General features: G+C 35.7%; 9 protein-coding genes and 1 pseudogene across 30 annotated transcripts in view; 6 read left to right on the top strand and 4 right to left on the bottom strand.

The window, feature by feature from the left end:
• Window positions 1-6983: 6983 nt before the first annotated feature.
• CYP51G1 (CYTOCHROME P450 51G1) lies at window positions 6984-22304 on the top strand. Of its 5 annotated transcripts, none has more exons than XM_088868861.1 (6): window positions 6984-7131; window positions 8205-8709; window positions 18171-18259; window positions 18866-18919; window positions 20318-20640; window positions 21371-22304. In XM_088868861.1, the coding sequence occupies exons 4-6, from the start codon at window positions 18893-18895 to the stop codon at window positions 22047-22049; spliced, it is 1029 nt and encodes a 342-aa protein (XP_088724987.1). In that variant the 5' UTR covers window positions 6984-7131; window positions 8205-8709; window positions 18171-18259; window positions 18866-18892; the 3' UTR covers window positions 22050-22304. The 5 variants fall into 5 exon arrangements, 4 of the variants coding, with proteins under 4 accessions (XP_088724987.1, XP_006844445.1, XP_088724986.1 ...); XR_016056942.1 differs by lacking the exon at window positions 6984-7131 and adding an exon at window positions 7251-7429; XM_006844382.4 differs by lacking the exons at window positions 18171-18259; window positions 18866-18919.
• A 14669-nt stretch (window positions 22305-36973) lies between these two features.
• LOC18434311 (uncharacterized) lies at window positions 36974-53692 on the top strand. 3 transcript variants are annotated; one of them, XM_088868857.1, is made up of 8 exons: window positions 36974-37088; window positions 37489-37565; window positions 37866-38026; window positions 48809-49039; window positions 49519-49717; window positions 51806-51874; window positions 51963-52107; window positions 52680-53692. In XM_088868857.1, the coding sequence occupies exons 4-8, from the start codon at window positions 48820-48822 to the stop codon at window positions 53337-53339; spliced, it is 1293 nt and encodes a 430-aa protein (XP_088724983.1). In that variant the 5' UTR covers window positions 36974-37088; window positions 37489-37565; window positions 37866-38026; window positions 48809-48819; the 3' UTR covers window positions 53340-53692. The 3 variants fall into 3 exon arrangements, with proteins under 3 accessions (XP_088724983.1, XP_006844447.1, XP_088724984.1); XM_006844384.4 differs by having other exon boundaries at window positions 36974-37108; XM_088868858.1 differs by lacking the exon at window positions 51963-52107.
• LOC110007290 (ABC transporter C family member 5 pseudogene) lies at window positions 38389-39178 on the top strand (annotated as a pseudogene).
• A 4336-nt stretch (window positions 53693-58028) lies between the features above and the next one.
• Window positions 58029-65819, top strand: LOC18434312 (mediator of RNA polymerase II transcription subunit-like protein). 4 transcript variants are annotated; one of them, XM_088868856.1, is made up of 4 exons: window positions 58029-58107; window positions 60121-60282; window positions 64406-64518; window positions 64971-65819. In XM_088868856.1, exons 2-4 carry the CDS (start codon window positions 60183-60185, stop codon window positions 65103-65105), a joined length of 348 nt encoding a protein of 115 aa, XP_088724982.1. In that variant the 5' UTR covers window positions 58029-58107; window positions 60121-60182; the 3' UTR covers window positions 65106-65819. The 4 variants fall into 4 exon arrangements, with proteins under 4 accessions (XP_088724982.1, XP_088724981.1, XP_006844448.2 ...); XM_088868855.1 differs by having other exon boundaries at window positions 60034-60282; XM_006844385.4 differs by having other exon boundaries at window positions 58029-58161.
• Window positions 65820-68190: 2371 nt separating this feature from the next.
• Window positions 68191-84696, top strand: CRL (crumpled leaf). Of its 3 annotated transcripts, none has more exons than XM_088868845.1 (9): window positions 68191-68729; window positions 69260-69309; window positions 72457-72517; window positions 72686-72721; window positions 75345-75395; window positions 82241-82333; window positions 82884-82988; window positions 83114-83206; window positions 84366-84696. In XM_088868845.1, the coding sequence occupies exons 1-9, from the start codon at window positions 68568-68570 to the stop codon at window positions 84414-84416; spliced, it is 702 nt and encodes a 233-aa protein (XP_088724971.1). In that variant the 5' UTR covers window positions 68191-68567; the 3' UTR covers window positions 84417-84696. The 3 variants fall into 3 exon arrangements, with proteins under 3 accessions (XP_088724971.1, XP_088724970.1, XP_088724972.1); XM_088868844.1 differs by lacking the exon at window positions 84366-84696 and adding an exon at window positions 83272-83722; XM_088868846.1 differs by lacking the exon at window positions 84366-84696 and adding an exon at window positions 83272-83722 and having other exon boundaries at window positions 68226-68721.
• A 2565-nt stretch (window positions 84697-87261) lies between these two features.
• LOC18434313 (Rubredoxin-like superfamily protein) lies at window positions 87262-89312 on the bottom strand. Its single transcript, XM_006844386.4, has 4 exons — window positions 88317-89312; window positions 88067-88125; window positions 87870-87987; window positions 87262-87539 (listed from the first exon to the last, which is right to left on the bottom strand). Exons 1-4 carry the CDS (start codon window positions 88553-88555, stop codon window positions 87458-87460), a joined length of 498 nt encoding a protein of 165 aa, XP_006844449.1. The 5' UTR covers window positions 88556-89312; the 3' UTR covers window positions 87262-87457.
• On the top strand, window positions 89020-95045 carry CCB1 (cofactor assembly of complex C). 2 transcript variants are annotated; one of them, XM_011625090.3, is made up of 5 exons: window positions 89020-89423; window positions 89568-89698; window positions 91514-91666; window positions 92136-92323; window positions 94801-95045. In XM_011625090.3, exons 1-4 carry the CDS (start codon window positions 89121-89123, stop codon window positions 92320-92322), a joined length of 774 nt encoding a protein of 257 aa, XP_011623392.1. In that variant the 5' UTR covers window positions 89020-89120; the 3' UTR covers window position 92323; window positions 94801-95045. The 2 variants fall into 2 exon arrangements, with proteins under 2 accessions (XP_011623392.1, XP_006844450.1); XM_006844387.4 differs by having other exon boundaries at window positions 94774-95045.
• A 70-nt stretch (window positions 95046-95115) lies between these two features.
• Window positions 95116-108871, bottom strand: LOC18434315 (FKBP-like peptidyl-prolyl cis-trans isomerase family protein). 10 transcript variants are annotated; one of them, XM_020667314.2, is made up of 10 exons: window positions 108704-108824; window positions 105974-106111; window positions 102942-103027; window positions 102768-102818; window positions 99812-99892; window positions 98668-98712; window positions 97631-97686; window positions 96844-96919; window positions 96437-96544; window positions 95116-96025 (listed from the first exon to the last, which is right to left on the bottom strand). In XM_020667314.2, exons 1-9 carry the CDS (start codon window positions 108807-108809, stop codon window positions 96449-96451), a joined length of 735 nt encoding a protein of 244 aa, XP_020522973.1. In that variant the 5' UTR covers window positions 108810-108824; the 3' UTR covers window positions 95116-96025; window positions 96437-96448. The 10 variants fall into 10 exon arrangements, with proteins under 10 accessions (XP_020522973.1, XP_088724975.1, XP_006844451.2 ...); XM_088868849.1 differs by having other exon boundaries at window positions 95116-95778; XM_006844388.4 differs by lacking the exon at window positions 95116-96025 and adding an exon at window positions 108562-108619 and having other exon boundaries at window positions 96330-96544; window positions 108704-108871.
• A 12658-nt stretch (window positions 108872-121529) lies between these two features.
• On the bottom strand, window positions 121530-127908 carry TRA2 (Aldolase-type TIM barrel family protein). Its single transcript, XM_006844389.4, has 7 exons — window positions 127670-127908; window positions 126042-126210; window positions 125584-125633; window positions 124806-125106; window positions 124121-124309; window positions 122994-123176; window positions 121530-121958 (listed from the first exon to the last, which is right to left on the bottom strand). Exons 1-7 carry the CDS (start codon window positions 127831-127833, stop codon window positions 121713-121715), a joined length of 1302 nt encoding a protein of 433 aa, XP_006844452.1. The 5' UTR covers window positions 127834-127908; the 3' UTR covers window positions 121530-121712.
• Window positions 127909-141813: 13905 nt separating this feature from the next.
• Window positions 141814-144179, bottom strand: part of LOC18434317 (putative beta-1,4-xylosyltransferase IRX10) — a 5613-nt gene continuing 3247 nt past the window's right edge. The window contains exons 3-4 of the mRNA XM_006844390.4: window positions 143087-143328; window positions 141814-142608 (exon numbers count right to left, since the gene is read on the bottom strand). Coding sequence (XP_006844453.1) covers window positions 142095-142608; window positions 143087-143328 — 756 coding nt within the window. The 3' untranslated portion in view covers window positions 141814-142094. The remainder of the gene's footprint in view (window positions 142609-143086; window positions 143329-144179) is intronic.

Below are 144179 nucleotides of genomic sequence, written 5' to 3'. Positions count from 1 at the left end.
AATCTCAGCCAAAGAAAACTTCAACTGAGCGAGAGTTGAGAGTTGAGACTGGGACTGGGTCGTGGTGGTAGGGGTGGCAATATACCCGAACCCGACCTGGAACCTGCTAGATATACCCAATATAGGTCTGGGTATGGATCCAATATTTGGACCTGGTGGGTAGAATCCAGGTCCAAAATTTGGACCCAAACACAATTTGAATATAAGTCTTGGTCAAAAATTTGACCCAATTTCTATTGGGTCTGGGTCCAGGTCCCGTTGGACCGGACCCGAACCCGTAAACTATTGGAGATAAAATACTTCAAGCCTTATTCATTTGGGTATATTAAGGATTGTATACAATAAGGATCATACTCATCTTTAGCTATTAAACGATAAATCAGACTACTTCAAATTTAATAGCGGGGTGACTGTGACTTTATTGCCGATAATATGAGTATATAATTGTAAAAATAGACAAAAAAAAAGGAAGCTCACAGTGAAGGTGGTAATGGACCCAACCAGGCCCGGGACCCGATGGGTATAACTATGGGTCTAACTTTTGGACTTGACGGGTCAGGTCCAGGTCCAAAACCTAGACACAAATACTATTCGGATTTGGGTCTGGGTCTAGGTCCTACCGAATCAGACCCGTAGCCAACCTGTTGCCACTCCTACATGGTGGTAGTACATTGTACCATAGTTGAAGGTCTGGGACGTTATTCTTACTAATGCATTATAATTTTTTGACTATTTTTAAAAAGAGATTGTAAACTATGAGACCGTTTATTTTTTATATAAGGAGGTTACATTCATTTATATCAGACTCTCATTTTGTTTTGGTTCTAATCAAATGCACCATTTTGGGAAACCAATCATGTGCTTTATGTTGTTTTACCAACATAACGTATACAACTCTCTCATTCATGAGTAGAAGTGCTTAAATTTCTTAGGTGTCAGACGTATCTTTTGGTTCTAGGTACATGCAACCATTTTGGAGGCCATCTTAGATGGGTTAACTGGTTCAATATATTTAGTTACTATGTTGAATAAACTTTTATTGGGTGTAAAATGGTTTTTCAATTATTTCTTATGAAATTTAAAATTAAAAAAAAAATGTAAAAGCCCCTCTCGAAATCCCTCTTGAATTTACCTAAATTGCTTCCTGTTGTTTATGAACCATACCAGAGCAACATTTAGGAATCTGATGGGTTCTTACAAAAAATCAAATGTTCTCTTAGAAGTTGAAGCAACTCTCTTTAAATACTCGTTACATTTGAGTTCATCACTTGCAATCTTTGGATTCATTGATCTGATGCCTAGATTGTTTTTCAAGAGAGTGTTGTTGTCTACCTTTCAGATCCTTTATAAGTATCACTTACAAAGCTTCCTCACATGAATTTCTCAAATTTTGTGGGCAGTGCAATCCATACATTAAAAAATGGGATTCGGCAACTATACTCAATATTCAATTTTGGAACACATAGCTTTCTTTTTCTTTCTTTTTTTAATGTAAATATGGGATGTAAAGGTAAGCATTAGAAAATTTATATGCTCTGTTGTGATACCTTAATTATTGGCATTTCCTACACAAGTAGACTTCCAAAAGTGATAAAACAAATGTCTTGCACTAGTTGGATGATATAAAAGGAAATATATATAATAAGATTATTTATTTTTAAATTAAGCTCACAATCATCATTGACCATGAAATTTGAAATCTTGTGATTTGAAGATACGTATTTTCTTTAGGCACACAGTCTAAAATAAAATTTTTCAAATATTATGACATAATTTTATCGATTAGATTTTACATCTAGTGGTTAAAAAAATTGTGGCCCCCTTATACACAAAATAAATAACAAGCTCATAATAAGATCCTCACAAACCGACTCATATAGAGTTCTTAGCCTTTTTTCATTGATTTAAAATATGTCGGGTTAGCATAGAATCAACTGGTCCAACCCGGTAATCGATCATCCTGTTCCGGTTCTATGTATATATAAGAAAACGGCCGATTAGAAGGGAACCAATAGTTCTGCATAGTAAAACAACAATTCTCTATGATAAAATTGCAATTCGGCCTGCCAATTCACCTATCCAGATCCGTTTTTGGCCGGTTCACTGCTTTATCACGTACTTTTTTTTCAAGTTCACTATTTTTTTTTGTAACAATAAAATGGCAATGAAAACCAATTTTTGGGGTGCCCGATACCAATCCATTTTTTAAATCACCACCTTTTTCTTATTTACATGGGTTGTAATTTTTAATAATCTTATTATAAAGTGAAAGTGGTGACATCTCGCCAAAACTGTCGCATTGCCGTTATTCTGCCCGCCCACAGTTCCTTAAACTTCAAAAGTTTGAAAGTTCACATTAACTTCATTATTAAAGATTTAATTATAACTATATTTTAGGATACCAATGTTCATGCCACCTGTTCAAGTATAACAATATTCCTTTAAAAGACATAAATGCCTATAATATTTTCAAAATGACCGTCAATCCAAGTCCTAAAACTTTTGACAAAGCGAAATTCTGTACATTAATCTCAGCCAAAGAAAACTTCAATTGAGCGAGAGTTCAGAATGGGACTGGGTCGTGGTGGTAGGGGTGGCAATATCCCCGAACCCGACCTGGAACCTGCTAGATATACCCAATATGGGTCTGGATATGGATCTAATATTTGGACCTGGTGGCTAGAATTTGGGTCCAAAATTTGGTCTCAAACACTATTCGAATATAAGTTTTGGTCCAAAATTTGGACCCAATCTCTATTGGGTCTGGGTCCCGTTGGACTGGACCCGAACCCGTAAACTATTGGAGATAAAATACTCCAAGCCTTATTCGTTTGGGTGTATTAAGGATTGTATACAATAAGAATCATATTCATCTTTAGCTATTAAACGACAAATCAGACAACTTCAAATTTAATAGCGGGTGACTGTAACCTTATTGCCGATAATATGAGTATATAATTGTAAAAAAAAGACAAAGAAAAAGGAAGCCCACAGTGAAGGTGGCAATGGACCCAACCAAGCCCGGGACCCGATAGGTACAGCTATGGGTCCAACTTTTGGACTTGACGGGTCGGGTCCAGGTCCAAAACCTGGACACAAATATTATTCGAATTTGGGTCCAGGTCTAGGTCCAACCGAATCCGACCTGTACCCAACCTGTTGCCACTCCTACATGGTGGTAGTACATTGTACCATAGTTGAAGGTCAGAGACGTTGTTCTTACTAATGCACTATAATTCTTTGACTATTTTTAAAAAGAGATTGTAAACTATGAGACCGTTTATTTTTTATATAAGGAGGTTACATTCATTTATAGCTATTAGATGTGAAATCCAGTAAATTGAAGTGTGTCACAACATTCAAAAAATTTTAGTTTGCACTATTTGCCTAATCAATGATAAATTTTTGGCCACCCAATTTCAAATATAATGGCTTGTAAACTCCTTATATCATAAGTAAACAGTCTTATTGTAAATGTTTCTTTTTAAAAATAGATAAAGGCTTGTAAAAGCCATTGATCCAAAAAAAAAGAAAGGGAAATTAATGTAGGGACCAAGTTTTTTTTACCGTTATTAAGGTATGGCCCAAAAATAGGTCATTATTACCTGAAAAGAAATATCCATGATTTTTTTTTATTTTGTCAAGTTTGCTCTCGATCCGATGTTTGAAACATTAAACCACTTTATTTACCCCTTCAAAAATATGCTATCTTCTTTTTCTCTTCTCTCTTTTGTTCCCGTCCTCTCTCTCCTTTTAGAAAATCTCACTCTCTCTCTTGTCTCGGGCATCTCTTTCCTATTTCGGGCAAGGTCATGATTGAAAGCAACAAGAAAGGAAAAGGGCATGCACGAAGGTGCAAAAAGAAAAAAAAACCTCAAATTTAAGAAGAAAACATAGATCTAAAAGGAGATTCTTAGATCTAGGGTGTAATCCTCACATCTAGGAAGAAGATGCATAGAACTAAGAGGAGAAGCTTAGATATGGGGTTTCAGATCCAAGGAAAAAACCTATAGATAGCAAGGCTAAGATTTGAGACAGAAAAAAGGGTAAAAAAAAAAAAACGAGATAAATATAGAGAGGGAAGAAAAAGGGCAGTTAAGCCTTAAAGAGAGAGACTAGTGAAGCAGCAATGGGGCTTGAGAAATGGTGGTGTTGGGTGCAATGAAACAAAGAATCTCTCAGTAGCCATCCAATGGCTGTAGTTTTTTGAACGGGAGAGAGAGAGGACGGAGACATAAGAGAAAAAGGAGAGAAAGAAGAGGGTAGGTTTTTAAGGAGTTAATAAAGTGGTCTGATGTTTGAAACATCAGATTGGAGGTAAATTTGTCAAAAAATAAAAAATCATGGATGCGTCCTTGTGAATAATAACGGTTTATTTTCGAGTCATACCATTATAACAATAAAAAACCGATTCATACATAAATTAAAAAAAAAAATACAATCTTTTTCTACCAAAAAAAACCCTCACTATTCATTGATTCATCTATACCCTCTCTCTTTTGAACCCGCTCTTAGTCTTCATCCTAAGGGAGTGAAGATACACTCTCTCTCTATGACCTAATCACAATTCCAAAAGCAATAAGCTTCGTCGTCTCTCTCTTCGCGCTCTCTCTCTAATGGCTCCAAGCCAAGTCTATCAACATGGGCTCAATTACTTAATATACGAGTTTTTTTTTTTTTGTTAAGGTAAGTAAATTCGTTGAGATAATGATAAAGGAGTACAAAAAGCAAAGCAAAACAAGACAAAAATAAAAGGGCGCAGTTGGCATATGGAGGCTTCGTACGTGTAGACGTGCGGTGCTTTTCAAATTTTACCATGGTGTTATAATTTTGATGTGAAATGTTATTAGGTTTATTTTAAAATTTATTTTTATATTTAATTATAAAATTTTAAATTTAAAAAATAGTTAAAATCAAATAGATCTATAAACATATGAAAATCTTAAAAATGGGCGGTGTAAATAATATGTTGTAAAATACGTTATTTTTAAAATTTAAAATCTTTTTATTTTTTATAGTCATACATCTCGATGTCAAGATGATCAATTAAAAGGTTTCTCAACATTCAAACTACCTTTTTCAATGGATTTTTGAAAGACATTCGTAGTTATACATTATAAAGTAACATCTTTACATAAATTTTTTCCAAAATAAAAAGGTTTACATCAAACCGTTTTCTTTGGCTAAACAATATGGGGCGGCCTCATTACGTTATGGAAAGACATGATTGAACATTACTTCTCTTCCATGCAAGACTGAGACAATGACATCCATGGTAGAAGTCGAAAGCCATGGTACTAAAACCGGGTTTCTGTACCACGAGATCACATTCACTGAGTCTCTTCAATGATAAAGTGCAAGATATTTGGTTGCGGTTAGAGAACTTATTTTGTTAAAGGGCCCATAATGCGACCTCATTAATTATTGTTATTATCTCTCTCTAAGCTACAAGGCAAGTTTATGCACTTGTGTTCCAAAATCACTTTCTAAACGTTTGTTCATTGGTATACAGCTCAGCTCATGCACTCAAATGAAAACTCTCTCCAAACACCAAATACATATGCCATCATCGAGAAAGCGACCGCACAACTTTTTTTGTTTTTTAGTTTTCTATTCGTTTTGGGTAATTCGGTGGGGGTACTTGTTTTTAAGTAGATTAGGAATTAGATTTTTTAAAGTAGTAGTGGGATGGAGTTAAGGGACCGCACACTTGTCCCGCACAAAAAGCTAAAGCAGTACAAAGCTGGCCACTCACATTGTCCCCTCCTTTCTCTCTCTCTTTCTCTTTCTCTCCATAGCTGGCCACTCACATTGTCCCCTCCTTTCTCTCTCTCTTTCTCTTTCTCTCCATGTGTTTATGTGTCATGTAAAGTTCTCTAACTGTAATGCATTTTGTATGAGCAAGATAAGAGCGGATTGAATTTGAATTGTATATATTTGAAAAATTTAGGTGCGATTGCAGCATTGATCCAGTTCAACACTCGTTAGAAGGTTTGTTAGGAGGAGTGATTTGGTTCAAATAAAATACTAAAAGATACAAAAAGTATATCCAAAAGGATATGGTTAAAAGTAATAAAAAAAATATGACAACTTATGACCTCACTCAGAATATAGCCCGCAGAATGATATATCAAGATTTGTATAGCCGATCCTAAATAATTCAAATAATTAAAAAAATGCTGAGATGGTGACAACAAAATATGTCTCAATCTCTCTTAAATTACTTCTCTCATCTCTCCCACTCTAACCTCCCCATTTCTCTTCCCGAGATTTTTCTTTTCTATCACGTATATTAAGCTCTAATTGAGCATAATGGAAACTTACTCCCTCAAGTTAAAGACTTAATGGGAGGATACTTTCCTTTTGAAATTTACTAAAAATTTATTACATATAAAAAATAAAAGAACTTAGGTTTTTAAGAGTCCATATAGAAGTGAGTCCCTTTTTAAAATTTTATTTTAAGATGGATTGTTTTACTTAATGTTAAGGACATAAAATTTCTAACATGAAGATTATGAATATAAAAAACCAAATAAATTTTAAAAATTAAAAAAATAATTTTATGAAAAAAATATTTGGATAGCTAGTTTTTACTATTCGTAGAAGGACCACGCCTATGTAGAAATACATCCCCCGATGCATGGAGCAATTTTTCAAAATAAAATTAAATTTGGGATTCTTAAGTACATAGATCTAACCCTTCAAAATTCAATCTTGAGAAATTATTCTTTTCAATAGATATGAAAATTATTTTCTTCAACACAGGATGGAAAATATTTTCTTTACATGAGGGAGTCAATAAACAAAGTACTCTCGCGGGGGCACTAAAGCATTTGATTTTCTTGTGGCCTTTGCTTGTGGTGATGACGTGGCGACGTTCCATGGCATTTTTGACAAAGTCTTGTTTATGGTAAACCTGGCGAGCCTCGTGAGCCTGTTCAAAGAATGCCAATAAATTATTCCTTCATCCCCTCTTTCACCTCAACACCAGTCACATGTTCATGTATAAAAAAACACACCACTGCTGTGAAGAGTGAGAGAGTAATCATGGTTTCTCTCTCTACATTGTGGACACACTAATTAATACAACTTGCAGAGATTTTCAAGAGGAATCAATCCGTAATCTTTCTGGTAAGAAAAACTCCGTTGTTTTGAGTTCATCCATTGAAACCTAGTCGTTTAGTTTTTTTTTTTTTTTTTTGTAAGTAATCTGCAACTTATTTTAGTAAGTTTGTCACAGAAACCTCTTTACCTGGAAAGATGCTTTTATTTGGGCCTTGTTCCTGTAAAATGCATCACATAGGAACTTTTCTTACCTGCAAAATGCTTTATTTGAGCCTTGATGCCATATAACTTTCCTTATTCAATGGCGCTGTTTTCATCTGAACCGTATGAGAGTAGGATATGCAATCTGGCAAGAAGGTGTAAGGTGTTAGATAAGAGCCTTGTGGAGGCTAGTTTCTCTTTGTAAATTTTTTATACGGAAATGCTGCAATCTCTGACCTAATTTTGTGTTTTTTCATTTACATAAGCTTATTCTTAAAAAAAAACAAAAAAAAAAAAAACTCCTAACCTCTATTTTGGCCATTTCTCTGTTTCTTATTTATTTTAAATTAATCTGTTTATTTCGATGTGCCTCTGAGGCTTCTTATTTTCGTTTGATTTTTGAAAAGTTTTCTCCGCTAACTTAGTGTGCGTTTGGATTGAAATAATGATCTGCTCTTCCTGCTCACATATATATCTGCATCTTATTCTTGGAACGTATTTACCTCAAAGAAATATTGGATCTCAATTTTTTTCCTATATTTTTTTAAGCTAAAGAAAAAGTTATTCGGATTAAGGCTTTGGGCTTGGCTCTGTTCTTTGTGCATGAGTCACCAAATGGACTTCAAATTGGAAAATCTGAATTGTCTTTTTCGTCTTCTTTTTCTTATTTTCATTTGCAACGAATTCTTTTCATTTTGGTCGATTATATAAATGCTACAGTATTATTATTATTATTATTATTATCCTTAGAAGAAATTACAATCAGATAAATGCTGCATTATTAGCTCTCTCTTTTATTTCACCAATCTGCAATAACAGATTGTTCTGCTACTTAAAGATGCTCATGAACGAGTATTTTCTCCTTCATGTCGAAGTCTTTCGCTATGTATTTAAGGGCTTTCTTGGTATATGCTCTGAATTGTTCCTTTTCTCTCCAGATTTATGCAAGTGTAGCTCTCAAAGTTCTACTCATCACAAATGGATGCAAAAGATAATAAGTTTCTTAATGCTGGACTCGTGGTTCTAGCCACTCTTGTTGTTGCCAAGCTCATAACTGCTTTGCTTTTCTCGAGATCTAGAAAAAGGCTTCCCCCAACTGTTCAGGGATGGCCTATTTTTGGAGGACTTATAAGGTTCCTGAAAGGGCCCATTGTTATGCTTAGAGAAGAGTACCCAAAGCTTGGAAGTGTCTTTACCGTGAAATTACTGAACAAAAATATTACATTCTTTATTGGGCCAGAGGTTTCAACTCATTTCTTTAAAGCCCCAGAATCTGATCTTAGCCAGCAAGAGGTGTATCAGTTCAATGTTCCTACTTTTGGACCTGGTGTGGTCTTTGATGTGGATTATTCAGTGAGACAGGAGCAGTTCAGGTTCTTTACAGAGTCTTTGAGGGTGAACAAGTTGAAGGGTTATGTTGATCAGATGGTTGTTGAAGCAGAGGTACGTTTTTAATGGATATCTTGGTTTTGTGATATGTTAGAGCGCTATAACCTGTAAGCAACTGGAAAGAATATGAATATGAATGCTTGCTAGTTGCCGAATCTCAAAGTTCGCAATTGTGGGTCTAATGCAAACCAATGTTCTTTTGGTTCTAAGCATAAGCAACTCTGGCATGAGTTTTTTAAGTATCAGACATACACTTTGTTTTCGTTCTAATTATATGCAGCATTTGGGAAACCCATCATGTACTTTTTGCAGTTTAACCAGCACAATGCCTAAATTTCTTAGGTGTCAGACGTGTTGTTTTGGTTCTAGGTATACGCAACCATTTTGGAGACCATCTTAGAGTGTTTCTTACTGTTTAACTGCTTCAATACATTTAGTTACTATGCTGAATAAACTAGTATTAGGTGTAAAATGAAGTTTCAGTTATTGCATATGAAATTAAAAAAAGAAAAGGTAAAAGCCTCTCTCCAAGTTCCTCTGGAATCTACCTGGATTGCTTCCCTTTGTTTATGAACCATACCAGTGCAACAGTTAGGAATCTAATGGGTTCTTGCAAAAAATCATCTCTTCCCTTAGAAGTCGAAGCAGGTCTCTTTAAATACTTGTTAAAATTGAGCTCATCACTTGCAATCTTCGGATTCATTGATATGATGCCCAAAGTTTCTTTCAAGATAATGTTGTTGTTTTCCTTTTAGATACTTTATAGGTACCACTTCCAAAGCTTCCTCACATGAATTTCTTAAATTATGTGGGCAATATAATTCATCCATTAGAAGTGGGATTCAGCACTGCACTCAATGTCCAATTTTGAACCACAATACGTTTTTTTTTTTTTGGGCAAATTTGTGATATAAAATCAAGCGTCAAAAATTGGTATGCTCTAGTGTGACACCTTAATGGTTTTTTTTATTTAGTAGATCTTGTAATCTACTAAATAGATCTACTAAAGTAATACATCAAGGTCTACAAGATCTATTTAGTAGATTACAACAAGAGGAAGAAGAATAGGAAAAGGTAAATCTCAATGCAAAAGATGTTGACAACCCAAAAGTGCTATATTTGACAATCAATTATGAAGTTATGGTGAGTGAAATACCCCCTTTGAGCTCGAAGGAGAAATCAATATTAAGTTTGTTATTCAAGAGTTTTACTACAAACTCTGGAATACCACTTTTTGAGCTCGAAGGAGAACTCAAGATTAAGTTTGGTATTCCAAAGTTTGGTATATTCTGGAGTTTCACAATATACTGCACATTAAGTATCTTATTCACTAGTTCATCAAAAAAGTTAAAGTACTGAGGAGAATGGTAGAACTTCATCACCAACTTTTGAGCAGTCTTTTAAAAGATATGAAACGAACAAGCTCGAGGTTGAGCTTCTCCCAATCTTGAGGGAATGATGCAATGGATTTTTTTAATTTTTTATATTTTTCTAGATTTTAGATTTGGTGTTATTTGGTTTTTAGCTTTCTTTAAGGTTAGTTTTTGTCTTTCTTCATTAAAGAGATTTGAGGGATAGAATTGGAAGTTTATTTTTTATTTTTTTAAAGATGAATGTGCTAGAGAGGTTATGGGGGAGAAGTAGATAACTGTAGTGTGTGACTTAGGTAGGAGTTTCCTAAATCTAAGGTTATAGTGAATTTAAGAGAGAGATTGATGGCTCACGTGCAATTGAAGAGAGATGAGAGAAAAATGTGGGAGAGAGAAAGTTTCTTTTGTGGTCTTTTATTTTAATTTTATTATTTCTTTTAGTTTGCATTTAAAGGGAAGTAGTTTTCTTTTTGAGAATTTGGTTATTTTGAGAAGAAAGAAATTGTTTTTGGATCTTGCGAAGAGATATTTAGGGTGGACTCCCTTGCAGACCTTGAGAGAAGGTATATTCTCAAATCTCTTTATTATTATTTATTTTTATTATCTCTTTCCCATCTTCCCTGCATCACCGATGCACGGAAGATGGATGAAAGTTGGGAAAGAAATAATTAAAATAATAAAAAGGCTGCGAGAATATACTCTCTCTCAGAGCGTGTTTGTTTGCAGGAAAGAAAACTTTCAGAAAGACGGCGTTCTTAATACTATAGCAGTTCCGTTTAGCCATGCGTAGGAACCACTACAATAGTGGGTTTGCAAGGGAGTCCACCCCAAAGTCCTCTTGACAAGATCCAAAACAACTTGTTTACTCTTCAAAGATAACCAAGTTCTCAAAAAGTGACATCCTTGCCTTTAACTAAAAGAAATGATAAAAATTAAAATAAAAGAAAATCCACAATAAACTCTATCTTCCTTACATCCCTCTATATCTCTCCCCTACACTCTCTCTCTATATCTCTCCCCTACACACTCTCGCTCCCCCCACACACACTCTCTCTCTCTCTCTCTCTCTCTCTCTCTCTCTCTTTCTCTCTCTCCCCCCCTCATCTCTCTCAATCTCATGTAACTGTCTTAATTTGGAAGCCCCCCCTAAAATAAACATTGACCTTATCTCTTTCCCCTGTATCCTCTTTTTTTTAATATCTTAACCAGTTCATCTTTAAAATGAAATAAACTTCCAATTCTACCACTTAAATCTCTGCAACTATTCTAGACAACAATAACACTAAAGAAAGCTAAACCAAAATAACCCCAAATTAAAATCTAAAAAATAGTAAAACAAAAAATTTAAAAAACCATTAGATCATTCTTCTGGGGTTGTGAGAAGCTCGACCTTGAGCTTGTTGAATTCATATATTTTAGAGGCCTTTCTAATAATTTGTGATTCAGTCCAACTATTTGTCTGAGTACTTTTTCTTCTTCAATAAAGAAATTGATCAAACACTCAATATCTAGCTTGTAATGGGCATCTGTAATATTAGACTTTAATCTTGATTTCTCATTGTTATTTCATCTACCACAACTAGGCAACTAGCGTATATTCTTCTTCATAATTGATTGTTGAAATTTGTAGAATTGTTGGGTTATTGTCAACATCTTTCACGCTGGGATTTACCTTGTCATGTTCTTCTTCCTCTTGTTGCAATCTACTAAGTAGATCATGTGGATCTTGTTGTATTATATTGCTCAGGTCTTCTTGGAGTCTCTCAAGTATTTGATCTATATACTCCATAACTAGATCAGAAGTTGTTTGTGATGGCATAATGATATATAGATCTCAAGGCTATGTTTTACTGGTCTGATCTACTTGCTCTGATGCCAACTGCTGTAGGGAAGATGGGGAAGAAAAAATAAAAATGAAAATAGTAAGAAAAAAGTTTAGAGAATATACCCTTCCTCAAGTTCTGCAGGGTAGTCCACCTTAAAGATCTTTTCACAATATTAAAACAATTTCTTTACTCTTAAAACATAACTAAGTTCACAAAGAGGGACATCCTTCCCGTTAAATACAAACTAAAAGAATTGATAAAAAATAAAATAAAAGAAAACCCACAAAAAACTCTCTCCTCTACATTCTCTCTCTCAACTCATGTAACTCTCTTAATTTGGAAGCCCCCACCCAAACTAAACACTATCCTTATCTCCTTCCTCAATATCCTCTTTTAATATTTTCTAATTACTTCATCTTTAAAATAAAATAAACTTCTAATTTTAGCCCTTAAATCTCTATAACCAATAACGTCAAAAATAACCCTAAAGAAAGCTAAAACCCAACCTAAAATCTAAAAAACAGTATAAAAAAAATTACATCAAAAAATATATTTTGTGACATTAGATTAAGACTAGAATCGATGGTCTTATACATTTGAAAGAAAAGGAAAAGAATAACACATAGTCTTGTTGAAGGTTTTCTCTTGGTAGAAATTTAAGGCACATGCAACCAGAATTATTTGTTTGGGTGGTGTGTTGATCTTGTTATGATTGGAGATTGTAAAATGTAGGAAATATTGCTCTAATGTGCTTTTCAGTTCACAAAGTTGAAGGTCAAGTACTTCATCATTATCATATCATCATCTGAGCCTTATCGCAACTATTTGAGATCAGCGGAATATTGTTCCCCCATTCCGTAAGGGTCATACTCTTTGTAAGACGAGAAGTCATAGTAGGTCGAGTTGATTGCATAAATGCTAGCATTCTGTTTTGGAGTGTTTCCCATTGCCCCAGTTGTATGGTGGTTATTCTCTTGACTAAACAAATGAAAGCATGTTATGTTGCAATGCTTAAATCTCAAAAAAAATATTTTCCATTATTAAGAATTTGATTTCTAACTCTGCCATAGTCATGTCGGTCCCAAGCCTGGATATAGAAGTTTTGTGTTAGGTAGGACAACCAACGTAAAACTTTGCCACATCTTTTCATGAATCCTAAACCTATGTTATATGCTCATGCTAGAGCATTCATTGATCTGATTGAGCGTATGGCCCCTGATAGAGTAGAATGACGAAACAGGATTCATGTAGCTATCTATGGGTATTTTGTCTCAAAAAAATTACTAAAGAAACATTTAACATTATAAAAAACAATATTTATTGAAGAAAGCTTTCTAGGAAATGATATTAAATAGAAGGCCATTAGCAGCAGTGTGTGGTGACATCAATAAAAGCAGTCCCAAAATAACTTTAGCATCCTAATATCTCCTCAAATTGATGAGAGAAACCTTCCTATAAAAAATGAGGTGCATCCGGCATAACAATACCTTAAATTGATGATTAGATAACTTAGAATGCAATATGGTCAAACTTTGGTCAAATCTGATTGAAAACCCCATTCCAGTCCAATTCCTAATCTCAAGTGCCATAAGGCCATCCCCCAAATTTAGTTCAAATGGGATCCGAATGATAAAGATATGGATCTGACAATACAAGAACCCAGATTTGATACCCTAAAATGGCCCTACAGGTACAAAGTGATCGTATGGAAGCTATATGATAATGGTCCCACAATATTTTTAAAGAAGGAAGGAACCAATGTTAAAAAAGGTGGAGACGGCCAAGGGTCCTAATCGCTTAGGCAGCCGAGATACTTGGGCAGCCCTAAGGGCAAGGGGGTTGGGTTGGGGGGCATATCGGCCCTTGTATCTTTGTGTGTGTATATGTGTAAGAGAAAGGCCGCTCATCGAACACGTGGAAGCCATCTTCTTCTTCTTCTTCTCATATGTAGAGAGAGCACATGGGCCTGAGAGAGAGAGAGAGAGAGAGAGAGAGAGAGAGAGAGAGAGAGAGAGAAAGAGAGAAGGGCATTACATATGCATGAATTTTGTTTCTATGGGGTGGATTTTTTTTAAGGGGTGGCACTAGGCGGGCGTCCAGACCCTTCTAAGCTCCCACCATGAGTCCGCCAAGGTCCTTAGGAATTTCCCACCTAGACCCCACCGCGTAGGCTGTTTGTTGGCTAGGCGGCTGGACGTCCGACTTTTTCATCACTAGAAGGAAATGTAATAAAAAACTAAAATCTCAAATTTGAGGCAGATCTGATTTCGGGTCAACGAGATTCGGATTTGATAAGTTGAAAATTTCAAAGGGGACCTACACATTTTACAAAGGGCCCCTACCAAATGCAGACCCAAATGGCCCTGCAATTTTTATGGAAGGAACGATATGTTATGAAAGGGCCAAGTTCAAAATTTGAGCTTGATCTGAGGTCAAATGAATGCGATATGGCCATTACAGCTGTGTAAAACTCAGTGAGGGTGCACACTGTTTCGGCTTACTTTTACAAAACATCTTTAAAAAATTGGTAGCCAAAGTGGGTAGAAATTTTATGGGAAGAAATTGCAAATAAGAAGACTATATCCTTTAAATTTCAGCTCGATCCGATGTTTGGTAGTATTTGTTCTAAGGCTGTCTTAGTTAAACTACAAATGGACCATCAATCTTTTTTTGGAAAAACCATAGTAAACCATATAGTCAGTAGGGTATGGGCGTTGCAGCAGCCCACAAAAATTTTTGTGCAAATTGATGGAGCAATATTTTGCATATGCCATAACCAAATGGGCTCAAACTTCAATGTGCCATTCCTCATCAATGGGCTCTCAAATTATATACATATCAAGGAGGTTCATTAACTGAATCATACCTAATTCGAGGGAAAAAAAGGAAGGGGACCGAAGTCATTGAAAAAGTTGCAGCCAGATCCATGCCTCACGATCCGTGAGGTACTTTGGACTGAGATTTGACAAGAAGGTTCTTGACTCAGTGCCGGTCATAGCAATGTACAACAAGCTAAAGATAAAAGTCGAATTGAGAAAGGAATTGTCGAGAGAAGTTGTTTGAGATTTTGGCATTATAATTTCCAAAAAAGGAAAGACATAGAGCGGCCATAACTCAGCCGAACAGCGATATTTTGAGTTAAAATCACTCCAAACGATGATCTCAATACCCTACATAGGAATTTGGTGGTTGATCTTCAAATGGAAGTCAAATAAGGGTGCATTGAAGTGCCATGAGAGGCGTGAAAATTTTTTTTCCAAAAATGAAAAGTCAAGATTAAAATGGGGCATAACTCACCAAATTCAGCAGTGTGTTCGCTCAAATTTGTTGCAAGATGATTATAGGGGGATTTCCAGCGATTTCATGAAAGAAATTTGGGCCACAATAGTGAAAAAAAGGGTCCAATGTGATGGTTTTTGGTGGTGGATGAAGAAGGAAGGCTCCTGAAAGGCAAATCATAAAAAATTTCACAAAGTTTGGGTGTCCGTTTTTGTCATTTTCGGGGGTAGCTCAAGTTGACTTTTGATCATCCACCCATGTTTAACCTCATTTTTAGTTTTCCACCTATCATGTTATTCTTTTTATACCCATGTATTTTCATAACTACATAAACCCACTTAATCCCCATTTTTAAGGTTGGAGAATGGAAATTAAGAGCCAACCATTCATTCTAAGAAAGAGAAAGATACCTAATTTCCCAAAATACCCCTCAAGTTTCAAAGAACGTAAAACTCCCTAAGAACTTCTTCTTTCCAGGTCTAACTTCTAAGAAGCCTAAAATTCAAGAAGGCCCAAATCCCACAAAAAAAAAAAGCTTCCAAACACCTTAACACCCCAAACTTTAGAACCTTTCACTTTTGGTCATTGGATCCCCAATGGAGTGAAAGGTTCTAAAGTTTGGGGTGTTTGGAAGTATTATTATTGTTATTATTATTATTAATTTTTTAAAGGAATTTGGGCTTTCTTAGAATTTAGGCTTCCTAAGAGTTAGGCGTGGGAGAAAGTTCTTAGATAGTTTTTAGGTTTTTTGGGACTTGAAGGGCATTTTGGGGATTTTAGGAAGATGTAAAGGTAAATTCGGTAGTATGGGAGATGCTTATAGGTAATTTGGGGAATTAGGTATCTTTTTCTTTCTTCAAATGCACTTTCTCTCTCTAAGGTTGGCTCTTAATCTCAATTCTCCAACCTTATGATGATGAGAAAACATGAGTGTATAATCAATAAAAGCATGGGTAGAAAACTAAAAATGGGGTTAAACATGGTTGTATCATCAAAAGTCAACTCGAGCTACCCCTGAAATGAATGAAAAAAGACACCCAAACTTTGAAATTTTTCATGATTTGCCCTTGGGGTGGCTTCCTTCATCAACTGCCAAAACCCATTAAATTGCACTGTTTTTTCACCATTTTGGCCTAAATTTCTTTCATGAAATCACTGGAAATCCCGCCGTGATCATCTTGCGACAAATTTGAGCAATAAGGGTGTTGAATTTGGTGAGTTATGTCCCATTTTAATCTTTACTTTTCATTTTTGCAAAAAAACATTTTTCATTCCTCTTTTATGGCACTTCAATCCACCCTTATTTGACTTCTATTTGACAATCCACCACCAAATTCTTGTGAAGGGTCTTGAGATCATCGTTTGGATCTCTTTTTGGCTAAAGAGATCGTAGTTTCGCCTAGTTTTGGCTGATCTACGTCTTTCCTTTTAAATTGTAGTGCCAAAATCTTCAAGCAATCTCTTTATAATTCCTCTCTTGATTCGACTTTTATCTTCAAATTATTGTACATTGATATGAGTGGCGTTAAGTCAAGAACCTTCATGTCAAATCTCGGTCCAAAATACCTTTCTAATTGTGAGGTATTGATTTGAGAATGCTTGGAGGTCATAGGGGTTGCAACTTTTTCAATGTCTTTGGTCCCTTTCTTTTTTCCCTTCGAATTTGCCATGATTATGTCAGTGAACGTCCTTGATATGTATATCGTTTGAAAGTTTATGTAACAAGGAATGACACTGAAGTTTGAGCCCATTTGATTTTGGCATATGCAAGATGTTGCTCCATAAATTTGCCCAAAATTTTTTGTGGGCTACTGCAACTCCCGTAGTTTGCTGGACCATATGGTCTATTATCGTTTTTTCGAAAAAAGATTGATGGTCCATTTGTGGTCTAACTAAGACAGCATTAAAATAAATACTTCCGAACACTGGATTAGTATGAAATTTGGTAGATATGGTTTTCTTATTTGCATTTTATTCCCATAAAATTTTTACCCACTTTGGCCACCAATTTTTTAAGGATGCTTTATAAAAGTAAGCCGAAACAGTGTGCACCCGCACTGAGTTTTACACAACTGTAATGACCATATCTCACTCATTTCACCTCTAATCGAGTTCAAATTTGGAATTTAGCCCTTTCATAACATATCTTTCATTCCAAGAGAATTGTAGGGCATTTGGGTCTATATTTGGTTGGGCCCTTTTGTAAAATGTGGTTGGCCTCTTGAAATTTTAAATTTATTAGATCCATATCTCATTAACCCAAAATCGGACCGGCCTCAGATTTGGGATTTGAGCTTTTCATCATGGTTCCTTCCTTCTATAAAAATATTGGACCATTAGCGTGCAACTTACATAGGGTCGCTTTGTAACTGTATGGCCATTTTAGAGCATCACATATGGGTTCTTAATCCTTGATAGAGCAGAATCGCGGACCAGGATTTATGTATCCAACTCCAAATAGTTGGGAAAAGGCTTTGATGGTGACGTATGGGCTCCTGACTTGCCAGATCCATATCTTTATCCTTCGGAGCAGCTTGAGCTGAAATTTGCGGGATGGCTTATGGTACCTCATATTACAATTTAGAATACTGGAATGGGTTTTTTAGTCAAATTTTACCGAAGTTTGGCCATATTGTATTTTGAGCTATCTGATCATCAATCTAAGGGTGTGCTCTGTCGGATGCTCCTCATTTTTGGTAGGAATGCCTCTCTCATCATTCTAAGAGGATATTCTGATGTTGAATTCATTTTGGGGCTGCTTGTATTGATGTCATTGCACTCTGCTGCTGGTGGCCTTCTATGTAATGCCATTTCTTGAGAAGTTTTCCTTAGTGATTTTAATTGAGACAAAATACCTCTAAACAATAGCCGACCCCAAATAATTGGGATAAGGCTCGGATGATGATGATGAGGAATTTGATTTCTCCTTGACTTGTATGTAGGATATTGAAGTTATAACCCATCCTTATTTTCCCACTTCATTCTATTATATTTTGCTAGTGATTCTTTTATTCCTCATTCTGTTTTGTTGTGGTTATAGGACCTCGGGACTGTATATTCTGAACCCAAGGCTGCTCACCACAGACTGAAAGTGTTTTCTAACTGTTTTTCGACTCTGGATTGCTTCAAGTACATAGTGAATCTCATTAGAATCACAAGTAATGAAATGTGATTTGAGCCACTTAGATCCTGGATGTAACTTAGGATTTCCTAGTTATTATGCTATAAAAGAGATGGTTTTCTCCAAAATGAGTCATTGTGTGTGGGCCTCTAGAATGTGTAGTAGGTTTTCTAAAATCTGGACTGTCCCTTTTCCACCATAGATATTATAGCATGCTGAACTTCTCATGCTATCTTAATTTTGTTTATGGAACCATGGAATACATGCTCATTTCATCCTAAGGAAGGATTTTGGATCTTTGTACATTAGGTTATCCTTTGGAGTGTAAATTTGCTTTAATGCCAATAATTAATGTGTTCAAAAGATCATGTACCTCTCTAGGTGATCGTCCTCCCCCTCCCCTTCAGTTTGAAAGATTTTGCTTCTTTAATCTTTTAATGATTAACATCTTTTACTTAATCCTCTGTTGGTTTAACAATCCAAAAAGGCCTCTATTGGTTCCCATTTGATGTTACCATTCATCAATAAAATATTTGCATTTTGCATAACTCCATTCAGAGTATCTCTCGTTAATGAACTTGTGTCAGTCTACAATTTGTCCTCCTTTTCTGCAGGTGTCATAATTTTCTTGTAGTAAATAGATGGCGGCATGTATTGAGGGAATTCAGGTTCTTTTTTCATCTCATCACTCAAAATCATCATAAACATAAATTGTAAATGCTTCCTTTTTTGACATAATGTGACATTCTTGAATGTAAATATTTCTTTTGAAAAAAAGCAGTTTATGAGGTAGACCGCTTTATATTAGGGGTATAAATGGGTTGGCTCGGGTCCAGGTTGCCGCCGACCCATTCCTGACCCAACAATTCCACGGTTGGTTGGGTCCAGGTCGAACGGATCTGTACACAAGTCTAGGTAAAAATATAAAGTGTTTTTTAAAATAAATTATATATATTTCGTAATATAAATTGTAATATACATATGTAGGAAATAACAGGCTGGTTCACCCAACTCTTGGGTACATACTTCTGGACTTGGACCTGACCTGCAGGGTCCAGAAGCTGGACATGAACCAAGACCTAAGTCAGTTGACCTGACCAGATTGACAGCCCTACTTTATAGGGATCATCATGCAAGAAAATTAAATCATGTAGTGACTTTGTGTCGTGCTAAATTTGATTTAATGATTTCTTCTTGTATGCCTATTTAATTTAAAATTGGAAAACAAAGAGGGAAAAGAAGATCTAAATAGTGCAGTCATTGTTCATGAGAAGAAAAAGGACACGAAGTTATGCAATTCCATTTTAGAAAGCAAGAAAGAAATGTTTTAGCTGCTTTCTTGTGATAGATATTTAAAGAAGATATGATAAAAGAGGGTATTAAGAGATGAAATATGGGCCTATGCCTGTGTACATGCAAAAACATACACACTATTAGCTTCTTAATTATCATCATTTACTTTTCCTTAACTATGTGATTGGACCCTAATTTATCAGATTATAACCATTGCTTGCCCCAAAAGAAAAAGTATGCCATAGTCCACTGTATATGGTGCTCCCATGATCCCATCAAGTGATGGTTGGAGATGAACTGACCCAAGTGAATTTCTGTGTGAGTCCCACTACAGTTGATCTCCAACATGCGCTTGCGATGGGAACAGAAGTGGATGTTACCATAGAGTATTGTATCACATAGCCCATTATTTGTTGCTTAAGATCCTAATTTTTGCTGAAGTACACCATTCCAGTGAACTATAGACACTTGAAAGCCACACTCACTGGGATCATCACAACCAAATGAAATGACGGATAGTGATGGAGAGAGTGGAGCCCACTAATGGTGGTTCCTGTTCTCCAATACCATCAATCATTTCATCAGATGGAGATGGCCCAATGGACTGTCATCTTTCATGTTCCATTGGACAATAGTATACTCACCCCTTATTTTTTAATAAGACAAGTAATTGGGATAATGCATGGATGATGATGATGACACTCCCACTTTTCAGCTTGAAACCTTAATTAATTGTATGTCCCTAAAAAAATCCCCAACTTTCTGCATTGTAGGACTACTTTTCGAAGTGGGGGAGCGAAGGGGTGGTAGACCTAAAGCACGAGCTCGAGCACCTTATCATTTTAACAGCGAGCCGGTGCCTCTTGGGACGCGAGGTGCGTGACAAGCTCTTTGACGATGTCTCATCTCTCTTTCACGACCTCGACAATGGCATGCTCCCCATCTCTGTGCTCTTCCCCCGCCTTCCCATCCCTGCCCACCTACGCCGAGATAGGGCCCGCCAGCGCCTTGCCGAGATCTTTGCTGGAATCATTGCCGGCCGCAAACGTGCCGGAAATCCCGAGCCCGATATGCTTCAGAGCTTCATTGATTCTAGGTACAATATTTTTAATCCTCAATTTACATAAGGAAAAATATATTATGATCCATATGGTCATAAGAACAACCATCACCCATGGGTTATCAATCAATTGGTTGGAAAGTGATGTAGACAAAGAAGGTATAATTGTACAATGTGACTCACTCCCCCATCATCACTATTCAACCCATTGATGGTCATGGGGTTATGATGATGATGTGGATCATACTCTATGGGCCTTTGAATAAAAAACTCTAGATATAGGTTTTCCTGATTTCTAAATATTAAAAGATTGAATCTCGGTGCGTGTTTCTTTTTGGGGAATGTACTGGTAAAAAAGCTAGCTATGGTTGTCTTTCCTGTGCTGGAAAACATCCATTAACGGTTGGATCCATATCCAATATTATCGAGATATGGATGGCCATTCAAGTGGTTGTTGCTGAGGTATGCCCCCAATCTCAGAGTTGGATAGAATACCACAGTTGTGGGTATTTTCCCAGTGGAAAAGTTTAGGAAAATTCTCGAGCTGATCATTGCACCCCTTATTCTGAGGGGTAAATAATCCTTCAAGTACTCAATTGTCGGTCAATTGGAATTATGGATCATCTCTACCATTTGTGTAGGTTATTGACACTGGACATTATACTGTCCAATGACCAAGTCTCATTGGACCACTCGCATTTAAATTTGTAAAAAGATTTGACTCCAGGTGCAAACTCTTTCTAATATGTGCAAAAATGGATTGTAGGTACAAAGATGGGCGCCCCACCACCGAGGCAGAAGTCACTGGCCTCCTCATCGCTGCCCTCTTTGCAGGCCAACACACCTCCTCCATCACCTCCACATGGACTGGTGCATACCTCCTCACCAACAAGCCCCATCTCAATTCTGTCCTTGAGGAGCAAAGGGCCATTTTGAAAAAGCATGGAGGCAAAATTGACCACGATATCCTCTCTGAGATGGATGTGCTCTATCGGTGTATCAAAGAAGCACTAAGGCTCCACCCTCCTCTTATACTCCTCCTTCGGAGCTCACATAGTGATTTCTCAGTAACAACAGGAGAAGGCAAAGAATATGAGGTGCCCAAAGGCCACATTGTAGCCACCTCACCTGCCTTTGCTAATAGGCTAGGTCACATTTTTAAAGATCCAGACCGTTTTGATCCTGATAGGTTCGCGCCAGGAAGAGAGGAGGACAAAACAGCAGGAGCATTTTCGTACATTTCATTCGGGGGAGGAAGGCATGGTTGCTTAGGTGAACCATTTGCTTACCTCCAAATAAAGGCGATATGGAGTCATTTATTGAGGAATTTTGAGTTGGAGATGGCAGGGCCCTTTCCTGAGATTGATTGGAATGCAATGGTGGTTGGAGTTAAGGGAAAGGTTATGGTAAGGTACAAGAGGTGTGTCCTAAGAGCGGAGGAATGAGGGGACATTTTCTGGTGATTTGAATGCAGTAATGTGGATTTTTGGTGGGTTTGTTGTGAGAATTTGGGGGGCCTTTCTTTGGGGGGTTTGTTACCAGAATTTGGATTTGTTGCCCGCATATTCGGGTTAACAGCTGGTGTGGGTGGTTCGTTATTTTTGGGTGGATTTCAAGTGGGAGTTAAGGATCTTAGTGTCTTCTAGATGTGTTGGCTTCTCAATGAATACTTGTTTTTTCGGTAGTTATTTTTTTCTTCCCTTTGCTCCCTCATTCCACACTAATTTGCTTTCCTTTTTTCCCTCTGTTCTTTCCTTCTGGAATCTAAAATTTTGTAGGTGGACGTTTTTTTTTCTTTGTCTTTTCTTTTTCTTTTTTCTTTTCTATGTGAGATGCGATTTTTTTTTTTTTTTTTATTCTCTGGTTTTATTAGGCTTTGATTTTACTTATCACCAGTTATTTTGGTGAGGAACTTCTACAATAAAACAAACTTTTGGGGAGGAACTTCTGCAATAAAACAGACTTATGGATAGATTTATGGCCGACAACATTAAAACTGAACGTTTAGAAAAAGCAAGGGGATTATAGATACGCCACTTTGAAGTTTGAACAATATTGGTTGAGAATTAGTTACAGTTTCTCAAAAGGTACAGAAAAATGATTGTTGATCTCATGTTTGTATTCGATGTCCAAAAAACCAGTTATGAATCATTTGTGGCATTCATGTTGGGAACTGACCATAGATCGGTTCATTCTGGTTCAACATTTTTTCGGTTGAAACTCGAAAGGCATGGTGGAAGCATCAAACTTTCGCTTCAAGCCAGGCATTTCTGGACCCAATTCTGAGCTCTCTCAGCTGAACCAGATGGTAATATCAAGTTTACAAAACATTGGCGGTTCTTTCACCTATTTTAGTTTTGGGAGAGTTTGGGTACCTAGATTACAAGGAAATAGAATATTTGCTGGGTACCTTGAGTAATAAGAAAATTAAAATAAATTACAAGTTAAAATTTGAAATGTGAAATGTGAAATCCATTACTGCAAGTGCTAGGATAACCATTAAGCTGGAAACTAGCATAGCATCCTCTTCTCCCTTTCAAAACGCATAGCATCCTCTTCTCCTTTTCAAAACTTAGCAGGGCATCTTCTCCCTCAACGCATAGCATCCTCTTCTCTCTTTTAAAACTAGGCGGACGCATAGCATCCTCTTCTCCCTCTCAAAACTTAGCGGATGCATAGCGTCCTCTTCTCCGTCTCAAAACTCCGTCTCAAAACTTAGCGGAGCATCTTTACGGTCTATTTTTTTTGTAGGCCCTAACCCTTCTCTCTTTTCATTTTTCTGAGAAAGGAATTTCTCCACATATATGAATGATTTCTCTCTCTAAATAAATCGATTTAGAATTCTTGCAGGGCAGCCAGCCTTTGCATTCCTCTCAAGGAAAGCCAACTCTACAAATAGTTAGTCCGAACAAACCCTAATTATCATTGCCATGTAAGCTCTTAAACCAGGTGACTCTCATTTCCTTTCCATTGAGAATCCCATTTGCTGTAACTGTTCAGCCAATAAATTCCATTGGCCATCACTTCGACTCTGGATTAAAGTTTGTCCATGGCTTGATTATTTGTGGAGTAGTTGCCAATGATGGGAAAATGGAAAATTATCCCGCTCAATCCCTCATTTTTTCCCACGCACTGTTTTTGTGTGTTTTTGTTCAAGGACTCTGGATTAAAATTCGTCCATGGCTTGATAATTTCAGTTCCATTTGCCATGAAGAATGGTGTAATATGAAAGGACTTTGAGTTTTTTGAGACCATGCTTTCCTCAATTTTTTATTGCAATGAAGTGTTTTTTTGGTTGGGATTATTGTATGTATTGTTGAACTCACAAAACTACTACTGCCTTTTGCAGGGGGTTTGAGTCAAACCCTTCTCTTCCCTTCATAATTTTGGGATCGTCTATGAATTATAGAATCCTAAAGCTATTTGTTTCTTTTATATGTTTGGCTTTAGTTGTTTTAATTGTTGAATAGTTATTTTTTATTAGACCTGTGTTTTAGTGGTTCTTGACAGTCTTATAATTGCCACCTTGGTTTTAATTAGTGGTTCAATGTAATTGCAGTCACTGATAAGTCCAGCTTTCAATTAGAATGATTATGTATGTCCACAGTTGGTTGTCTTGGTTGTGGCTGTGGATCAATTTCAGCTGGGTGTCTTATTAGACGTGTTTTAGTAGATAAATTTCAGTTGCTGTGTATAATAGGAATGGGTTATCCCCTTTGTTTTTTGGTGGTAGCTACAGTAGTCTCTTGAAGCCAAATCTATTGGTTGCCATTACATCTTCTCCATTATCTGGTTTTTTTTAACATATCCCTTATACAGTTTGCTTGTCATCGGATACCAAACTATCCATCAATGAGTTTTTTATAAAAAAAAGAGAGACGGAGAACACATTGATAACCTAGGAATAAAATATTTAGCTTTTTGGATTTTTTTTATGTGAGACCTTGCATAACACGAATCTCTTTTATACGATTATGTGAAATTCAAAAGTCAAAATAAGATATGGTAAAACCACACCAAGAATTGATTCTTGCACCAATTACTACTTCAACCACACCAAGAATTGATTCTTGCACCGATTACTACTTGTACATTCATGTCTTGCACCAATTACTGCTTGTACATTCATGTGTTTTGCAACTACTAGTACCTTCATGTGCCTGGCAACTGCTAGTACCTTCATGTGCCTTGCAACTATTACTACTAATCTTGGGCAATTATTTTGTATTGCTACTGATCTTAGGCAATTATTTTTTTATTTTTTTCAATTCGACTGTTGTGATTGTGTTCTACTTATTTTAGTTATTGTGGATCAATGCATAACAATAATTGAATGTAATCATAATTACTCGCACATAATCATATCTAACAAGTCTCGCATAAGTGGTAAATTGGTGACGTCATTCATTTTCACATATTATGAATGGTGTGATGATGATTTTAATTCCGTATTTCAGTAGAATTTTGTGAAAAAAAAAAAGAAGAAATAATAGTTTATAAGCAAGTGCTGATAAAATACTGGTAATGTATTTCCCATATTTCTTCCAAACATAATCAAATAGCAGCAATGTATTTTTTAGGTTGTATCTAAATACTACCCAAACAGTAACAATTAATTTTCAAACAATCTATAACTCGGTAATGTATTACGTCAATAATATATTTTTATGTATCCAAACAACCCTTTAGTAAAAACCCAAAACAAAGCCTATTTTGTGGAATCTGACGGGGCTGGGGCTCTATTCGTTAATTTGCATAGTTTGAGATAAGCATAGTGAAAAAAGAAAGAAAAGAGATACCTTTCTATATTTTAGTGATTGCATTTTATTTGTCGTCTACAGAGGAGATATAAATGTGCAAGTTGTGATCCAAACATTTGAACTTGTGGTCAAGTTTTAACCTTCATCTTCTTTTTCTTTTGAAGGTTAAGCTTTAGTGCGTTTTAAGCAAGGGCAATGATGTCATCTTCTGGTCAGGTCCCCAAAAGTGGTAATCTGCCTTTTTAAAAGAACCACATTTTGGGGATGGGAAAGGCCTGAAAAGTTTTGGGGCGTGGGAGAGATTTGAAGATTTTTCAGGACATTTTTTAACACCCCAAACCATATTCATGACAACAACGATTTGAAGCCCATAAATGCCTCAAAACATGATTCTAATATTAGATATAAATTGTCAATTTGGATCCTAAAAATACTCCCAAGCAAGTTCCATCTGAAGAAGAATATCTATAATATGCTCCCATGGGTCGACAATCTTTTGGTTTATATTTTATATGTTTTTATAATTTGTTTAAAGATTAAAGAATTGTAAACTCTAGCGAAGTGAGGTCACCTAGTCAATCAGGACCTGACCAGGCCGAGCCGGTGGGTCTTGGGCCAACCCTATTCAGCCCCTTTCTAAAGTTCAATTGGAGGGTTTAACTTAAGCTTGTTTACCCGGTTGAGATTGATCCTACGCCATCGGATGATGGTGACTCGATGTGGGGTGTAATAAGCACGGTTGAGGTAATATCCGACATTTTTTTTTTATTTCTTATCATATTTAATTATATAGTATTTATATTTCCAAACATAAGAAATTGTGGTTTTTTATACGTTTAAAGAAATTTGGTTTTAGTGACACCAAGGTTTTAAGATCTTAGATTTACTAGTTTTATTTTTTTTGAAGCAAGTTGTAATAAAACTACTTGTAAATAATTTTTGACAAACAAAAAGAAAAAGAAAATAAAAAACATAAAAAATAAAAAAAATAAATAAATATATATCCCCACAGGTTCACATTAATCTTTATTTCATTTTCACCTATTTTAGTTTTTGGTGAAGGCACAAAACACATTTTTATTTAGTGGAATATGACGTTGCTTAGGCTCTGTATGTTTGAGATAAGCTTAGTTGAAAAAAAAAAAAACAATTGCGTTTAGCTTTGATTGTTTAGAGGCTCGGCTCTATACAAACCACACCATCAGCTTTTTGTTGAAGATGTGCTTCAAAACAATTTCTTATCACGCTCTGTCTTTGATGGTCCACTGTGTTTTTATGGTCTTTATGGACCATCATCTTTCATCTTTATTTTTTCGCTCTCGTCCTCTTCGTATGGGCCCCATACGTCAAGCCACGTTTTATTGATGCCACTTGCTCTTTTTCTTCCCTCTCGCGTTCTCCATCACTGTTTTCAACAACGAATAGGGGTGAAAAAAGAGAAAAGAAAAGAGAACCCTTTTTAATAAATAAAGGGTAGAGGAAGAACAGGGGGTGGCTTGTGGAAAACAGAGAGCCTTTAATAAAATATTTGAGACGTAACAGGTAACACGTACTGTTACATTTAGTGAGTTATTTTACTGTGAGATGATATACGTGTGTTTCTATTTCAAGTCGATTAGTAATATATGTCGATCGGAAGATTAATTTGCAGTGAGAGCGAGAAGTTTGTGATCCTAGTAAGTGTTTGAAATATGATGATGATTTGTAAAGTGAGAGAGATGTTTGTTTTCAATTGATGTTTACAGTATCGTACTGATTGGAAAGTTATATCAAATTTTTTTTTTAGACTGTGGTTTTTGTTGGGTTTATGTGGCATTTAAAAGTCTTACGAGTGTGTAATGAAAAATATTTATTATAGTAGAACATAAATTCAGTGGGAGTGTGGTCTTTCTAAGCAAATGATATTTGCGGATACCGGACTGTGCTTGACGATCTAGGCCAGTCAGTTGAAAAACCCAAGGTACCTGGGCATAAAAAAAAAAAAATCGAGAAGGTTTTTTGAGTTAGCCCTTGATGAGGTCGGAACTTATGTTTAGATGAGTGAGCCGAGAGATTGTGTGACCCTTGTGTGTGATGGTAGGCTTACAGAGAAGGGGGCCAAAACCTCATCTATGTTCCATCACATGACATGCATATAGATAGATCGTTCGGAAAAGCTAGATATCCACCTTTGGGTGAAGCATATGCATGTGTGAGAGATACCCCTTTGCGCCATAGAGCTATGGTCGCATCAGGTCGGGGTGACCTTGACTTGTCTCTAGGGGAGGACATGTAATCCACAGACTGGGATTGCGACTCCTTGGCTCATCGACCAGACTTTGGTGACCCGCTAATGAGCCCCTGCATGGATTGTGAGTCATGGGAAACACTTGATTGGTTCGATAAAGCAAGTGTGGTATGTAGTCCACAGTGAAGGTGGAGTACCCACCCCGTGATCGTTGATTGAATTCTTGAACCATATGGATCCACTTCCCATTATATTAATTTAATTGTGTTCATTTTATTATTAAATTATTTTAGATTTGTTATTTAAATTTTTATAAGTCATTTGATATTTTATTTCTTATTTTTGGACTTATAAATATGAAGTTATTAGTTTACAAAGTTATAATGTTTTAAAATTCATTTTGTTTCATTTTAAAATTTCATTAAAAAAATACTTGGGGGGCCCATAATGCACATGGGCCCACCATGTGGGTATTAGGTGGGGCCGCACATACCATACATAGGTGGCACGCCTCACCCTTGGATACCTTCTCTTGTTGCTTTGTCTTCAAGTTTGTTCAATATGGTAACTATATCTTGTAGCATATAGTCAAATATTGATTAGGAAATATTGACCATATCTTATCTTGAAGGAATATCTTGACTTGATATTATTGAAATATTCTTATGAAAAATATGAGATGGAATATGCAGTTTATGGTATGCACTATATCTTTAATGGATTTAATTTATTTAAATATATTGATGGAAAAATGGTTTAAGGAAACGGGAATAATGGTTCATACACATTCCATAATGTTGATGGCCCATCTATAGGATGGACAGCTCAAATCTCTCACCCCACAAGTCACCTTGATCAACGGTCCATATTCAATCTCAAAAAAGATGCAAACTATAGGAAACCCTAAAGAAACCCTAGATTTAAATTTCACTATAAATAGAGATGCTCTCCCCCATCTCTACACACCTCTCTCTCTCCCATAAACTCTATCTCTCTCTTCTCTAGTTTAAGGGTGATTACCTAGTTTGGCCGAAATTAGCTTTCATGGTTCAAGAGTGAAGCTAGACTGCTGATCTCGCGTCATTGGACCTAGTTACTAGGTGTGGGGTGTAAAAGGCCCGGTTGAGGTAATCTTCGACATCTTTTCTTTTAATTGTTTGTTCTTTTATTTTATATTCTCAAGCACAGTATTAGGTTATATGAATGACATCAAGTAGTGGAGATTTATTTTATTGATGTGCTATTTATTTTTGAAATTTCTATTATTTGTAATAAGACCGTCTGTGAATGATCTTGTTGCCAAAATTATAAGGGGTGATTATTATTAAAATAAAAAATTAAAAAAATTGTATTTCCCTGGCAAAAGATTACATAGGTCTTTCTTTTAGTTTTGTACAGGTTTAATGAGTTCCTAATTTAGGTACTTAGGAATCGTATTTTTATCTAGCTGTATCTTAGGTGTGTACTCGTCAGGATCCTTTGCACCTTGAAATTTTACCGAGACGGGTGTATTTAACACTTCAAAAAAAGCAAGTATCTTGTGTCTCCAGATCTCCTAAATTTGGTCTGAGTTCATGTCCACCATGATATATAGTCAACTGCGGTAAGATCCAAACAACCAGAATAAACTGCGATTCAAACATTTGAAGTTGTGGTCAAGTTCTAATCTTCGTCTTCTTTTTCTTTTAAAGGTTAAGTTTTAGCTGTGTTTTAAGTAAGGGCAATGATATCATCTTCAAGTCGGGTCCTCAAAAGTGGTAATTTGCCCTTTAAAAAAACCACATTTTGGGGGAGGGAAAGGCTTAAAATTTGTTGGGGTGCGTCACATTTTCTTACATCCCAAAACCATATTTAGGACAGCAACAGATTTGAAACCCCATAAACGCCTCAAAACATGACTCTAATATTAGATATAAATTGTCAATTTGAGTCCTATAAATACTCCCAAACAAGTTCCACCTAAAGGAGAGTATCTAGAATATGCTCCCATGGGCGGACAATCTCTTGGTTTATATTTTTATAAGTTCATATAATTTCTCTAAAGATTAAAAAATTGTAAAATCGAGCGAATTGAGACTACCTAGTCAATCAGGGCCTAACCCGGGCCGAGCCGGTGGGTCTTGGGCCAACTCTTGTCGGCCCCTTTCTAAGCTTATGGGTAAGAAGTTTCAAGTTCGACATATGAGATATTGCATATTAGTGGAAAACTAAAAGAGAAGTTTAAAGAATTTCTCTCATCACGCCTTTCTTTCCAAAATCTATTATATATTAAACATGAGGAGTTCCCCCCTTCTATTATTTTAACATGTGTCTTTTATATTGCCTATTTTGCCTCCTCAATTTTCAAAGTATTTCACACATAATCAACTCACCTAAGTCTACTTTCTCTCATCCAGGCGATAAGATGAGAGAGAGTAGACTTAGTTGAGTTGGCCATGTGTTCCGAAGATCTAGTACGACACCTGTTAGGAGGTACGAGTTAGTTCAAGTAGAAGACACAAAAAAGACAAGAGATAGGGCCAAAAGGTCATGGTTGAAAATAGCAAAAAAAGCTATAGGGACTTATGAGGGTATGATCTTTACTAGAGAAGAATGACATATCAATATTCATATAGTCGACCCTAATTAGTTGGGAAAGAAATTTGATGATGATGACGATCTTTTATTTCTCTCCTTGAATTTTACAATCATAAAAATTCTTTCCCTTCCTTTTTCATAAATATGTTGCTTTTCTCTCTCTTTAAAATTTCCCTCCTCAAAAGTCTACGAGGGAGAAGGGAGGAGAGACGTGAGAAGATGTAACCTTTAGAGAGAGAGAAGAAAAATTTCATATACGAATAGGAATTTAAGAAAGATAAATTTAATAGAGTAAATTTTTTTAAGATTTTAAGAAAGATATTAGGATCTTAAGAGAGAGAAAAGTAAGGGAGGAAATTTTTATATTTATATAAATATATCATATTTCTTTATTTTTAGAGATTTTAGAATAATAATGATTCTATCTCTTACTTCAAATAAAATATTAGTTTTAAGAATTGAGAGTTCTTTTTGGATAAATGGGTTAAAAAGAGATACAAAGAGACTCATCTTTTAAAAATGTGCATTAGCATGAGTTTTTTAAATCCAAACTGCCCAAAGGACCCCTAGATGAAAAGGTATGTGACTGTAATGAATATTTTTTAAAATTTGAACGTCCTATAACTACCACTAATACTACAAAACATAGAACATGTTTATTTTCTTGTTTTCTCTCTGCTCTCACTTATTCTCTCTGTCTTCGCGAATATCTCTTTTTATACCATCTTTTACCCCAACTCTCTCTTTCTCTGCTAATTATGATCTTTATCTTACTTTCTTTCAACTTTCATTGGCTTGCACACTCTTTGAAACCCCATCTGGTGACAGAAAGACTAATGTAATCTTGTCGGGGATTAGTTTTTTTTTTATTTTTTCTTTTCCCCTATTTCCTTTTCTTTTGGCAAAGATCACTTTCAAGTAGTCTTATTACAATAACTCTTGTTTCAAAAAAAATCAAACGAACAAATCCAAGATCTTAAAAACCTTGATGTCATTAAATCATTTTTCTTTAAACAAAGAAAATATCCACAATTCTTATGCTTGGGAATATAACGATAATATAATTAAATATGGCAAGAAACAAAAAGAGAGTGTTGGAGATTACCTTAAACAGATTTATTACACCCCACATCGAGTCACTACCATTCGATGGCGAGGGATCAACAATTTCAACGGTGAAACAAGTTTAGGTGAAGCCCTCTAATGGAACTGTGAACTCCTTGATCATAAATCTCAAACCATTAGGTGAATCCCCATAGCAACTTAGTTTGATAGAAATATATCTTTTTTCCACCACAACCCTATAGTCTAAAACCCCAATGATAGATAAGAGATCGTGAGCATGAGAGAGATATCAAAGATGAGAGAGTAGGGTGTGCCCTTTTGGATCTCTTGCGGGAGAGAGAGAAACTTTCTTAAGAGAGAGATATATATTCTAAGTGAGGTGTGCCCCCTTTGTAAGATGTGAAAGATATAGATGGGAATTAGGTGTAGGAAATAAGGTGTGGAAATAAGGTGTAGAGATTTGAGTAGGGATCAATCCTTTTTTTATAATGCTTGCATAAAATTAGGGTTTCTTAGGTTTTTTTTGGCTTGCTTCTTCTTATGATATTGAATATGAACAGCTGATCTTGGGTGATTTGTGGGGTGAAAGATTTTAACCCTCCATTCCATAAATGAGTCATCAACATTATGGAAGGTTCTAGAATATTTATCCCCTATTTCTAAACTATTTTTCAATCAATAGAAATTAAATAAAATAATTTCATTCATAATATAGTGCTTACTAACATTATGCACGCCTTCTCATGTTTTCCAAAAATCCTTTGAAAGCTTCTTCAAGGCAAAATCTTTCCAAAACATTTCAAAGTTTTCTCTTCAAGCCAAAGTTTGAACTAATACAACGAAAGTTTCATTAGGGTGGGGTGTGTTATCCTAGGTAGTACTTCATAGGCCCCACCCACATGCAATGGTGGGCCTATTAACATATTGGGCTCCCATGCAATATTAAATTATTAAAATTAATTATATAATTTTTAGAAATCTATAAAATCAAATTTGAATATTTAAATCAATCTAAAATCAATATCTCTGTTTTTATAAATCTAAATTTGATAAATAAAATATCCAGGTATCTAAAAAAATTCAAATAATAATTATAAAATCATATATCATTAAAACAAACATAATTGACTTTATTAGATGGATAAATGATCCACATGGTCTAAGAATTAAATAAATAAATGTTGGGGCACTCTACCTTTAACTATGGACTACGATCTATGCTTGCTTTACCAAACCGACCCAATGTTTCGCATGACCCACGGTCCTTGCAAGGGCTCATTAGTGGGTTACCAAAGTCTGGTCGATGAGCCAATGGGTCGTAATCTTAGTTTGTGGATTTCAGGTTCTCCTCTAGATACGTACCAATGTCACCTAGACCTGATGCAACGATAGCTCCTATGGCGCATTAGGGTATCTCTCGCACATGCATAAGTTTCACCTTAAATGGTCGTTTGGATATCTATGAAATATATTACTGGCGTAATACATTAGATGCAACCTAGGAAGAAGAAATATGGGAAATTCATTACCAACATTTTACCAGCACTTGCCTATAAAATATCATTTTTTTATTTTATTTTTTTTCACAAAATTCTACTGAAATACGGAATTAAAGTCATCATCACATCATTCCAAAAAGATTTTCTAATAATACCATCACCATTCCAAAAAGATTTTCTAATAATAACTTTTACCATTCTAAAGTCAATCATCACACAATTTCTTACTTATTTTGCATGCCTTTGGCACTTACATGGAATCACATGTCTTCTAACATGATTAGACTTTAGTTTCAACATGATTAGTCATTGGAATAACATGTTTTTATTGTGATAAGTCTTATTTTTATTTATTTTTTATAGAAGTCTTTCAAATGTCTATCTATATAATTTCAAATAAGCAATAGATTTATGATACGAAATTTAAAATCTTTATGGTACAAGTTAAAAAATGAGAATAAGTTTGATTCGTAAACTAGAAGGTTTGGTAGTTGCAGTGAAAAGTTTTACGGTATTGAAAGAAACTAAACAGATATCTTATTTCAATTGAGCTTTTACTAATTTCTTATGAGGATTATATTGGGTGAAATTTTTTATTATAATTGTGTTGTGTAAGTATTTATATTGGGTGAAATTTTTATTATAATTGTGCTGTGTAATTTCTCATTGATTAAATATGCTAAGGAGAGAGGGAGAATGGAAAAAGTCCAGATGAGAGACTAAAGGGCTTAAAAAAAAATTACAAATGAGACGAAGGGGCTTAAAGATAAATGTGCTTAAAAAAAGAAAAGAAAAAGCACAGATGAGAAGAAGGTGCTTAAAGAGAGAGGGAGCACCTTATGCAAAGTACATATGAGAAGAAGCGCGTAATATATTTTTCATGAGCGTGATGTGTTTCATGATTTTTGGAAAATCTTAGCGTTTCATGATTTTTGGGGAAATCTCTTGTAATCTCTTTCCATTTCCTTACTATATAAAGTGTAAATTTTCTTACTATATAAATTGTACCCAAACGGTGGAAATATCATATCTTCTCGTAATGAATTGTCATCTAATAGATTTTCAATTACTCAAATGGGCCTAAAACGTTATTCGCAATTGTCATCTAATAGATTTTCAGTTACCCAAATGGCCCTAAAATGTTGTTCACTTTTTGAAAATGGCTATCATTATGTATGTCATGAGATAGCTCGGATGAGGCTTTAGCCCCCCGTTTATGAAAGCCATAATTCAACAAAATGGTCACACAGTCCATTGGCTCACTCAGCCGGGCATACTCCAACTTCATAAATGGATGACCTATTAGAATAATTATCATAGAGTTTTCTATGCCCATGTAGCATAGGTTATTCCCAACCAATTGACCTAGCTTGTCAAGCTCAGTCCGATATTAGTAAACATCATTTGCTTAGTATGGTCCACAAGGGACCACAGTCCCATTGAGTTCATGTTCCACTATATTGTTTCATTTTACAAGCACTCATTAGGCCTTTAATAGCCACATTCACCCAACAATGGGACCATATCGTTGAAGAGGAAAAGCAAGTAAAAAAAAATACACGCTTATCCCGCTCTCTCTCGCTATGTAGGTTTCAATTGTTGGTTGTTTAGTAGTTCTTCTTGTATGTCTCTTGTTATGAGGGAAAAGTTTATCTATGGGTGAGACCCTTAACAATCAAATTAAGGTACACCTCAAAAAATCATTAGAAGATGTTGTTTCAATACTTAATAACCTTCGTTCGATCATCTCGACCTCAAGATGTATCGACATGAGAAAAAGTGTATTTCAAGTCTTGAAAATAGTGCATCTTGTAATGTATTATTTAGACTGTCTATTTTTAAAATTTTCAAGTGTTCGTAGAAGTGCTCATTTTGTGCTATTTTTAAATATTTAAAATTTATAACCAGAGATGAAAATAAATTTCCACGCCATTGTAAATATTTTTTGTACTAAAACAACATATTGTGGCACTATTTTAAGGCGCACCGTACTTTGATTGTTTAGAGACTCAGGGTTATGTTAACATCACCAGAGGTGCTTTGCGTTAACTGTGAATAGGTTATTTTTGTAATCCTTCTCCTTAAAAGCAATCGAATATTTTTCTTTACATGTATCTAAGTGGAGGAGAAACATATTGCAGACATCCGTTCTTGACGATTGATGAAATAAGTTGAAATATAAATATTAGAAAAGATAGATTTATCATATAATTTCCAGAAAGTTGGGGATCTCTCCCATTTTCTCTTCAAACTAAATTCTCCTTCAAAATAAACCAAAAACAAAAACACATTTAAAAAAAGGATGAAGTTTTTATAGGGCCTAATATGAAAACAAAATAAAGCATTACCTCAAATCCTTGTCCGGAAAGCGCTTTCGATAACAAAAATATCTATGATGGCTCTAAAATCAATTTCCAACATGAACAATAAAAATTGAAACTAAAAAAATGTACAGATTTTGCAGATCTATGAACACTTATTTTTTGGGCAAAATAGATGTTCTAAATAATTTGTTATGATATACAATATTTTTTAGAGCTTAAAATCCTATTTTGTTTTCACAACTATAATGTTCAAGGCTGCTTGATCGATGCCATATGCTTGAATTGTAATTTTGGATGAGTTATACGGTGAGGCTTTATTTATTTTGATAGTGTTGTAGTCCTATGGAACCATTTTTTTAAGTTACAAAGGGAGGCTTTACTTATTTTGTTAGGGCTACAACTGTATCAAAATATGTAAAGCCTTGCCTAACAACTCATTGATAATTACTATTCAAGCATTGGAAAGCCTTTACATTGATCATCTAGGCTTGAACATTATGATTGTAGACAAAAATTAGGATTTCAAACTCTAAAAATAATGTATATTGTAATAAATTATCTAGACCGTCCATTTCACCTTAAAAAGAAGTGTTCATAGATCCATAAAAACTATACATTTTTTAAGTTTTAAATTATCTAGACTGTCCATTTCACCCTAAAAATAAGTGTCCATAGATCCGTAAAAACTATACATTTTTAAGTTTTAAATTATCTAGACCGCCCATTCGCGTGAAGCTTTATTTTGATTTCAGAAGCCTAGGCCTTATAAAAACTTAATCCTTTTCTAAAAAGGACAGAAATATTCTATTGACAAACAAACACAACACTAGTAGAACTAATCTTTTAACAGGGTGTAGTGGCAATAGGAATTGAAAAAGTTTGTACCATTGTTGAGCTTTGTGGTCTACCTCTTGCTCTGAGGTTGCCCGACCTTTTCCTCTCGTGTGTTTGTTTGCAGGAACATTTGACTTCAGAAAAGTACCTGTTTCTATATGGCTAAGCTCACATAGGTAGAAATATGGGCCCGTTAATAAATACATTTTTGAGATGGATTTTAAGATTTAATTTTTAAAGATATATAATGTCTACCATGGAGATCATGAATATAAAAACAAATAAATTTTAAAAATTAAAAATAATAATTCTAATAAAAAAACATTTGGACCGTTAGTTTCTATTATTTTTAGATGGAGCACCTATTTGCATGCATCAATTAAGATGGGTACTTTACACTTTTTGAACCACAAATATAGAAATACGGTCCAGTTTGGAGCAATTTTTTTAAATAAAAAGAAGAAAAAGATGGGATTAGCCCACTAACTCATATGAACATATGAGCCCAACGTCTCATAATGATTCTAGGCCGATCTGACGGTCACAAATGTCCAGTATTGTTTGAATTTTAGTTTTTTTTCTACAAATCCAAATCCCTTGAAAGTTTATACGTGTATTCATAAAAAATAGGTGAATATTCGAAAAATATCAAATAAATATTTTACATGAAATAATTTGACCAAAATACCCTCGAAAAGTTTTGGGGGTATTTTGGTTATTTTATTTTTTAAAGATAATTTTTATTAGATGCACTTTGATGAGAAGAATACACATCTAAAATTTCAAGTGATTTAAATCTATAGAAAAAAATTAAAATTCAAATACTATAAAATATTTATGATCGTTAAATCGATTAAGATTCAATCTGAACCGTGGACTCCTATGTTCATATCAACCATTGGCCAAATCCCATTTTGTCCACAAATAAAAACAAAAAAACAAAACAAAAAACAATGTGCCAAATAGCACTTTCTTGTTGGGCTATACATAAAACTGGTTCATAATTAAAAACAACAAATTTCCCTCTTCGATAAAGTTCAAGTTCCAGGGACCTACAACTTATGTACTCTTCAAACTCTCTCTCAGTCTCTCGTCTGCCTCCCAGCAGCCCGAGCTGCCCTTCTTCCTCCTTCCTGCTCACGCAGGCCCTAGCCACCCCAGCTTCCGTTCTTCCCCTGCTTGCGCCAAGCATAACCAGGCATGCCTCTCTCTTATCTGGTGATTTATTTGCTTTCTCCCTCTGCTCTCTCTCTATATCTCCTCTATTAAAACAAAAAAAAAAGAAGCAAAATGAACGGGCATTAGGGTTTCATTTACGCCTTACATTACTGGTGCTCTAGGGTTTGGATTCCTTTTGGCTTGATTTTTTGCAGAAAGAAAAGAGAAACTCAAAAGCTTTGTTTCTCCCCCACAGTCTCTTAAGCGCTCATTGGAGTGTGGTCTTTACACGGCAGCATCTGGTATAAGGGGCCAGGCCAAACCCAAAAAGCTAAAACCAAACACAAAATCAAAACCCTCCCTACACCCTCTCTCTCTCTCTTTATCTCTCGCATATCTTCTTTCTCTCTCTAAAACTGTGTGGGACTCTTTATTTGCAGAGTAGCAGAGCTGCTGCCATTGCCTCGAGAAACCCCGCTGTCTCACAGTTCACATAATTTCGGAATCCCAATATAAGGTAAGCAACAAAATAACAATTGGGTGATTTTTTGCTTCTTATCTCCAAATCCAAGTCCTAATAACAACCCGAGATCTCGTTTTTATGCCTGTATTTAATTCCTCTGGTTGTATATGCAATGTGTCGGTAAGACCCACAAATTTGTTTCTCCCCCTAGGGCTTCATGTCTCTTGTATCTCCTCACCATGCAGCTGTCACCATTTTCACTCTCTCTTTAATGCATAACTTCTATCTCTTGATCACGCAACAACTGGTTGTATGTGCGTCAGTGAATTAATTGCAGGGTGTGGCTTTTTGCAGTTTGAAAACCACCCAGAGTCTCCATGTTTCCATTCTCCTGCAAAAATGGGTTCTCTACTCTCTCTGTCTTTCCTGCATTGGGCGAGCCCTGATCTTCAAAGAAAGGCACGAGGATTCGATTTCCACTCATAGAACTGGAATCCCATGTGAAACGCTGATAGGTAATTCATTTTGGTTATTACTCTTTTGTTGCATTTACGTGTTGTTTGTTCAAATTGCGACTCTTCTTTATGAGTTCCTGAGAGAGAAACACGCCATGTCCCTTTACTTACTCCCCTTGGTGCAAATTCTCTCATGATCCGTTATGAGCCTCTGCATTTTGCATTCAAAGTACAAGGCCTTGGAGAAACACCCACTTTTTCTTCGCTTATGGTGGTTTGTTTCCTTTGTTATTTGCCTATGCACCATATACTTTGATGGTAGGGGCCTAATCAATGGGTGACTGAACTTCAATGCCCATGTTGTTTCTAACTTTGCTTGTACATCTGCCATTGCTTTTGTGTTTTGTCGCGATTCATGGTGATACTGGTATACGAGTAGTGATATAGATTTTGACCTCCAAGAACCATTGCTTAGTGAGGAGTTAGGTTGCCAAAAAGTGATTCCTTATGGCGATGCCAGTCTATTTTACTTGGCCACTCTCTTGGTTAAACCCACTTTTATCTATTGGTGCAAAGAGGCCTCTAGAACTCACGAATGTTCCCCTCTTAGCTCCTAAAGACCAGTCCAAAACCTCATACAAAATATTTAACTCTTAACTGGGAGAAGTTCAAGTCTGAAAGTCCATTGAAAAAACCATCTTTAGCATCAGCTATTTTTACGTCTTTTTGGAAGGCGGCAGCTTGGAATGCCATCTTGCTAGCCTTAACACACTCGTTACTTTTGTTGGTTCCTATCTTATAAGCTACTTTGTGGAGTATTTGGGAGGGAACATCACTTTCCCTCTTGAAGGTTACATCCTAGTGTCAATATTCTTCACGGCAAAGCTTGTGGAGACCATAACCACTAGGCAATGGTTTTTGGGGGTTGATATCTTAGGAATGAATATCAGTGCGGCTTTGACTGCCATGGTTTATCCAAAAGGGCTTCGTCTCTCTAGCACAGCCAGACAGAGCCACACTGGTGGAGAAATTGTCAATTGTATGGCAGTTGATGTTCAAAGGATTCGATATTATTCATGGTACCTTCACGATATATGGATGTTACCTCTACAGATAGTCTTAGGCTCTTAGCATTGGCAATTCTCTATAAAAATGTGGGTATAGCCTCACATTCAACTCTTGGGGCCACAATTGTTTCTATTCTTGTTACGATTCCTCTCGCAAAAGTGCAAGAGGATTACCAAGATAAGTTGATGTCAGCTAAGGATGGTAGAATGAGGAAAAGATTTGAGTGCCTAAGGAACATAAGGATTTTGAAGTTGCAAGCATGGTAGGATTGGCATCATTGTCTATATCGACATTGTTTCCTCATAATAATGCATGTTTATGTTTTTAATTTTGACTTGTACCTTCCATTGTGTCCTTTTGAGTGAGTTCTTAGCTGTTGAGTAAATTTTTTGGATTTCGATTTTGTTTACTTGCAAAGGGAGCAGTCTTTGCGCCTCTGGTTTTGGAGGATGTCAATATATCCTCAGCTGATGCCATAACTAGCCTCTTTTCCCAATTTGAATATCTACTATTTCTCCCTAAAAATTGCTCCATTACACTTTATTTGATAGTTGATTGGGGATTCATTTCATTGGGACCTCTTCAAATTGCTATCCTATAGCTCCCTTTGGAGCCTAGTCCAAGTTGATTAATGGTTCATGACGATGTTTGAGCAAGGAGTATTTCAAATACTCAGTTACCCAAAACTTCCTCAACATTCCAGCTGGGAATCAAACACAGGCACCCAAAACTTTCTTAACATTGCAGTAAGTTTTCAAAAATAGGTGCCCAGAACTTCCTTAACTTCCAGGAAGATAACATTCCACTTCCCATGAAGAACTCCTTTCCAGGGAACATTTATCTTCCAACAAACAAACACACCCTTAGGGTGCATTTCATAAATAAAATAAGGGAAAGTCTCAGGCTTTACCTTGTACTGTAGGTTTTGTAAGTTTGGGGAGTAAAGTCAGAACTCACTTTTTCCTGCCTGCCTACCTTCTCTCTCTTGTTTCAGGTCTAGAAACACCTTTCTCTATTTCTTCTAATTATTTTCTTCAAAACCTTTTCATTCAATAACATTGTTCAAAAAAATAGACCGCCCAGTGCCTAGGCGGCCAAACTGGCCGGTGGTCCCTAGGCGGTCGCATAGGTGGTACGGAACCCGCCTAGGCGGCAGCCCTGCGTGCAGCCCTAGGCGGTCGCCCAGCGCCCAGCCCTAGGCCAAAGGCGGAAAAATACTTTTTTGTTTTTTGTTTTTTTCAAGATATAAAAGTTTAGAAGGATGGGTTTTAGGTTCATTTGAAACCTAAACCCACAAGAACCCCTTTTAGAGAGAAAGAAACCTAAAAAAACTACATTTCATTGGATCGAATCATTGAAGTGTTTCTCGAAGTTTGGAGTTCGAGCAACCAAAGTAAGTGCATTTTTTAGATTGCTTGTTTTATTTTGAGATGTCTTCTTCTGGAGTTAGTCGGAGTGGAGATCTAGGTTGGAAATATGGATACAACCCGAATCCAAATGAAAAAAATAGTGTTACATGCAATTTTTGTGAAAAAGATACAAAAGGAGGCATAAACCGGTTTAAGAAACATCTTGCTGGTATTAAGGGGGATGTTGCCCCTTGTAAAAATGTTTCTAAAGCTATCAGAGAGGAGATTAAGCAATTTATAAGTTATGTACAACAAAAACAAGAACAAAATCCTTGTCATAAATCTATTTCTATTTCTGCTATTTCTAGAAGAAGTGATCCGGGTTGGAAGTATGGGTACAAACCAAAACCAAATGATAAAAATTGTATAAAGTGGAATTTTTGTAAAAAAGATACCAATGGGGGTATTTGCCGATTCAAAAAACACTGCTGGTGTTAGAGGTAATGTTACTTCTTGTACAAAGGTTCCCGAAGCAGTTCGGGATGAGATTAGACATATTCTGAATTTTGAAGAACCAGAAAAGAATGAAAATAAGCCTTGTTCTACGGAAGTATCTTCTCCAGGTTCTAGTCGAAACGGTGATCCGGGTCGGAAGTATGGTTATAATTCGAATCCAAGTGATAAAAATCGTATTACATGTAATTATTGTGGAAAGGATACTCATGGGGGCATTTACCGGTTTAAAAAACATCTTGTCGGTATTAAGGGGGGATGTTGCCCCGTGTAAAAATGTTCTTGAGGCTTCCAAGGAGGAAATTATATAATATTTGAGTTCAAAGAAGCACAAAGAAAAGGGTAGAGCAACCAAGACTCCTAGGACCTCATCTGCACGTACTAGTAAGAGGAAGGTAGAAGAAGAAGAGGAGGAAGCGATAAATTCAGAAGAAACAGAGGAGGACGAGCGTTATATTGAAGAGGGAGATGACTCTAATGATGATGGCCTCGACTTTGATGCATATGATGAGGTTTGCCCTATTGACATTCCCTTTGATGATGATGATGATGATGATGATGACGACTACTGAAGACTCTTGCCTCTTGGTGTTGAGTGTTGAGTCTGTTGACTGTTGTGTTAAGTAATGAGTATTGACTTTTGTTAGACTGTATATTTTCTAAATTTCTGTATATTTCTGTTGTGTCGAGTGTTGACTTTTATAACCTACACTTGTATGGTTTTACAATTTACTGTTTTAACAATATGGATTATCAAAATTCTCTTCTCGACGTCTATCATTTTTTTTTTTCAACTTGGAATATGGTATATTGGTAATTTGGTATGTGTTGTACTTTTTTTCAACTGGGTCCGCCTAGCACTTTTTGATACACTGTTCAATAATACAAAGTATTGTTGATATTAGCGCAAATTTTTCTCTGGATATGTTTTCTCTGAAATTGGGTTTACTTTCTCTGAGTGTTTAAATGAATGTTTTTATTGAGACCAATTATATAATATCTCTCTTCATTCCTTTTGTCATAAGAAAATTTGTTTGTTAAGGATGGAACAGTTAATGGAAAAAGGGTGGCTTGTTACAATTCATTTCATATGGGACTCACAATTTGGGAGTATTCATCTAACAGTAAGATAAAATTATTTCTATTGTCAGTCATTATCAATTTGGGTTTTGTATGATCAGTCGGCGATGCAGATAAGAATATTAAAATGCGATTAAGCCACGTACTTTCTCTATTATTATGGACTGGTTCAGATGAACCCATTAGTGTTCATTGTGTCCACCAATTTCGTGCTAGATACATCATTAATGGCCTCCACCAAAACTCAGGTATAGCTTGTGAGCTTTTTGCATTTGGATTTTTTTTTTTTTTTTTTAAACTTTTCCATTTGTTCTTAAATGTACCCAGATGAGTTTACGTGTCCATTTGTGCTTAAATCTTGCTCCTTTGTATGAGCATTTCAGTATGGTGAGAAAATTCACTCTGATATTGTTAAATTAACCTACGAGTCCTTTGTTTTTGTAAGCTATGCACTTCTTCATTTACATTGTACAACTGGAGTGGTTGTGATTGCAAGGAATTTGTTTGATGAAATGCCCAAGAGAAAGTTGGTATGATGATCGAGGTTGCAATTTGTGTGGAGATGCTAATGGTACTTTTCTTCTTTGAGAGAGAGAGAGAGAGAGAGAGAGAGAGAGAGAGAGGTGATAGTCCAAATCCTGTTACTATGGCGTATGTTGCATGCTTGCCGTAAGCTTGGTGTAGGAAATCAGACCTGGTTATTCATTGTGTGATTGTTTTGAGTGATCTAGAAAGAGAATTATTTATTGGTACTCGTCTTGTGCAAGGGTATGTCATATGTGAGCCATGAAAGAGGTGTTGAAGCTCTGGCTCTCTTCGCCCAAATGATGCATGAGGGCATGAGACCTGATTCGGTTGCACTGGTTGTGGCCATATATTTATCTTTTCTGGTGTATTGGTGGCATTGCAATTTCAATTATTATTGGGTGTCTTCTACTCTTAAGTTAGATATAGAACAAATTGCAGTCGCAACTATATAGTTTATAAGAACTGCATTAGATGGGTTGTAGCAAAAATTTTTTATTCAAAATATGAATTTTGCACATCAAATCAATAGAATACATAATGACGGTTACGAAAATAGTTTCCATCTTTCCCCATACCAAACAGGTGAAAATACTAGCACCACAATTTATCAAACAAGGTTCCTAGCTTTCAGGCTACCAATTTTCACTTTCATCCAAGATTTTAGGAAAATCAGCAGCAAAGATTTTCCTAGGGAAACTATAGAGAAAGTTATCAAATTCACCCTTAATCCTTCCCTCCCCACCCCCCCCCCCCCCCCTCAGCTCTCTCTTTCTCTCTCTCGCTTTTTGCTTTCTTGAGCTTTAATAAATTTTCATGGGCATTGGTTGTTTCTCACAGTTAATAGGTTTCTTTTAGTGTATTGAAATTCTTAGTCTTCTTGAGTTCTTTCTCTCCTTGGGATAATTTAGGCTTGCTTTATTTAGTTTTGGAAAATTGTTTAATAAGGCTGCAACCTTATCAAAATAATTAAAGCCTCAACTCATATCTCATCAAAACTTGCAATTCAAGTGTTGAAAAAATGTTAAATCAATCGTCTCGGCTTGAACATTATGATTGTGAAAAAATTTTAGGATTTCAAGTTCTAGAAATAGTGTATATTGCAATAAATCATCCAGACCGTCCATTTCACCCTAAAAATGAGTGTTAATAGATCCGCTTGCATTTTTTGAGTTTCAAATTTTATTGTTAGTGTTGGAAATTGAGTTTAACGCCGTCATGAAGATTTTGGATGCTCAAAGTGCTTTCTAGATGAGGATTTCATGTTGAAATGTGATTCAAAATTGTAGGAATTGCGGGCTTTGTGTATATCTCTCTTTCTCTAAGAGATTATGGGTAGTTATGGGTTATGGATTCGAGAGTGATCTTGGAATGTGTAGTTATCTTCTCTCTCTAAGTGGGTTGTTATCAAAATGGAAGTTGTGTTGTAATGGGTGGTTATCCAAAGTGGGGTCACGTAGGTAGTTTGTGGGTGGTTTTTAAAACTGTTGTAAAGGCCTTTAAAAAGGCATAATTTATTGAAATGAGTCGTACCTCTTGTGAGTTTGAAGTTGTCTCTCTAAGCTTTTGCTTATTCAAAAACTTTGTTAGAGAAAGAGTGTTAGCTGTAGCAACTATACTTGAGGCAATTTAGGAGGTCTGCTATGGCATGTGAGCCATAGCATCCCCACTCTAATATTTGCCCTTCTAACTCAATTATTCTTCTTTACAATCATTTCTTGAGTTTTATCAAGCTGACAGTACTTTTACAATGTGGCAGTAGCTACACATACTTTCAAAAATTCCAACATTTATGATGTAGAGCTTCTGAAAATTCCAATAGTGGTATCATAGTCAATGGTTTGATTATTCTGGGAATATTAAAAGAAAAAAGATTTGAGAAGTCATATGGGTATTTAAAAAAAAAAAAAATTGAGTCTAGATTAAAAAATATGCTAAGTGATTTGCAATGAAAAAAAGAAAAAAGGAAAAAAAGAAAAAGAAATATTTCTTAAATGTGGTTTTCTTGTTAGAGGAGGAGATGTTTTAAAAAAAGGGAGGAATACAAAATGGGAGAGTTCTTGATATCATGTTTTGCAAAAAGTTTGCAAAACTTAGGTTTAAGAAAATTTATGATAGGGGGACATGAGTAGTCCTCATGGGAAATCCATGCCTAGTGTAGGCATAGGAAAACTATTTTGTTATAAAGAAAATAGATCGTAGTCCTAATATGTTATGCCATGAGAAGGCATGAAGATGCCAGTTAAAGACAGAGAAAAATATTTTTGAAAAATGACTGTAGTTCTAGTGTTCCATACCATGAAAAGGCATGAGGGTGCCTAATGAAGGCATATAAATATGTTTTTTGAAAAAGACTGTAGTCCTAGAGTGTTATGCCATGAGATGGCATTAAAAAAAGGGGAGGAAAGTGTTTTTAATTTTTTTTAAAGGAAAACTAATTGTTGCAATTTTTTTTGCAGAAAAGACATCAAGAACATATGACAAATTCTATTCCAAAAAACAAGCAATATGAATTTTACCAAAAGCAAAAGATTGAAAAACTAATTTACAAAATTATCAAAGAAGGAATCAATTATAGTCCTATTTTTTGTTGAGAGATTAAAGTCTGAAGAGAATTTTTAGGATTCCCCATGGATACGAGAAAAGAAGCCTAACAAAGTGCATGCAATATGAATTTTACCAAAAGCAAAAGATTGAACCAATTTATAAAATTATCAAAGAAGGAACCGATTATAGTCCTATTTTTTGTTGTGAGATTAAAGTCTGAAGAGAATTTTTAGGATTCCCTACGGATACGAGAAAAGAAGCCTAACAAAGTGTAACTTATTTTACCGTGTTGCAATTGGCAAAAAGGAAAGAAATTATTGACATTGAAGATGATGACGAAGAATATGAAGATTGCAAGAGAAGAATAAATTTATGAAATGAAGAAACAAATTGAAAGTCCTGAAGTCCTAGTGTCTACACTAAAAAAAGAAAATGAAGAACTTCATAATGTCATTGAAAATCATGTACGGGAAATTTAACCAAAAAAAATTAGAATTTTGCATCAAGGAGGATTGTTGAAATGTGATGCAAAATTGTAGGAATTGGGAGGTCTGTGTATTTCTATCTTTCTCTCTCTAAGAAGTTGTGGGTAGTTATGGATTATGGATTTATGGTAGGAGTTATCTTGTAGTGGGTAGTTGTCTTCTCTCTCTAAGTGGGTAGTTATCAAAATGGAAGTTATGTATTGTAGTGGGTGATTATCAAAGTGGGGTCACGTAGGTAGTTTGTGGTTGGTTTTTAAACTTGTTTGAAAAGCCTTTAAAAATGCACGATCTATTGAAATGAGTCATTCCTCTTTTGAGTTCGAAGTTATTTTTGTGAGCTTTCGCTTATTCAAAAATTTTGTTAGAGAAAAATTGTTCGCTACAACTACACTTGAGGTAATTTAGGAGGACTGCTGTGGCCTGTGGGTCATAGCATGCTCACTCTAATATTTGTCTCTCTAACTCTATTATGATTATTTACAATCCTTTCTTGAGTTTTATTAAATTTAGAGTACTTTTACAATGTGGCAATAACTATACACTTTAAAAAATTCTAACATTTTGTGGTGTAGAGCTTCTGAAGTACTCTCAGCTTAATAAAACTCATGGAATGATTGTAAATAAACATAATAGAGTTAGAGAGATCGATATTAGAGTGAGGATGCTATGGCCATAACAGTCTTCCTAATTTGCCTCTAGTGTAGTTACTGTAGCTAACACTCTTATTCTAACAAAGTTTTTGAATAAACAAAAGCTTAGAGAGAGAACTTCAAACTCAAAAGGGGTACGACTTGTTTCAATAGATTGTTCCTTTTTAAAGGCCCTTATAGTAGTTTTAACAACCACCCACAAATTACCTACGTGACCCCACTTTGGTAACCACCCACTACAATACATAACTTCCATTTTGATAAGTGATAACTATTAACTTAGAGAGAAAGAGAGAAGAGATAACTACCCACTACAAGATAACTCCCACCATAAATCTATAACTACCCACAACCTCTTAGAGAGAGAAATACACTGACCCCCAAATTCCTCAAATTTTGCATCATATTTCAACATTGCCCTTTGATGCAAAATTTTTTTTTTGTTAAATTTTACGTACAAGATTTTCAATGATATTATGAAGTTCTTCATTTTCCTTCTTTAGTGTAGACATTAGGGCTTCAGGACTTTCAATTTGTTTTTTTATTTGATGAATTTCTTCTTTTCTTGCGATCTACATATTCTCTTTATCATATCTTCAATTTCAATAATTTCTTTCTTTTACGCCAGTTATGATATGGTAAAATAAGTTACACATTGTTCAACTTATTTTCTTGTATCCATAGGGAATCTTGAAAATTCGCATCCTCTGACTTGAATCTCACAGACAAAAATAGTACTATGATCAGGTCCTTTTTTGATAATTTTGTAAATTGTTTTTTCAATCTTTTGCTTTTAGCAAAATTCATGCAGCATGCTCTTTGGAGTAGAATTTATCATATGTTCTTGATGCCTTTTCTAAAACAACAATTACTATTCTTATTAAAAATATTTTTCTCCCCTTTTTTTTTATGCCTTCTCACGGCATAACACTCTAGGACTACGGTCCTTTTCAAAAAACATTTTTATATGCCTTCATTAGGCACCCTCATACCTTTTTATGACATGGATCACTAGGACTACAATCCTTTTCAAAAAAACATTTTTCTATGCCTTTAATTGGCATCTTCATACCTTTTCGTGGCATGACATACTAGGACTTCGTTCTTTTTTCTTTCTCAAAAATCATTTTTCTATGCCTACACTAGGCATAGATTTTCCCATGAGGACTACTTATGTCCCCCTTTCATAAATTTTTTTTTAAATCTCATTTTTGAAAACTTTTGCAGAACATGACATCAAGAACTCTCTCATTTTGGTTTCCCCCTTTTTTTAAAAATCTCTTTCTTCTTTTCCAAGAGCACTACATTTAAGAACTTTTCTTTTTCTTCCCTTTTTTTTTTTCATTGCAAATAACTTAGCAATTTTTTTAATCAAGACTCAAAATTGTTTTTAAAAAAATACTCGTATGACTTCCCAAATCTTCTTTTTTATTTTTCCCAGACTAATCAAACCATCGGCTCTGATACCACTGTTGGAATTTTTAGAAGCTCTACACCATAAATGTTGGAATTTTCTCTAAGAGGTTGTGGGTAATTATAGGTTAGGGATTTATGGTGGGAGTGATCTTGTAGTGGTAAGTTATCTTCTCTCTCTTAGTGGGTAGTTATCAATATGGAAGTTATGTGTTGTAGCGGGTGGTTTCCCAAAGTGGGGTCACATAGGTAGTTTGTTAGTGGTTTTTAAAACCCTTTTAAAGGGCTTTAAAAAGGCACAATCTATGAAATGAGTTGTACCCTTTTTGAGTTTGAACTTATCTCTCCAAGCTTTTGCTTATTCAAAAACTTTGTTAGAGAAAGAGTCTTAGCTGCAGCTAATACACTCGAGGTAATTTAGGAGGACTGCTATGGCTTGTGGGCCGTAAAATCCTCACTGTAATATTTGTCTCTTTAACTCTATTATGTTTATTTACAATCATTCCTTGAGTTTTATTAAGCTGAGAATACTTTTATAATGTGATAGTAGCTACGCACTTTAAAAAATTCCAATATTTATGGTGTAGAGCTTCTGAAATTTCCAACATTTGAGGTGAGATTTTATTTTGTTTTCATAAAGCCTAGGCCCTATAGCACCTTCATCCTTTAGTTTTTGTATGGGATTTGGTCCTTCTTAGTTTAGAATCTTTCCATGCCCCCCCTCCCCCTCCCCCCTCCCCCTCCCCCCCTCCCCCTCCCCAACTCTCTCTCTCTTTCTCTTTTTGCATACTCTAGTTTAATAACTTTCAATGGGCATTGGCTGTTTCTCACAGTTAATGGGTTTCTGATCGGTGTACTGATATTCTTAGTCTTGAGCTCTCTCTCTCCCTGGGATAATTTGGGCTTTCTTTATTTAGTTTTTGTATGTGATTTGGTCTTCTTGGATTTCAATATTTCGATGGGTCTCTCTCTCTCTCTCTCTCTCTCTCTCTCTCTCTCTCGATGTGTATTTGTGTGTGATAGTAAAGACTTGATGGATCTTTTGGTCTCCTCTCCTGGTGATATGTTTTTCCCATCGATTTTAGTCATTTACCGATGTGTTTTTCAATAATATAGTGTTGATTGGTTTTAGTGCTGAGAACTAGATTGGTGTGCAGAGAAGTGGTGCCAATTTCAGAGATAAAAAACCAATTGGTGATTTTTGAATTGCAGAGACCTAAATAATGGAGCACAACATTGATACCATGGAATCTTCATCATCATGCTCAATTTGCCAGGAGTGTGGTAAACATCCATTCAAGTACAGGTGCCCTGGTTGTAATGTAAGGTCCTGTAGCTTGCCCTGTGTGAATTCTCACAAGAAGCGATTAGGGTGCAACGGCAAGAGGAGTCGAACACAGTTTGTGCCATTATCGAAATTCGATGACAACATCTTGCTCTCAGGTTACCCTACTCTTTCCTCTTTTCTTATTCCTCCATCCTTTTTTTCCCTTGCTCAAGCTTTAATAACTTTTTATGGACTTAAGCAATTTGTTGTAGTCTAATGGCTCTAATAAACAAGGGGCGGCAAAGGGGTGGGTGGCAATTTCTTGGCAATGGGGCCCTGTTGTGGCCCTGGTCCAGTTTGGTTCATACCATTTTCTTTATCTGATTTCTCTTGCACACTTATTGATCTCGGCTCTTTCAACTCCTTCATGTGTTCTTTGAATTTACGATTTTTTGTTGTTGAACCCATTTGCGTGTCTGTCATTTTCTGAGGTTTGCAAACTAATTTGAATGGATCTTTTATATTCCAAAATAGATCTTTTACATTCCATTGCTTATACGTTCATAAATATTTGTGAGCTTATGTGTTCATAAATATTTATCAGCTTATGTGTTTATACGTTCTTGAAATTTTTTTGGGATGATTGTCATTTTAGACTACAATTTGCTTGAGGAAACGAAAAGGATTGCAGATTCTACTCGGCGAATGAGAGATGACTTTAAGAGTTTTGGTTACAAACTGCCCCGCAATCTCTTGGCCCTTTGTAGGTCAGCCAAGAAACGTGCAACCAAGGTTCTTATTCTCTCACGAGGCATGTCTAAGAGAGAGAAAAATCGTTCTTACTACAGTTGGAGGTTTGCTTTCATATGTTTTAAGCATCAAGTTTTCATTTACTTTTTTTCTGCTTTTGGGTTGGATATTAGAAACTGTTATTCTAATGCTTCTGATAATTTTTCTTGTAATATTAGATGATTGGTTTCCCTTTAAACTGTGAAGTCTTTGATGCAGCAAGTTTGAGGGGCTTTGGATAAAGTTCCCAAATTTGTTTTGATAATTTTTTTTGCCATGTTGGGCTTCTCATTTCTCTTAATCTTTTGATAATTAGCTTCTCAGTTTTGCCTTCCTGAAAGATGTCGTAATGGTTCAGTTAGGCACACAATTCAAATATAGACCTCTTCTTCATCACCTTCAAAATTCATTTGTTTTTCTCCTTCAAATCAATGGAAAGGAAGGCTTCTTATAATGGTTTGACAACTGAGGACAAGGTGGTTCCGGACAGTAGTCTATCGATGAAAATAATTTGTGAACCATCACTCTTGATTGTTTATGTTCTTCTGTCTGCATATATAGGTACTCGATTATATCCATCTACCAATCTTTCGGAATATCTCTGCATGTTTGCTTTAAGTTTCAACTTGCAGTGCCTATGGCTTCTTTTGGGCAGCTAGAGGATCACATTCTAAAGGCTTCCTTTGACCCAATGGTTGTCATATGTAGGACTGAGCTACCTGCTAGTTGATTGTGAAGGCTGTAGCGCTAGGGAGATTTTCTACTTAGATTACCGTACTGATCATTTTAGGTCAACTATGAATTGAAAGATCCGAATGATCAACTCTACAATTAGTTGTTAGAATCAATAGGTATTCAAATCATTCATTTGAACAAATTAAAACCTTTCTGATTAGATGATCTTGATACTTCCCAAAGATCGAAATTATTGATCAATGAAAGAACAATAGCAGCATTTTGGTTGCTTGACTCATTCCATTCTAGGAATAATCGCAGAAAATCCTTTGAGAACACAGATTCCTATTTCTCAATGATATCCCACAATTGAGACGATTGGCTGTCAACCCATGGTGTAGTTTTAACCTCATCAGTTACTACCTCATTGGCTTCTCCTTTCTTAAAGAAATTCATTGTTTTGGCCACGATATATTTATGCTTTTGCACAAACAAATGAGTTAATGTGAAATCACCATTGAAGGCTAATAAGGAATGTAGTCGTGCACATGTAGCAGTCAATTCGACAAGTTTACTGCAAAAAAAATTTCCTCATTTAACATTTTTCTTCATTTGGTGGGGTGGGATTTTAGCTGGCACTTCACACTCTTGTGGTGGCATCTCAAAAAATGGGTAAGTGGAATGTCTAAATTTCTAAAGCTTTAGACACTTGTCACTTCCTTGGCATGTTGACATGTGCCACGAACCACGGATATACCTGTCCAAGTTATGTAGGATGAAAGAGTTATTGAACAGTGTTGTAAACTGCTAGTTACTGGTGTGGGGCATGTATCGCTTCCTTGTTAAACACACTTAAGTTTTTGAGGTGAATAATAAATAAGTTACAAATTAGAAGAAAAAAGTTGCAAAGGTAGTTTGGATAATAGAGGAAGATAGGAAATTGACATGGCGTTCTTTATTTGTGAAGTAATGGATAGACCAGTCCATATTAAAAAAAAAATGGATAGACCAGTCAATATGAGGGTCAAGTTGATCCCGTTTATGGGATACTTGGTTCATTCACTGCCTTCTGCTCTGCCAAATGTGTAATTGTATCCTTCATTGTCTTCTAGTTTTATGTGTTTTGATGCTGCTAATAGCAAAAATTATTCTTATATCTCTCATTTTATTTTCTTCTCAGTATTTCTATTTCACAAATGAGTTTAATGTTTCTCAGTTGTATGTGACTTGATACAAGTGATCATTCAAATTGGAAAAGAATCCATTTTATACCACTGTAAATCAATGACATTTTGTTTTATTTATTCATAAGCTCCTAATCATTTAGTAAATTATGCTGGTTTGGTTATCAATTGGAATTTTTCTACAAATCTAGATTATATGGTACATTACATGGCATGATTGCCTGTAACTTTTTGATAGTGATGTTACATTCACATAGTTATATGCTTACAATCTGTTAATTTTGTCTCATACAGCAAGCAATCCATTTACTGGACCGTTGAGTGGCGTTTCGATTCGACTGAAGTTGTTTTTACAGACCATGGGTATGTTGTAGAGTCATCATTGTGTGTGTGTGTGAGAGAGAGAGATGATTTGAACAACTGCCTTAGTGAAACAAGAATGATGGTACAGGATAGAGGAAAATAGGGAATTGCAAGGTGTCATAGAGAAACATTTAAAGCCGGGTCCTTGGAATCTACAAGTCGACGGGAAGCTTAAACCTTTCCGTAAGGAGCAGTTGGATAAACTTAAGTTCCTCGTTTTGAAGAACCCTAAGGTACACCATTGTTAGAAAAATCGGGCGATCTAACTACTAACCGCCCTGTTAGGTCAGAACCAGCCAGTTTTGATTTTGGGTGGTTTTGGTGATTGACCGGTATTTTAAAAAAAATTCAAAAACACATAAATTCTCAAAAATAAGGAAAATGGTTTGTGATGTATTTTTTAATATTCTTTACAGTAGGGTAAAGATTCAAAATTGTTTTTGTGATTAATATTCACTTTATTTCAATAATCGATTCGTTAAAATCTATTTTTTTAATTTTCAACTTCATTTGAATCTGTTTTGTTTTAATCATTTTTAGTATGCTTTTCATATTTTAGTAGATTTTTTTTTTTATCTCTTTTATTTTTTCGGCACTCTTTTGGCCTGCTCGGGACTTGCCTAGTTAGAACGGTTGAATCGGCCGGTTTACCGGTTAGGCCGGTTAAGACTTCCGGGCCCATGTTCGGTTAACCGTTCCGGTTTGATTTTGGAAACACTGATGTACACTAATTAAATATATTAATAAATATTCATGAGAGGAAAATTCTTATTCTTAAATTCTGGCCATGTTATAACTATTTCAGGGCCCAAAGCCTTTGTTTCGTGAGTTAGACATCACTTCACCGTTACGGCACCAATTGATCGGCATTATGCTCATTGAGTTTCCTGTCATCCACGTTGTTCTCCCTCAACATGCCCATGAATTTGCAATCGATGAAACCTGGGTTTCGGTTCCAAGATCTAGAAATTGTCCACCAGATGAACCTTTACATGACCTTCCCAGTCCCAAGGGTGTCTATTTTCGAGAAGAAGAAATACAAGAAGATGATGAGCTTGCACAAAAACCACAGGTTTTGGACTCCTCAAACCATGTAAGTTCTGTTGAAGATATTTTAAACATTGTTGGTGGCTCAATAAAAGAGGTTGCTGGAGAGAGAGAAGGATATCCTTCTAGTGAACAAGAGGTTGTTAGAGAGGGAGGGGATTTCTCTTTGGAGAAACAGGGACTTCGAAAAGATGTTAGTCCTGTTTTGAAAAGTGAAGAAATGGAGGATTATTTCCCATCAGATCTCGAGGCATTTGAAGTGAACAATAGCATGGATTTTGGGTTTGATCAGGTGTTCGAGGATGGTGTTTCGCGGATTTCCCCTGGAGAATTGTATGGGGATGACCATTCGTTCTTCAAAGGTGTCTACTTTGAAGATGACGACGACAGAGAGGAGGGTGAAATTGTAGAGTTTTGAAAATGAAATGGTTACTTTTTCACTGGTCTCGGAGAGGAATGACGAAATGTAGAATTTTGCAAATGGAATGGTTTCTTTGTCCATAAGGGTTTTGAGGAATTTCTGAAAATGGAATGTCAGTCTTCACTCTGTGATGTAAGGAAAAATTGATGACCTTATGTGCTGAAAGATAAGAGTAAGTGCCACTCCGTTCAATTTAGAGTTTCATGCTCTGGAGTTTTTCATGAATTTGTTTCTACAAAAAGGTTTGTGGTATTTTGTGATGTTTCCATATTGATTGAATGACTGTATCGATGAGAACCTTGATTATTTTTCAGTCCCTTTAAAGAATCAATTTTGAAGCTGTTCCCTAATTCTGACGTCATGAGAGAGAACTGCTTTGCTGGGGCTACAGACTTAAAAGGATATGGTTTCTATGAGTCCCCCGGACTCAAATGTAGAAATGGATTTTGGATCTAATTTTTAAAGAATATATAATCTCGAATAGGGAGATCATTAATATATAAATACAAAAATTAAAAAATTGAAAATGATATTTTTTCAAATAAACACATAGACTATTTGCTTTAAATTTGTTTGCAGCGACTGCCATTTATATCCGTCTTCAAGACCCAAGGGTTTATGCTTGGGGGACAAAATGTCCCCGGACGCATACGAAGGTGTGCCTTATTTTGATTGTTTAGGGCCTCAGCTTTATATAAACCACACCTGTCATTTGCTTTCCTTTATTAATATGTTCTTTGGTCCATTCCTTTATTAAATAGGTTCTTTCGATTGACATGTCTCTCTCTGAGGGAACTGTTCCTCGAAATCAAGTATCGATATGCAGATAAATATTGCATCGGGAGCTTAAAATGATCAATCTGGAGTGTTAGTCTCACAAATTTGGAGCTTTTTAGGAGCTCTTAAGAACATTCTTTTTGGGCCGAAATGGATTTGCGGGTTATTGCTTTTGGGTCCTCGATCTATCAACGAGATAGTAATTCGAGGGTCATGAAAACCACATTATTTTAGTGGGACCTTTTGTCTGAATTGCGCTTTTTTGTTGCTTCAAAATATATGCTCCAGAGTTTACTGTTTATTTGCTCCCTCAGATAAATCTAATCTAGGAATATTTTTTTAGGATACCAAATAGGCTTGATGATCAACCTCTAAACAAATAAATAAATAAATACATAAACTAGTTTATTTTATGTGCTTGAAAAATAATACCCCAAATTGATCAAAGAATGTCCAATTTTCAGAGGACAATATCAAAGTGTTGAAGAGCTCAAAATTCATTTTTTTTGTTTGAAATAATCATTTACTAATTCTTTGTTGGATCCTAAAAATTCAAATAAAAAAAACTTTAAAGTATCTCTTGGTTGGAGGTATAAAAAGTATAATATTATTAAGGAAACTACATAAATATGCCATTTATCTTTTATACAAGGAAGTCAACAATCATTCTTGTCCTTTAAATTTTAAAATAGGTGGTCGTAAGGGTGTCGTTTAATAGATAAAAAGTTCAAAAAAAAAAGAATCTCGGACTCCATGACTCATCTGAAGCCGTCTAATTTGACATCTAATAAGTGCTACGAGTTGTGACTTCCTTATAATAAAAATAAATGGTATTTTTTTTTGCAGAAAATCCCTATTATTCATGCCATACGTGTGCATGGCTTTTATAACAGTATTATCCTTTCTTAACTAAAAGAGAGCGTCATAATCCTCCGGAGATTTAGCAGGCAAATTCAAATCTAATGGACAAGTTATAGGGAGAGGGGTTTAACTCTATGGTAGGCCTCTGCGTTTAAGTGTTCTTAAGCATGTCGATTTTGAATGTCATCAAGGCCGGTAGTAGCTTTTTCTTTTACCAATTATTTTTGTTATTTTTAAAGAAAAAGTTTATATAAAGGTGAGGCTCCAAACAATCAAATTAGAGTGCACCTAAAAAAAATTTCGAAAGGTTGTTTTAATGCCCGAATAGCCTCAAATTGATCATATGGACATCAAGATGCATGAACATGAGAAAACAATGGATTTCAAGTTTTGGAAATAGTGCATGCATTATTAGACCGTCAATTTTCAAGATTTTCAAGTTGTCATAGATTTCCTCGATCTATACTATTTTTTAAGCTTGAAATTTTATAATTAGATATGAAAATATATTTTAAGGCTATAACAAAGATTTCTAATATTGAAACCACATTTCTGGACACTATTTGAATGTGCGTTTTACTTTGATGGTTACAGCCTTGGCTCTATGCAAACCACACCCTTATTTTTAATGATATCTTTAATTTTTATATCTTCAAATATGAACAATAATGCATTTTTTGGGTTTTCATTTCAATTTTTTCGATATATTTTGAGAATCTTGGGCATAATAAGATCACATGTGGCATATTTTTTGAGTAATTTAGTGGGGACGGCAACCCTTACCTATTTTTTCAAGTAGCTGCGGAGTTAGTTTTTTGAAAGTATTAGTAACGTGGTATTAACTATGGGAATCAGTTACCCAATCCTTTTAAGTTAGAGGGTCCTTTTAAGTTAGAGGGGATTTGGGCCTCGACCCGTTCGATAATGAACAACTAGGAAAAGTCGGCAACTACGTACCTAAGCCCTTTTCTTTAAAACAAAAAAAAAAGAACAAAAAAAAAGAAAAAGAAAAAAATAAAAAAAGAGGGTCAGTGAGGAATTGGGCCCGACGCTTTGGTTAACACCGCACACACACCAAACAACAAGAACAATTCACAATGTGCAGATAAAAGAAAGAAAAGCAGGTGCTCTCGAGATATATAGAGAGAGAAAAACCCTATTCAACGGGGGAAATAATGAACCAGAGAGCTCCTCCTCTCTCTCTCTCTATCTCTCTCTCTCTCTCTCTATCTCTCTCTCTTCCTTTTGTTTTTCTTCTTTCTATTCGTTATGCTCTCTATTTTGGAGAAAATCAGCATGTAAATAGTAAGGTCTCTTTAGAGGATGATACAGAGCTTCTAATATTGCTTAAAAATCCCATTAGATTGAGAAATTAGGTTAAGAAAACTGATCAAATAAGATAGGGATGAATTGACTTTGCTATTTTTCAGGTATTTTCATGTGGTTTTGGGGGTTTTTAGATTGGCAATTTTAAGGGTTTCTTTTGCCATTTTTACCTGTTTTCATATTTTTTTCCTTTGTTTTGCCACTACTTTCGGTTTTTTCTGGGTATTTCAGGCCTCTTTTTTTTCTTTTTTCTTTTTTTTTAAAAAAGAATTTACCAAGTTCTTTTAAGCTCCCTTATGACTTATGTGCTACATTTTAGATTTTCTAGGTTGTTTCCCACTATATCTGGTGTTTTTTTTTCATGTATTTAATGTTTACATTTTGTTTTGCGGGGTTTCTTGTGTGTTTTTAAAGTATTTTCATGCCTTTCTGTTCTTTCTTTGGTTGTTTTATTTTTATTTTTTTGGGTCAATTTTTCATGTATTTCATGCATAACTTGCTTTGTTATTTATATCCTATTTTGGAGATTTTATGTAATTTTCATGTCCTTCCTGCTGAGTTTATTGGGGTTTCTCTGTGCAGGTCCTTTTAGTTAGTTTCTCATTCTGTTTTTCTCTATTTTTAGGTTTTTAAGGTATGTTTTTGTTTAGAAGCGACCAAAAAAGGCTCTATGGAAATGTGAATTTGAGAATAGAAGGATAAGGAAATGTCAAATTTAAAGATCTTAAAAGGTTTGCACTAGTGTGATATGGTCATGGTATAAAAAAGGTGGATTCCAAATAAATTACATATAATCTAAGAAACAAATTTAACCTTCTTAGATTTACTTCCATGATCTAAGCTACATATTTTATTTAACATAAAGTGGGCGCTTGATGATTTTAAGATCTATGTCACTTCGGACAAATATCACTATGTGTGGGATGATTTTAAGACCTCTATCACTTTGAAAAAACTATCGCTATATCATGCAAAAAATCTTCAATAAACAGTTAGAACTAGCTCATTTTCGGGTCTCCCCGTTCCTTGGTTCAATCAAACACAGGTTTCATGATTTTCTAGAATTCCACCCAGTTTATCAAAAACATTCTTATTGTTTCCAAAATTCCAAAAAACCCAATTTTCAAATAACTTCCCGTTCCCGGTTATCAAACAAGCCCTTAAATGGAAGCGAAGCACAAGTATAGGTCGGAAAATACATGTACATATTAAATATTTTGTGGTTATTACCAATGCAATAAAGGGGAACAACTAGTACCTCTTTTATCGTTCAAAACTCATATGTTTTGTATATGTTAAACAATATAAATACTTCTAATTTTTATTTTCCGGGAATTAAGGCTTTAAAAAACGAACGGTTGATTGGATCGCCCATCTTTGATCCATCCACAATCTGGATATAAAAATATATTCTGGGACCTAGACCGAGACCCGATCGAACCTGAACGACTCGAATAATGTTCGGATCTAATTTTGGTCCAAAGCCGGACCCAGGTTGGGTCTACGTGTTGGGTCTTTTGTGAAAAATAGAACAATGTAGGAAATTGGTACGTGCCGCATCACAACACCCTCCCTCTCTCTCCTTTCTCTTTTCTCCCGCTCCAAACCCTAAGGAGCCATCCCCCTCTCTCTCTTCTCCCTCTCCTAACTCTAACGCGGGTTTTGGCGTGATCCAAGGGGAAAAAAGAACACAAAAACTTGAAAAGGTTCAACAATGGTGGGTGGTTTTGTGGTTGCTGCTTGCGAAACCAAGACGAGCGGAGCTTTAAAGGGGCAGTAACTCATTTTGTGGTGTTTGCTTGTATGATTAGACCTCTTGGTGGATCTCTCTTTGGTTATGACTCGGTTAATTCAGGTATAAAATTGCAGGTTTTTCAACGAATGAAATGTTTTTTTTTTTTTTTTCCGTTCTTTGTTTTCTCTACATTTTGTGGGCTTTGTGATTTGGTTAACTTTACTTTTTTTTTTTTGTTTTTATGATGGCTTAGCATGATATTTCATTCTGGTGAGGTTTGAAAGATTTTTGGGTTTTTGATTTCTGAAATTTGATGGGGTTTTGTTGAATGTCTAGGCTTGCTCTTTTTGTGAATTTATTTCGTTTCCATGAAGTTCTATTTTTAGATACTGTGTTTGTGGTTGAAATATATATATATATATATATATATATATATATATATATATATACACACACACACACACACTCACACTAGAATCTGTTGATTTTGGGTTCCTGTTGTGGATATATGTGTGTATATATATATATATATATATATATATATATATATATATATATATATATATATATATATATATATATATTTATTTATTTATTTATTTATACACACACACACACACACATTAGAATCTGTTGATTTTGGGTTCCTGTTGTTCTCATTCTCATGCTTTTTCATTTTGGGAAACTCCAAATGGGAGGTTGATTCACTTAGATCATCTGAAAGCATCACAATTAGAGCCTGATGGTCTAGTTTTCAAAACCTGATTTGATATAAAATTATATGACTGTGGATCCTCAATCTTAGTAACTTATGGGCAATGTAATCCACCACAATAAAGACTAAAGCTACATGGATAAATTGTGAGCTGATGAAGGGGCATTTGTAATTGTTGTAATAATTGAGATTTCTCATGTGAGATGCAATGTTGAAAATGATGTTCAAATTCGTTCCTCTAGGCACTAATTTGTACATCTTCTATGAAATTATATGGCTTATGCAATTTGATTCTTCTTACTTGGAAAATTATTTATATGTTGCCAATGTTTAATGATCCACTTGGACAAATGTTAAGTAATTCTATGAGAAAAGGGGCATTTTTCCCCGGCTCTGTGCACCTTGATTTAGCTCGTTTGGGGTTTGACTTCCATTCCTCTCTTATTAGACCTACTTGGAAAATTTGCATTATTGTACATGTTTTGATGAATTCAAACGTCCCATGCCTTAAATTCAATTTCATTCATACCGATCTTTGTCTTAAATTTAAAGAGGAGCTAAACTTCGTTATGCTTTCAAATTCAATCCTTGTCAACTTTTTCCTTTTAATCATTGAATAGCTTGCCTTTTTTTTTTTGGGATAAGTAATAGCTTGCTTGCTTTCTTCTCATTGAAAAGAGTATTTGAAGCCGTAAGAGGTGGCTTACAAAAATTAACAGCATGTACAATTTTTATTTTATCGCGACATTCTATTTTTGATTGTTATGTGGTCATAAGCCACTGGCAACACATGTGCCCTCACAATTTTGTGTGTGTTTGTTTGTGTGTGTGTGTGTATGCATGTGCGTGTGCACATGGGTTGGTGTGGTGGGTTGGGGTGCGGGGGGTAGTCTAGCAATAGGTCGAACTTGGGACATAGTGTTGCAATTGTCAATGACTAACACACCAAGCCCAAGCCTAAGCCTGATTCTCTATATTTCTTCCTTTAATTATCATACTGCACAGTTTGTATATTTGTCCTTGAGTGACATGAATCATGGATTCACCTTAAATAGCAAAAAAAAAAAAAAAAAAAAAAAAAAAAAAAAAAAACAGGAAGAAAAAAACAACATGGATTCAAATCATTGATGAACTTTCTCAACTGTAGCATGCTTCACTTGTTCTTAGGTAGTGCTATTCATTTGTATGGTAAGCTTTTTGAAAGTCTTAATTCCTCTGAACTTTTCAATAACTGGGGTATGTATCATGATTGTTTGTTATCTTTGTTGTTTTCATAGTTATGACACTTCAACTTAAATAAAGTGCATAGTCTACACAATCAGCTACTTATATTACCATATATCACATATGAAATATGGCTCAAGAACAATTTGAAAACCAACAACAACATGATCAAGGACGGAAACCCCAACAGCCGAAAGATGACATGATTAATTGCGTTATGTCACTTGAGGCAGCATTGCTTCCATGTTTGCCAGCCAGAGAACTCCAAGCAGTGGATCGTTCAGCGCACCCTTCTCATCAGAGTGAGTTGCTTCCAGAAATACTGGTGTTATGAACTGCCTTACACTTTTTTATTCATTTCATTTTAATAGACTTTATCACTAATTCCTGGCATGGATTTGAATATTTCGGGTTATTTGTATTTCTATAATAATAACTCATATTTATATACTTGTATCTTGAAAAGGGTAAACACCTTTAAAAAAATTATATATATGTTTTTTATCTCCCTGCAAGTTTTCTAATGGTATTAGCACTGGATTAGCCTCATATCAGAATTGCCAAATGCCAATCAACAATCTCTTTGACGTTTCAGCCACTGGCTTGCATTGTGTAATGGACCAAGAATAGACGGGCCCTCATCTCTTGTAGGCCTTCTGTTTTGATTTTCGAATCCCATCTCATAATCATGTCAAAGACCCTCAAGTGACATATAATTAATGCTTGAAACATATACAGAAAAAAGATTTTGGCTAAAATTCAAGGAAGCTTACCCGGTTAAGCAACTCATGATGTAGCCTTTCATCATTTTGGGCTCACTCTTTCAAACAACCTAATAAAATATGGGGATCTTCTTGGAGATAATGATGTATCGTTATCTTTGAATGTGAATCCCAGCTGGCTGCTTGCATCCAAAAGATTGTGGGATTTTTCACTTTCTCCTTCTCCAACCAAGACTTTAGACCAGGTGTCGTTCCAACACCTTTCTCCCCATTCACACAATACTCAAATGCTCGTTCCAACGGATTATCTGCCCTCTGAAGCTTGCTTGCATAAAGAGATCCCCCTTTCATCCTATCCATGGCCCTACTTTGAGAAAATGCTGAGGCATTTTGAGTAAGTTCAAATTGCCTTAGCATGTGTTTAGGGTGATAAGCTTACAGGGTAATCTTCAAACATATGATCATCTTAGAACCAAACCTCATTGTGACCTTTGCGATGATCAATTATCAAATAGTATTTAGCTTTCAGTTTTCAAACACCACACCAAAACTCTGGTGGGACCTGGAGGTCAACATAAGCGCCACGATGGTCTAATCACCATGTAAAAAGTGCCAACTCTTAGTCTTCAAGCATTGCATCAATGTCAGGAAGGGACCTGGAGGTCATCATAAGCCCAGGCTGGTTTGGCCACTCTATAAAAAGCACCAGATTCGGTCTTTAAGCACCATCCAAAGTCTTGATGGGACATGGAGGTTGTCATAAGCTCCAGGATGGTTTGGGCACCATGTAGAAAACACCGCATTTGGTCTTCAAGCGCCACTTTAAAATTATTGAAGAGACTGGGAAGTTGTCATAAATTTCGAGATGGTACGTGGTCACCATTCAGCAAGCACCAAAAGTAATTTCCCATTCCCCATGTCAAAGGCCTTATATACGTTATCCACTCTTTGATCAACCAAGCCTGTTGAGGTATGGTTTTTCATTACACTTAAATATGTATATATCTAAGTTTAGAACCTTTCTAAAGAGGGGTAAGTGAGCATGTTGCACACATTAATTTTGAGTCTAATGCTTCATTTATCTTCGAAAGTTTTGCATCATTTTGTCTTTGTCATTAATTATGTTTCACCTAACCAATAACAAAGAGGGGGCATCTGTAGACGCCCGACTTTCGAAGATATGTTGCAAGAATATGAGCCACACCCAACTCCACACCACTTCAACTCTCAATTGGCACATACCTAGAGAAAGGGCGCTCTCTAAAATGGCACCTCAAACAGGGCGCTATTTGGATCAAGGAGCTCTTTGAAGTTGCGCCTCAGGGCTCGACTTCAAGTTGCACTTTATTTGCCAGCAACACAAAAGAAAAGGCGCTCACGGCGCAACTTCAAGTTGCACCTTATTTTTCTAAGTAAACTAAAGATAAGGTGCCATTCAAAATCGTGCCCTACTTTGTACATGATTGTTAATATACGTGGCATCACTCGAATGTTATTCGTAATACGTGGCTTACTTGTAGGGTCCATGTCTTGCATTGTAACAAACATAATAAGTCGGGGTGCAACTTCAAATAAAACCCTAGTACGTGACTTTGCAAACAAGGCGTGACTTCAAATCGTGCCCCAACAAAACAACTTACTGTTGAGACACATGTCCACTTGCAAACAGTGGCAGCACTCTAAGGCCCATGTTTTGTATGCAAACAAACATGTAAAAATAAGGCGCGATTTGATATTGCACGCCCCTTTTTTCAGATCAATGGAGACGGCGATTTCGATTAGCGCCTCAACGAGTCAGCTAGCTGTTAGGACACTTGGCGCCACTTCAAGACTTCATGTACACTTGTTGCATCCTTGGGGCCCACTTGGGTCTATCTTTAAGGTGCAACTTGAAATCAAATCTCGCCTTTTTCTTGAGTTTTCTGGGATTCTCTTTTTCACCCGAAATTTCAATAAAGCCCTTCTAAAACTCTATAAATAGCCCCACCCACGAATTTTCACCTACGTTTTGGAGATCATGCTAAAACTCTACTTGAATTATGTCAGAAGAGAGAGAATTATATGTATGAGTGTGCTTACTTAGCGATCTACTTTGCACCTTCAGAGCTCGAAGAGTTTTCATACGTATTGTTGATTTTGAGCTGAAGGAGGTAACATTTTGTTTGTTTAGCACCTTATATTTCCTTAAGAAAGTTATTTTCTCTCTCTCTCTCTCTCTCTCTCTCTCGCTCTCTCTCTCTCTCTCTCTCTCCTGTAAAGGTCAATTTCCATGTTTATGGTTGAATTCATTTACATTTTATATGTGTTATTTTATAGTAATAGAAAATGGGCCTATATCAAGGGTCAGCATGGAACCCATATCTCTTTATTTTGGTTATGGACGAGTTAACCAAGTATCTACAAGATGAAGTACCGTGATGTATGTTGTTTGTGGATGACATAGTTTTGGTTAATGTGACTAGAGGCGGTGTCAATGCAAAGTTTGAACGTTGGAAGGATGCTCTAGAATCTAAAGGTTTTAAAATTACCTGGACTAAGACAGAAAATATGGAATGCAAGTTTAGTAATAATAGGAGTAGAAACGAGTAAACAATTAAGATTAATGGTCAAGAAATTCCTAAAAGAGATTGTTTCCAATATCTAGGGTCGATAATCCAGGAGCTTGGAGTAATTGAGGAAGATTTCGCACATAGAATTGGAGTTGGATGGGCGAAGTGGAGATGTGCTTTCATAGTTTTATTTGATTGTCGCATGCCATTGAGACTGACGGGGAAGCTCTATAAAACAACTGTAAGACCAGTTATACTTTATGGGACAGAATGGGGCGATCAAGAAACAACATACCCGTAGGATGAGCGTTGTTGAGACGAGGATGTTGAGATGGATAAGTGGCAGGACAAGAAAAGACAGAATTCAGAATGAATATATATGAGGAAACTTAGGTGTGGCTTCAATACGCAATAACATGAGGGAAAGGAGACTTACATGGGCTGGCCATGTGCAGTATAGACTTAATACAACACAGGTTAGGAGGTATGATTTGGTTCAAGTGGAAGGCTCTAAAAGGGTAAAGGGAAGGCCCAAAAGGATATTGATAGAAGTAGCGAGAAAAAATATGGTGACTTTGGTCTTACTGAGGGTATGGCTCTCGTTCATATATCCGACGTCAAATCATTGGGATAAGGCTTGGACGATGATGATGAAAATGATGATTATATATCATCGATTAGAATTCTCTTAAAAGAAATTGGAGCTCATAGTTGTGAGTATAGAATCACCATTTAGATGCTATTAAGTATCAGGTCTAGGTACACCCATATTAAGGTTCGTCTAATAATTGTAGTTTTGATCGAGTTCCACAATGCTTGATTGTTTCTTATCCATTTTATGCATATGTAAGTTTATTGGCTTGTATAAGTATAATCATAGGTCCCTTGGCCTTTTCCAATGGTGCGATCGATTCAATCCCTTTTTGTTCTTTAACTAGTTTATAGAGTGTCCAAAAGGCATCGGGGTGGTCACGATTCTTTTGGCTCTCTCTCCGGGGCACTACATACTTAATCTATGAGCTATTGTTGTGACTTTCTAGCTTATGAACTCCTGATAAAATAACATCTGCTTGGTAAATAGTTGGATAATTGTGGTCATTTCTATGCATATCAACATTCCTAAGGATGGGTTTTGCACTTTTGCTTGCATACAGTTGACGTGGAAAGGCATGCTAGGGATTTCATGGAAGCGTCAAAAAAGCTTCAATTGTATTTCATCAATCTTCAATATGAAGCACGACCCACTGAGGAGGAGACTTTGAGAAGGGTGGGTATTTCTATCCATTGCAGTAGGGTTGGTGGTCACACCTGATGAATGGTCCTCTGGAATAAGGCCCTGCATATGGATGATGAGTAATCTGTAGATCATCCTTCATGCTCGGGGGGAATATATGCTATAATCCAATGGATAGTCCACGTAATCAAATTGTCAACGTCCAATGAAATGATGGATGGTGATGGAGCGAGAGAGGGACAACATGGTGGGTCATTCCCTGTTCTTGTGGGTCTCTCTGTCCCCCTTCATCATCCATTTTATGGGCCTCTGATGATCCCATTGGACTATTGTTCTTGTATTACTCCATTGGGTTGTGGCATACCTTCTCTTCATTTGTCGCGCAGTTTGAAGTTCTTTGATTGATGCTGTTTTAAGAGCTCGTTCGTTGAGCCTCAAAGAAGAGCTTATGATGATTATCCTTCCTCTGGACTGGTACTTTGCAGAAGATAGCAATTATGGAAGAGGAGTTGAAAACCAAATCTGAGAAGATTCAAAAGCAGGAAAAATTAATTCAATTATGGAGGGACCAGTTGAATAAGCAACAAGAACGACACTTCAAGGAGTTGGACAGAGTGTAGGAGGGATTGTGTTTGCAGTAACAATTTTCTTCCATTCTCATTGATTTTTGGCTAGAGAATTTCCTCCTTATACAAGGTTGAAGTGACGTACAAGGCCTCCTGTAATTTTGTGGGAGCAACAGGTAGAGGATAGGTCCAAGCTCCTTGTTCTTTATGACCTAACTGCATCTTGCTGGATTAGCACTACAGTTTTGAGGGCGGAAATCTGCCTGCTCATTATACCATCAACATGCTTCGTTAATAAACCGTAGTGGTTGAGTTTTGAGCTTCATTTAATGCTTTCTAGTTTAAGCAGTTGTCTGATAGCAGGTAAGCTAGAACCATCTACACCGTCCAATCATGGGCAGAATGTTTGGTGGCAGGTATTTTGTCGCGATAGGTCCCAATAAGGGCATTTTGGCAATTTTCTTGCAGAGGCCCTGAAAAGGGCCTTTTATAGAGATTTACTGCGGTGGAGCTTCCACCGGTGTGCTATGCATGGCTAAGAGTGAAAAACACAGAAATGGTTCACTAAAATGGATAGTTTGTGATTTTGGACTTAATGGTGCACTTTTTGTAACCTGATTAACCTCCATTGACTAGTGTAACTCTTCGGTCCCCGTTGTATGTAAAGTTGTAACCGTTTTATAATGGCATTGAAGGTGAAAACTTGCCTACCAAGTGTTAATGGAGCTTCTAATCTTTGGTGAACTTAAATCAGTCTTTGTTGTCAAACCAGTTTAGCCGTTCATTTTATGAGTTAACGATTCCATCGTGTATAATGAAATGCGCCAAGTGGTCCCTCCTGCCTACTTTGAGAAATTTAAGAATGGTATGAATCATTATGCATTACAAACACTACTTTGTCATGCGTAATTAGCATCACTTTATCATGTGAAACCATGTTAGAAATTGGAGGACATACTCGGCCATTTAAAATGTTGGCATTTATTTCTCAATTGTATAAAACTACATAAAGGAATAAAAAAATAATCCACCCATAATAATGTGAGTTAGAAAACATTGAGGTAAAAAAGAAAAAAAGATGTTAGATGAAGAGGTTCACAAGATTTGAGGTATGGATGGAAAACGGGTCGGGTCGACCTGTGGATCCGATTGGTCAACCTAATCGTGTCCGTGTCCACTTGACCTTGACTCGATCTAGGTGGGATCTAAGTCCAGGTCTATTTTGGATCCTATCAGGTTGGGTCGGATTAGGATCGCGATCAATCTATATTGATATGTCCCAGTAACGTACATATCAATATGGCCAATATCTTTTTAATATTTGTTTGAGTTAAAAAGATGAGTCAAAATGGGAAACATTGTTCTAGAAAATTAGAAGATACAATACATGAGATCTATGTGTCTAGATATGTTTTGAAAGGCGAAAAGATATATTTTTCCCATTTTATTTTGGGGTTTTATACAATGAAAATACAAGGTGGTCACAATTACTTAAAACCATTGGATGTGAAATTTGATAGCTTAGATGTCACAACGTTCAAAAAAATTTCTTTTGAAGTTTGAGCTTGATCAATAAAATAATTTCATCCACTCAATTTCACATCCAATAGTCAAGATTAATGTGACCATGTGACCGCTTTCTACCAAAGATATGGTCTCATTCTATACTTTCCTTTTTGTTTTAGTTTGTCCCTAGTTTTAAGGGGAAAAAAAAAATTATGGATGAAAAGCAGTAAATCAATTTTAGCCAGCTCTGTTTTTCTGGTGTTTTTTTTTTATGACTGAAATTTCTATTTTATCAAGACCTTTCCCAAGAAAATGATCATCCTCAAGGATGACTTGCTGCACTCGTTGAGTGGAAACATCCTTATGGTTTCAAAACGTTTGAAATCACATGGCTTTTGATGAAGCCTTCCAAAGCTCTCTCTCACTCAAATATTCATGGGAAGTTTTAATTTCGAGTCCCCATCAAATCTCTCTCTCTCCCTCTCAATCTTATAGATTCATAGCAGGCTTTTATTTCCATTCACCATGGGTCCGTTTGGCCTTTTTATTTACAGTTCACCATGGGTATGTTGGAGGCTTTTATTTCCAATTCACCATGCCCTTTTTATTTCCAATTCACCGTGGGACTCGTATGATGTGCCGCGCTGGTGCAGAAACGGCATATGTGTCTCGAATTGTAGAGTAGTTTGTAAGATCTGGCATTGTAGGGTAGTTTGTCAGATCTGGCAGTTTCCCATAGAGACTCTGGTTTGGGGGTGTGAGAGAGAGGCAGGGAAACACAGACAGAGAGAATAATAGGGGGTGGTGAAATGCCGACAGAGAGGTTTGGGAGAGATAGAGAAAGAGAAAGAGAGAGAGGGAACGATAGAATCCTTGAGGATCTCCTTTTTACCATGCTTACTAAGAGATCAGTCAATGAGTGGTTGATTCACTTGTTAAAGACCCTTGTTATTTTACCTTCACTTTTGGTAGCTGATGATGTAATAATTTCCTTATAATTTTATTAATAAAGTTTTTAATATTTGTCAAAAAGAAAAAAAAAAAAGTTTGGGGGAGTCATGTGTACGGATAGAGAGGCAGAATCATGAGAAAAAAAGATAAAAGTTTGAAAAAAAAACACGTGAAGAGAGAAAGATTTAAGAAGACATCTTTTAACATTTGTTTATGTTAAAAAGCGGGGTCAAAATAAGTTAGTCTTAGGGTTAGAATATATATTTTTGGGAAAAATGGAACCTAAACATATAATACATAAGATATTTATGCCACCCAATATGTTTTGAAACATAGGGTGAAATAAAACTAAAAACAATCTTGAGTGAAATGAAGAAACCGAGAAATGAAACGGGGTAATACATGGATCTCCATACCATCTAATATGTTTTGAAATATTGGGTGAAATGAAACCAAAAACAATCCTTAGTGAAATGAAAGTAACAACCAATATGTTTTGAAACCTTACCAATATGTTTTGAAACTTTGGGTGAAATAAAACTACAAACAATCTTGAATGAAATGAAAGTAAAAACTGTGTACAGATATATTTTCTCTATAAGTAATATCAACTATATAATATAAATTATATAAAATATTTTTTTATATATTTTAAATTTATAGAGCCGGCCCGACTCCTCCCATCTAAATTGGAACTAGTCAAGTCCGATCCAATTTGGATTCGATCCAAACTCAACCCGACCCTTGGTCATGACTCATGACTTGATGACTTGAGAATTCCGAATCGAATTTAGGAAGGTACCCCTGGTGCAAAAGAAAAAAAAAAAGGGCAGGGAGAGGAGCTAGATAAAATCAAATTTACAGCAGAATCTGGCTAGTTGCTGGGGCTACAGTGGCTCCCACACGATAATGGCCTCAAATCTATTTGAAAAGCCCACAATTTGCCTTGCTCCCTCTCATGTTTTGGCCATGGCGTGTTGCACCCTTCATGCCCGAGAGTTTCACAGCAAAGAGTGGTGTGAACCTACGGCTGCTGTGCTCTAGACTTTCTCACCTCAAATGACGGGCTCTGATGGCTCTAATGGTCGAGCCAGGGCTCGTGGCCTCGTTCTTAAGGCTATCTTTCTTCTTGGTGGTGCTCTGATTCTCAAGAGATTTACTAAGTCAAGAACCAGCTGGGATCATGCTAGAATTATTGCTGATGCGCTTAGTGGTGAGAAGGTACCTAAGTCACAAGCTGTTTATTTGTTCTTCTTCTTTTTTTGTTGTAAATTTCTATTTTAGGGTGGAAGTTTATGTGAGTGTGGTTTATGGGTTTCTTAATTCTCTCTCTATATATATATATTCGAGTTGGGTTCGTTTTGTTGAGTTGTTTCTCAGTTGGGTTTCATGGATTTTTTTTTTTTTTCTTTAATGAAATTGTAGCTCTCTCTGAGAATATTTTGTTTGGTTCTTTCTGAGTTCGGTTTTCCTGTGTATTTTTTGCTTCCATTTTTTAATGGACTTTTTTAGTTTTCGAAAACTTTTTCCCTTTCTCAGTTGGGATTTTATGAGTTCTCTTTGCCGCTTTCTCTGCTAATGGTTAACGAGCTTAATTAGTTAATGGCTTTGTGCGTGGGCATTTCTATGAACTTTTTGGGGTTTGAAATTTTCTTTGAGGATTGTTGATTGATTTGTTTAGTTCATATTCTCAATTGGATTCATTTTGTAGTTGTAACTAACTTTTAGCAATTTTCGACTTTTTCCATTAGTTTTCCAGTGAGCAGGCTTCGAGAGACCCTATGAACTACTTCAACTTGAGGTATGCATGCATGTATTCTTGTCTCTTATTGTTTGATGAAATGCTTCAGTATGTTATGTTCCGGATTTGGCAAATTGCAAATCTCCTTTCGTATTTTGAGTCATTTTTAGTAGGTTGCTGGTTACCTCTATTGAACCTTTGGTTTTTATTCTTTCCTCACCGTAATTTGTTAAGTAGGTAATTAAGACCAGAGTTGAATAAGAATTGATAATTGATAATAATTGATTCTATTTTTTTTTTTCTTTTCAGGGAGGTTCTAAAGATTATAATTAAGGGGTTAGAGATAGGTTCTCTCATGTAGAGTGTTATGCCATTGTTCTTTTCTAAGTAGGTCGCTCCACTAGAATTGGCTATTGTTTGAGAGTTCTTTCTTGCCTTTCTTTACTGGGCAACTTTCTATATGTCAACATATATAGATAAGTTATCTGTGTCTGGGTACTCTCTCTGATCTTGTGGACAAAAAATGGCAGAAAACTGGCCACCAGTTCTTAGCTGAACCCTTACCCCATGCAAGGCATTTGAATGGAACCAAGTGTCAATAAAAACACCAAAAAAAAGGAAAAAAATATAAAAAACCTTTATTGTTCGGCATTTAGAAACCAATGTTTTGTATCTAGGCTGTGTTGACTCGGACTCGGCTGAGTTACTTGGATTCTGCTGAGGTGAGTAACCATGCCCATGCTCAGGGGCTAGGGTACCTATACGGTACTTGGGCTAATACTGTACAGACTTTCTTGAGCACTGATGTTTAGATACTCAACTTGGGCTTGGGGCTCAGGTCCTGCTTGCACCGTGTAACTCAGTTAAGTTGACTCGTACTCGCCTGACTAGTGTACAGTGCCAAAAGAGCCCCAAAAAAATAAAATAAAAAATGATTGAAAATATAATAAAAATAAACTAACAAAAAACAACATAAAAATTTGAAATAAGTTGGAATAAAACATGGGTTTATGAAAAATTGATTTATAGTTGGAGACATTTCAGAAAAATCGAAAAAAAGAAAAGGAAAATATAAAAATGAGGCATATGACTATGGAAACTTAAAATCATAAGAAAGTATATCCAAATTGTGTATAAAACATTTATAAATTGATTTCACAACATAAACAAAATTTTTGTATATTTTTTAGTGACCTGAGTTTTACCCAAGTAGTTGGCTAGGCATGCGGCCGAGTCCAAGTCGACTCAGCCAAGTCCCTGAATGCCACTGAGTATTGTAGAATTTGGGTGGACTCCCAAGTTCTACAGTACTCTGGCAGGTCACTATATATAATACTCGCCCAAGTAGTGTTACTAAGTCAAAAACAGGAGGGGGGGTGTCAGAAATCTACCTCTCTTTTGTTATGATTTGTGATGAGAGAGAGAGAGAGAGAGAGATCATTTGGGAGAGGTTGAGCAACTTTTTATTTTCTTTCTCATTACCAGGGGGTTAGTTCGTCCTTTTTAAATGGTTTTTCTCTTTATTGGTATGATAGGGCGTTCATGAGATGACAGTTTTTGCTTTGGGTGTTTTTTGTTTTTTTAAGTGTTGTTTTTTTTCGTGGCGGGGGGGGTGGGGGTTGTTCCTGGCGCCCAGTGGATCAAGTGTGTCTAGCTGTCTCTCTCCTCTATGAGCTCGAACCTAAGAGACCTTGGAGCTGCTGAGATGAGCTTATAGTAGAACACAAGGATCTGTGGTGTGAAGGGGGCTATTTGGCCTGTTAAGTATGGAGGGGGGAGGCCTTGGTCATTTTCCTAATTTTTTAAGATATAGGGGACGCAAATAAAGTTGAGCAAGATATATCATCCCTAGATGAATTGGCAATGTGAAGCGTTCAATAAATTCATTGAAACATATTTGAGCTGTTTCCATGCGAGCCTTCCAAAACAATGGGGTCTGGTGGATTCCATTAGTGGGCTTCTGGTATAACACCACCCATCTTTCCTTTACAAAAACGATACCATTTGAAGCTGTGTATGGCCACCTCCCCTGTCTATGACATCAATCATTCCAGGCTCTGCAATTGCCCAAATAGTAGCGTAGGAGTTATGAAGCCATGATCACAACATTCAGATCCTGAAAATTTGCACATGGCTCAGTATCAAATGAAGCAACAAGCAGATACGCATTGAATGGAGCAGGAATTCAAATTTGGGGATATGTTCTTACACCTCCAACCATGTTCCCAAACTTAAAGTACCATATAAGGGCATAAAAACTAGCTCCTAAATTCTGTGGACACTTCAAGATCATCCACAAAATTGGCCGAGTAGCCTGTAAAAATTGGTGCTACCTGCATAATCTAATATACATCCTGTGTCTCATATCTCATTTCTCAATAAAAAGGGTGGGGTTGGAAGTACCACAAACTCTTCCGCAATTCACCCAAGAAGGGTATACGGTAGTTGAACCAAAACCCATTTTGGGTTGGTGGATGTAAAAACATGAGAACTGTGTATTTACAAGAGCTTTTAGTGCAATTGAGCAACATGGACTGAAGATTCGACTTGGGAGCCAATTCTGTAGTTTAAAGAAAGGTTTCCACTATCAACCTTGAGGGGTTAGCTTGTTCTGTTCTGGATTTTGAGTCATTTTGAGTAGGTTGTAGGTTTCTGTTTGTTAAATTTTCAACCTATTGACTAATGAGTACCATTTTGTTCTTTCCATGATGCTAATGTGTTAAGTATGCATTTGATATCAGGATTGGATAAGGATTGATGGCAATTGATTGTAACCGTTGATTGTACGCAGGAGTTTTGTTTTAGGGGAGAGTCTAAAGATTTTAAATGAGGTGGTAGAGGTAGGGGTAGTCATTTTGAGAATTACTTTTCTGGCTTGGTTGGCTCCTTGAACTGGCGATTGCTTATGTATTCTGTCTCATGTCTTTCTTTATTTTCATTGTAAGGAGGTTGGCCCCTCGAAGTGGCCATTGCTTTATCTATTTTTCTTCCATCTCTCGTCTATTTTTTTCTATTACTCGCCCATATTTTTCGGTTCATAACAATAGTATAATTTTCTTCTCTTCTCTTTTGTGATTGCTCTTGATTAGGTTCTAATATTCATGGTTCATATTTTCATTTAGTTTATTTTGAATTCCGGAAAAGGAAGTTGATTTATCTTTTCTGTCATGTTCCCTAACTGGCTTCTTCTGTTTCTTCCGTTGGCAGAACGCTTACCTGCCCAGCAACAGTGATGGTTGATGGTTCCAAAGTCCTTTATTTCGAACAAGTTAGTTTGCCTATCTCAGCATGTATTGTTGTTGTTTTCAGTGCCATGTTAACAATTTGAATTAGAGCCAACATGCAGCTTTTATTTATATGCCAAAGCTATTTTGGCACATCTTTGTCATGAAAATTTATATGTTGTGGTCTGTTTATTTATTTATTGATGTGGCAGGCATTCTGGAGAACTCCCGAGAAGCCCTTTCGACAGGTATGATGACTTCTTAGGTTTACATGCTTATGCTTGAAACCTGTACCATTTTGAGAAAATTTCAGCTGTTAAGTTAGATTTCTTTGGGCAAAGGGCATGCTTCTTTTTTATATCATCTGTCAAAAGTTGCTGTGCCAATCATTAAAGTGTTTTTGAGTGAAGAAATACCATCTACTTGTTAGTTTTTACTTTTCTATTGATCGCATACATGTTTGCATGTCCTTGGAGGTCTTCCACGTCTAAGCTGCTATTAAATTCACCAGAAGTCGACATTCCTTATCAGCTACATCGTTTCGGGGTTTACCCCATCCCCATGCTGTATAGAGCGCATTTCTTTTTTTGCCAAAAGATACTATACTTCTGCAGGAGTATATTTTCCATTTACTCCCCATGGTAAAACCCTACCTTGAATTAATTTTAAGACCCCAAATTTTGAGGATGTAACATCTTCAACCCATAGATTAACCTCAATGAAAGAATTTCTAATTGTACCCTCTATGCACTTGAAAAAAATAGTGTCTCAAAATTGAATAGAGACCATCCAATTTTAGATGGTGAGATCTAAGTGTTAGAAAACTCAAATCTCAATTTGCTTTTATTGAGAATAATCATCTAGTAGTTCTTAAGTGGTTCCCAAAATTTCATATTGAAATAATTCTCCCAAGTAGGCCTTCTAACTGAGGGAGTAGAAGTAAACTATGCTCCCGAGGGAGCATAGTATATGTGCTCTTCTTTTTTAACACATTTAGAGTATCAGAAACTTCGCCTTGAAACTTTGCCTTTTAGAATCTCTTCTACCTATGTTTGCTTTGCTATTCTTTTGTTCTCTATCTTGGATTTTGTATCAATTTATTTTGGGGCTTTCTCACCATATGCTACTCTCCCTATTCTAGTAAATTGCCAAATACTCTCCTTCTAATTCAGGTTTCTAGTCCCTTGATGATTGGAGTAAATCATTACGTTGTATTGTATTCCTCTTCATAGTGTTTTAAAATGTGGCCGCATCGACGCATATGCGTCCTCATCAGGCGCTATGTGCCACCTAGCACATCCCACTTTTCCGCATCAGAGCCACATTAGAGCCACATCTCTCTGCATCAGAGCCGCATCCCGCATCGATCGCATCAGGCCGCATAATTTGTCCACCACTTTTTTCAAAACTGTACGTCTCGAGCAGGGGCAATAAGGTCATTTTGATCTTTGAAAATAGGGGGAAAGGGTTTGGGGGGTTATTAAACCACCCAAACAACATTTTTCAGCCACATTCGTGGCTTTTATTGGATCGATTGAATAAAAAAAAAAATTTGGGCAGAAATTTTATTTGTTGAAGTTCTTCGATTTGTAATACAAGACACTATAAACTAAAAGTCCATGAAGATTAAAAATTACAAATCGAAGAACTTTTCCCAGTACTTTTCAAATAAAATTTGTAACTTTAAAGAGTTTCATGGACTAATACAATAAAGATACAAATTAATGAGTTTATAAAATTGATTGATCTCTATAAATGCTTTGATATCGTAAAGTTACAACATTTTAATAAATTTATAAAGTTTATAAAAAGTGTACAAATCAAGTCGAAGAACTTCATGGAATCTTTTCAAGATTAAAGAGTTTATAAAATTTGTAACGTTAAAGTTTTTGGTTGCAGATTTGTGCTTATGGTTGCTGATTGTTGAATGTTTTATGAAGCTAGTTTCAAGTTTCTAGTTTCTATCAGGGGATAGTGGATACAGAGTCTCTGACAGCTAATACTTTTGGAGTCAATGAATAATCTAAATACCTATTATCACATATATCACCTCCATATTTTTTTCTACGAATTAACCGATTTTTTTCAATTTTTTAAAATTTTTCTATATTTATTGACCGCATCGTCGCGATGCACCCGCATTCGGATCGTATCGAGCCGCATTGGCCTTCCCAACGCTTTTGGCTGCATCCACATTTTAAAACACTGCCTCTTCATAGAATCATCGGGCGCCAAAAGTTTAAAAATTGTTCAAATTTCCCAGTTGAAGATTTTATGAATGATCAGTCATCAGTGTTTCCCTCATGTTGGAGGCTGTTCATAAGATTTTGAATCATTACCTTCTTGGAGATGGTGTGGCCATACAGCATGAGTCATCTCCTCTGTGGCTGTCAATAGTATGTTGAATTTGAACTGAGAGGGTGAAATTTTGACTCGAAAAGAGATGAGTTTGATGTTAGCCTTTTCAGCTTATCTATGACCACATGCTACTTGCTTGGATGCCTTCAGTGATTTGATTTGCTTGATGGTAACTTGATTGACTAGGTGAAGAAGGCTTCAATTTCTCTTCAATGGTAGTTTTATCACTGTAATTCACATGCATATAAAATCCAAGTTGTCTATTAGATTTGATATTGCGGGCGTTTTTAAAAGGAGAGATGTCAACTATGGGATGTAATACTTGTTTTACTTCCTTTCTTGGCTAGTGGCAACCATTTCTGATACCCTCTTTTCACACATATTACAGATTAATGCTCAGTATTGCTGCATTTAGATTGAAGATTTGTTACTAGTTCCTTTATTGATGATACTGTGCAATATTCCCAAATAAAATTTACCAAAAGAATATTCTAAAGTTTATCTTTTTTGCAGAGGTTTTACATGGTGAAGCCTTGCCCAAAGGAAATGAAATGTGATGTTGAGGTGAGAGCAATTTTTATGCTGTTGTTGGCTGGTGCTACTTTACCAGCATATATCATAAAATTTCATTGATTTGCCATTTAAATTGTTAGGAACTAATTAGTGTTAATGTATCATTTTGCCTGCAAAATGGATTTTATGTATCCTTCTAGTTTGAAAGATGGAAGTCTACCATGCCTCTGATATAGAAGATTAGAAAAGCTATCTTCTTTAATGCTGTATGATTGTATGAAACTAGGTACTTGGAAAACTTGTTTTTGGCACTTGATTAATTTACATGGTGCCGAAGCAGTAAATTAGCCCTACGGGAAATATATAGTGAAGTGGGCATGGAAATGTAACTGGTTGGAATGCCAAGTGAGTATTTTGGTCTGATTTAAGTTCGTTTTCTGTAGGCTCATTAGAGGGGCACATTGAATTAGTTTGATAATTCTAAATTGCGCTCTACAAGTGAATCATGTTTGGAAGTTCGTGTGCATATAGGGTAGCCAGTTGCTGGAGGAGTGAACTGGATGTTTTCCCATTAGCTTTAATTTCTAATGGATGGTGCAGGCAGATATGTTTGTTGTTTTTATGGTAGTTGTTGAGGTGTTCATCTAGGAGAGCTCTTAAATTGTGAAAATTATTTACTGTATTTAATCCCCTTAAATCTGATGTGCCTTTTTCCTCAAGAAAACGATGTCATTGTATATAAATTAAGATTAATAATATATATGCTATGAGAGAGGGCCGTGTGGGTCAATTAGAACCCAATGTGGCACTGACTCATTATCCTTTCTTCCTTTTGCCTCCATTTGATTTCCCCTTTCTAAACCCCTCTCTCTCTCCTCTCTTTCTCTCTCTGGATCTTCAGCTCTCTCATTCTTCCTCTTCTTTTCTGATGTATATTTGAACGTGGTATCAGAGCAGAAACTTCGGTGATGGTTCTTGCAACCCTAATGGTGTAAACTGATTGTGCGAGGATGTCCATCAGCTGTACGGCAGAAACCGTAAATCTGAAAACACGAGTTTGGGATGTAAAATTCTGATTTCAAGTTCTTGATGATGGATTAAAAAACCCTATATCTGGTTGGGATGACTCGATTGTGTTAAAAACCGTAGATCTGGCTGGGATGATGTTAAAAAATCCTAGATCTGGCTGTGTGATGATTTGATGGTGTTGTTTGAACACTAAATATGTTGCAGCCTTGTTTTTGAGTTGTGAGACTCAGTAATTATCGAGATCTCTTGTAATAATGGTCTCAGATCCCTGTGGGCATTGAACTTGAGTTGCTGATTATGTTAATCATAGAGTTTTCTTGGTTTGTACAGCCTGTGTTATGGTTAGCATGTCTAGTGTTAATGACTCCTTCACCATTTCTTGTAGTCCGGGTGTGACCTCCCATACGAGTATCTATGGACATAACCCAGGACTACAAATTACGACTGTCAAACTTGATGGAACAAATTATTTAGAGTGATCACAATCTGCAACATTTTTCATTAGTTGAAGGGGAAAATGGAGGTACCTCAAGGACAAGATTATTGAACCCGAAGAAGCAGATTCCTCACTTGAGAAGTCGGAAACCGAAATCTGACCGTAATGTCTTGGTTATTACATTCTATGTAAACAACGACTGATATGAGCTTCTGGTTCCTTTGAATTGTGACAGAGATCTGGGACTTGGTATTTCTAACCTATTCCTAAAGCAAAAATGTGGCTCGCGTGGACCAAGAGAGGAAATTTCCCATCTTTGATGGGAGGGAAGGTTTCTTGCTGCATATTTCTCGTTACTTCGTAGCATGTAGGAGTTGGACCATTACCGGTTGTTTTGGCCAGCCTAAAAGGAAGATGAGGAAAAATACAAGCAATATGTAGAGTAAAACAATATTTTTAAGTTCCTGGGGAATTGAACCCTGAGTTTGAATTAGCCAAGGTTCAAATACCCAGTAGGGACGCCCTTCCTTCGCTCAACCAGGTGTATTCCTGTTTTAAGTTTGCTCATTACCTCTTAAAGTCAACAGAAGGGAGGACCTTGGAAATTTGGAGAAGAGGTGCCAAATCAAGGAGATAGAAGTTAGGTGAAATTTGATTATTGTGGGAGATAATATCGAAACTTGTTGGGATCTAGTTGGCTGGCCAAGTAAATTCAACTGTCTAGGTCAGTTCAATGCTCATAATGCTTCATCGACTGGCAACGCTGCTGTTAGTACTAATCAGGCATTCCCCAGCGCACTCCATCAGGCATTCCCCAGTGCATGGAGTGTTCTCCTGAGTTCAGGAGGAGAGTGGGGAGCAACATCATGGTGTTAAAGAGAGAATTAGAAATCTATGTTCGGCAGAAACAAAAGGAAGTGGAGACGACCATGGGCATAGACCTTCGAGCCAGTTGCATACCTCTGATCCTGGCAATTCCTATAGATCTTAGCATGATGATTATGATCTGCCCGTTTCTGTACGAAAAGGTAAACGAAGTTGTACTGTACCACTCAATTAGCAACTTTGTTTCTTATGAGTCCTTGTCTACTTCCTATTGTTTTTATGTTTTCTTTGTCTTCTGTTTCTATTCATATTTGAAGCTTTAGCTCATACCAAGTGGAAAGAAGCTACTTGCTAGGTGATGAGGGCATTAATCAAGCATGGTACTTGGGAACTGATAGACTCTCCTGAAGAGAAGAAATTGGTTGGTTGCAAATGGGTTTATACTGTAAAGAACAAGGCCAATGGTACAGTTGACAAATACAATCAGTTGCCAAGGGGTTCACCTAGACTAGTGGAATAGACAATTAGGAGAAATTTGTTACTGTGGCTAAGATGAATGTGATTTGTGTCTCTTGTCCCTAGCAGCTAGCTTGGATCGGTCGTTGCACCAACTGGATGTCAAGAATGCATTCCGTCATGAGGAGCTGCATGAAGAAGTGTTCATGGTATCTCCACGTTTGTTTAGGGCTCTTGGATATGAGGGAGAAGTTTGTAGATTGAGAAAGGTCATTTGTGGACTAAAGCAGTCTCCCTGAGATTGGTTTGAGAGGATCAGTGGTGTTGTTCAAAGAATTGCGTATACACGGAGTCATGCAGACTGTACCTTATTTGTAAAACATAACAGAAGTAAGTGCCATTGTCGTGATTGTATATGTGGATGATATTGTTGTAAAAGGTAATTGTTCTAAGGAAATTCACAAACTAGATACTCCTATGGAACAAAATCACAAACTAGATGACTAAAGTGACAAATCTTTCAAAGATGTGGGTATGTTTCAAATGTTAGTGGGCATGTTGATATATATTTGACTTATACATCCTGACATTACATATGCCATGAGTGTGATTACTCAGTTCATGCATGCTCCACGAAGTACTCATCTTGGAGTTGCTTATAGAGTTCTTAGATATCTAAAATCATCATATGCCATGAGTGTGATTAGTCAGTTCATACATGCTCCATGAAGTACTCGTCTTGGAGTTGCTTATAGAGTTCTTAGATATTTAAAATCATCATCTGGTAGAGGACTACTATTTACTAATTATGGCCATTGACGACTTGAGGCTGACATAAACACATATTGGGGGCAACCTTTTAGCGTGGAGGAGTGAAAAACAATTAGTAGTAGCCCGTTCAAGTGTAGAAGCAGAGTATCGATCCATGACTCATGGTGGGAGCTTGGTTTTCCTGTGAGGGGTCAATGTCCTTGTATTGTAACAAGGCAGCCATTGGTATAACTTGCAATCTGGTCTAGCATGATAGAACCAAGCATATATAGGTAAACCGATATTTCACTTGAGAAAGAGTTACTACTAGGGAAATTTGGCTTTCATATGTAAAACTGAAGATAAGCTAGCATACATTCTTACCAAGGCCGTTGGGAAAGCTCGAATACAAATGATCCTGAGCAATCTGGCACAAGGGATATTTATGCTCCAGCTTGAGGGGGAGTGTTGTGAACGTTAATAACTGTTTTCTATTGTATATTTGTATTTAAGCCCCTTATGTGTCTTTTCCCTCAAAAAAAGAATATTATTATATGAAAGTTAAGATTAATATAATATATACTAAGAGAGAGGGCTGCACGGGTTAATTAGAACCCAACTTTGTATTCTCTCTCCCTTTTGCCTCCACGTGATTTCCCCTCTTTAAACCTCTCTCTGTCTTTTTCTCTCCTTTCTCTCTCTAGATTCTCAGTTCCCTCATTCTTTCTCTACTCTTCTGCTGTATGTTTTAACTATTAACACGTAGGTTCCTTCCATGGCTGTGATATGGTTCTAGTGCCACATCCTCTTTGCGGTGCCACCCTAATCTCTATATGTTAGCCCAAATGCAACTTTTAATGCCCTTTCTTCATCACATTTTATGGCAAACTTGTCCCTTTTAATTGATGCCTCTGCCATTGTGTGTACTTCAATGATCACATATTGTTCTACTACTAATATAACAAAGACAGTATATACTTTATGCATCTTGTATAAATATCAACTCACTCTAATTTGCTAAATCGTCAGTGCTAGATGTTTCGTGCTGGGTCTATTGATTTGATTCTCTTCCCTCTACCCACAAAGACGACGTTGACTAGCATTCTTTTGTTGGCTGTCCAAATTCCTTTAGATGCACAGTCTCTTTAGGCATGAAGTGTGCCAATAGCCTTTAGTCATGTGACAACCCACGTATCTTTAAGTGAAAACATTCGGTGAAGTATCTAGAGACATATATGCCCGCCCTCTCACCAATCTAGTATGTCATATCCAGAGACTATGAGTTGATGAACTATCAGTCCCCAGATGCACAAATCTCAAGTTAACATGAGGTGTATCATTCATTAAGCGCAAAGCAGCCCTTATTAGTTCATTATAATTCTCATAGGAAACCATTAATAGGAGCCAATGCCATTAACCTGTTCCTTTCACTTTAATTTGAGTCATAGTATCCCCACTGATCTGACAAATTGTGCAAATTGTCTTCCCGGTGGATTAATTTCTATGAAGAGTGCTCAGCCTACTTCAAGCAATTCTCAGGTACTAAAATCAGCGAACCTATTTACTGGAGTGCAGGTGGAAGCATTTGATGTATAATTCTCTTTGCTTAACCTAGTTCCTCAGATCATATGAAATGCTTTTTCCTTTACATGTTTGCGGAACTGCTTCTCAATTATTATTGGGAAGTTTTTGAAAACTTTTTGAAACTTAATCTATTTCTTTCATGATAGTCATTGTGAAGGGGCAGTCATCTCTATAGCTAATGAGATAGCAATCACTGCAAAGAATTAAGAGTTGCAAGACTCGGCCAGTCATATTGTTATTGAAAACTTAAAAGAATTTGACCTCACATATCAAGTTAATGATAACATGATAGTGAGGCATAAACTTCAAGAGGATTGCAAGTTTGGGGCTACTAATTACTTCTTTGACTGCTCTCTTCAAAGTTTAGTAGACCAATAAAAGTAATAACACATGATTTATGCCTGCTATGTGTTTGTATGGCTTTGCTGTCCGACTTCGCAACTTCTATTTCTTACACAACCATCATATTGCTATGGGTCTTTCTCTAGAAATTTTCTTTTTCTCTAGCGGACTGGTATGGCTATCGTTATGTCTGGAAGCATGAGTTTGGTCATTGATGGAGAGGCCAGAATGTTTTTGTTTTATTGTTCATATATTAAATAAGGATAGTACCTATGAAAATATAGGGAAAACATGCCACAATTTAAGGGAGCTTGGAAAACCTAATCCCATACAATTGATGAAGAGTGAGACAAGGGGACCACTACTGCAGTCATGGCTGTTATGGTTAACAAATGCCATTAAAAACATGTTCTATTAAAAAGTGGGACAGTTTTCCAAAACCACTTAGACACTGTCCTTGTTAAAATTTAGCAAAATATCGCAGTTTTTTTTGTCACAGCATATATGTGTTGTTCAAAAAGACTTTATAAAAGATGGAGTTCAGTTACTTTCTTAGAGTTTGAAGTTTTTCCTTTTCTAAATTTTCTTAAATGGGTGTCACGTCCTTATTTTTGCTGATTAGATAAACTTACTAAAACATTCTTTGCTTGTTAGATAAAGTAATGAAATTGAACTTTGCTTACAGATTTATCAAATAATTCTAAGAAAATAGTGGAGATAATCAGTAAACTTACTAGAAGATTGGATTGGCTTAATGATTCACCAAGGGTTGAAAAAATACTGTACCAAAATATAGTGGTGCAGGTAACTACCCTCTTGAAAAATGTTCCAATTTTCTAAAACAAGCAAATTCAAGGATGATTTAGGTTTTTGTTGTTGCAATTATCCCATTGCTTTATTATTGGGGCATAAAAAAGTGGGTTTCCAAGATTGAACGGCTGATCCACATGCTGTACTCTCTCTCTCTCTCTCTCTCTCTCTTGACCTCTACGCCTCTCCCTCTCGACCTCTACATTTATATTATTTCTGATAAATCCACTTTATCATAGGAATTTTTGATTTTTAGTGTCTCCTAAATGATTTATATATTCCTTTCTAATATGCATGGACTTGCATGTATATCTTTTATCGTTCTTTTACTCCATTTTTGGGCCAAATCCAAACTATCTCCATATTTTGTCTGTTTCTTTGTTCTGATTTTTTTACTTTGATATTTTGGACCAAAACTGAATGACTACAGATTTATTTGTTTACCTATATATTGTCATTACCAGTACAGCTAACTATGGTCCTGTTCTGGTGGGTTCTGCTCTCTTTACCATCCATTTGGTTTGATGTTGATGACTGATGACCCGATGGACTATTGTTCTTACTATTGGATTATGGTATATAAGTTCTATTGTTTTCTTACACGGCCTATCATGCATTATGACCGTCTTTATGTACTGAAGGCATTATTGCTATTCTTGAGCAGCTGAGTTCCTATGCGATAAGGGATGTGGAAGAGTACAAAAATTTCTGTGATCGCTCAAAGGATCAGCGACCTCAGGCTGAAGAAGTTATCGGTGTAAGTTCTTATTTCATTTATAAAAGGGAAAGTATACTGCCATCTAATGGACTATCATAAGTACTCCAAGCTACATCTTCTTCCTGTTCCTACTCCTGAATGGCTCGAGATTACTGTTCTCCAGTGAATATCCTTACAGGCCACACTCCAGTTAATCTCCAATCATCACTTTGTTGGAACTGATGGTGTATGTAAGCATGAAGTATCGTAAACCCATAGTCAGTTGGTCTATAGTATATTTCCCTATGAAAAAGTGGTCATAGATAGTTGGTATATAGTATACTTCCCTATGAAAAAAATGGATCCATAACTCAGTATAATTTAGTTGCTACTTATTGCTGAAAAAACTTTTTGTGCTTTTTCTTATTTGACATAATGTTGAAATGATATTTCAAAAAAAGATATGTTGAAATGAAACACAATTGTATTTTATTTCTGAATATCCGGATTCGATGTAGCTCTCTCTCTCTCTCTCTCTCTCTCTCTCTCTCTCTCTCTCTCTCAAACACATGAAAATCTAGTTTGATAACGATCTATATTTGCTCTGTAGGATATTGCAGAACATCTAACAAGTATATATCTTTCACGTTGTGAACGTGGAAAACGTTGCCTATATGAAGGCTCTACACCTCCTGGTGGCTTTCCCAATACATGGGTACTCTCTCACTCTCTCTGAAACACACTTACACATGAATGCATGAATGTATTTGTTTTCTGAATCTTAGTGAATTTGAATTATTTATACCTAATTCTACAGTTTTTATGCATGGATTTTCACAGAATGGTGCTTCATACTGTACCTCAGAACTTGCTATCTTGAAAAACAAGGAAGTGCAAATTTGGGACAGGGGTTATGATGATGATGGAAACCAGGTGGGTTGTCTCTCTCTCTCTCTCTCTCTCTCTCTCTCTCTCTCATGGCATTCTGTTGTTAACAGGTATGGGGAGTGAAGGAAGGGCCATACGAGTTCAAACCTGCACCCACGTCAAGTTTCAATGATATGTTTTCCCCTTTAAATGTTCTCCCAGCCTTGTCCTTTGAAAAGAAGAAAATCGAGGATTCATACAACATACCTGAATGACAACCCTGACTGCTTTTGTATATACATGTATAAGTTTCAATTTCTATGTTTTTATAGCTTTTGAATTTCCATATCCCCCAATAATTTCTGTAAATCTTCTCACTCCCAATCCTGAATATTATTCTGGCATTCAAGATGGGAAACTTATGCCATTTCCTCGTTATCTTTTCCTTTTTCTTTTTTATATTTTATGAAGTATCTTCCTTCAGCTGCTTTAGATATTTACAGGAAATTTACTGACTGAAAACGAGATAGTTTCATTACATTTTCAGATTCTGAAATAATAGATTGTTTACATTGAATCACACTCACTATGTTTCCAAGTCACTTCATTTCAATCGTAATAGTAAGTTGTACATGTATAATTTATATAAAATAACAAGTAAAGCAAGAATGTATCACTCCTTCAAAATGAAGAAAATAACTGAAAACAGCAATTTCCAAAGTTATTAAAAGTGCCATTCATTTCAAAATACGGTAGATCCTCTGTTCTGATACTTAATAACCAGTAGACTCTCTTACAATTTATGTTCAATGACTTAATAACCACTATTGCTTTACCATAATTTTGCCAATCAATGCATCTTCATTTTCTTAAAATTTATGCAGAAGCATGAAGCTGGTGTAGCAATATACATTACCAGAATGTTTGTTTTTTTTTTATTACTGTTGCATTTTTCTTTGTTATAACATAATAAGTTAATGAGATTGTATTTAATGAGACCATTTATCTTTAATACAAAGAGGGCACAATCAGTCTCAGCCATTAGATGTCCAATCGAATGGCTTGAGGTGTGTCATGAAGCTTAAGAAATTTTTCTTTGGACTTCGAGTTCAGTCAAAAACAATCATCTTATTCCGAATGTGACTTGCAGGAGTGATTGTGATCTCTTTATACTAAAAGTAAATAGTCTCTTTTTATATATTTTTTCATATATTATTTATGGCAGGAGGGTTCCATCTCGGGATGTGTTATGATGGTCAACATCTTAAACCAATAGAGCCCAAGCCTAAATTTGAGATTGGAAGGGATATAATGTAATGTCTATTTTATTAAAAGATAAAATGTTTAATGACAAATTCTTGATGGTTCCACCCATAATTAAACTATAACTAATTTTAGAAGTTATTTTTGATGCTATGTTAGCTGAAAATTTAAATTTAACATTTTCAATGGAAAATGTAGGTGATAAATGAGAACTTATAACATGGTTGGAAATTTGTATAATGGCAGTGTGCAAATAAATCAGAAAATCAAGTATCAATTCCATTTTGGTCAAAGACGATGGAGCCAAAAATGGTTGTTTTGAGAGAAAAAGCTCCAAAAACATGTCGAGTAAAAAACCCTTAATTCGTTAAGAAGTGGTTGAAGAAAACTAAAAATTGGGCATACATGATTGTTTGTGTGTGGAAGGCAAAATCATTTTGACAACTTTTTTCTAACTAATTGGGTTCAGTGACACGGTCATTCTATTTTATTAGAAGTCATGTTATAAGTGTGTGTATCTTTTTTCACTACTTTCAATCATGCCTTTTGAATCTTTTTTTTTGCCCTTTTAACCTTCCACTTGAATTAACTCTAACTTTTAAGAGGTGTTGTATTGGGTTTCTGACATACATAGTCAGTCTACGTAAGTCCACTTTTTTTTAGTTTATCACCTATTGTGCCACACCTAAATTCTCTTGAATGTATTCATTTGGAATTTTATCTTTTCTTGTTTTGTCATTCATCCATCTCAACATCTTCATTTCAAATACACTCCTATGAAGTGTGTTGTTTCAAGAAAAAGTTATATCAAATTTAAGAAAAAAAGAGAAGAGTTTCAGCTCATGTTGCAAGTAATCAACTAATGAGCTAACAATAATTTCTTGTTGCTCCTCAAATGAGATATATCTCATTGTTCTTAAATGAGATATATCTCATTGTTGTAAGGGAAAAGTTTATATAGAGACGAGGCTCTAAACAATCAAATTTGAACCTACCTCAAAAATTTTATTAGAAGAGATTGTTTTGATGCCCAAATATCTTCAAATTGATCATCTCGACATCAAGATGCATGGACATGATAAAAAAAAAGGGTTGCAGTGTTAGAAATAATATATTTTGTAATATATTTTTGGACCATTAATTTTCAAGATTTTCAAGTTTTAGATATGTCGATCTACCTTATTTTTGAAGCTTTAAAATTTATACATAACTATAAAAATATATTTTAAAGATATCACAAATATTTCTAATATTAAAACCACATTTCCCGACACTATTTGAAGGTAGGCTCTAATTTGATTGTTTAGAGCCTAGGCTCTATACAAACTGCACCCTTGTTGTAAAGTGACAAAAATAACAAAGTGAAATAAAATTAAGGTAGTTTTATAATTTTTTTAAATGATACGATATAGTAATATTTTATTCTACTAAAAAAAAACTAAGATTTTTGAAGTTATTTTAAAAATCGCGCCTTCTAAAACTGTCTAAAGATAAAAGTTTATACAAGGGGTTAACTTTGTACTATAGAAGTAACATGCACCTCAAAAATCCTCTATAAAAGAGTGTTCCAATGCCTGAAATCCCTCCAATTACATCTCAAGATATGAATACAAGAGAAAATAAAATTTGAAGTCCTACATGGTGTTTCTTACGACAAATTATCTTGATCATCTATTTTCAATATTTTCAAGTCGTTGTGGATTGACTTCATCTGTACTGTTTTTATAATTTTGAATTTTAGACCTAGGGATGGATACTTATTTATAAGCCATCATAAGGTTTCCGATATCGAGTGTACTTCTCCGAGTAAAATTTAAGGTAAGGAAGGCACTTCATATAAATTTCCAGCTCATCTAAAACAACCCAATGTTCTTGAAGAAATAAAACACGCTATAAATGTATTTATTGCCAAACATGAACTTTATTAAATGAATTATTCTAAAATATTTTAAAGTTATCATTAGACAATAAAGATATGACATATTCTCATAATTTATTATCTTTAAAAATTAATAGAAAACATTGCTACTTCTAAAATATTATAAGGTAACCCCAATAGATAACATAGAGATGAGATTGCCATGATTTATAATTGGGGAAATCCATCTAAATACTCATGATAGATGAACTATTTAATATTTTTATTATTGAAATAGTTGCAATCGGGTAAAATGTTAAATAATTAACCCAATGAGTATTTTAAGATATATCCCTAGATGTATAGTATCAATAAAATACATGTCCACGAAATGTAAATTCATAGGCAATTATCAAAATACTCATGAGCATCCTAGTATTTACCATTTTATACGTTTGCAACTATTCCAACTCGTGATCATGTGTGTTTTTGGACGTTTTTAACTAAAATCAAACAATATGTGTCGAGATAAACAGTATAACTTTCACGGATATTTTGATAAATTTCCCTAAATTCATAAAATAAGTTAAATGCAGGGGAGTTTTGGGAACTTCTACATGTTGGAAGTTTACCCTGTTCAGTTTTGGTATGTGAAAAGTGTATTGATTATTGAAAGTGTGTTCAGATGGGAAATTAGTTTTCTAAATAATATATAACATGCACCCGAGTCATTTTGTTGTAATGAATAATGGCCTGTAAAAATGCAAACCTCAACAAAGTCCAACTGTAGTTCCACATTCTTGCCATTTAATATCTCTCTCTAGACCAAGTATAATCAGTATCTGAACGAGATTTAGGGCACATTTATTTTGCGTGAAAATATTTCGCGAAAGAATGAATTAACTAATGGTTAGATGTGGAATATTTTCACACTAATTTATCCTTGTACAGGATTTCACAACAGCAAATTAGTGTGAAAATAATCCGGTTTAAACACGAGTAGATTAAAAGGTACATAGCCTCCAAAGAGTAGATGAAAAGGTACGTACATAGCCTCGAAAATGCAAAAGAAATGAAGAACGCTTCTTCAGAATTCAAAATTGGCAAAGCGACCTGAGATTTTAGAGAGAGAAAATGAAGAAATGTTTTCTATGGCAGAAAAATATAAAGGTTGTCTGGCCCTGGCCTCTCATATTTTACTGGAAAGCGTTGTTGAGGTAAAAGTATAAACCAGCAAGACCAACTACTCCAATCACAATGCCCACTGGTAATGCCCTCCTGCAAACCATTTTTCAATCAACAACATCAGTTCCTCTCCCCCCATCTCTCTCTCTCTAACTCTAATTCTCTCTCTCTCTCTCTCTCTCTCTCTGTTTGCCACAATAAACATGATGAATTCCTCACTGTTTCTCTCAATAAAATAAAGGAAAAATTTGGGATTTATTCCTCACATTAATGAGAGTCAAATTTTAAACTCACACAGATGTAATCTGATCTTTGTTATTATTTATTAGACTTTTCCAATCTTTGCTTAGGAGAAGCTATGCCCAGTTTTCAAATATTCAGAAACAGGAACATTTTACGAAATATTTGAGAGAGAGGGCATACCCAACAGCTTCATCTCTCTTAATCTGAGCCTTTCGAGCTTTGCGAACGTCTGTATCATTTGGGTTCTTTGCCACCGACAACTCGTAAGGCCTGAATCTTCGCTTAGGAGCTCCACAGACTGCACAAAAAATACCATCATCAATTGTAGAGAGGAAGATAAAGCGAGAGAGGAAGAGAGCAGTCATGAAGTAAATAACCTGGGCAGAGGAACTTATCAGGAAGCTTCTCAAATGGGGTCCTGTCGTTGTAAATGTACCTGCAAGACAGAGATAGGCAAATTCAGCCGTTTAATCAGAAAAACAATACAGAAAATATAAAATTCAGAGGTTTAAAAAGCAATTGCATAGATTTAATCACAAAACAAGTTAGAAAGAAAGAGAACTAAAAAAAAAAGAAATTAGAGACCAGTAAATTCAGAGGTTTTTGACAGGAGAGAGAGCACAGTACCCGCAGTCTAGGCAAATGTAGGCCTGTTTAGAGGAAACCCTCATACTGAATTTGGGTGCCAAAGCTAAAGTTGCAGGTTTCTGAGCATGGGGAGGTAGAAAGTGAGATATAGAAGTGGCCCCGTTAAAGAAAGAAGACTTGAGGGCCATGGCGTTTGCTGGTGCTCTAAGGCCATGTTGGGGCGATGGCGATAGAGAGGCAGGGTTGGTTTTGGGCGAGAGAGGGACTTGCAGAGCCATTAGAGAGAGGATGGTGGCTAATAAGATTACAAAGAACTGTGGGTTTTGATACAGAGAGAGAGAGGAGGTGATGATAAGACTATGAAGTAATAGAGGGCTTTCATGAGAGAGAGAGAAGGTTTTAAGTTAGAGAGAGAGTGGGAGATGGGGTAGAAGCTTGTAGAGAGAGAGAGAGGTTTGTTGATGTTAGAGAGAGAGATTGATGGGTAGAAGGTTGTGGATGTGGGGGCGTGGAGAGCATTACTCCCACAAAACTTGCACTTTTCTTATCACTTTCTCTCTCTAAGAGGGACAGTGTTTCTTAATTCTCTCCCCTCTTCTCTTGGAAGGGTTCTTTCTCTCTCTTAAAAATAGTTTCTCTCTCTAAAAAAAGGGGACAGTGTTTCGTAATTCCAATGAATTGGGTGGACTTTTTGTAGTATTTTTATTTTAGAGGGAGAAATAGTGAGATAAATGGAAGAAGCTGAGGTCGAGGGTTCAAATCCTTAAATGAGTAATCACTTTCAACGGTCGCTTGGGCCTTTAACAGGCTTTTTTTTTTTTTTATCTTTGCAGATGATGAAAGATGGCTGCTCTTCTTTCTCTCTCATCCTCGACCACCATTATTTCTCTTTCATCTTCTCCTACTCTCTCTCTCCTCCCGAATTGGCCGAGACCCACTTTGAATCGCAGGCTGAATTTGCAGAAAAGAGAGAAGAAACGTCAGAGGTTAATTACAGCGAGTTTCTCTCCTGATCCTCTCATGCCCTCCTTTCTCTTACACGAAAATGTTGGGTATTCCCAGGCCAGCTACTACACCTCTCTCGGCCTCTTTGTCATTTCAGTTCCTGGACTCTGGTCTCTCATCAAGCGCTCTGTTAAATCCAAGGTTTTTACTCTCTCTCTAGATGGCACTTGTTCCAGATTGTTTATTGAATGAATTGGTTTTTTGTTTTGAGGTAAACACTAATGTTCTCGAGTATGTGTCCAAATTCTTCTTTTATTGAGTTGGGTTTTGGATTCTTTTTTGTAGATTGTGCAGAAAACTTTTGTGGGGAGTGAGAAAGAGGAGGGGAAGAAGGCCCCCAGTCAAATTGCAGGCGAAATACTTTCCTTCTTCACTCGCAACAATTTCATTGTTTCAGACAGGGGAGAAGCCATCACGTAGGCTCTCAGTTTTGTCCATTTGATGTAATATGACATTTCAAATTTGTTTTTGAATTGTTCTTGCAGTTTTAACTTGACCTTCCATTTCTTTTTGTTGGGGATTTTATTGAGGGGATTCTTATGAAAAATTGATTCTCTTTTCAGCAGCAATTGATGATATTGTCTCGCCATTAAGTTTTATTTTTGGTACTTTTCCTCATAGATTTATATCTTATTTTGGTATTTTTGGGTTTGTTCATTTATCAGTTTATAAACTCTTTGAGACTCTACAACTTTACAAGTTTGCAGTTTGAATATTGGCTTTGGAGTTCTTTGTCAATGCCTATTAGCAATCTGAAATTATACACCACTTGCTCCAAAAACTAATGAGGAACAATGAAATTTAGTTGTTAAGTACAACTGAATTTTATTGAATTAAAAGTATAATTGAACTTCACTGTTTCTCTTTCTTTTTTATTTTTATCCTTTTTTTTTTCTGATTGAGGGATTTGAGTAATTCTCCCAATTAACAAACAAACAAAAAAATAAAGTATGAAAGATCAAGAGATTATGCCCTCTCAGAACCTGCAAGGAATCCATCACAAAATGAATCTCTCCACGAGTCTGAGAAAGAAAAAAACCAATATTCTTTTTTGTGCACACTTACATGCATACAGGAAAAAGGACTAACCCCTACCCTATTTGGCTTCACGTGATGCCCAAAACCAAAAGGAAATTTGATTACTTCCTATCTATCCAACTAACTTTTATACGAGAAAAATATCAGTGAAAAAGAAATACCAACTAGGATGGAGGATGCTACCTTCCAACTTTCTATATTAACCTAATATTGCCTTTAACATAGAATTCTTCTTCCTCTTCCGATGAAAAATCCAGCAGTTCCTACGTAGATCTCTTTTGATCTGCATCATAGAGCTAGATAGAGAAAGTGTATTCCCTTCAAAGACTTAGTCCACTGTTCACTTCATGTCATTTTAGAGTAAATTGGGATTCAACTTGTGTTCCCATCTAAGATGACCTGATACTGGAATGAATATGGACATGGATATGGGAAATGAGGATGCTGCTCTGCATTTCTTAAAATTCAGGATATGGATACAGTTATCCTAATTAACATGGCTATAAGAATATATTATAGCTTGTATTCTATGGTCATATGTGCATTCAACACATTTATACAAACATAGAGTATAGCATAATGCATAATTCTATATTTTTTTATAATTATGTCTTTTTATAATTACAAGTATCCTAGCAGTATCCAGCATCAGTATCATTGCCGACAAGGTTTTTTTTAAAATTGGCCAAAGCTTCAGCCTTCAGACGAAGCACAAAATTGTCCTTTTTTCAATTATTTTTTATTTTTTAAAAGAATTTATTTGTAAATTTTTATTATTTTAATATATATCTATATATAAATATACACTCTATTTATATTAAATTTTAAAAAAAAAATCCAAAAATTTCCACCGAATTGTTTTTTTTTTCCAACCAAACCGAAGAAGGTTCTGAAGCGAATCTGACAATACTACTGCGAATGTCCATTGTCCACCATCAGGAACACATAGCTGACACCCTTTATAGTTAAGGATACCATATTCATTGGACTATGTTATACTTCTCCATTTAGTGAATATGTTGCCTGATTTTCTCACATAGACATTGTTTTATGATCGATAGCAATGGTAATTTCTTTTACACTGAGAAATCAACAATCTTTCTTCATACCCATCTAATATGCCACAAACTTTCTTCTTCTTTTCTTCAACTGTCCTTTTGTTTATTTTTCAAATTCGTCATCTCTGTCCTCAGGTTCGAAGGCATGATGGTTCCAAGCAGGGGGCAGGCTGCATTGCTTACATTTTGTACATGCATCAGTTTGGCAAGTGTTGCTCTTGTTCTTACTATTACCATACCTGAAGGGGGCAATAGGTGGTTCTGGTTAACAGCTTTGAGTCCTCTAGCGTAAGTATGACCATACTGTTTGTGTTATTTGGTAGTTTAGCAGCAGGATTTAAACTGAAAACATATTATTGCCATCATCAACACCTTAACCAATCAATCCCAAGTTCGAATCTTAGGATTTTACATACTTATGGGAAAGTGTACAATAATCCAATGGACTAACCATAGTCCATTGGTCATATTATCCTCCAAAGAAATGATGGACAGTAGCAGTGGGAGCATGTGGGTCCACGATTGGGGTCATTTTCTGTTCAGTAGGTCCACTGCTCAACTGTGCTCCATTTCATTTGCTGGTCATGACCCCAATGGACTATGTTTTTCCACAGTCAATTGGACTATATTATACTTTCCCCTCCCTTCTTTTCCCTGTTCTTCTGTTGGATTGGTCACATTTCTTTACGATTTTGGGCTCATCTAAGATGGTTGTTTATGAACATACTCTTTGCAACATCAAATTCTTCCATTGCAGTGGGGCTTACTATTGGAAACGAGCATCTCGAAAGGAACAAATCAAGGTTAAGATGATTCTAGCAGAAGATGGTTCTCTTTCAGAGATCATTGTTCAAGGGGACGATGAGCAAGTAGAACAAATGCGGAAGGAACTTAATCTTATGGAGAAAGGGATGGTATATGTTAAGGGCATCTTCGAACGATAAGGTTTTTCTCCACCGAATGATTCTATATTTATCATTTTAGTGTTTCTTTATATTAAGGAAAAGTTGTTAATGAATCAGCAGGTGCAAGAGCCTGCCGACTCACCAACGTCAAAAAACTCAAGGGGCTCATATGGTGTCAAGTTTTTCTCAAAAAATTCACATTTTATATATCGAAAATTTTATTTTATTATCATATTTATCATCATCTTAACCTAGATCATGAATCCCTAGAACTTTTAATCCACCTAGATAATGAATCCCTAGAATTTTGGATTAAAATCCATCTTTAAGATGGTTTAAGAGGGGCCCAGCCCCGCATATGTACAATATGAGTCGGCTGACTCATAGAAACCCCAGCCTTATATTAATGCAGTCTAAGTGGTTTCTGTTCCTTTTATTCATGGGGTCTTTGTGAATGTATGAGAGAGAGCGAGAGAGAGAGAGAGAGAGAGAGAGAGAGAGAGAGAGAGAGGAGAGGAGTTACATACTAGTATCTCGTGGACAGAATCATTGTGTAAATGTGTGTTTGTGTTTTGTTTCTTTCTTACGAACGAGGACGGATTTTACCTTGTTCTTTTCAAATGGTAGCTGTATACTGCAGATTTCTTAGTCTCACCCCTCCATTATTTATGACAATTCCTTTGTGATAGTCACATCCAATCTTTTGATAATAAGTCAGAAACCTCATCCAATCCTTTATCAGTACGACTTGTGGTATGCCCCTTCCGAAATCACTTCAGAATTGGTTGATGTTCAAAACCTTATTCTTCCATCGTTCCAAGAAGCCTGGGCACCTCTTAACTAGACCAATATCAATCTGGCAATAAAACTATTGTTTTAAAGGCTTTTGGACCAGATTATCCAGTTCTTTTGGTTTCATGGGAGTTTGATCTGTGTTGGCACTTATACATTGGGACCACAACATCCAGTTTGGTTCAATTTAAACCAAGTTTGATTAAGGCCAAGCATATGTTTGATCTAGCATCATTTCTTCATTTTTTTTTCTCAGTTTCTTAATGAACTGAACCAATTTTGTTGAATGCTCCTAGTTTTTCTTTTCATTCTTGTTTTACTTGACAATAAGTTGTTCAAAAGAATTACTAATTGTAGGAAATTTTGTTACTCCCTTTCATCCGATTCTATTGTTTTCAAGCTTGGAATCTACAGCAGATATCCCCTGGCAAACCTTTCCTCATTGTTCTACCAAACCTGGTGTCACTGTTATGGTAGAATTAGTGTATAATGCGCACACAGTTTTGGGATTGAAGTGGCACAACTTCAGCAATTGTTGCCAAGTTATGCCACTCGGAAACCACAATTTTTGTAATCAATGGTTGTCCTTGGATTGATATTTATCAGTGTCATAATGTCACTGCTTCAAGTTGTAGAGTGTAGTTTGTTGGGTCTATAGGCCAGCATAAGCATGACCGGCTTCCCTGTAGAGTACATATGCTACTACTATGCATACCACCTCATTTGAGACCAAATTGTATGATATAATTAGCAAGGAAGGAAAGGGAGGGAGTTGACACCATTTCATGTTTGTAATGATCGCGTTTTAATGTGTCATGGTGTTTCTATCGCATTGATCCATCGAGGAAAAGGTATGGAAGATGCGGGTCCAGGTCATAAGTTGTTTTTCCTGGTAAAGACACCATTCTGTGCTCTTCTTTATACTTTCATACTCATCTTGCAGCACCACCCGACCATACCTCATACGTTTTGCTTGGAAAATGTAGAGGCTCCACTATGACTTGGATATTAATGGCGAATTCTTATGAAGCTCAATAAGAGATTCAGGAAAGGTGGATCACAAATAGTTAGTGATCTTCTGAAAGTTTCTCATAATAATATAAGGGATTGTATAAAATGAGACCATTTACCTTTGGTATAAGGAGGTCACAATTATTTATAACTATTTTAATGTGAAGTTTGAGAACTTGGGTGTCTCATTAAGTTAAGAGAAAACTCTTTTGAAATTTGAGCTTGGTCAATGGAATAAATGCAGCCACATAATTTCACATCAAATGGTCAAAGATTAGTTGTGACCACCTTATACCAAAAGTAAATAATCTCATTGTATATTTCCTCAATACAATTATACATAAGTGGATTACATGATCGGGAGCTAGTTCTGCTGGGATATAAGGGTAGCAATCAAGAGCTGTATTCAAGAGCAAATACCTTGATGAGTTGAAGCTTTTTGCAAATGACATGAGCAACCATGAAAAGAGAAAATTTCATTATGATAAACATGAATTTGATTGCTTCTTTCAATCAACTAGCATTATACATTATTTGGGGTGAAGGATTTGCTATTATTGCTATTATTATTATTGCTATTTAGTTTTTATTTTATTTTTCCTTAATATGGATTATGGATCGGCTATCAATGAGACTACTGGCTATTAGTGAGATTATTGATTGAAAACCTTCAAATATTTCCTGCAGGTGATTTGTATTGCTATTTTTTTGTAGGCAAGAGGGAAAGCAACAAGCTAAGAGTATGAAAGAAAGGGTTCTACAACACTCACTGTGGATTTATTTTTGCAGTGCTAAATGGCCCCTTGAGTTAGGACATAGTGGGTGAAACAAATAGTCAAGGCATAGCAATGGCTCTCTATTCTTTCTTCTGGAAACAAGTAATAAATGTCATTTCATCATCTTTTCCTGTGAAATATTTAGAGGGTATTGTTGAGGAGGATTTACTTGTGTTGGTTAAATGCCCCATGTTTTTTTTTTTTATTATTAGTTAACTATTGTATTGATAGTATAAAGGAGTACAAAAGAGAGCAAGAAACAAAGAGCGTATATAGAAAATGGACTGACCCAACTCATGGATCCCCTGTACAAAAACCCTCTATGGCCCTAAAAAATGCTCTACATAAAAAAACAAAAAAATAAAATAAAATGGGGTGCAAGCTTAAAAGTGCCTACTATCCCCGGGGACTATTGAGGTGCCTTCCCTAGCAAGCGCATCGGTGGCTTCATTAGCCTCCCTATAAGTGTGTCTCCAAGTTACTCCTTGGGTGCTAGTGATGAGTGATATTTTGTCGAATATATGGTTGAGTCCCCAAGGGCAAGCAGCAAGACCAGCAACCCAGAAATAGTGTTTTTAGAGTCACCTTCAGCAACCAGGGTCCAAGTTGCAGCTAGGGTTGAATCTTCGAAGCCGTTCGAGTAAGGCCAGGATCTCCGCAATGGTGGAATCTGATGTTCCAATGGGTAAGGAGAAGGAAAGGATTATGGAACCTGCATAATTTCTAAAAATGCCTCTAATGCTGGAGGGGCCTAGGTTGTCAAAGAGAGCAACCATCAAAATTCAGCTTTATTTGCCCATCTTCAGGGGGCCTACATAGAGAAGATCGAGAAATCCTTCGGGCTCTGAGGTTTAAAAGATTATGCCAATTGTGGAAGAGGTCGGCCGAAGAGAAGGTGTTGAAAGACTTGTGAATCCTGGTCCAGAAAGAGAGTAGGGTGCGGTATTTGTCAATCAAGGTAGGGGCATTGAGGGACTCCCCTCTGAAATCAGGTTCATTTCATTGTTAGCCACCTTTAACAGGTTATAAGGGCAAATCCTCTCAGTACTCAACTAATCATGTTCATTTCTTGAGTTTCATTTGGGTAGCAGGTTAATTTGAAATTCATAAAATTTTGTATGTGTAACATGTACATCTCAACCTGATGCAGTCTGGACCAAATCCTACATGCAATTTCAACAGGAATTAATATGTATTGATTGAAAATGGGAGACTCCCTCATTTACCATTAGTTTATGATGTATGGTACACCTTAGGAACATGCACTGTCCTTTCCCATAGAAGCATGGAGAATAGCCATACATATGTGAATGCTCCTCACCGAAGACTGCAGTTAATTCCTACTATCCATCATCGAGAATGGATGGTGATTGTTCCGTGGTGTACCATATATCATATGCCACTTGCATGTGTTACACTTTGCCCCACACAAAAGCAGCACCAACATACGAAAATTGAGCAGTCATAAAATAGAGAAGTTGCCGCCTCATTTCATAAATAAAGCAGTAATATCCTAATGAATACATTGTATACAAGAAAATCACCACTCAGACACAAGAAGAGTGGGTCACAACCTAGATAGGTTGTCAAGTTGGCATGATTTTGATAAGCTCTATGTCAAACAACAAAGTCTTGTCGATGAGGCCCTGATTCTTCAGCACAAAGTCCAGAGCTCTCTGCCCCTACAAAAATCAAGCATCCAAATGCATTAGAAGTCGGGATGTTAGGGTTAGGGTTAAGGGCAAGTATACTATAATTCAATAAACTACAAGGAAAATCATAGTCCATGTTTCACCACAGTTCATTGACATGATGAATGTTGATGGTAACACAGTTTAATGCATCACCATCCATCATTTCATGGATGTTGAGGACTAAGGACTCAATAGATTATGGTTTGTCCATAGTCCATAGTCCATCTGGATTATGGTATACTCCCATTGTTCTACCAAGAACATTGTATACTCTTCTTTTAAAGTACCGAGAAAGTTGTTGGTCTTGGGCCACTTTTGTTGAAGTCATTATCTGGATAGCCCAGCTCTGGCGGCACTATGATCCTGTCATTTCATAATAACAATAGTTTACACACCAGACGCATTTGATCCACGTCATATACCCTAAAAAGGAAAAAAGAAAGAAAAAAACATTATCATAAATGTCTCAGGCCTTTCTTTCTGATCTCAGGGCTTTCACAAACAAGGTGTATAATTTGCCAAAACTGGAACATATATAACCAGCCACTATCCTGTTTCTGTTCCCACAAAAAGTAAAAACTTCCAAATTTGAAGGATATACCTATATAAAAACAGTTCTCGAGAGAAAGAACAAATAAAATCAACAACTTATATCCAAAGGTAATATGGTAACCATCCATCCCCAGTCTTTGTACTTTGTAAGGTTTTGTAGTATCTAAATATATATTAGTTCACCTTGTGTTGATCAATACTACGGTGTAATAAGCAGAAAGAATGATATGAGTTGAAGAGACAATAGAAACATATGCAATCCAAATCCAAGTACAAAGCATATAGAGTTTAATCCAAATCCAAGTTTCACAACCGACATGAACTGTATTTGGTGAAATATCAAACTTCAAAGCCTACAGAGCTTCATAAAGATGGTTTAAATCATTAAAGCCAAATCCAAAGTACGTTTTATTGCAAATGATGACATAACCAAAGAAGTGAAAAAGCTTCCATACAAATCTGGAATCAGTGTACTAGGAAAAAAGAATCAGATTCATTGGAAAGTGATGTGTCATAGATCACCTTCGAACACCACCTAGAGACATACTTGCAACAGCCTCCTCAAAAGCCGGTATAACCTGAAGTTGGAGACAAATATTTCATTTTTCACGGCCCGTTCTCACAAGATATGGGAGGAATCATCTATATGATTTTGCACAGAAGAATGCTAACAAATTGATGAAATAGGGGGACAAGAAGTTGATTTGCAATACTCCTCTTTGCATCTATATGGTGGATAACAATGCATAATTAACTCTCGAAGTCATGTGATGTCATTTATTTTTAGCTATCCAAACCAGTTTGTATAATTATTATCTAACAAAATGATACATTTACTAAGTATATGCATGTGAATATCTCAATAGCTTAGCATGGGTGTCCATGAGTTTGGCTGCGGATGAGCAATCTATGATGTTTCAACCATGAGAGGAAAGTCGTTTACTTTTCTTAAAATAGTTAAGAGAATGTAAAAATATGAAAAATATTAGAAAAATATTAAAAATATTAAAAAATATAATAAGCTTTACCCCAGGACACATGATTAATGGTCTAATAGTATTATGACATTGTAGAATGCTGATGTCAAATTTTGCTGATATTTTTGACCTCATTAAACCTACCTTCAATGGAAACTAAAACTGGAAGTCAAACTGATATAGTGACCATCTATGAAATTGTATTTGACCACCCAGTTTTATCAGAATGGATTACACGATCGTTAGCCAGGTCAATTAGTTTCATTCAGTTGAATCTTCTTCGATTGCTGCTCTACCCAGCAGTTCAATCCAGATAAAATGGATCCTTTTACTTTTCTTATTTATCAACTGAACGGGATCGGCTTTATGACCATTTATAGTTTGTCTTAACCAGACTTCGCAATCCCAACTAGTCTATGAAGCCCTGCCATAAAATAGAAACTACATGCATGATTATAAAAGCTATATTTGAGTAAAAAAAAAATGCATTTAGTTAGTAGATATCCATGAACATTATATAGTTTTACATGCATTAGATATCATGATTCAAGATCAGATTGAAATTAATTAATCTTCACGCACCTGGTTAGATCCAAGTACAAATTTGTAGAAATCTTTGTCACCACCCTACATCAAATGAAGAAAAAAAAATTCATATTTTCCTTCCAAGAAACACGAGGCCTAAGGTAAAAGCATTAAAGTTTCACCCCGAAAAGTGAAAGAAATCATTTCCAAAGCTCATACAACTTTCTTTTCTTGGCACTGCTTACGTGCTAATACTAACTTGGCTACAGGTAAGTTTTCCTAAAGTAATCATAAGTGCTACAAATGAGAAAACTGAAATAAATTATTTTAAATATTCCACAGGATGATAATAAACATCTTTGGGTCTGTAAGACATGTATTTTAGGCTCTGGATAATGTATTTTTATAACCTCTAGCCACCACTGCAACAAGAAATTTATAGAGGTCCAACCAGTTTGGTCTTTAGTAAGGGTATCAATAAGATGATTTTTCCGATGAGTTTTGTATGTAGATGTCCATGAGGGGTGTCAGCCATCGACCTGTTTTCTAGTGGCTCTTCTTCACTTCATTCTTCCAACAGTTAAATTCTATTAGCACTTAGTGAACGTTTTTAAAGAGCTGCAGGTCCTTGTTCCTAGGAGCCGAGTTAAATTCTAACGTCTGGTTTTCAAATGGAAAAAGAAAAACCCCACGTGTGGAAATCCAATATGAATCTTCATTCCAGTGCTTGGCATGACATTATTAAATGGAAATCTAGTTGCAGAAATATTATAGAAAAGGTTACAGACCAAGAAGACAGGTGCAGATTTCATCATAAATAATACCTCATTAGATTACCTTAGTGCATATCATAAAATTTATCTGAAAACTGATCATAAATTATTAAAAAAAATAAAATTAATGCAATGATTAAAATACTTAGCTTAGATGTTCATACAGTTGAAAGTTTACTTAGCTTAGCTGTCCATTTGTAAATAGTCAAATATGATTTAAGGGAACTTGAAGTCACCAAGAACTATGCGTATGTTCAGATGCCAAGAAAAGAACAAGTACTATATGATTCAAGCTCAAACTAGCAACTGTCTAAAGATCTCTAATATACTTATGTTCACAGGCTACAAGTCAATAGTAACAATTGAAAACCCAAACAATAATTATCATGAGTTGAAAGACCAAAGTAAATGAGCAAAGGATATATTACCTCAAATGAACCACCCTTTGTCTTATTTCGAGCTTCGAAGATGCGACCATAATAACCAATCGTATAACCATCCCAATCAACCTTGAGTACGTATAAATTTGTAATAGTATTAGAATGTATCCAAGTTGTTTCCACAAGTTCAATTATTTCGTATATCTTTGTGATTACATGCCATCAACTTAAGCATAGAAACCCAAACTGATAAATCCAAGCAAATGAATTTATCAAAAAATTCAAAAAATTCAAAAAAAAAAGGTCCGAACAGATGAAATCCATTAAAGAGTAACACAAGTGGAAGATATTTTAAGTCCCTATAAACATCCTGCAATTCATGAAATGATTCTTGCCGGTGTTTGTTTAAAAGTTTCTGGCACAAGCGTCATTCAACAAGATGAATGTCAGGTGACTAAGGCCAATAACTATCAGGAGATACTTTACAACATATTGTGCAACTCCAGTTGGAGTATGTTGTGTCTCATATCTGTATTATTAAATCGAAATCTCATCCAAAAGTTCACTTCAAACTATTTGTGCAATAGAGGCAACCTAAATCTGCTAAGTAGTTCGAGTCTTTGACACTTAGAAATAGTAATAGCTTTGAATTGCCATCTATGTTGAAAAATATGGATTCGGCTGCCTAGGCGGCTGGGCGGGTGCCTAGTTCACTAGGCAGCTTGCCTTGGAAACGTGGGTGTCTAGGCCCCAAGAATGTTGTTTAAAAAAAAAGATGCCCAATAGGCTAATACCCATTCCTAAAATAAACATTTCACAATATCAGTTCATCATAGCCAAGTGAAACATAGAAAAAGAAAAAAAAAGTCCAACTCCATACTCCCAACATTACATCAAATGTGATCATGATGAACTCAGATTGGTAGTTGAGTTTCATCATCATTACCAACAATGTCTTGCTATCCACCACCACCACCACCAAAGCCACCATCTGATGATGATCATCATCATCAGAGTCGTCTCCCTCCTCTACATATTCTTCCTCTTCCTCAATCTCTTGTGAATCTAAATTATCCTCCTTCTCACTCTTTTTAATCTCTTCCTTGAGATGGAGATCTGGTGGCCCACTTGGGGCTTAATTGACTTCCAGCTACCTGCCGTACTTGGCTCCAAGTCAAGTCTTCTCCTTCAAATACAAGATCATCCCTAGCATCGATCAACCACTCAGATGTATCATCCATCTCATTGATAACAATGGGGTCAATGTTATCCCTTTCTAGTTAACATTCCTTGAGCGTTTATCACAACCAAATCGATGACCGATACTAGCCAAAGTCTTCTTTCACAGCCAAATCGACCCACAAAAAATATCGGGTTGATTATTTATAGATTTGAAAGAAACCGAAAACTTCAACAAAATTTTCAATCCACAAGAAATCTTGTTCTGGAGAATTTTCTCTCTCAAATGCAAGCAAAGTAGGTTTTGGGGGGGTAGAATGCCCCCCTAAACCCTTTCCTCCCTCTTTGAAGGGGAAAATGACATTGTTTCCCTCGATGGGGGGCATATTTCTGCCCTCTTGCCGAAGGGCACTGCATGATGCCTAGGCACCCGCCTAGAGGCAGCTGCCTAGGCGGCGCCTTGGGTGCCTAGGCACAAAATGCCTAGGCACCCCACCTAGGCCCTTACGCGTGCGGGAAAGGCCTTTGGCAGCCCACATGGCCAGGCGACCGAATTTTTTAACATTGATTGCCATATGGGTTAAACCACTACTCCCTGGGGCCTCATGTTTCACATGGATAGCTTATAAAAAAAGGCTTCCAACAACTGATAAAGTGTAAATTCAGGTTCTCATTTGTGGAATAAGTTCCTCTTATGTAAGCCATTGTTGAGATCACAACGAGCTATTGATAACATGTGTGCTTGCGAGTGAGATTTCAAGCACTTACATGGAGATTTAATCCAAACTACAGTGGATTTAAGTATACAAAGTCTCCTAATTACATGGTTCCAAAAAAAGTTCTATAACATAACAAGACCCTAGATAAGCTTTGGAGAGGCTCTCGCCCAACTCTAATTTGGATTATATAGCGAGAAAGAAATGGGCAAGCAAAAGAAAATCATCACCATTTCATTCAAGGAGCACTAAGGGAGATTATATGAAAAATCGGAAATAATGCCCATAACACCCCCAAGAGATGGAAGAAAAAAAAAAGTACATGAATGATGGGAAATGAAAACTCCCCATTGACCTTGAGTGACCTAGAGCATATGTAGTGAGGTCAAAACGTATATTATCACATGCATGTCCATCTCTTGTAAATTTCCTTCATATTAATACAACACGAGGGCTACCTGCATAAATCCTTCTTGCATAGCGAAAAAGATGCACTTGTGTGTGGATGCGCTGGTCAGTTCTGCTTATCAAAGTCTACCCAGCCACCCAATGTTATATCCTTGACGTGTTCACCATTACCTAAGAATAGACTTCTAATTGTTCTGGATGAATCTATTCAAGCAGGTAACGGATAGTATTGTTATTAACCTTACAAAATACAGCCGAACAGTAAATATATTGAAGATTTCCTATCTGGCAATAAGAACCATGGATTATCAAGAAAATAGGCGCTCAATTCAAGGAATTCAGAGTTCTCAGATTAACAATGTCAATCATTGTTATAAATTTGTGCATCTTCTCAAAATGTATCTATTGTTCTACATGTTTATGTTCTCCCTTGTAAATGATCCAAATACATCTAAATGAACAGGCCAATTTTCCTAAACTTGCACTAAATGCACCACTGCAATATAGATGTAACTACTACTCCTTGGTCAATGATTCTATCTTTTAAATCTCTTAAATCATATACTGCTTACAAGGCCTCTTGCACAAAGCTACAAATACAAAAGAGGAACAAGAAAAGAAGAAACACCCCTTGCACAAATTAGCATCTTAAATAGCTCAAATTCATAAAACAACCAAAGAACTTAGATCCTTTCTCTTACCACAACTGTCTCGCCCATTTTTGGAGAGGCGCCACTACCTACTCTCAAGTCCTGCAGCCCTTACAAAATTAAATTATAGCCTATCAATATTACTGGCTGATAGCTAACAAGTTTATAAATTCTTAAGGACACAATACCAATGAAGAACAAGGTATAACTATGAAAAGAAGCAACCTTGTATTGAAGACCAGACTTGGTTTCTACGTAATCAGGGTACCGCATCTTTGTTTTTCCATAATCCTTCCCTCGGAGTGCAGGCACTGATTCAACAAGGGGCAAAATGTTAAGTCCTGGTAACTCATTTGAAATGAAACAATTTGGGTACACCATTCTTAATCATATTTATGAACCGCATATAATCAAATAACAGACATACACATCAAAGAAATGACGCAATAGATGAAGATTGGATAGTTTGTATATGATCTACATCATTGCATCAATGTTGTACGCGCAACGGATTCATGGAAAGTAGCAGATCTACAAAAGCTCTGTGGACTAGTGCACAAAATATTTGAATGGCATATTCTTTCCATTTCGATCAATACGAAAAGGTGTTTACATGGCCATACTTGGTTTATGGATAAAGAACTCAGTCTCATCAATCATATTTCAACTTCACATTACAGTTATAACTTTTCCACCATGATGTACTTTTGAGACACCTAATAAGTCTCGAAGTGGATTTGAAGGAAAAGTCAACCAAATAACAAACATACCCATTAATACCTAAAGACTAAGCTAAAACTTTTAAAATGAAATGTCGATTACATAAAGGGCAAAATATCTCCGTACCCCCTATTTTTGGGTTCCATTTCTCAAGAGACCCAAGAATTTAAACTATTTCTTGTCGCATAAAGTCTCTATCTTTTCTATCTTCCTACCCTTTAGACCCCTTTGACCATACATTATTGACCTAAACATTTTGTAAAATGACTCCATCTCTATCTCGCTCAGAACTCCGTATCTCTCCCCTCTGCAAACTCCGCCTCTCACCTCTCTCATCCTCTCTTTCTCTCTATTGTTTGGACAAGAGGAGCAAGTAATCTTCTTCAATACAAAACTAACCAGCACCAAACCTTCCTTCCAATTCAATCCATTATCTCTCGCCTAACCCACTACTTTTTTTTTTCTCTCTCTTTCTCTCTAACATCCATAAGCCCACTTTGAAGTGGATGGCGCCTGAAATTTTTAAAAGGAGGGAACAGGTCACGGCCTCTGATATATGACCTCTTGGTTGTACAGTGGTGGAGATGGCCAAAGGGAAGATACCAGAATTGTAGGAAAAATTCATCGGAATTTCAGATTCCGGCCTTCATTTTCTTGAGAAGTGTTTCAGGCGAGAGCCATCACAAAGGTCGACGGCTTCTCAGTTGCTTCACCACCCCTTTTTGGCTTCTGCATCCTCCAACTAAACCCTTTTTTTGCTGACGGTCTTCAACAAATCATCGGAATTTGATTTCCCGGCGGCCTTAAGCATGATTCTGGCATTAAAACCCTCTCAATTTGCTGAGGCCTCGACGAAAAGCAGTGGACTAAAACCCTGACAAGTTGCAATGGTTTTGACGAAAATGAGAGAAACAAAATCCTAACAAGTTGCAGTGACTTTGATGAAGAACAGACAATTGACATCCTAAAAAGTCACAGAGCTTCAGAAGCAAAGCAGAGGATCAAATCCCTAACAAGTTGCAGGGGTTTCGACCAAGAGAGGTGGGAAGGACTGGATAATAGTGAGGTTGTCAATGGCGGGAGAACTTCAAGCGCTTCCTTTTCTTTCTCTGAATTCTCACCATAAAGCCCAAATAAAAGCAAGCAGTTTTCACAGAGAGAGAGAGAGGGGAGAGAGATACAGAGTTTTGAGAGAGATAGAGATGGAGTCATTTTACAAAATGTTTAGGTCAACAATGTATGGTCAAAGGGGTCTACGGGTAGGAAGATAGAGACTTTATGCCGCAAGAAATAGTTTAAATTTTTGGGTCTCTTGAAATATGGAAGCCAAAAATAGGGAGTACGAAGATATTTTCCCTTACATAAAAGTTGGAAAGTCAATATCTTTATGCAGATGCAGAAATATCACTTCAGAACAATCTTAGTTGCCTTGCACTGCATAACCTAGAAGCAATTTTTAAATTTTATTAAGAAAAAAAAGATTTAACCAACCAGTTGAGAAAGTAATGTAACACTGTAATCCACATGACAAATAAACATGCATCCGACCAAATGGTTAGAACATAAATCTAGGTCAACAGCTCATGCAAAGATGATTGAAACCCACACCTCAAAAAGAATTACAGCAGATCAAGGTGAGGATCATAAAGGCCTAAATACTTCCACATGTTTATGTTTATAAGTTTTGTTCCTCTTCATTTACATTTTCTCCTTGTTCTCGACAAGTTTCTGTGTCTCAAATTCAGAAACCATTGCCATATGAATCTGCTACCAAGTGAAGTGGCAAGTGACCAATTTTCACTGTATATTACCATACAATAAATGAATAAGATAATACAGGATGCCATGATGAATTCAAATAACCAGCATCATGTGAATGATGCTTGAAAATGTTACATTTCTGGCATGATATAGTCACCATACAACAACAAAATTAAGGAAAGGTATCATGAAGGCAGTACTTGTTTGCAACCTAGCAGACCTACCTCATAATCACTATTGCTATAAACAACAGTTTTCTAAAAAACTTCTAGACACTAGCCCTTAGAGCTTAAGAAGCTGGTAGCCCTATTGAATTGTCCAATAGTTGGATCAGTCAAATACAGTTTGTTTGGGCTAAGAAACAAACCAAGTCTCTTCTTTGCAAGTAAAACCACTTCGAAATGGAAAAGAGCCAGTTCAAAGCACTAATAGAAACAAGAAGGTAAAAATAGAAAAGAACCACTCCAAGAAATTGCATCAATACATTGCAAGAATATCTACCAAATAATAACTGAGCACAGACCACATCATGCTAGACTGATAAGAGATGATTGGCCTTGAATCTCTGACTGGACATAACCTTTTATGCATATATCAAGCTATCAGCATGGAAATGCCCATCCAAATGCATGAAGAGTTTATATCACAACATAATTTCAGAAAGAACAATAATTATTTTACTTTAGATGTATATAACACATCTATTCCACAATGGATGCATGGATATGAAAAAACATAATGGAAACAATAATTGACACTGTCAATAAGAAGCTTACTATCTGCAAATTCAGATGCCATAGCAACTTTATCCTTTTGAGACTGATCAAACGCCTCCATAAGAAAACCAGCCATTGATATCAAAAGTACTTTCCTCCTGGAGCAACTCTCTTTCGCATGTTGTATTGTATCTACTTCTGAAATAACAAAGCAACTTGAGTTGAAAATAGATTGCATTTCCCAAATGAAAGCTCAAGCTAGAAAACCAACAAACCTTATGAGAGATAAAGGTTGAGGACTACAAATTTCCTTTGTGTTACGTATCATATTAATTAGAACATCTGGTATAGAAATGTTGGCTGATGCCCTTTGAGATACCCCTTATTTAACATGCAAATTTCATTGACACAGGTATCACACAACTCAACTATTCCATTGGAATCCTGAGTTCAAAATAAAGAATATATCAACATCTTTACATTCTCAATTGGTATTACTTGTCAAAAATCATAAATAACTAAAAAGATGAAAATCCCAACAGCATTGTGGTTTCTTACTTGCATAAATAATTACTACATAGTAACAGCAAAAACTCTGCCATGGCTGGTCCCAAGCCGGTCTTGCCGGTCCCAAACCTCGAGAAAAGAGGATGTTGTGTTAGGTTGGAAGCCGGCATAAAACTTTTTCTACGTCGATTTCATGAATCCCGAACCCTTGTTATATACTCATGACATAGTAACAGCAAAGCAAGAAATGCTTCCATGTTGTCACATGGTTCATTAATAATCCTAAATTGCCAAATTCATCAACTGCCCAATTAGTGTCGCTATGTATACATGACACATTTATCAAACACGCATATGAGGGAGGCACCATGAATGCCGACATCCCAGGCCCACCACTTGAGCAACCCTAAAAAAAGAAAAACAAAAGAACCAACAAGGTGACAACCTTAAGTTTGGAAGAAGTGTGCATAAGTCCAAGACATGTCCTGTTTTTTTTAAGGGGGGGGGTAGTTCAGTGGGGATATCCAATTTTGAAATTGTTAGTGGTTTTCGAAGGTATTGGGTGAAAATGGAAACCTAGACCTTAGTTGAGGCTCATGTGGTACTACCGCCACAACCCTAACCCCATTCTCAAGATATGTCCTTGATAGCAGAGACTTACAATCACAGCATGAGTAGAACCTGCATATCCACAAAAGTGAGAACCTCAGTATAGTGAAATATGTTGGAAATGTAGCCTATCAGGCCCTTTTATCCCGGGTTTTTCAATAATGGTACAAAAGCCATATTGTATAGTATATTTAAAATCCCATGTGAGGCAATGTCATATACTAGGATCCATTTTTGGAGCTTTTATAGGATGTTACACTGGAGGGAAAATCCAGTGATGTGTTTAGATTCTTTGTAAGAATTGTTTTTCTATATTATAGATGTACAAAATTATTTAATTTCTAAAATATCTTTTATCAAAGTGTAGGACTGCTTGGATGACATCCTATTATGTGAGTTATTAGTGCACTAATGACAGGTTTAGCTCTTTACATAGGATTAATAGTTTAGTAACAACTTGTTAATCCTAATTAGTTGCATTTAAGGGAATTAAGGTAGGAGTTATACTTGGATCTCAACTCCTATAGACCATGAATGTAAGAGTTACAAACAAAATGGATCTCTATAAAAAGAGGTTAACCCCTCAAGTAAAGAGACGGATGGAAAATGAGCGAATGAGATGCACCAAAGATGACTCTCAAGGAAGTTTGTCACCGGATGGCTTGGTTTATAGGTTTTGGCATTGAACCTTAACATCCGAGTAAGTTGGTTATCGATTTTATTTATTAATTGATATACTTTTTTGGGACTAACAAAATCTTCCCGTCTATTGGACTCATGACGCTAAGAGCAAGAGTTCCCCTGCAGTAAACTTCAGCTCAAGAAATAAGTAAGAAATGATATCCAAGCCCTTTGAACCCACTAAGGTGCCTCACAATCACAGTTAAAAACCTCAAATGACTGAAGGCTGGCCCAAATTAATTTAGCGTGACCAATAGTAAAAAACACTCAATATATTCATCAAAGAAAAGAATGAACACTCAATAGGGATCCCTCTTAAAAAAACAAACGAAATTGTATTCTTCTCTCTTTATAACAATAAAAGAAGTTGTCAAGCCAAAAAAGAATAACCAATAAACAGATTTTGCAATTGATACAAACATGAACTTAAATATGGTCCATATTTTAGAAATTTCTAAGCTACAAAATCAAATTCTTTCCAAATAATGCCCCTATTTTTTTTTTTATCTATCTGCAATGAGCAATAATTTATTTAAAAGGACAAGCTCAAAGCTCAAATTCAAAATTACACGCCAATTTGCTAGTACCCCATGAATTATATCAAGCCCTGTTTTCCCCATGAACGTTATGGACATGTCAATACCATATGCATTCGAAGCGCACAATTACTAGAAATCACCAAATTCATACGAAAAAGGAGACACACATGTCCATAATCAAATCAAATACTAAACAGAACTTAAAGTGTTGCAATCCACCATTGGATATGGTACCCCTTGATTCATGAGAAAATAACAGAAAGAAAAGACACAGGAGAAAGAAGCCAAAGGAAAAGAATTTCCTTTACACACCATTAAACCTGCAATTCACAGAAATCCGTCGTATCTTTCTTCTTTGGAAGCCAAAGCCCTGAATTGTATTTTTAACCAGTCAAAGATCAAACCAAAAATATGGAATAAAATTACAGCTTTCATAATAGTAGAGGATACGAACCCCAGGAGAAAAGTCTGTGTTGTTGTGGAAAATTAGGGTCTTCGTAGTTGCAGAGGTGATTGCCATAGTTTCTGAAATGGCGGGCGAGAGGAGAGAGAAACTTCATTTGCGAACTGAATTGAATGGAGGAGTAGATTGGGCAGTTAATGGACGGTCTCGATCTCATTCGGTCTAAGATGGAGTCAATCGCAGCCGTAGGAGAGAGTCTAGAGCGCTCCTGAATTTACGGGGGGCCCACATTTTACACGTTGCAATTTTACTTGGGACTTCACAGGAAGAGGATGAGCGTGGTTCAGTAATCGAAAGCACTCGTTGAGACCGTCGACCGTTTACTATAAATTGCTTAAAGAAATTTTACCCGTTAAATTTGGGATCACGCGGCTGTTATCTCATATAATGTTCCTACAAATGTTACTTAAAGCATTTTTACCCGTTAGATTTAGGATCATGCGGGTAGTATCTCATATGTATGTATGAAAGTTAAAAGTTTTTATTATGTAGGGCTCCAAGATTGCTATAGATATACCGATGTTTTGGCTCTCCTTATGGTCATGTTTATAGGGGTACTTTCTATGTGACCCAACAACAAATAAGTTATAGGTGGCCCACTACTTAGCCGTTCGATATGAATCAAACGGCTATGGCTGTGCGTATCATAACATGACATAAAATATTGTTTTATTTTTCATATTTTTTTTACAAAATATTTTTAGATGAAATGTTGAGCGTCCCATCATAAAATTAAGGCGAATCTAAAAAATAAAAAATAATATTTTTTATAAAAATAAATAACTTAAATGCCCCTACAATTTTTAAGGGTATTCTGGTAATTTTTTATCACTAGAAAAAAAAAAAATTTTAATCATGTGCACCCCGAATTTTGATTTAAAATAAATTTTTTTTAGATCTATGCATGCCCCGAATTTTGATTTAAAATAATTTATAAATTAAAAATTAAAAATAAAACACTCTAAGCCATCTGATGATGATCTAACGGTTAAGAGCTAGTGTGTGACATTATGACTCAAGCCATCTCAACGATCTACTCAGATCTAACGGCTAAGATCAAGGGTCACATATACTAAATATTTGGGTGGGTTTCCCATGTTTTGTATATATCTATAACATTAACTATTTTTTAATAGGATGTGATTTTGAAGGTTGCAACCTTAAACGATCTCTCCAAGAAAAGGAGATGTTGCATATGAAATTGAAGCTGGATGAGCGAATTAAAGATGTGCAACCGAAATTTTATGTGATTGCTACATATTAATGTAGCTAAAGAGCAAGTTCAATAGGATAACTGTGAGACTAGCTTTACTCTATAGGACGGAATGTTGGATGGGTACTCAAAAACAATATCCACATAGTGAGTGTAATAAAGATGATGATGTTGAGATAGATGAGTGGCAAAACAAAAATGGATAAAATTTAAAATGAATACATTCGAAAAAATTTAGGTGTAGCACCAATTAGCGAAAAGATGAAGAGAGTAAACTTAGGTGGGATGGCAATGTATGGCCCAGACCTAGTATATCACCAGCTAGGAGGTGCTAGTTAGTTCAGGTGGAAGGCTTTAAAAGAGCAAGGGGTAGGCCCAAAAGTACATGGTTAAAAGTAGTGAGAAAATATATGGAGACGTATGGCGTCACTAAGAGTACGACCCTGAATAGAGCAGAATGACGGTACATGATTTGTGTACAATGATGAACCTTAAACAATCAAATCAATGTGCATCTTCAAACTTTATCATGCGAAGTAATTTTAGTGTCGAAAACTATTAGGATGGCGCAATAATCTATTTTTATCTCTAATTATAAAATTTTAAACCCCAAAAATTGTTCAAATTAAGCATATCTATAAATACATAAAAATATTAAAAATAGACAGTCCAAATAATGTATTGCAAGATGTATTATTTTTAAGATTTGAAATATATTTTTCCAACATCAAAACAACTTTTTTAAAAAGATTTTAGAGGTCCACCTTAATTCTACATTTTAAAGTATCAACATTATATAAACTTTTTTCCTTAGAATTTGTGAGGTACCAAAAGAATGCAATCTTGTGAAAAGAAGCGGCACACACAATAGAATGCAACCTTGTGGAGAGACGCAGGGTACACACACAAACACACAGGAAAAAGTTTATGTACGGTGTCAAGCTTATAATGTAGGAATAAAGTGAACTTCAAAAATCTACTAAAAAAAGTTGTTTCAACATTGAAAAACCCTATAGTTGATCATCTCAACCTAGAGATATATAAAAGGAAAGGAAAATCAAGGATTTCAAGTCTTAAAAATAAGGAATATTGTACACCTTATCTAAACCATTTAATTTCAAAAAAAATATATTTTTATAGATTTTTCAGTCTACACCATCTGTATAGCTTTAGATTTCATAATTAGAGATGAAAATTGATTTTTAGGCCACCAGAAGGATTTCGGGCACCAGAAACACATCTTTTAGCAAGATTTAGAGTTGTTTCTTACTTTAATCGTTTAAAATTGACAGGTTATACAAACATGACCTCACATACACGTACGAGCACGTGGTCATGGTGAACTTAAAATTTACTACTACTAAACTTTGAGATTGTGGTTGGTGAAATATTACTTTAAAGCCGCAAATACAATTCATTGGATGAAGGTATTCAAGCACACATCACCATATACAACACCATGTTCTTCATAAGGAAGAATATTCAAAGCATATTTTATGTCTAGGTGGATCAGTTCCTTAGAGAGCTCCAACGTTTTGGTGAATTGTTTAGGTTAGGGTTGGTGTAAGGCGTTTGTGATTTAGAGGGATAGTACAGTTTTTTTTATGGTTTGATTGGTCTTACGTGTGAAGTTTTGTTTTTTGGGGATGAAAAGCAGCTCAGAAGAATTGGCATGTGTTTTGGGGATCTTGAAATAAAGGAAATAATGTTGGGGAAGTCTTATTTAGGGCTGGCAACATGCCGAGCTTTGGCCCGGGCAATCTTCGCCCAAGCCTGTCCCAGGGCCCTATAGAGAGTTGGCCTAGCCTAGCCCAGTCTTGATCGAACCCAAGGGCCGGCCCTAGCATTGTTTGGGCCCATCCTGATTATAAAAAGAAGGAAAAAAATATAGGGTCGGACCAAGCCAGCCCTGTCATGGCCCTAGCCTAGGCCAACCCTACGCTCGAGCCATGGGGGCTGGGCCCTCAAGCTACATTGGTCCTAATTTTTAGCGTTGGGCCAATCGGACCATTGCCAACTATAAGAGCCAGTCTTATATTCCCCGGAAGTGAATAAATGACCGTATTAAATTTGTTAAAGTAAGTTATGTGCACAAAAAGTTTGTTGGTGAATGGGATGCACTTTTAGAAGGATGGATTAAACAGGATTTTGATCGAAGTAGATGGGATTGGAGGGGTAATTAAGAACCATAATAGGACTGTAAATAAATATTGTGGCCTGGGTAACAACTACTACAAATGAGGTGGAATTAAGGTTTGCCCTTGAGGGTTTGAAGCTGGTTAAAGAATTTAAGGTGAAGGTGATTGTGGAACACGACTCCTTGAATGTTATAAGGTGGATCACAACATAATGGATGCTCGATGGTAATTGATTTAGTTCTTGAAAGAACTATATATATATATATATATATATATATATATATATATATATGGAAAAGATCCTGTCAGCTCATGAGCGTATTGCTACAGTAAACACCAATGGTTCATATTGAATCTGGGCCGATCTGACTATCCCGAATGTTCGATAGTGTTTGAATTTTAATTTTTTTTCTATAAATCAGATTGATTTGAAATTTGGCGCGTGTGTATATAAAAAATAGTTGAATCTTAAAAAAAATATAAAAACAATATTTTATACAAAAAATTGACCAAAATACCCATGTAAAGTATTGGGGGGTATTTTAATCAATTTGTTTTGTAGATTATTTTTTTTATATTTTTATTAGGTGCGCCTTAATGATAAGAATATACACCTAAAATTTCAAGTGATTTGAATTTATGAAAAATGTTCATGTACGCCCATGTGAGCCCACTAGCTCATAGAAGAGTATAAGCCCATTGACCCAGATTGAATCTGACCGATCTGACGGTCAGGACTGTATATGTATATCGGTAATATAACTTTAATATTTTTTATATAAATCCAAATAGTATGAAATTTGGAGCATAAACTCTTCTCATCAAGGTGCACCTAATAAAAATATTAAAAAAAATAATTCATATAAATAAATTGACCAAAATACCCTCAAAACTTTTCAGGGGTATTTTGATCAATTTAATATATGCGAATTTTTATATATATATTTTTTTTATTAGATTCTACTATACTTGAAGAGTAGACGCCTCAAATTTAAAGTAATATTAATTTTTATAAAAAAAATTAAAATTCAATTACCAAATACAATTGTGATCATTGGATCGGTCCAGATTCAATCTGGGCCGTTGGGCTTACACTATTCTAAGAGCGTATGGGTTCACAAGAGCTTTTTCCATATATATATATATATATATATATATATATACAATGGCCCAGATTGAATATGGGCTGATCTGACGGTCACGACCTCATTTCGTATTTTAATTTTAGTTTTTTTTATTCAAATTCAAATAACTTGAAATTTTAGGTGTGTGTTTTTAAAAAATAGGATAATGTAATAAAAATATCAAAAAAATAATTTGCAACAAATAAATTGACCAAAATATAAAATTTCAAGTTATTTGGATTCACAAAGAAAAATTAAAATTCAAACATGAAATGAGGTCATGACCGCCAGATCGGCCCAGATTCTGTCAAGACCCCGCCTCCTGGCCCCTATCGTACTTGCCGGAGGATAACAAAGCGCGGGATCGCGAACGAAGGTAGCGAACACCACTTAGGTGGGAGTGGCTCAACGCGTTTAGAAATGTGGAATCAGAGCAAACCATGAAAGAAAAAATAAAACTCATTCACCATGCTCCAATAAAACTAAACTTAATAAAATCGAATTATACATATACATTCTCCATAAATTCTTTTACAATTATATTCAAGGCACTACAAGCTTGACAACAAGATTACAACACTTCATCAAAACAACTCTATGGTACTGCCACCGAACACCTACTATCAAGAAATGCCTTTGTCCATCACCGAGCTTCCGTCGCCTGCGAAAAATGTCTAATCGCCCGCTCTCAAGAGTCAAAAGTTATGACTCTACATAGATGAAAATAAAGGGATGAGCTAAAAGCCCAGTAAGTAGATCAATACTATTGCATTCCGGTCAATATATAATGACATTTCTAAACATTTCCCCCAATTTATACAGTAGTTCACAACGTGGAGTCATGCATCACAATTCGCAGTGTAAGAAGAAGTATAATTCAGATATCAAGATATCACATATTGCATAAGCTCGCATGTACTCCATCTCTTATCACAATAACGAATCAGAAACTTAGACAAAACGCACAATGCACACAGGCAGAAACTAGAGTTGCCTACTCCCGAAGTAGAAGTCTCATCGATCAGGCCAAGCTAATCCTGTAACTTAGAACTTCTACCCTTACTCAGGAGGGAGAACAATGACAAATGAGTGTCCCATTTCGTAGTGTCCTCACACAGGCACACAGTCCTCAGCGCGCTTTGAGATTTTCGATAGGCGGTGGCCTTGCAAGACATGACCATCTCCTTATGTCTTTCAGGTGAGAGGGCGTTACACTACCACTAGGTGACCCGATGCATAGTGACCATATAGATTCTGGGAGCGCGATCCTCCCAGATATTCACATTCAATCCTGACCCCATTCCTATCATGGGGGTCGGGGCAAGATCTCAGTTGCCGACATTGCTTTCCTATCATAACAGTACAGATCGCACCACCAATGGGTGACCTGTTACATAGTGCCTTATATCAGGAAGTCTCACAATATCATACCACATTGTCAATGGGTGTCTCGTTGCGTAGCGGTCCATATTAAAGTCACATCATAACAGTATCCCACCACCAATGGGTGTCTCATTGCGTAATGGTCTTTATCACAGTCACATCATAACAGTATCCCACTACCAATGGGTGTCTCATTGCATAGTGGTTCATATCACAGTCACATCATACTTAATTGCAACTGTGTACATGCATACGCAAGCATTCATTCACTCATGCTTTGCTATTTTTCAGAAATTCAAGAGCATTCACATATCATAAGCATGCATATTCAGTGCCTCATGACATATTTTCAATCTCTTTATGAAGGGTTTAAGCTTTATTCAGAAACATATAAATCCGTGCACCACTTTTCATGAATCATACAACAGTTTGGGATTCACTAACATTCCTATCGGTGATATACATATGCGAAAGGAGGCATGGTATTCAATTTGTAAGAAATTTCAACTCAATTTCATCATCAACTTGAAATAGACATATATATATCGTTCAATCAAAGGAAATTTAAAGTTATTTGAACATCATTTGATCAGTCAAGAGCTCAGTGCAAAATGGACACAGTTATGAAATTTCTGCAATTTCTTATAGTAACATGTCCCCATAAATATAGGCATAACTTCCAATCTATAAGAAATTTTGACATTGTTTTAAACCAATTTCAAAATAGACACACATATCTTTCAAATGGAGGTGGTTTGAAAGCATTTTGACCTCGTTTGACTAGTTAAAAGCTCGGCACAATAGAAGTACTAGTTATGAAATTTACTGAAATCTAATAACAGTGACATATTCTCACAAATCGAAGCATAGCTTCCAAATTAGGGGGAATTCAACTGAGCTTAAACACCAAAATTAAAGTAGACACGCATATCTTTCAAATGGAGATAGTTTGAAAACATTTGGATATCATTTGGTTAGTCAAAATTTTATTACAATAACGTGAAATTTCCTTAGAAATTCACAGTGTAGTCATGGCACATCTCAAAGAACAATCAAATACTCTCAATTTATGGTAGTTATAAATATGAAACCTTTTTCATCTTACATCAGATGCATGGGAACACCATTTCACAAATTTTCATGGCTAACAAGAGGAATTTCAGTGCTCATTTTGTCATGCAGTTGAAGGCCAAATTTTCTGAAAAAGACATGACACATGCAGCCACATTTCTTTTCACAATTCACATACATGCTCAAGCTTAGTTTCATACTTAATTTCATGCCTTCATGACTAAGACCATACAAGGTATTTGATCCACTTACTTTGTGTGCAATGGTGCTCCCAAATTCCTTCACACAATCCATTTCAAGTTCTCTAACAGTGGGCACAAAAGGGGCTGATAATTTTAAGAGTTTGGCTTACAAGAGTGAGAGAACAAGGTTTAGGAGAGAAGAAAAGGGCTTAAGTACTCCATGGGTTGGAGGTGGCATCCTAGATTTGCCAAGTGGCAGACACATTGGCATGCAACTAGACAAGTGGCGGGGTGTGGTAGGCAGGTAGCACCTAGGGTTATGCACAGGCTCGGTGGTGTCGCGCACGGCGGCACTCTTTTTCTGCTTCTTCTTACTGCCATGCGCTCTCATTTTTCTTTCTCCTCTTACTGCCGAGCGCGTTCATTGCCACACACGCTTACTACTGCGCATGTCTTTTCTCTCTCTTCTTCTCCTTGTTGTTGTGCACGTTCTTCTTCTTACCGTTGTGTGTGGTCTTCTTCTTATCGCAGCGCGCGTTTTTCTTTCTTTCCTTCCTTCTTCCGCCGCACACTTCACTATGCTGGGAAAACTCTTGGTCCTTATATCATCCCCCCCTTAAAAAGGATTTTGTCTCCAAAATCGTGTCTCAGCTAATCAAATAAATGGGGGTATTTATCTCGGATTTCGTCTTCTCGTTCTCATGTCGATTCTTCTTTTGAATGATATTGCTACAACACACAAACCAGAGGAATTTCTTTATTATGCAATACCTGCACTCTCCTGTCCAGTATCTCAATCGGTTGCTCAATATAGGTCAAAACATGAGACGGGTCAAGCTGGCATTTTCTTAACAGTGACATATGAAAAAGGCCATGTCCCCCTGACCCCTATCGTACGTGTTGGAGGGCGACAGAGTGCAGGATCGCGACCGGAGGTGGTAAACACCACTGATTTAGTATGAACTGATAGGCTCATATATTCGTATGAGCTAGTGGGCTAATCTCCGCTATGGAAAATTATGAGATTAGCCCACTAGCTCATATGAACATGTGAGCCCAACGGTCAAGATTGAATCTGGGCCGATTTTAATTTTAATTTTTTTCCGTTAATCTAAATAACTTGAAATTTTAGGCATCTATTCTTCTCATCAATGCACACCTAATAAAATATTTAAAAATAATTCAAAAAAATTAAATTGATCAAAATACCCCTGAAATCTTTCAGGGATATTTTGGTCAAATTATTTCTTGCAAATTATGTTTTTGATATTTTTATTAGATTCTCTTATTTTTTTAATAATACACGCCCAAAATTTTTAATTATTAGGATTCAAAGAAAAAATTTAAAACTAAAATACGAAATGAGGTCGTGACCGTCAGATCGGTACAGATTCAATCTAGGCCATTAGGCTCATATGAACGCATATGTTTATATGAGCTAGTGGGCTATATATATATATATATATATATATATATATATATATATATATATATATATATATATATATATATATATATATATGTAAAAATGAACAATGATTTCGCCTATGCTCATCATCGTCCAAAGTTCTTCCCATGATCACGATTTGTCTGATAGTGTTTTATTTTTCATTTTTTTTCTATAAATCGAATTAATCTGAGCGTGTATACATCTTAGTGAGGCGCACCTAATAAAAATATGAAAATAATATTTCATAAAATATAAATTGATCAAAATACCCTCATAAATTTTCAGAGTATTTTGGTCAATTTATATTTTACGAAATATTTTTTTTATATTTTTATTAGATTCGCCTATTTTTGATGAACACACGCTCTAAATTTCAAATCATTCTAATTTGTAGAAGAAACAAAAATGAAAAATAAAATACTACCAAACAATTGTGATAGTATGATAAAGTTTGGGTGGTGATGAGGGTAGGCGAATCACTATTCATTTTCGCCTATAGGCGTTTTGTAGATTATCTCGACCTCAAATAGATTATCTCAACCCTGACCATTACGGTTGTGAAAAAAAATAAAATTCCAAGCTCTAAAAATAGTATATATTGCAACATATTATCTAGACCTTTTATTTTCAAATATTCACGGATCCACAACATCTGTACCCTTTTTTGAGCTAAAAAATTCATAATCTGTGATGAAATTGATTTTAGAGCCATCATCATAGATATTTCCCTTGCCATAAGTGTTTTTCAGAGATGAGGCTTTATTTTTATTTTTTATTTTTTATTTTCTTATAAGGTTGAAGCCTTGCAGGAACTGCATACTTTAAAAAAATTTCTCATCAAATTGATGACTTCATCATATCAGACTAGGTTATTCTTTAGAGGTAAAATAAATAAATAAAGAAAGCATCTACAAAACGCCTAGAGGTGAAGTTTTACCGTACTTTACCTACACCTCATCATTTTCCAAAGTTCATCACATATTCACAGTTGTTCGGTAAATAAATTTCAGATTATTATGATTTGTAAAAAATATATTAAAATTCAAACATTATCAGACATCTGTGACAGTGTGATAAGCTTTGAACGGTGATAAAGCCGTAAATAGTGTACTGTAGAACTTCATCTATAGACGTTTTGTAGTGTTTTTCATAAATAAATAATTAAAAAAAGAAAAAGAAGTTATATGATAGCAATAGAGAACTACAGATAAAACTTTGATAAAAGGGATACTATTGTAATATATGAATATGGAAAAAAACAGAGATGCGTTTCCCTTCCTTGTAAAAAAATCCTGGTCAAAGTTGCGAAATAATAATATTAAACATTAAGAGAAATTTATAGAAAAACCAATAACATTATTAAATGTTATCTTTTTAAGGAAACAAATAAACAAAGTTTGTTACAATTTTCAAATTAAAAAATCCCCATGTATTTCACAAAATCTCAGCTTTTAAAACTTTTCAAAGCATTACTTTTTTGGGTACGGTTTGTATAGCAGGTAAGCTTTCTATGCCTCCCCTACAGCATAGAAGTTCTATCCTCCCCTGATCCAACCGTTCATTTTGAATGGAGGGCTAATATTGTTCCAATCATAATGTCATGTCTCTACATTATTTTATTTTTAATTTTTTTTTATAAACTATTTTGACACCAAATTTTGGATGTTCATTCTTCTATTAAACTGGCATTAGCGAAAAATATAAAAAATATATATATTTTTTCAATAAAATAAAATAACCAAAATACCTTTAAAATTTTCAAGGGATAGTTTGATCATTATATTTTATTGAAAAATTATTTTTAATATTTTTTATTGGTGCACCCCAATGAGAAGATGACACGTACCTAATTTCATATTCATACAATTTGTATAAAAATAAATAAAAATAAAATATTTTGAGACGTCTGATCTAAGATCAAACGGTGAGTGGCTCTCTTGATCAAAATTGGATGGCTGGATGATAAGGGGAGAACGTCTATGCCGTAGGGGAAGCATAAAAACCTTTCCCTTGTATAGAATCGATACTCCAAACAATCAAGTGAAGAGCACCTTCAAATAGTGTCGAGAAATGTGGTTTCTACACGGGAAATCTTTTTGATAGTTTTAAAATATATTTTCATCTCCAATTATAAAATTCAAAGCTTCAAAAATAGTGTAGATCGAGCAGATCTATGAAAACGTGAAAATCTTGAATATTGACGATCCAAAAATACATTACAAGATACATTATTTCCAGAGCTTTAAATCTATTTTTTCCTCATGCCCATGCATTTTGAGGTCGAGATGATCAATTTAAGGATATTTGAGCATCAAAACAATCTCTTCTAGTAAAAATTTTGAGATGCATTCTAATTTGATTGTTTAGAGCCACGGTAGAAACTTTTCCTAAGATGAAACTATATGACACTTAACTCATTGAAGCACTTATCAGAAATCAGAGTGAAATCAAAATATGACCACTGTAGAAACCTAGTCCTTTAGAATACAAAGTTACTCGGACTTACCCTTAGGACCACGCTAAGTTTACCCGAGGATTATACCCATTTTAAGACAATAGATCTCAAACCGTCTTTTGTCTATACCAAATTTTTAAAGGAAAAAGTTTATATCAGGTTGCAACCTTAAAATGTAGAATCAAAGATGTACCTCAAAAATATATCAAAAAAAGTTGGTTTAATGTTGAAAAACTCTCTAACTGATTATCCCAACATTGAGGAAGTATGAATATAAAATAAATTAAATTAAATTAATTAAAAAACACCTTGTTTCTATGTGGTCAATCCCACATATGTAGAAATGTGGGCCTCTTAATAAATCTATCTTTGAGATAGATTTTAAGACTTAATTTTTTTAAAACATGTAATCTCTAATATGGAGATCCTGAATATGAAAAAATAAATAAATTTTAAAAACTAGAAATAATAATTCTAGTAAGAAAACATTTGGACAATTAGATTTCATTGTTTTTGGATGAAACACCTACTTGCATCCATCTCTAAGATGGATGCTTTACACTTTCAGGACCGCATATGTAAAAATACGGTCCAGCCCACATGAAACAATTCTCAATAATAATAATAATAAGTTTTTGAGTCCCAAAAATAGTGCATCTCACAAGACATTATCGAAACTACCCATTTTCAAGATTTTCATATGTTTAGACCTACCTGATTTTAACCATTTTTGCAGCTTAAGATTCTATAATTAGATACAAAAATAAATTTTTAGATAATCCTAAGAATTTTTTCCAACAAAACTTCATATTATGCTAAATTTAGTGGTGCGCCTTAATTGGATCGTTGATAAATTTAGAGGTGCGCCTTAATTGGATCGTTTAAGGTTGCAACCTTGTAGGAACCACACCCAACTTTAAACTTGAAAAAGCAAAGGCAAAAAGGTTATGATATTAAAAAATAATAATAATCAACACGCAACTCTTAATTGGACAAGTCATCAAATAGTTGAATTTATTTTACTTTCTTTTTGTCCGCCAGCTTTCTTTGACTATTCATGTATGCCCTAATCTCTTCCAACCTCATTGATTGCTTGTGAATTGTGAGCATGCATAAAGGGCAAGAACATATAAGTTATATGCTTGTGAATGAATTGTGAGCATGCACATAAAAGTTATATGCAACCCCACTTCCTAGCTATTCGATCTGAATCAGACGTCTACGATTGTTCATACCATAATAACACATCAAGCACTATTTTATTTTTAATTATTTTTCTACGAAATATTTTTCGATAAAATTTTGAGTGTCCCATCAAAAACATTAGAGCAAACTTGAAAAAAATAAAAAATAAATATTTTATGTAAAAATAAATGACCAAAATGCAAATGCCCTTACAATTTTTCAAAGGTATTCTGTTAATTTTTCAATACGGTAAATACTTTTTTATCATGAGCACCCTTGCTAGATCTATTCATGCTTTTGATTCAAAATTATTTGTACGATACAAATAAAAAATAAAACACTATAAACGGTCTGAACAAGATCCAACGGTTAAATGCTAGCTTGTGACATTGTGATTCTAGCAATCACCATCTACTCATATATGATGACTGAGACCAACTGTCACATATACTTATACATGGGTGTGGTCCCGTAGCAAGCCCTCCCATGCTTAAATACATCCCTTAATCAATCAAGGCGGGCCTCTAAATTTTATCATAAATATATTTTTGGCTGAATCCCACAGCATCCGTCCAAAGCTTGTTAATATGAGATGGGGAGAAGAGAGAGAGAGAGAGGAGCCACAATCATTATAATTATAATTAAAAGCTTCAGTCCCCTCTCCCTAACACCAAAAGCTGTTCTAAAGAGCCTCCAAACCACGAACAGAAATTATCAAATATAATCACTATATTTACACTACAACATATAAGAAAGAGGACAAACAAACACACACTACGCTGGACTAGATGGAGCCGGCCTAGATGCTGACCAGTTTGAGCTTGTCGGCCTTGTCTTGTAGAGTGAGAAGTAGGCTATCGAAGCTCTTCATGAAAGAACTTACGCCATCATCTTCGAGCTGAGACCCAACCTCACTCCAATCGATCCCCAACTTTTCAAGGGCACTGTACACAGCCTTCGCCTGCTCCACATTTGAATCAATAGTGCGAGAAACTACTCCATGGTCCAAGAAGGCTTGGAGGGCCTTGTCAGGCATGGTCGAGACCTGCAATTTTTTTAGAAAAATACGTCATTATACGGTTGAAACCCACATTTTTTATTTTTTTCCTACCAAATCCCAGGTTCAAATCTGCAGCTAACCACTGAAAAGAAGACTTTTCTACTTGATCTTTTCACCATTCATGTTTTCCTCTTCTGTGATTTTTCTCTCCTCATTACTCAGCAGGAGAGATCCCGACATTTGAAAATTTTTGAAGAAATGACAAAAACTCTAGAAACATGCTGATATAAACGAGGAAGAACAAAAGAAAATTAAAGTTTTAGTATTCCAGAATTCATGGTTCAAGAATTCATCCAAGGGAAGGTATATATGATCCAATGGCCTATGGTCTATGGATCACTAGGCTACATCCACCATCCCTTCTGAATCACAGATGATTACAGATTAACAACGGTGAGGTCCACCAGGTTATTCAACTGAGCATAGTAAATCTCCAATGCTCTCTGGTGGTCGGAATAAACAATGGATCTAGCTTATATACATAAGGCGAATGGACTATGATATACTTTCCCTTCATACTAAAGATGATTAACAATTGGAAATTAGGGGTGGCAACAGGTCGGTCTGACTGGACCCAGACATGATAGTTTATGGGTCCAGGAATTGGACCCACCCTAACTTTTCAGGTCTAAAATTTGGACCCATACCCAGACCCAAGGTCGGGTCTACCCATCGGGTACTGGGTCTGGTCAGGTCCATTGCCATCCCATTGACTATGAGCATTGCACAACGTTTATGAATACCCAAATATATCCACATTCCTTACTATTTTTACTATCATATATCCATATTATTGGGATCATTTATGAATAGCCACATACACTCATATTACTCGGGTCGGGTCCGGCTGAACCCGGACCCGAATAATATTCGAGTCTAGGTTTTGGACCCGGCCCAATCTTTTGGGTCCAAAAGTTGGACGCATACCCAGACCCGAGGTCGGGTCTACCCGTCGGGGTCTACCCGTCGGGTTCGGGTCTGGTCAGGTCCATTGCCACCCCTACGGGAAATGAAACTCACGGTATCAGGGCCAATTAGAGGGTTGACATAGAGCGTGTCTGGGTATGCTGGGTTTTTCACACTTGTCGAGGCCCAAAGCAACCTCTGCTTCTTTGCGCCTTTCTTAACTAATGACTCCCATCGTGGCCCCGAAAATTTCTCTTGATACAATTTATATGCCAAGGTCGCTTGTGCCACTGCAGCCTACACAAACAAACAATAAATGTTCAGTCCCCCACTCTCTCTCTAGCTGCAACTAATCTGAAAAGTGAATCTGCAAGACATGTTTATTTGCCTCAAGAGTCGAAGAGCTCCTCTCTCTCTCTCTCTCTCTCTCTCTCTCTCTCTCTCTCCATATTTCTTCATTTCTAAGATCAATGTAAAACAAAATTAAATTTAGTTTATACAAGGTTGCAGCCTTATTACTATTGACGTAAGGTGCACTACAAAAATCCTCTAGAAGTGGGTATTCCGACATTGGAAAACCTCTAGTTGAGCATCTTGACCTCCAGATGTGTGCATATGAAGAAAGACAAGAACTTCAAGTCATAAAAATAATGCATCTAGTACTTCAAGTCATAAAAATAATGCATCTAGTAACTAGTTATCTGGACCATCTATTTTCAAGATTTTCAAGTTTTTATAGTTCTGCTCTATACTACTTTTGAAATTGTAAATTTCAAAATCAGATTTCAGGCTATTGTAAGGTTTTCATTACCAAGACTACATCTCGAAGAAAATTGTAGAGGTGCAAATTACTTTTACAGTGTAAGGACGGCACCTTATATAAACCTCACCCATCAAAACATGCTATAGCCACAACTCTTGACCATCCACTTGATTGACAATAAATCTAGAGTTTCATGAGCTCAAAATCATTTTTCTTCCAAAATGTATGACTAGGCAAGAAATATTTGCCAATTTCAGGTCCATCAAATTTAAGCTCCAACAAATCTGCCTAACACTGTTTTGGGGATTGTTACTGTGAATCAAATTTCATTTTCAACCCATCCAAGGTCCAACAAATCCACCTAACACCGTGTTTGGTTCTTCAATGTGCACAGTGTGATGTTCATCAAAAGCTCATCCCCATGTATGCGTATGTGTGTGCAAAAACTGAAAAAAGTAAATCTGCAAGACATGTTTACCTTGCCTCGAAGTGCAAGAGCTTCCGGTGTGCCAATCTTTTCGAGCATCTTGTCAATAAGTGTGTCCACACGGCTGACAAAAAATGAGGCCACACTTGTGACCCTAGAAAGATCACTGAGGCCTGAGGACTCAAGCCCATCTAAATAAGCATCAATGACAGCCTCGTATCTTGGGAGAGAGAAAATAAGCTGCAAAGAAAAGTATAAATACAAAATTAGCAGAAACAGATTTCAGAATACGGTTAAACAATAGTTCATAGTACAGCTTAACCAAAAAGAACAAAAAGAGGACTTTGAATTTACAAAACACTGATAAGTTTGTCGTCAATAGGAATTGGGGATAATTTGGACAGTGTAATAGAGGAAAGCAGAAGATAATAGTTCCATTTATTCAAAATCCTATAAAAAATGGCACAAGGTTTCAAAAAATATTGCAATGCACACACTGTAAAAATAAAACTAAAATTATATATAAAAAAAAAAAACAGAAGTGTCGAACTTGTTTTCCCATATCCCCACCACCCCACCCAACCAACCCCCAGAGAAAATTCTCAATGAAAATGAAAAATGCACACAATGCTGCAGTTATGTATACAGACTCCCTCCCTCCCTAAAACATAACAGTTCAAAATACACACATAAAAGAAGATCATCCCATGCACACAATAATATAGCAGGAACTTACAGTAACATTGACACTTATTCCATTTGAAATCACTTCCTTTATCGAAGGAACACAATCTGCAGTTGCTGGAATCTTTATGTATACATTAGGGCGATCAACCACTTTGTAGAGCCACTTGGCAGCCTCTATTGTTCCTTCAGTCTCGTGTGCAAGTTTGGGAGAAACCTCAACTGAAACATAGCCATCGGCCCCATCGGTCCCATCATAAATTGGCTCGAAAAGCTTGCAGGCATCCTGAATATCCTTAATCACAAGCTCCCAGTATGCACTCTCAATATCTTTTCCAGCTTCGTTTAATTGCCTGGATGGTCATAAGTTAGGGGCACATACCTGGGAGGAATATTATTGCTTCAAGTAGAAGTTGAATATATGGTTTCAAGACAATTATATTATCAATCAATATGCAACATAAGTCGTTATTTCTGCTCACATTCAAAAGATATTATCAATCAAATGCAGCATAAGATATTTTATCCAGCTATTTTTATAGCTTTTTAAAAAACTAATCACATTTCCCTTAAACTCACTGCAAGCAAGGTGAGTTGAAATGTCTGATATATGAGGAGAATATATGTCAAGTATATCACCAATCTTGTCAATGCTAAAATATTTTCTATTAACAATAGGAAAATGAAACACCTTAACTGATATTCACAGGAAACCTCGCTCATCAATGTTTATACAGCAAACCTTTAGAAACATGCACAAAAAGAAAAAAAAAAAAGCAACCACAACATAGAACAAGAGTCTGATCATAAGAAGAATTATATTAAAATACCTAAATTGGTCATCATATGCAGATGAAGATGAAATGGCATTTTGGAAGATCTGCAAAACAAATTACCAAGACAAACATTAAATTGATGTTACACACACCTTCAAATAAGCCCATATCAAATCATTTATTTTTTACTATTATTTATCATTCCTCATTTTTCGTATACAGTCTACCATATTTTATTATTTCCTTGTTTTTCTTGTTGTCTTTATATAAAAATGCTATCCCCTTGCTGCCTCACTTTTACAGTTTTATTCGACTTAAGTCACTACAACCCGAATTGCATTTATAACTAGCAATTCTTTCAACAATCTTTCCGAAAAAGCTAAATTAATGCAAGTAGCAAATGTGTCTTCCCATCTAAAGATACTACAAAGATAAAACCCTTTCGATGACGATATGAAAATTGTAACTTGATATAACTGGCTAATGCAATCGAAAGATATGTCGGTGCATACCGTTGGATTGCTAGTGACTCCTCTAACTCCACTTGCAATCAATGGCTTCAAATCCGTGACAGGGCGACAAAGGTTATCGTACCATGGACTTTGGCCTTGCTTCTCATAGAGGTCATGGAGAGTTGTTTTTGTCGGAGCACCATTCCCATCCATCTTGGAGCACTTAACACTATAAGCAAACAAAACGACATACAACAGTTGTTTGATTCAAATTTCAAAAGAAGTCACGAGAAAAAAAAAAGTTCAGATTTCGAAAGAAAAAAAAATTCTTGTATTATAGTGTCACTACCACTCTTGATCAGGATTACAAAGTCGCTCATATGTCAACCCGGTAACCCATTGTTAAAGTTGAATGTGTTGCCTTGTTCCCTGTGTCTTGGTCTAACAAAGCGATACCCAGTCTCTATCCCCCATCAACACTCAGATAGAAAACACATGATTCTCTCCCTTAGTCTACCCAAATAGAAAAGACATTCCTGTCCTAAGTGATTGGTAAGTGGAGAACCATTAAATACTACTGCTAATTGATTTCAACTTACAATACAATGCACAAATTGAAGTTTTTTTAAATATATAATACTTTTCTTAAAATTTATGTAGACGACTAATTGTAATACAAATAAGGAATCTGGTTTGGGCTTCACCAGTTAGTTGTAAACGGTTGCAACATTGAATCCCAAGTTCCATTCCCGCTGCTGAACTATACATAAAAATTAAGTGTAATCCAGAAGATTTTGTACAAAGCAATAAAGCTTGAAAAAAAATTTATCTGCAATTTCATACTGTTAGTGCAATTAAGTTAAATGCTTTTTATATACTCATCTAATGCTAACCTTTAAATGTCAGCTTTCTACTACAAATTAAAAAATAATAACAATAATCTTATCAACAAATCACTAAATGGATCAAATCCTTCTATACTTTTATTTCAAATGAACGTTACATTTTCTCGAAAACTGACTCAGACAAGCATCTCAAAATTTCTGATGGCTAACATAAATTTATGAATTTGTGATGGCAGACATAAATTTATTTTTTCGCATTCGAAATAAAATTGGGAAGGAAACCCAAAAGGTTAGCCATCCCCATAATCTCTACTAAATGTATTCAACCATCAACAACCGTGACCCCCGTCAAGAAGAGGACTATATTAAATTATATTAGGCCATAAAAAAAATAGCATGGAGGTAGAGAAAAAAAATCAATATCCTGCGCAAAATGATAGATCTTGTACAAAGCTAAAACCAGCTCAGGTAATCCAAATATGAGGTCAAAACTTAGTTATAAGAAACAATAGGAAATTAATCACACGATCAGAGAAATGATCGATCAAAACGACCAACACGTAAAGAGAAAACTGAATTCCAATACAGTAAGAGAAAAAGCACCGATCTTCAGAAATCAAATAAGCAGTAAACAATTATTAATATTTCTCAAAAACCAAGGCATCATAGAATAGATCAAAAAAATATTGCATAAACCTTAACCGATCCACCATGCACAATAAATTCACCAATATCACACCAAATTTCCTCAAAGTTCTTCACATACAATCACCATAAAAGAAAGTTCGACATTAAAGTTAAAAAAAAAAAGTCCTAAAAATTCTATCAGTTATGAAAACCTACATAGAGAAGCTCTTCATGGCTTGAATCCCCTTAAAAACAGCTCGAACAGAACCAGAGCCTCTCGGGCACCAGATTCTAACGCTTTCACGAGCCAAAGGCCTGGTTTCAGAGGATCTATATATGACATTGGAGGAAGTGAGGGTTTTAAGGGAAATCGTCGCCATTAACACGAGAAATGAAGCTCAAAAATGGTCTGAGTGCTCTGGAATTTTCTTATAAATTTGGGGTCGGCGGCGATCGGAAATCAATTAACAGCCAAATGGAGGCTATTTATAGGGGGGCGGAAAGGTTGTTCGTTCCCATCTCACCAAACGCAGGGGTAAATGCGAATATTATTTTATTGATAAGGGTGATATTCATGATGTGGGGCTTTTCATGGAAGCGAAAGGCTTTTTGTATACACATGGATAAAAGGACTGGTATCCGTCACAGCAGTAGGTGCCGTGCGCACGTGTGACGCTTAGTTTGACTGGCTTTTTATTTGAATGACCATAGAATCCTTATGATTTACGGAGGCGAAATTTGATTTATTCATATTTGCCGATTCAGCGTTCCAACGTAGATTTATAAATGACCGATCCCCTATTAATCTGTATTTTAAAAAGTAAAAGTAAACAATGAGATCATTTACTTCTTGTATAAGAGGGTCATGATTAGACTTGATCATTACAAGTGAAATTAAGTAATTGTATTTATTCCATTAACCAAATTCAATATTCAAAATAATTTTTTTTTAACTTTGTGACATATCCAAACTATTTGATTTCAAATCAAATAGTTACAAGCTATTAGATTTTACATCAAATAGTTACAATTAATTGAGACCTTTTTATTCCTAAGGTAAATGACCTAATTGAATATAACCCGTTTTGAAAATAAATATTGTAGGTAGTATCTTAAAACCCATGATCCAAATCAACAATTCTATAATTAGATTGGATTTTAGTAGATAAGCAAGGTCCTCAACTCTCGAATACCTCTTAATTTTTTAGTTTATTGCGTTTAATTGACATTTTTAATGTTTTAGTCAAGTACAACGGCCCCCCACCAGTCAAGTAGATGGGTTCTAAATCTAAATTTTTTTTAGTGATTCATAATCTAGACCATGGTTCTGAAAAACTAAAAAAAAACATTAAAATTTAAAAGTAATTTTTTAATAATTTTAAAAAATATAATACATTAGAAAAATTACCCACTTTATTTGACAAGTTGAACAAGTCAAAATAGGTGGTCGAACTAACCAAAACCAATCAAATATCAGTTTTTTATCAAACCTAATTTTCACTATAGGTAAACTGACCAAAGTATCAGTCAAGATCTAACTGGTCGGACCACCAATTTACTCTGGTCTTGATAACTGCGGTTTTGCGCCTTAAGAATGGTTTAAACCTTAAAGACAATGGTTTAAAAAGGGTATCGGGTTGTTGTGGCCTGATTTTCTCCTACTTGGACTCGAGTAAGTCTTAAGTCACTGGATCAGGGTAAATATCCATGCCACTTGTATTCCCTTTCTCATATTGTATTTTGCTTTGAAACATACCTAAAAAGCTCTTTTGTGTTTTGGAAGTGTATTGTTCTTATTTGTAGAGTGAGAAGTGATGAGTTTATTTACTCCACATTGAAGATGTTGATAAAACAAAAACATTATTTAAATATGAGTTTATCCCTTGCACTTGGAATCCAAAGACCAAAGAAAGAAAAGGCATATGCAAGGCTCAAACAACATGCAAACCTACATTCCTTTTCGCGAAAAAAGCGCATTTTGCAATGTGCTTGAGCATTTGTATTGACAAGATAGCTTTTAAAATTCCCGTCTCCCATGTATTCCAGATATGAATGTATTCCATTTTCATATGATCGTTACTCAAATGGCCTTTGAGATTAGAGAAAATGTAACATCATTTATTTTTTATTTTGCCTTGTTTCCCCTCTTATTTCCAACACCCATAAATGGCCTTTGAGATTAGAGAAAATGTACCATCATTTGTTTCTTATTCTGCCTTGTTTCCCCCTTTATTTCCAACACCCATAAATGGATGGTGTGGATTTACATAGAGGGAGCTAAAGTCTTATTCATGTACCATGTATTGATTATACTCGTCGTAATGGTAAATAGTATGTGGTCGGCTTTCTTCCCTCCCTAATTCTTAGATAGGTTATATAGGAATTTTGGTTGAACTTTAGGATTATTGGCATCAAGATTATTGTTGTTGTTATTATTATAATTTTGAGATACTTTTTACAAGCTTCAAGGGCAAAGGTTATTTTAGGCAAGCTGCTTAATGTGATGTTGAAGAGAGGTGGGGCATCTTTATCTCCTAAATGGAAAATTAATGTCAACTTAATTTCATCTCATTATACGGCAAAAGTTAGGTAAGTAAATAATAAGCCCACCTAAATGAGGCGACTAGAGAGAGAGTAGTGGAGAACAATAATAAAAAGGTGCGGTTTGTATAGAGCCGAGACTCTAAACAATCAAAATAAAGCTCATCTTCAAATGATGTCAAGAAATACGGTTTTAATACTGAAAATCTTTGTGATAGCCTTAAAAAATATATATTTTTTAATTATAAAATTTAAAGCTTTAAAAACGGTGTAGATCGAGCAGATCTATGAAAACATAAAAATCTTGAAAATTGACAGTCCAAAAGTGCGTTACAAGATGCACTATTTCCAATACTTGAAATCCATGTTTTTCTCATGTCCATGCATCTTGATGTCAAGATGGTCAATTTAAGGATATTTGGGCATCAAAACAACATCTTCTAGTGAAATCTTTAAGGTGGGCTCTAATTTGATCGTTTAGAGCCTCTGCTCTATATAAACTTTTGTTTAAAATAAATAAAGAAGGAAAATTTTGGTTGTAGGAGCTTATAATAATTTTCTACATTTCCTTTTCGGCATTCAAGGATGTATGCATATTGTGAGATGAACCTTTTCTCCCATATTAAAAAGGGAGCATCTATGATGCTACTTAGGAGCGTAGTGAATGTTATTTGTCTCCTCTAGTCTAATCCATACCGCTCAATGCCAATAATAATGGACGATCTTCAAAGGTGCATCACTGTATTATGCTCCTTATTAGTGATCAAGGCGTATATTGTTAGTGGGCTTGTGTCTTCCAACAAGTATCACCGCCTAAAGTGGTCCTTCGGAATGACAGATCCTCTCACCCCGGACCATTGACTTGTTAGGTTTTTACGGCCTCGATTTTTGCTTCTCGAAGTTTAGAAAATTTGACCCGTCCATTACATCCTATATACGTCAATAAGTAGCCCTCGTTCAACTCATATTACGGACGTACCCCATGCAGTGTTCGCAAACTCGGCAGATCCAACACAGAACCAACCAAAATTGGGCACTGGTTGATCCAATTTTGGCTCGTTTTGGTGGTCCAGCAAGGTATTTTGAAAAAAAATTCAAAAGTTATATAAATCCCAAAGAATTTGCGGTTTGTTTGTATTTTTTTTTTTTAATGTTTTTATCAATTTATTTTTTACATTTTCCCATCTTTTTTAGAAATTTCAAAAATACCCATAGGCATAAATCAACTTTTTAACATCCACTTTTCCCACTTTTTTTCAACTTTATTTGGATGTTCTTTGTTTAATCATGCTTTAAATATTTTTTTCATAATTTTTTAATTTTTCTTATTTTTAATACTTTTTAAATCAGCCAGGACCTGCCTAGTTTAACCAACCAATTTACCAGTTACTCGGACCTAGCCCATGGGCGGTTTTTGAGGCCGGTTTGATTTTTCGAACACTAACTCCCAATAGTATTCACTATGAACGTAGCCTTGAAAATATCTGTCGGATTCTATACTCGAGACTATTTATTTTTTATAAAAGAATGTCACAGCTACTTCTAACAATTACATATCAAATTGGATGGTTTGGGGGTGTGTTATGAAGTTCAAAAACATTTTCTTTTGGAACTTTGAGTTCAGTCAACAACAATGCTCACAAACACCCTATTTGAAATCTGAGGGATAAGATAGATTTTGACTTCCTTGTATTAAAATTAAATGGTATCTTTGAACACTTGTCCATATCTGAAAACTGTATGCATCATCGCACTTAATTATACTGTTATTGTCAATTAAAATTGGGAAAAAATTATTAAATTATCAAATCATTGAAAAATACGGAGGTATTAAAAAAATGAACCAATTCATACTTAAAGTGGCTATTAAGACCATTTTGCTTTGGTTTTTAAAAAGAATAACACTCCCTAATTTATCTAGAAAAAAAAATGGGGTGTATCAAAAGATCACTTTGCTTGAGTACCGTTTTTTTTTTTTTTTTTGTCCAAAAACACTTATAATGCTTTTGATTATAATTTCCTAAACAACTCGAAGCATTTTGGTAACTTGTTGGGTTTTAAACTCTAGACCATTGTCATTTATATCTTTTATTCCGGGGTTGAAACGTGAAACAAACAAGAGTATTTTCATCATTTATCTTGAGCCAGAGATAAATGATAAAACTTCCTTTGAAACTTTTTTCGATTCTAAAACCCAAACTTATATTTACATCAAAAAATCTTGGTTTGTGTTTAAAATTCAGTACAAATTGGGATAGCCGCACTTATGTCATGGGTATAATTACTAAAACAACCATTTGTTGGAAATTTGAAATATTGACGATATTTTAAAATTTGAAAAATTTATCAAAATACACCTTATTTTTTAACTATTTAATATTTTATATTTTTTCTACTGTTCCGACTCAACTTGTGTGTATTTTGATGGGTATTTTGAAATCAAATAGATATATATATATATATATATATATATATATATATATATATATAATGTTAAATTATTTTGAAAAATTCAGATTATTGTCTATTTAGTGATGGAAAAAGTTTATATAAGGTTGCCACCTGATAGGTAGAACTAAAGTTGCAACTCAAAAATCTATTGAAAAGGTAGTTTTAATGTTGAAAAACCCTTTGATTGATTATCTCAACATCGAGATGTATGACCATGAAAAATAAAAAGATTTTAAGTCTTTGAAATAGTGCATTTTACAACATATTATCTACACAGTTCATTTCCAAGATTTTCATATATTTATAAATGTACTTGATTTTAACTATTTTTTAAATTTAAAATTTTATAATTAAATATAAAAATAGATTTTAAGATAATCTTAAAAACATTTTACATCAAAATTATATACCATGATAAAATTTGAAGGCTGACTTACCTCTACACCTACGGATGCATTCGTATGCTAATTGAACCTTTAGTGATACTCTCTCATTAAAATTTGAAATGAAGGTTAATTATAGAAGTGAGAATGAAGTTCCTTTTGTAATTGGCTGACCAATCGTGGAATGAACCAACATTTTAAAGTTGATGCACCGATAATTCTGACAAAATTTTAATATTTTAATACAAGAACTAATTGTCCATATTGCCATCAAATGTAAACAAAACTTCAATAGTGCCCATTCCTATAGGATTCTAAATGTTCAACCTCCTCTCTCTGTGTCTCCATCAAAAGTTGATGAATGGACCCAACCTCTAACAAGTTGATGCATCAGTACTGGCTCCAAGGATGTTATTCATATTAAAATAAATAACCAATTAGCATCTAACAGCAAACAAAGTTCAATAATGCCCACCAACCTATAAAGATTGAAATTTAAGGAGTTGGGATGCGTTAATGATTGGAAACAAAGCCAGAAAAATAAAATTTTTCAAATCTTATTACACCATTTATGAGGTTGGATTTCATATCTAATGGCTAAAATTGATCGTGACTTTTTTGTATTAAAAATAAATAGCCTAATAGCATTTGTGTTAAGAAAAAGTACTAAAAGTAAATCGTCTTGTAGTATTGGTGTTAAGAGAAGGATTGTATGATAAGTTATAGTTATAGGTGTGGTTTGCATAAGGTTGAGATCCTAAATAATCAAATAAAACATACCTTTAAATAGTGTTGAAAGATTATTTTTCCACAATAAAAATCTTTGTAATGGCCTAAAAATTTATTTTCATCTCTAATAATAAAATTTAAAGCTTCAAAAATAGTGTAGATCGAGCAAATCTATAAACACTTGAAAATATTAATATATTAAAAGATAGAGTATTTCTAGACTTGAAATATTTTTTTTACATCTATATATCTCAATGTCAATATGAGCGAGAAAGATTTTTCGACATCAAAACAACCTCTTCTAATGAATTTTGATATGCACTGTAATTTGATTGTTTAGAGCCTCGACCCTATATAAATTTTTTCCTATAATTATTCCCCAGATATATAACTTCATTTGAACGGTGTTCGGCATGTTTAGTATTTGAAAGAAAATCGCTTCTTTGTAGACAATCTCTTTTTTAAAAGCTTAATGTTCAAAAATAATAAAATGACAGAGTTTTGCTTCTTTTTATGTAACTATGTTACTAATTAGAAAAAAGGATCTCTACTTAAGGGTGTGGTTAGGGTGTGGTTTCCATAAGGTTGCAACCTTAAATAATCAAATTAAGGCGCACCTCTTGTGAATTTCCCCATTTTCATCCACCTAATTTACTAACCATGGTTCCCTAACTACCGGACACCTACTATGTTCCATCCTGATCCCTTCATTTCAAAATCTAACACCTGCAAGTCTTATATTCTTTATTGAGTTTGACCATGGGATCATTAGCTTTCCCATTTACAACTCTATTCTATTCAAGTATTGTGACCACTGTCTCGCACCGAAATAGTTTATACGAGATTGAGCATTAAACAATCAAACTAAGGCACACCTCAAAAATTCGTTAGAAGAGGTAGTTTCGAGGTCGAAAAAACCTCAAATCGATCGTCACGACTTCAAGATATATAGATATGAAAAAAATTAATTTCAAATTTGGAAAATATTGCATGTTGTAATGCATTATCTGGATCATCAATTTTCTATATTTTCAAATGTTTATAGATCTGCTCGATCACACTATATTTTAAACTTTAGATCTTATAACAAGTTTGGGAATTTTAAGTTTGAAAAATATTGCCTCTTGTACCGTATTGTTTCCTTATGTGTTGTCTTAGAACCGCCTTCTTTCCTTCTATATAACCGAGTACTTCATTTCTCTTCATCATGTCAAATAAGACTGCAAAAGACTTATATCAGATGACAAGGCTTCAGCTGATATGATGGATTTTTAAAGCAAGGACGGAAAAAATGGCCAGCCAACTTGGAAATGCTAGAACAGGCTCGGGCCTTAAGAACACCACTTGCTTGGGTTGTTCAGAACTGGGCGGTTCACCATAGTGAACCGCTTGGTTCTTTGTAGGGACTTGGGCAATTCCCATATAACAATCGATTTTTCTTTTCTTTTCTTTTTTAATGCTTATCTTCTTTTCATCGGTAAGAGTAACTTGGCCAGAATCAGGGGACCAACTTAAAACTTGCGAGCTGACTCGGAAATCAGCTAGTACTGGCTAGACACTGGTGTAAGTACCACCATTTGAGATTGGAAATACAGACAATTGGGATAGTGATAATGTGTAACACTATCTTAGACACTACATGGTTCATCTCCCCTTTAATTCGTCTTCAAGCTAATCAATGATATTTCATTAATATGAATTGGAAGGCATATAGTACACATGCTCTTTATGGAAGGCCTTACCTTCCATTCCCAATAATGGAGAGTGGAGATGAACCCTAAATGGGTCTGATAACTCATGACTGAGTTACAACTGTAGATCATCTCCACTATCCATCCTATCTTCCAGTTTATTGTCTACCATACACAAGATGTGTTGTATACTTTCTTCTGAATGGAAACACCCATTCATGAAGCCATGAAGAAGTTTTGAATATAGTTTCACGAGCCGAGGCTCCTCGTTTATTATGCAAATCTCTCAATAACCAAGTCCTGAACAGTGATTAAACATCAAAATTCGGTTTGGACTCAGTGGGGGTTCATTTATGATTCCCATACTCCGACCCAAGTTATTCTCGAGATAGTATAAGCATAGGATCAATATCAAAGGACATCAATATAGATGCTTTCTTGCAGTGCCCCATATCATTCTTTTTAGTTTTTATGCATGACATGTAATAGATCCATATCTAATTTCAGATTTACATGGTCTAAATGACCTTATACATTTCAGCATAGAAGTGGCTATCTACTCATATTAAGAATGGAACTTAAGACATCTCGTTGTATCGTCCAGTTATCTTGATCTCTCAGCATTGAGCAAAAACCTAAAACTGAGCCATATAAAGTGGTATGAGTTACACAGGATTCAAACTTATAAGTTAAAACATCAATGCTGTAAATCTACTATGGCTTCATTATAAACAAAAAGGAAAAAAAAATCTACTATTTTCCAAGGGAGTATTTAAAGTTAGTGGATTTAGATAGAACTTGCTTCCTTGTGGTATGTGAGATCAAAGTTGGCCTTAAAATAAGAATATAAAATCTGCACTCAATAATTTAGACAACTTGTTTTCTTGGGTCAAGCCTTTTTAGCCACCTTGTTTTTATCGTGTGAAACCATATTCCTTTTAGTATATGAAGGTCCGAAGTTCCTATTTGTATGGGTACGTGATTGGGTTGCTTGAGGCACACGACTTATTATTTTGTGGAAAACTATAAAAGAGAATAAAAGAGGCCTTATATAGAGGCGTTTTATTGGATTTCTCTTTATATAAAGATACCCGTAGAGAGAGATACTGTATGTGCAAAAATAGAGAGTGAAAATATATATACAATTTGCATAATATTAATACAAATACAAATAAAAATAAAAATAGAAAAACAGACAATGAGATCATTTATTTTTTATACAAGGAAGTCATAATCATCATTGACCCTTAGATTTGAGGTCAGGTGGTCGATGATGTGTCATTATTTAAGCAAAAAGTACAAAACAAAATTTATTGAATATTGTAAAATACTTCATGTATTGGATTTCACATCCAATGGCTAAAAATGATTGTGACCTCCGTGTACAAAAAATAAAGGATGTGGTTAACATGCGGGTCAAGCCTACATATGTAGAAATGCAGGCTCCCTTAATCTATTTTTGAGATAGATTTTCTGATTTAATTTTTAAGGATATGTAATCTCTAACATGGAGATCATGAATATGAACAAATAAATAAATTTTAAAAATTAAAAATAATAATAATTCTGTTAAGAAAACATTTGGGCCGTTAGGTTCAATTGTTTTTAGATGGGCCACATATGTAAGATGGATGCTTTATACTTCTAGACCGCATATGTAGAAATATGATCCAGCCCGTATGAAACAATTTTTCATAAATAAATGGTCTCATAGTATACATCCCAATAAAAATAAGCTAAAATTTAAGTCCTTTCCTAATTGGTTTATTTGCTTTGTGTTCTTAGCAATATTTAAAAGTATAGTTGTTCCACCACGCCTTAGTTTGATCCGGATTTGGTTCGTTCATCTAAGTAGAAACTAACTGAGTTTATGCAATAATTGGAATTTACTTTTTTGATTTCATGCTTCATATTATTGACATGCGTATTTTATTATGGAAGTAACAATTATTTAAGAACTATTTAAGAAGGCCAAGAAATTCTAGATTCCGAGACGAGCATTTAAGCAATTCACTTCCCTGTGTAAAACACTATGTATGGCACTCTTAGGATAATTAGTGGACAAAACCTTCTCAACTCAACCTTAAAAAAAATAAAAATAAAAAAGGAAGGAAAAAGAAGAAAATAAAAACAGCAAAATTCGCATTATGTAGGTGCCTGAAAAAAAACATCCTTATAATGAATAGAGACTGTTTAACTTTTGGAGAGTCAAATCTAAAAACTCAAAATCCAACTTCTTTTTTTTTCAATATTCTTCAAGTGATTCTAATATAAATCCCAAAATTACACATAAGAAAAGATAACGTATAAGATGAGACTATTTACTTTTGATATAAGGAGGTCACACTTATTCTTAGCCATTAAATGTGAAATCAAATGGCTAAAGGTACAGCCATTGATTATGCATAATGCTCAATAAAAATTTTCATAAACTTCGTGCATTATTCTCAATGTCCAAATTTCAAATCTAATGACTGGAGATGATTGTGACTTTCTTGTGCAAAAAAAAGATAATCATATCAAACATATTCCCTAAAACAAAGAAATAAATTCCCAAACAAGCCTTCTACTGAAGTAAATGTATAGTATGCTCTTATAAAAGCATGGTGCATGGCTCTTAAGAAATGTTGTACTACGACCTCACCAAAGTGAACTTAGTTTTGAAATTGAAACATTGATACGAGTGTAAACCTGAAACCCTAATATCAATCTTGGTGCAGCAAAAAATGAAAAAGGTTTTGATTGTCTAATCCTTCTCAAATAATCCTATAAGCATGAAAAACAATCAATAAAATACTCATAGCCCAGGCATTCCTTTTTTTTTTTTTTTTTGATTAGGGTATTCCTTATTTTTGTTTGTAGCACTGGCTTCTTGTAACTTTATACCATCCAGTATTTTGAGATGTCATAAAATTGAAATGGCTTGGTTTTAGGGTTGCCACAAGGCTCGGCTTGGGTCCGAGAAAATCCCAAATTATTTCAGCTTAGGCCCGGCCCAGTTCCACCATAAAGTATGTTTCTAGTCCTGGCCCGAGCCCAGCCCGAAAATCTCTCCTAAGCATGCCCGTGTTTTCAAATTTCTCTATCTCTCTTCAAAATTCTTTTACTAAACCCTAAAAAATATCCAATTTGGTGGATTTAAAACATCCCAATGTCCAAAAATAAAAAACTTAATTCATAATAGACCAGAGATTACTCATAAGCTACCAAACAACAAACTACAACTTACCTATTCAAGCCAGAGAGAGAGAGAGAAAGAGGTGGCAATAGACCGGACTAGACCCAGGACCCGGCGGGTATACCCGACCTCAAGTCTAAGTATAGGTCCAAATTTTGGACTTGAATATTATTTGGGCCAAGTTTCGGGTTCGAGTCCAACCGAACCTGACCCATACCCATAATCGTCGGGTATATGATGGTAATCATGTGTCTTTAGGCACGCTAGGTGTTCATATTGTCACAATATTAGCAAAACTTACGGTATTATTAGCAAAAAAAAGAAGAAGCTCATAGTCATAGGGTATATGATGGTTAAAAAAATGGCAAAAAAAAAAAAAGGAAAAGGAAAAGTTATGTAGCAATGAATCTAAGCAGATCCGAAACCCGACGGGTAGACCCAGGACCTGACGGGTTTAGGTACGGGTCCAAATTTTGGACTTGAATACTATTCGGATCCGGATCCAGATCGAACCGGGCCGTTGCCACCCCAAAAAGAAAGAGATAGAGGTCAATCTAGGCCTCCCCAGCAGACTTGAGAGAAAGGTCGAGAGCTTGAGGCACAACCACCTTGCATTTGGGAGCATTGTTAGCTACTTTAGGCACTCTTGCTCTTCTCAAACTGAACAAACTCACCAACCTTGAATTTGTTAAGTGGGTTATGAACGAAATAATCTATATTTTCAACGTCCCAACACATTATCCCTTTTTTATACAGACAGCATCCAAAAGTGTTTTTGGTCATCGGGATGTGATTGTGATTGTCTATTTTGTTTTGGGTCCCAGAATGAGTTTGGTCATTTTGGGATTTGTCAAATTCAAGGGAATTTGGTATGGAGACAAGTAATTTATTGTGTGAAAATTTCTATAAATCCAAAAGTAAAAAATGTGTAGTTTCAATATTTACAAGTTTGGTTTTATGTATGGGAACTTGGGTGCATGAAAGTTGCGTGCAAGTATGGGAAATAGGGCACATGGGTAATGTAGTCAATTTCACACTTTGTAAAGGTCTTTTTGTTACTCTCAAGCTCCAACAAACTGGTTTATATGCATGGAACATCGCTATAACAGTTAGCTTTGTTGATAGTTTGTTTAATGAAATAAAAACTTCTTCCTCCTATTTGTTATAGGGAGAGAAACATAATTTTCTCTATGTACCATATGTACCTTGAGTACCTTGAATTAGAAGGTTATCCTTGTGTATTGCAAATACCTTGAGTGTCGAGAGTGAGGGCTGAAGTTTCCTTCATATTCATTCCCTTGACCGAGATCAAGGAAGCCATATCATTATTGCACAACCAGCCTTGGATCTACACTTTTTGGTGTCAGTATTGCACCATTTGGTATCAGAGCTATGGTTTGTGAGTTTCATCAAATGTGATGGCTGCTCGTGGTAGTGGCCGTGGCCGAAGAAACGTAGGTCATTAACTCGATATGTTGGCAGAGACTGTGCACAATCTAACGGAGTCAGTGGTTGCACTTTTGGAAGATAGAAATCACCAGAATGTGAGAAGATCCCCGGCCAAAAGATTCCATCCACGAGGGCTTGTTTGGAGAGCACCATGAGTTGAAGATGGAAACGACTTCGCATAGCTCAGAATCGACGATTGATTCAAGTGAAAGTATGGGTTCACAAACGTATTGATAAAGGCTTGAGTCGGATAGTGACTCGTGTCCAATCCAAGAGGAGTAGACAAGCGCGACGCCATAAAGACGACTTAGGTATTAAAGTTGACTTACCTAAATTTTTTGATGGTTTATCACCAGAAGAGTTTTTAGATTAGTTGAGTACGATAAAAAGATTCTTTGAATGAAAGAATTTGTCAGATTCAAAGAAAGTGGAATTAGTTGCAATTAAGCATTAGAGACTTGCATCCGTTTGGCGGGATCACATTCAGGAAGCTATATTGTGAAAATGAAAAGATAAGATTCGAACTTGGGCAAAAATAAGAGATGTTGGGCAACTTGGGCAGGATGATCATAGTGAGGAGGTGCATGTGGACCAATGTGGACCACGAAGAGATGTTACTGGTCCGAAGGGTTCTCTCTCTTCCTAAAGCCCCACATGTCCCCATTTTCTGTAATTGTTTCTTTCCATCTTTTCTCAGTACATACTTCAGCGCCATCTCACCCACCATACATTTCAACATGTTAAAGCCTAAAGGTTGCAATTTTTAAATAAACTGCAGCCTTAAAAAAAAAAAATAGTGTCTAAGCTTGGTAGCATGTGGGGAAGAGAGTCCATTGTTAGGATTTGGAAATATCATGTTTTCTAATTTCAGAAATATCTTTACACTTGATAGGATCTGGATTATATACTATGAGACTATTTATTATTGTTATAAAGAAATCACAATCACCTTTAGTTACTAGATACTAATTTGGATAGATTAAAGTGTGTCATAAAATTCAAGAATTTTTTTTTTAATATTGAGCCTCGTCAATGACATGCTTAAAACCACCTGATTTAAAATCAGATGGACAAAAATGCTTAAAACCACCTTATTTAAAATCAGATGGACAAAAATGATTGTGATCTCCTTGCCATCTCTTTGCATACTTTTCATTTGGACAAATAGTAAATTGATCAGATTTAAATCATTTTAATAGCTCTAGACCTTTTTCTTTTTCCGTTTGGTGATCAAGAGAGATTTGCACAAGTTTTCCGACCATCTTCGAGGCCTCAAAGCAACCAAAAAATGAATTTTTGGGATGCAGCCACCAGGATATTGTGTAGCGGCAGGTACACCAAAAAAGGATTCCCAATGAAATAATAGCAATAAGATACAATTTATGGTTCCATTTTACAAATGGGGACCTCAATAATCACCATGAATCCCTTATTCGCTCAATGATTTCCCCATTCCCCCTTTAAAATAAGCACTTTAACCTTTTAGTCTCTAAGCTGACTCTCATAAAGTACAAGATCTAGTTGGCAACTCACATGTCTCAAATATTGAAGTGGATCAGACAGCCACTATTCAAAAAAGTAAACACAAGAATCTCCAATTTGAAGTATTAAATAATACTTCAACCAGAAGATTCCTTATAGTAGTGAACTCGGGAATCTTCTCCAACTATACAACGAGAAAACCTATATGACACCAACTCACTGAAGCAGTTATCAGAAATCTGAATGACATCAAAATCTGACCCCTGAAGAAACCTAGTCCTTAGAGCATGCTAGCTAATCAGATAGCTGAAGTGCCCCGATTAGATCTTCAGTAGGACAGAATACCCCAACAAGTCCCCCTCATGCTTTGTAATCAAAGCACAAGAAGATAAACAAGCCAGGAAAGAAAGATGAACTCCTAAATGAATAACTAAGACAAATAATAAAAAAAGGCACTTTAAAACTGCAATCAACTTACAATTGCACAATAATGGAAAGCTCCAAATGATGAGAATGCACCTCGAGCTACAAAAAATTATTACAATGTACCTGTTCTAGCATGATTTTACAAATTAAGGACACCCCATGAACTTGATTGTAATAATACACTCAACAATAACCGAAGAAGCAGCCATTTTGATCAGGAACCGATGTTTCTCTTGCAAGGACAGCTCCCACAAGAGATTAATTAAGGACCAGCCTTGCATTTGTTCTTCAAAATGTGGTTTATCCTTCAACTACCATGGTTTCAGGTCACCCACTGGGCCTGCGGTCCAGTTCAAAACCTGTTCACCTGAATCCAAATATATGCTCTTGTCATGGGGCAACTTTCGGGCAAGCCCATTCAATATTTGATGGAAAGCATCACCAGATTGATCAGGTTGAGGGAACAACATAGCTTGTTTCATTGATGGATTTGCCAGTAATCTCTGTTTCCTTAGGATAACCTCGGTTGGCATTGACGTAAGGATGGTATCAAGATTTGGCACATCTTTCTCTTCAACAAACACGCCAATTTCCTCCCAGGGAATCGCATCAGAAAAGGGCAACACAATATCATCAGCTATGATTACGGGTATGCAACCAAATATGACTGCTTCAACTAATCTCGGGCTCCATGGAGCCCAACCCAATGGACAAAGGCAGAACACAGCCCTCTGCATGTCCTCGTAGTAAGTGGCAGGGTGCTCTGTGGAGATGTCGAAAAGTGGGTTGTCCTTAAAATTCTCCCAAACCGAAGCTCGAGCCCCTCTGCAGAAAGATGAATCAAGTTATCCATGTCACCCATTTTGAATTGAGACCTGAGCATCAATTGAAAAAGTTCGACGACATTTCCCAAGAAATATGAGTGTAAGTAGTGAATTTTTTTTATTGGAGGAAAGAGGAGATTTAAGCAAAAAATCAGTGAAACCCATTTCAAACTGAGACTGATGAAACTGAAGAACCGCTCAACAGTTTCACCTTTCATAAAAGAAAATCCGATAAAACTGAAGAAATGTTTCAGAAATCAGAATTATTAAAAACTTTTATCTTTTTTACAAAAAGTTGGACAAATTGGAATCTAGAATCAATGCAATTAAGTAAAAACCATACACGAGAATCAATTAAAATGTCTACTGCACAAAATCAACTTGAATCAATTGCGGAGATTTCTTCTTATAATTTGAGATATGGTTTGCTTTTTAGAAGTAAACACAATATAAAACAATTGGTTCATGTAGGACCATACCTTGCATAGTAACCCCCTTCAGGATCATTGCCCACATCATAAAACAAACCCCGAAAATAAACAAAGATCGACCGTGGAGTGTCAAGAGGGATCAAGTGAGCTTGCATCTTCTGTGGGGGGGCATAGGGAGGAATGGTGATGGAGCCCTCGTTTAAGCAAACATGATTCCGTTGCCCAAAAGTCTGTACTAAAGTCGCCCGCTGAAGTAATGGAAGAATCCCTCTTTCGATAGCTTTCTCTTCCTAGAAACAAACACCAGTCAACCAAAATGTATGAGAAATATAACACAAGAAATGGATCACATGCACATCTATAAACTTGTACTATGAGCAGAAATACAAAACATACAGTAATACAAAGAAAAGCAGCATTATTTGAAGATTTCATGAACTTCAAGCCTAGACTTTGGCCATCAGAGAAAAGTCTAGTAGGCTCCATGACCATAGTTTCTTTATCTATTTGTTGATAATTAGTTTCTATTGTTAGAAAAAGGAAGTTTTATACCAAATTCATCACACAAGACGTCCTAAAACAAATGGAGAAAATCCCACAAACTCAAACTGCATCCTAGAGAACCCATTCCTGGACAACATTCCAGCCAAATCGCAAGCATCCACATTCCTGTGCCAAGAGGAAATCTCCCATGGGCTAGCAAGGTCTAGAGTCTTCACTAAAACATCGCCATGGTCCAAGAGGCACATTAATAGACAATCTTATCACATTCAATGTTCCCTTATACAAGAAAGGAAAAAGTTATTTCCTACAATCAAAGTGTCAAGCAATGTAGTATATGACAGAGCCTGATAAGCAACATTTTTCCCATGCCTCCATGCAGTGCGTACTACAATCAAATCCACATTAACCTTCTTGGCTTCAGTATATCCGACAGTATATCCATCTGACTGTTGTGCAATTTGGAACTCTGCCAGCACTAAAATAAAAAATTAACCTTCTCCTACTTGTATCTACATATCTCATGCATCTTAAAACATTCTGCTTCACTACCTATCACACCTTTAAACTCCTTTGTTTAATAACTACAAACAAACTATTGCTTGTCTTAATGCACTCGTCTATCATCCTAATGCCATAC

The sequence above is a fragment of the Amborella trichopoda genome, chromosome 6, assembly GCF_054954075.1.
Source record: "Amborella trichopoda isolate Santa Cruz 75 chromosome 6, AtrichopodaSantaCruz75HAP2 v2.0, whole genome shotgun sequence".
Classification (NCBI taxonomy): Eukaryota; Viridiplantae; Streptophyta; class Magnoliopsida; order Amborellales; family Amborellaceae; genus Amborella; species Amborella trichopoda.
Note: the sequence above shows the minus strand (reverse complement) of the source record. Positions and strands in the feature narration are given on the sequence as shown.

Coding starts and splice junctions, on each gene's coding strand:
- CYP51G1 (XM_006844382.4), top strand. CDS start 8,245: ATGGATGCAAAAGATAATAAGTTTCTTAATGCTGGACTCGTGGTTCTA. Junction 8,710..20,317: donor AGATGGTTGTTGAAGCAGAG/GTACGTTTTTAA, acceptor TCTGCATTGTAG/GACTACTTTTCGAAGTGGGG. Junction 20,641..21,370: donor CAGAGCTTCATTGATTCTAG/GTACAATATTTT, acceptor AATGGATTGTAG/GTACAAAGATGGGCGCCCCA.
- LOC18434311 (XM_088868857.1), top strand. CDS start 48,820: ATGGAGCACAACATTGATACCATGGAATCTTCATCATCATGCTCAATT. Junction 49,040..49,518: donor TGACAACATCTTGCTCTCAG/GTTACCCTACTC, acceptor TTGTCATTTTAG/ACTACAATTTGCTTGAGGAA. Junction 51,875..51,962: donor GTTGTTTTTACAGACCATGG/GTATGTTGTAGA, acceptor ATGATGGTACAG/GATAGAGGAAAATAGGGAAT.
- LOC18434312 (XM_006844385.4), top strand. CDS start 58,110: ATGATTAGACCTCTTGGTGGATCTCTCTTTGGTTATGACTCGGTTAAT. Junction 58,162..60,120: donor TTATGACTCGGTTAATTCAG/GTATAAAATTGC, acceptor ATATGGCTCAAG/AACAATTTGAAAACCAACAA. Junction 64,519..64,970: donor AGGAGGAGACTTTGAGAAGG/GTGGGTATTTCT, acceptor GGTACTTTGCAG/AAGATAGCAATTATGGAAGA.
- CRL (XM_088868844.1), top strand. CDS start 68,568: ATGACGGGCTCTGATGGCTCTAATGGTCGAGCCAGGGCTCGTGGCCTC. Junction 68,730..69,259: donor ATGCGCTTAGTGGTGAGAAG/GTACCTAAGTCA, acceptor TTTTTCCATTAG/TTTTCCAGTGAGCAGGCTTC. Junction 69,310..72,456: donor ATGAACTACTTCAACTTGAG/GTATGCATGCAT, acceptor TTCCGTTGGCAG/AACGCTTACCTGCCCAGCAA.
- LOC18434313 (XM_006844386.4), bottom strand. CDS start 88,555: ATGGCTCTGCAAGTCCCTCTCTCGCCCAAAACCAACCCTGCCTCTCTA. Junction 88,126..88,316: donor TACATTTGCCTAGACTGCGG/GTACTGTGCTCT, acceptor TCTGTCTTGCAG/GTACATTTACAACGACAGGA. Junction 87,988..88,066: donor TGATAAGTTCCTCTGCCCAG/GTTATTTACTTC, acceptor TTTTTTGTGCAG/TCTGTGGAGCTCCTAAGCGA.
- CCB1 (XM_011625090.3), top strand. CDS start 89,121: ATGGCTGCTCTTCTTTCTCTCTCATCCTCGACCACCATTATTTCTCTT. Junction 89,424..89,567: donor AGCGCTCTGTTAAATCCAAG/GTTTTTACTCTC, acceptor TCTTTTTTGTAG/ATTGTGCAGAAAACTTTTGT. Junction 89,699..91,513: donor GACAGGGGAGAAGCCATCAC/GTAGGCTCTCAG, acceptor CTCTGTCCTCAG/GTTCGAAGGCATGATGGTTC.
- LOC18434315 (XM_006844388.4), bottom strand. CDS start 108,769: ATGGCAATCACCTCTGCAACTACGAAGACCCTAATTTTCCACAACAAC. Junction 103,028..105,973: donor GGCATCTGAATTTGCAGATA/GTAAGCTTCTTA, acceptor TTGTTGAATCAG/TGCCTGCACTCCGAGGGAAG. Junction 99,893..102,767: donor AAATGGGCGAGACAGTTGTG/GTAAGAGAAAGG, acceptor TACGTACTCAAG/GTTGATTGGGATGGTTATAC.
- TRA2 (XM_006844389.4), bottom strand. CDS start 127,833: ATGGCGACGATTTCCCTTAAAACCCTCACTTCCTCCAATGTCATATAT. Junction 125,107..125,583: donor GCATATGATGACCAATTTAG/GTATTTTAATAT, acceptor ATGACCATCCAG/GCAATTAAACGAAGCTGGAA. Junction 121,959..122,993: donor CTCTAATTGGCCCTGATACC/GTGAGTTTCATT, acceptor AAAAAATTGCAG/GTCTCGACCATGCCTGACAA.